Raw genomic sequence first — 104,248 nt, 5'->3', positions numbered from 1 at the left:
TTGCATAGATGAGGTTGCAAAGATTGGCCTCAAACTGTTTTCTTTTGTGGCCCCCCATTTGGTTCCTCTTGAGGGTATCTTCCAGAGTCTCAATTTTGTTGTTGGTCTCATACCGCTCCTTTAGATAAGCTACACATTCTTGACTCAAGCGGCATTGGAAGAAGATATGGTTCACTGTTTCACTCTCCAATTCACAGATCAGACATGCGTCAGAATCGACAACCCCGACAAGCTTTAGGCGATGTTTTGTTTCCAGTCGGTTGTTGAAAGATAACTAGGCTATGAACCTGCTTCTAGGAGTGGTTAACCTATTCCAAACAAAGTGGTTCCACCCGATTCTATTACCTCCTCCCCTGATGTCGTTGTAGACTTTTGTGATAGAGTTTGTCGGCATGTTCATCCATCTCATAAACTTCTCCTTGACCTTGTATAACTTCTTGACGACCCAACTGGACGTGAAGGGGGGGTTGAACAGTATCCAGTTGCCTCCTTTCGTGTACACTCTGTGGATCCATTTCACCCAGAGGCACTCATGGAGGGTGCTGATGTACCAAGCGACTTTACCCACAACAGCTAGATTCCAGGACTACAGATCTCGGATTTCAAGCCCCCTTTCTTTCTTTGGCTTGCACACTTTCTCCCAGTTGATATTCCCATGGTTCTTGGACTCTGTGGAACCAGACCAAAGGAAGGATCTGCAGATTGCATTCACCTGTCGGATGACCTTTTTGGGAAGGATGACAACTTGACACCAGTAATTAGTTATACTCATCAGGACGGAGTTCACTAGCCGAGCAGTGTAGGAAAGGTTTTTTGCATACCAGACTCTGATCTAAGCTGTCATCTTATCTACCAAATACTCACAGTCTGTGGATGAGCATCATTTTGAGGTGAGAGGCATCCTAATATACTTAATTAGAAAGCTCTCAAAACTGTAGTCTATGGTTTGCTCAGCCTGAGCTTTGAACTCGTTGCTGACTCCTGCAAGGTAAATACCTGATTTGGAGTTGTTTGCTTTGAGGCGGGAGCATGAGGAGAAGTAGTCGACTGTCTTGATTAGGATGCTGATGGATTGGAGGTCACCCTTACAGAAGAGCATAAGGTCATCTGCGAAAGCTAGGTGATTGAGTTTGATTTTGCTGCATCTAGGGTGAAAGTTAAAATCAGGTTCTTCGCTGGCCAAAATGAGGGTTCTCGATAGGTATTCCATACCTATTACAAAAAGTAAGGGGGACATTGCGTCTCCTTGTCTAACTCCTCTTTTTGCTTGGAATGTAGGTAGGGGGCTACCATTGATAACCAAGGAATACTGAGTAGAAGTGACACACTCCATGACTTTCTCTGTGAACTTCCTCGGGAAATGGAGGGCAGTCAACATTTCATGAAGGAAATCCCAATCTAGTGTATCATAGGCTTTCCCGAGGTCGATCTTCAAGAGGCAACTAGGGAGCAGTTCTTCCAACCATAGTGCTTGGCTATATCCTGACAAAGGATGTTGTGGATAATGTTTTTTCCTTCAATAAAAGCTCCATGCATGGGGCTTATAATGAAAGCCAGTACATGTTGGAGTTTCCTGCAGATGAGCTTAGAGATACACTTATAGATAACATTGCAACAAGAGATTGGACGATAGTCACTTGGGGTGTTTGGTGTGGCAACCTTTGGAATAAGGGTTATAGCTAATGTATTCCATGATTTCAGGAGACTGCCATTGGCAAAAAAGTTCTGAATTGCTTTCACAACATCTATACAAACAATATCCCATGCACCCTTGTAAAAACCACTATTGAATCCATCCACACCTGGTGCTTTGTCTTCTAGTATGCTCCACATGGCATCTTTAATCTCGTTTGGGGTGAAGTTCAAATCGAGCAGATTCTGTTGGTCCTGGTTGAGAACAGGGCCACTATGTAACACATTCATGTTAATTCTCGCTCTCTCCTTCATTTTACCTCTAAGGAGGTCTAGGTAGTACTTTTGGAAGGCTGCCTGTGGATCGCTAGTGGTACGATCTTGAAGGTGAAGAATATTTATAGTATTGCACTTCCTGCGATGCTGAAGAGAATGGTGGAAGTATCTGGTGTTGTCATCACCCAATGTGAGCCACTTCAAAATAGCTTTCTTTCTGAGGCCTACTTCCTATTCTCTCTTTAATCTCCTGTAAGTCTCTGTTTTCGAGCATTCAACATCGGCGAGGTGCTTGTCCTCTGGGTGTAGGTGGAGGTCCTCCTGGGCTTTTTGCAAATCAGCTTCAGCTTTGGCTAAGTCCCCTGCTTCTGTGTTTTTGAAAGTTTCTTTACATGCCTCTTTAATCAATCTGAGTTTTTGATCAAAGTGGGTTCGGCTCCCTGGCAAGTTAGTGTGCCATGTTGCTCGGATGGTTTCCATGAACTCTTTGTGTTTTCCCCAGTGGTTGAGGTATTTAAAAGGTTTTGCACGTTCAAGGGGTTCTAAGAATTGAACTAGCATCGGTGTGTCGTCGAAGTCTCCCAACACTCTATCAATCTTGCTTAGAACTCTGGCATCTAATATTTTCTTGTTTGACTAAGTGAAAAATCGCCCTGTACTTTTCATGTTGTGAATGTCGCAGCTCGCCATGCATCTTTGAAGAGGTTCTATTTCATAAAGACGTGGTTTTTGACCTATCCTCTCATTAAGATTGGCTATGCAGTTGAAATCCCCCATGACTAACCAAGGCCCTGTCACGGTTGTGGTTATGTTCACAAGCTCAGTAAGCATGATACCCCTCTCGTTCTTGCCAGTTGCACCATAAGCAAAGGAGCAATCAAAGCTATCACCCCCATTAGGGTTGACTCTTAAATGGATGATTTGGCTGCTAACAAAACGTATGTCTACATTCATTTCCTCGGCTCTCCAAATTATTATAATCCTACCTCCCTTGTGGAGAGCTAGGTTGTGCGTGATACACCAAGACGGACAGATTCTTTGGTAAAGGGCACAAATTCCTTGCCGCTTTACTTTCGTCTCCAGGAGGCTAAATAGGCTTATGTTGTGGTTAGCGATAAAACGAGCCACTTTAGCTTGCTTATTGGCCTTATTTACCCCCTGACGTTCCAGGTGAGGATGTTATTTATGATCTAGGATGGGGTAAGCCCCCAGCGCTTTGATAGAAAGGATCTTATCATGAATTTTGCTGTTGGGTTGGTTTCCTATAGCATCATCAGTGAGCTCTGTGTAAGGATTAGACAATAGGAGTTGACTAGTCTATTCAATTTGTTGGCCGTTCAAACCCACCTTTCCCTACTGCAGTGTCTCACGTGGTTTTCCCCTGGGTACAGTGATCATGGTGCATTGATCATCCGATTGGATATTTCCTTCTGGAGAATGTATTCCCATGGTTTCACGGGTCTCACTAATGTCAAGGTGAATGGTTTGTGCTTTGGTGTGATCTTTTTGACTTCCTTTCTTTACCCAATCTCTTCTCGGTGGTTTCTTATGAATTGGGTTCAAGGTTTTCTTTGACTTGCAAGCACCAGATTGATGGTCCAGTTGTTGACATTGGTGGCACCACAGGGGCTTCCAGTCATACTGTACGGCTTGTTTAACCAGTTCATCATATTCATTTGTGAAGAACACCTCATCCGTAAGGCCTTTTCTTATTTCCATTTCCACGAGGACTCTAGCATACATTAGTCCATCCTTGTTCTTTGTTGCGTTGTCTATTTTAAGTACATTCCCTAGTAGCCCGGTGATCTTCCTTAGGCATCTTTCGCCCCAATACTCCATCTGTAAAGCAGGTAAGTGTACCCATATTGGGATGGTAGATAGGGCTTCTTTTTCCAAGGACATCTTGACTTTCCATGGTTTAACGATGAAAGGTTTCTTATCAAATAGTATGCCACTCATCTCACAATCTTTACCACTAGCTACTTTGTCATTCAATCTTACAATGAAGACACCTTTCCTAACCAAACCAACTTTCTCCGCATCAAGGTCTTTCCAAATTTGTTTCACATATCCATCAATAACATGTAGTGAGGGATTGGCACCTATACATAGTATACTACAGCAGATTCCCAATATCTAATTTCATCCTCAATATCTTCAAAGTTAATTTTACAGTGTTCATACCTTGAGAAGGAAGGGTCTCCTCTGCTAAATTGAACGATGGAACCTGCTGCATATTTGCACTCTGAATGTTGTTCACATTAAGCAGTGGTGAGGCAGTCTGGGTCAAAACACGTGATGATGGTCCTTGCGAGGTCACATGGAGAGTCCGAACTTTTGAGATGTTCGAAGGAATCTGGGTAGGTGCTCTCTGCGTGCTGCTAGGTGATGCTGCTGGTGTTGTTGGCTGAGTCCAGTCAAGGGACGGTGGTCCTTGAACAATGGAGGACCAGCTCAGCTTCATTGATGGTGGTGACTGACAAATTACCCCCAAATCATGTGATTTAGGGTTTGTGCGATCCTCTTCCTCAATTGTGAGATTGTCCTTATTGTTTGAAGTTGACGGTTCACCTGAATTCTGTGGTGGTACAGCTAGCTTCGTCGCCTCCTTCCTCGGCCTACCTCGCCCCGTAGCCTCGGCCAGTCCGCCTATGTTGGTGGCGAACCAGGACGCAGAGTTAGAGGGAGAGAGTAGTTAGAGGGAGAGAGTGTTGGGAGCTTGCTCGAAAATTATTATATATACATATATATATATATATATATATATATATATATATATATATATATTATTTTTTAAATATTTTTTATTTTTGATATTATTTTTTATATATTTACTTTTTTTGTATTATTATTTTTTTTGTTTTTTAATTTTTTTATTTAATATTTTTTTGAACAAGAAAATAGATTTCATTGATCAAACTAAGACATACAAAATATATATATATTCTTTTCACAAGTTGCATCAGTATGAAAGTGAAACCCATCTTCTAAGAAGGGTTGCACCATCTCATTCCTCATGTGCATAAAGGAGAAGGAGACACCTCAAGGATAAACAAGAAAATTAGACATCAAAGAGTCTACTAAACCAAATTTGACAACTCTCTAATGGGTACAAATTCATGAGCCGAATCCTCACTTCCTGGAGGATCCTTTTAGTGACAGCAGCAACAGTGCTCATGTAATATTATTTTATTTATTTATTTATTTATTATTTTTTTTTTTATCTTTTTTAAATTTCTTTTTATTTATTTATTTTTTTCTTTTTTTTTATATTATAATAATAAGGGGTATATATATTTTTCAATAGAGTGTACATATATTAAGGAATATTTACGTATCAATAAAAAATAATTATTTACCATTCAAGAACAATTATGTACCACATATGGTTGCATTTTAAGGTTACATATTATTATTTTAAGGATACATATTTTTATTTTAGCATTACATATTGATATTAATATTATTATTATTATGATTATTATTATTATTATTATTATTATTATTATTATTATTTTAGGGGTACATGTTATTATTTTAAGGATACGTATTTACGTATCGGTTAAAAATAATTATGTATCTTTCAAGAACAATTATGTACCACATATATTTGCATTTTAGGGGTACATGTTAATATTTTAAGAGGTACATATATTTTTATAAGTAGTACATAATTGTTATTCATTGGTACATAAACATTCCTAGAAAAAAAATAATATTAAAAATAAAAAACAATAAATGAATAAATAGATAAATAAAAATAAAAATAATAAAAAATAAGAAAAAAAATAAATAAATCAAAAAGGAAAAAATAAAAAAAAATAAATAAAAAATAAATAATAAAAAATAAAAAAGTAAAATAAATAATAAATAATAAATAATTAAAAAAAATAATAATAAAATTAAATAAAGGGAAAAGTGTAAAAAATATCTAGTAAAATTTTTTTTTCCAAGTACCAAGTAACATTTTCTTTTAGTTGTTCGTTAAATATAACGATTGATTGGTCAAAATCAAAAATTCTCTTTCCTCATCTTCAATTTCTTTTCCAATTTAACTTCGATTTTAAGTATAAAATAATAAAAATTAAGAAAAGAAAAAATAATAATAATAATAATAAAATAATAATAATAATAATAATAATAATAATAAAAGTAAAAAAAATATTAAATAAAAGTAAAAAAAAAGAATAAAACAAAGTTAAAAAAAATAAAATAAAATAAAATAAAAATAAAATAAAAAAATAAATAATAATAATAATAATAATAATAATAATAATAATAATAATAATAATAATAATAATAATAGTAATAATAATAATAATAATAATAATAATAATAATCAAAATAAAAAATTAAATAAATAATAAAAAAATGAACTTAAAAAATTAAACAAAATAATAATAATAATAATAATAATAATAATAATAATAATAATAATAATAATAATAATAATAATAATAATAATAATAATAGTAATAATAATAGTAATAGTAATAATAATAGTAATAATAATAATAATAACAATAACAATGATAATAATAATAATAATAATAATAATAATAATAATAATAATAATAATAATAATAATATTAAATAAAGTAAAATTAATAATAAATATTCTCTCCGTTCTTTTAAATTCTTCCACCTACTATAACGGGTAGTTTCATAAGTTCTTCCACTTTAGAATACTTTTTATTTTTGAAAAGTTTTTATTCCACTTTTACCCCTTAAAACCCTCTTTTTTCTTTTAATTTACCCATTTTCTTTTATTTATAATTATTTTTTCTCTCATACTTTCAATACAATCATTACTTCACACTACTATTAAATTAAAATAATACCCACTACAACCTCATACTTCCAATACAATCATTACTTTACACTACTATTTAATTAAAATAATACCCACTACAAACCAAAGATTTTATCTTCCTTAATATGTGTGAAAAATCCAAAGTGGAAGATAAAAAAAGAACGGAGGGAGTATATAATAAATGAAATGAAATTAAAAAATAAATAAAAAATAAAAATAAAATAAAATTAAAAATAAATAAATAATAATTATTGAAATTAAAAAAATTAAAAAATAAAAATATAAAATAAATAAATAAATAAATAAATATTAAAATATGAAATTAAGTAAAATAAATAAATTAATAAATATATAAAATAAAATAAAAAATAAATAAAATTAAAAAAAGATGAAAAAGATTACTAGAAAAAATACAAAAATAAAAAAAATAAAAAAAAATAATAATAAAAGTAAAAAATTAATAATTAATTAAAAAATAAAAATAATAAAATAAAAACTACTAATAAAACAAAGAATATTAATTAAAAATAAAAAATTAAAAAATAAAATTAAAAAATATTTATATATTTATAAATAAAAAAATAATAAATATATCTTTAAAAAAATAAAATAAATAAAATAAATAAAATATTAAGATAAGATTAAATAATAATAATAAATAATAATAATATAAAAAGTAAAAAAATTTAAAATAATAAAAATTAATAAATAATAAATAAGTAAATAAATAAATAATTAGAAAATAAAAAACAAAAATAAATTAATTAAAAAAATAAAATAAAATAATCATCTTCTTAACCCATCTAATTATAATTAATTTTACCCATTCATTTTCATTTTAATAAATCAAAAGATCCACATGCTTTGGTTTTCATTTTTCACAAAATTTAGATGTTTTCACATTATCCTATATATATATATATATATATATATATATATATATATATATATATATATATATATATATATATATATAGATATATATATATATATTTATAATATATATATATATATATATATATATATTTATGTATATATATATATATATATATATATATATATATATATATGTATATGTATATATATACAGATACATATATATACATACATATATATACATACATATATATATATATATATATATATATATATATATATATATATATATATATTATATATATATATATATATATATATATATATATATATATATATATATATATATATACATATACATACATATACATATATATATATATATATATATATATATATATATATATATATATATATATATATATATATATATATATATACATATACATATATATATATATATATATATATATATATATATATATATATATATATATATATATATATATATTCAAATATATCAAATTTAATTTAAACAAATGATAATTAGCAAATAAAATAAAGCATGACAATCAAGTTTAGCAATGGAAGAAATGAAATGATATAGGATCCACAGAAAGTGGTGTGTCAAAATTTGAAATAGTTAGCAACACAACCAATGGTGTCTGTGACTCGGTGTACATATACAGTTATATGTACATCATAATTCATAATTGTGCATTGCATATTTCACCAAAAGAAAATAATTTTTTAATAATAAAAATAATAAACTATGTACATTGCATATAGTCTTATTGTAATTAACATATCTTCCCATATTCACCGTTTTGTTACACATTTTAGAAGTACTTTTTTTTTTAATTTTTATTTTGAGTGTTTGTTGTACGTTGGACTTATATGGATGGACTTAATTTACATTTAAATAATTTAAATTAATAGTAAATTTACAAAATATGAGTTACAAAGTGTTATTGAATAGAGTGGAAGGTGAAAATATAGACTTGTGAATGAAATATTAAAGGGTGTGCAGTAAAAATAGTGGAGATGACTAAGTCCATTTTAGCCTCACAACAAAAATATATATTCTATATATACACTAATGCCATTAAGTGGCACCCTTCTAGCTTAGGTAGAGTTTAAGGGTTCAATATACGCAACCTTACTATTATTTATAATAAAATTAACAAAGTTTAAAAATTATCAGTTTAATTATGAAATCATAAATGAAGAATTTGAAGATGACAAGGTTGAAAATATTCTCAAATTCCCAACTAATTTTTTGTTTGCCAAATGTAAAATGTGAAATTGATCTATATCCAAATTCAATTTTTTTGATTTGTCAATTACTAAGTTTGAATTAATTTTTGATTTTCAAATGAAACAATCATTTTCATACATAGCATAATTTAAATGTGAGATTTTCACTGATTTGATTCAAGGATAAAAAAAAAAGAGATTTTTACAAGAATTTAAAGCTTGTAGGGTCACTATAGTTACGTGGGTAACATTAAATAAAGAGAAAAAAAAATATGTAGATAAGAAATTAAAAATTAAAAAAAGTGATAAGACATTAATCAAAATAAAAATAATATAAAATAAAAAATAAAAATAAAAATAAAAATATCAGCAAACCGGCAAACTTACGATACACTAGGATTACTCCCCTATGAAAAGTTGTATACTACTAACTTTTGTTGTACAACTTTATTTAAAGTAGTCCTACTCTTGTACGCTATGAGGCAATGACTTGTTATTTCATGAATAAGAAGTGAAAAGTTTACTTACTAGGAGTATACTCCTATAGTCCTATCCTGCTTCACATGTTCAACAAAAAGTGCATGGAGTAGTATATATCTGACTATCGGCATTTTTAAGTGCGTTAAAAATAGACTCCATTTAATATTTATCCGACTGTACATGACTAATTCGACTTTAACCCGATTCAAAAGTAAATTTACGATAATGTAAATATTAATAGAGACGATAATGCATCTGACTTTAACCCGAAACGAAATATCTAATCTGACATGAACTTGTATTTTTCTGAAATTATTAAAAGACGTCAACTTTTATTGCAAAGATCTTTACAACGTGCAGATTGCCAAATTGACTTGACTTTTATACAATAAATAAAACTTTATGATACATCCAACCATTAAATCAACTCATGATTCAAATTTTAATAACACAATAATCATAATAATTACTTCCTCCCTATATTTTTTTTGCTTGCACCAAAGTTAACTTTTGTATTATATATCATTTGATAGAAGTATTTCATACTGTCATTATCATATGAAAAAAACATAATCATGTAGAATTTTGTTTTATTCATCTCGTTGCATATTTCATCATATTGAATTTTTATAATTTTTAGTTAATATAACTCTAGAAATAAACAATACGACAAAACTCATTATACTCAAAAAAAAAAAAATTTGAATGCAAGTAAAAAAAACTGAAAAAGTATATTATAACAATAATACAATTAAGCTAATGAAGGCTTATATATATTTATTACAACTTACTAGTGTAAACCTCAATACATTATCAATAACAATCTATATATATATATAAGGCTAATCACTAGATGCATACTTAATTTTTATTATAAAACCTAGCTATATATAACTATAGTATTACGACGTATAATAATGTCAAAACCTTAATATCGATATGATATGATATGATAGTAATACACAATTAGCTAGGATTTATAATTAAGATTGGTCATCATTGAATACTTGAGGAGAAATTGCATGTGGCTGAGATGAAGAATTATTAGAAGGATTATGAGAGTACCAAGTAGCACAAAATAGGTAATTAACAAAGTTTAAAAAGCTTAAAATAGCTAATAACCAATAAAATAAATCTAACCTATCTTGATTCAGATCATTATGACTTAACCAACCATGATTAGATGATGATTTAGAGGTAATTTTGTTGATTAAGGTGACTAATACTGAGCTTAAGTAAAACCCAAATGAATAAGAACAATAAGTCATAGCCATAAGAAAAGATTGCATCCCTTTTAACGATTGTTTATAGAAAAATTCAATTAATCCAACGGCTGTCAACATTTCTGATACTCCAAAGATAAGGTATTGTGGTGTGATGTAAAAAATGTTTATTTTATTATGATTCCGAACGTAATTTTCTCTTCGGTGGCGCTCCATTAGGGCGGCCGCCACCATGGAGAAGGTGGAGATGAAGAGGCCGGCCCCGATGCGGTGGAGCGGGGTTATGCCGGACGTGTGGCCGGTGAAGCGGCGGGCAAAGGGGACGAAAACGGTGTCGTAAAGTGGGACCAAGAAGAGGAGGAGGAGGTAAGGGATGGCTTGGAGGGAGGCTGGGGGAATGGTTAAGGAATGGGTTAGGTTTGTGTTCATTTGACTGCCTTGTTGGACTGAAAAGGTTTGCAGTTGTGCTAAAATTGTGTTGAAAATGATTGTGCATGCAAATATTGGGAGGACTGAAATTAGGGTTTTTACTTCTTGTACTTGATTTATTGTGCATAGTCTCCATGGACTTTCTTTGTTTGTGCCTTCTGTTGGGATGCATGCATTGTTTAAGAACCTGCATGCAAACATTTTAATTATATTAGGGTTTTTATTAGTATATAATATAATAATATAATATAATATATCAGAAATTCTTAAATGAGACGGTCGAGATACTGAGACCATCTCTATTGGGTTGATCATCTATATAAATTTACTGTGTTAAAGTAATCAATCACAAAAATAGACTGATTATATGAGTCCGTCTCATGGTGAGACAATCTTATACAAGACAAGTTGATAATATATATGTATAGAGTAATTTATTCGATGACCTGAATGCACACGGCTAAGTTAGATGAGTCGAATAATAATTTTAATGGATCATATACTAGAGTTATGAGCAATTATTAATTTTTGAATCTATATATAGACATATAGAAGTACTTTTGTGTGATAAAACTTCAAATGAAATACTCCCTCTTCTGCCTAAGTTTTTCTTTTCATGACATATATATTTTCCAATGTATTATTTTTATCATTAATATCTTTATATTATCTTTATATTGAGATCTATTAATATATAAAAAAAAAAAAACTAGCACGATTATATTATAATTTATAAATTAATAATAAAATATAATTTAAAAGTAATTGATAATAGTGTTTAAAGTCAAATTAAACATTTAGGCTGATAGGTGAATTAGAGATAGTATGATAAAAGGCTTAAAAGCATATGGAGGGAGACAAACTAAGAACAAAAACTAAGAGTTAAAAAAGTAACTATGATATGATGTGGATGAAGGATGATTCTATGACTTATATATGAGATAGTGGTGATGATTTCATTGCTAAGATAAAACAGTATACTGCTTTTTTTAAAAATTTTTTTTATTATTTTGCGATTGCTATCATTTGATTTTTAATCGTGATTAACACTATTTTTTTAATTCTTATTCATATTTAACTTTTATCTTTTATTTTTTTTTATAAAACATCACTTTTTCTTATTTTCGCAATTAATAATGTTGCTTGATAAGGGAGTATTATAATTTTTTTTAAAAAAAGGAGTTTTATAAGAATAGCTGGGGGCCTGATGCCTTAAACAAAACAAGCTACTCCTATTATCCTAAGTGGGATCATTAATTAAATGTCTCAACTCTAAACCACAAAGTTCAAACAACATGATTTTTAATTTAATTATTTAAAATTTTGTATTATTTTTTATTTGCTATTGCCTTCTATTCACTATTATTGTTTCATTTGGTTTTTGAATGCTATTCATTAATCACTGGGTGTGTTTTGATTTTAATTTATAAGTTAAAATATAGTCAAGTGGGATATTCTTTAACTCATCTTAATATAATTTTATTACTTTTAACTTTTTATAACTTTTACTCGAGCACAATAAAAATATTTAAAATTAAAATCATACTTTTAAAAATACATCAAACCCAAATAGAATAATAATAGTGAACATCATACTGGATTATCTTAAAAGTAAGAATTATTGTTGTATGACTTTGTTGTAATAGTAATTATATTACTTTTTTTAGATAGTGGGGTTTTTAAAAAAAGCTTGAGGTTACAAGCTTTGACTTTAAAATATGAATAGAAAAAATAAATATTGTACTTGATCATACTCCTACTAAGTGGATTGGATTACCTGAATCTTTGTGTATGTGTGAGATTGTCAGATCCATTGTAACTGCTATAGTGCTGCTGCTGCTGCTGCTGGTTACTTCCATGAACCATCTTCATGTCTAATGGACATTCTTTCTTTCTCTTTAGAAATGCAGCCACAAATACCTATTTAAATAATAATAATATCAGATTAAATTCATTAATTAATATAAAATTAACATAATAGTCATTAAAAGTAGACTAACTATCAAGTATTAGTGGATAGGTTTTTTAGGATACTCTCTACATGTCTTCACCCTACTTTGCCATTATTGATATAGTGAAAGTAATTAATCTTGTAGGGGAATATACCTATTTCATTTATATATCACTCCCTGTATACGCAATTTTCATTTTATTTTGTCACTGTAACTTTATAATGTTTTTATTTTAAATCGTATCTTCACTGATTTCTTTAATTTTTATTCACGTATTTTTTCTTATTTTTAGTCATACTTACATAATTTAGTATTTTCTGTTATTTTCTTAATATTTGAGTTATCGATAGAAATAAAAATTTTTTTGAGATGGAAAGAGTAGGGTTAATTGTTGTATATGGAGTATATAATGTTAATACCTTAGTAAAAGTATACTCTAATAAAAGTGTCCATATGTGGTTATTATGACATGTTAGCAAATTGTGTCTTTTCTCTTTTTGGTCAACGATCAACCATAGTGTTTTTCTTTTTACAAGTAGAAAAAGTATATTATTGTTGGTTTGGCTTGGTTTGGGAGCACTCCTATCACTTATGACTCAAGTATGCCCCCCTCTTCCTCATTGCCTTAAGATAAGGGAATTATTTTATTGATGTGATGGTAAAAATACTTTAACATTTTCATATTAGTTGCTACATAGATAAAAATGGCACTATTTATTTATTACTTTTAATTTTTGATTAGTTTTTAATCTATAGGTTAAAATATAGTCAAATGAGATCTTGTTTGATTTCGTCTCATTGCAAAGATAATTAATATCAAATTTTTTTAATTTTTTATTATACATAATTAGAGATATTAAGAATTAAATTAGTGCAAGCCTAAAACCTACGTACTAGGGTGCCTACTTTATGTGGTCCAATTTAGATTTATCTATTATGTGGTCCAATTTCGATAAGGATTAGCTCTTTTATATACTTCATATGAATAAAAATAAATTAAAACTAATTTTCTTTAAATATAATGGAAGTTATCAAAAATATTCTCTTGGGCACTTATTTTCGTATGAAATATGAGAGAAATTATGGTGTATTTTTATTATATATTAGGGATGTAAATCATTATCTCAAATTTTGTTATAATATGGTATCAGAGCATTAAATATGTAGAAAATATGTATTACATTGACACTTCTAATATAAATGATTTTCAAGTAACTGATGTAATAGATCTATAAAATATAGGGGTTTCAATAATTTAGTTTAATTGGTTACTTAACAGTGCACAATTTTGCTTTATATTTCTATTACTATGATAAAATAATTATTTTTAATTTTTTAAATCATCGCTTCATCATCAAACATTCTACATCAATTTAATTTTTTGACATTATGCATCGCTTTTAGTTTACCATATATATATATATATATATATATATATATATATATATATATATATATATATATATGTTTTCAGTAAACTTTTTTGTTCGATGTGTAGAGATATATATAGAAAAAACATACTATGTAATTACATGGCAAAACTGAAACTTTCTATTCCTACTTTCTTCGTCCTTAACTACTTATAAATTAGAACTCTTCTTGTTTTAGTTGGTAACATTCAATTTGTGTCTAGTTTTGCCAATGTTTTCGCTTTCTTCCTTTTAATTTCATCAAATTTTCCTCAAACTTAATTGTTTTCTCCACCTTAACTGCTCCTTTTTATTATCTACTTAATTATATTTTATTTTATTCTTTTTTTAATTAAAATATAACAATTTCATCTGGGTGCTTTCTATATATAGGGTGCACTTATGTCATTTATCATATGAAATAGAATTTTCCATGACACTACTAAGTGTTTCTTTGTAATAAAAAGTCAATTTTTATATTTTTTTTTAATTATTCAACAAAAGAAAAGATCCTTAATTAAGTTGAAAATTGAAGACTGGTTTTTGTGTATATAATTAGTGTACGGCCCACACCTTTCTAGTATTCCCTTACAAACTTGTTCACGAGATTTATTTGTGGGCATCCCCATCTAAACATGATGTGTTCGAATATTACTCTTTCTTATTTTTGAGAAAATTATTATTAATTCACCTTAATTTTATGATCATTATAGTTGACTTTTAAAGTCAACCCTTATAAAAAATTAATAAATTTGAATTTATCTAACTTTATTATTAGTAAAACTATGATTTGCTATAATTATGCATGACATTTATAACCTTTCTTGCTATTCATCAAGTCAACATAATTTTTGAATGTTTAATTACTTTCACGTAAATAATAATTAAATATGCATTGATTTAATTACCGGCTCAATTCACCTTTAAAAATTAATTATTATGCTAATTTTTCTAATTATCAAATCAAGAAAATTATAAATATGCTGGCAATACGTAAAGTTAAGTAAAGGGTACCTGAATAATAGGAATGAAAATACTTCGACGAGGTCTTTTATTCTTGTAGACAAGAGTACCAGAAACCAAACAGATTAAGCCCATAGCCATAACAATAGCAGAGATACCAAATCCAATATCCATACCCGAATGGGTCTGGATCCAAACGAGCACAGTGAGGGCGATAAGTTCTCCGATAGAAAAGGCGAAGTAGGCGGCATTGAAGTATGTAGATAGTTGAGTAGATTGGTTGGAGGTGAATTGATCAGCCCCATGAGCTATCATATTAGGCTTCACACAACCACTTCCTAGGGCAACTAAAGAAAGTGCTAAAAAAAAGATTGTTGCTTGGATTCCTTTTGCTTCTTGGCATATTTCACCTGTGCTTTCTTGTGCTAGCATGTTGCATTTTAGTGGCTTTAGTCCTGGTATATGAGCTTGTATTGATAGTAGTATGAAACCCTGTTTTTTAATTTTCATTATTATTTGTCAATATTTTTAATAATTTAAAAATTTTGATAAAGTATATAATTTATCTTAAGCTTTAATAATCAGCTTAAAATTTTAGTTCAACTAGTTCCTAAATATGATATCAGAGCTAACATAATGAAATTAAGATCATAGATTCGAATAACATACACTCCTCAAGTAGAATATTTATGTATGAGGAGACCATATACAACATCATCATTTCAAAGATAAAGGGCTTTCGGGGATGTGATTGAGTATATAAATATCTTAGACTTTAATAATCAACTTAATTAAACTTTTAGTTCAACTTGTTTTTAAATATACTATCAGAGCTAACATAACAAAATTAAATAACATGTTTGAATATAATACACCCCTAAAATATTTGGTTTTATAATATCAACTTTTTATATAGTTTTTATTTATTGAAGACATATAGGTTAAAGTCATACTCCTATTCGAGTAAGCATTTAGGGAATCACATATAATATACACGTGCTTCATGTTTGTATACTTTTATAATTTTTTTTAATTTGGATGTGAATTTGTTTTCGAAAAAAGGTTATTATAAAAAATTGGAGATTTGGAGATCTCTAAATAGTAAGATGTTAGTGCTCAAAGACTTGCCAATTGAATTTTGTAATCTACCGATAAAAAAATTAATGCTAAAAGTGCTCCATAATATTGTGGGGCATTTTGACTTTGAATTTATTTTCATTAATCTTTAGAATAAATAATCAACATTAGTTTAAAAAATCAACAAAATTTAAGCTTTACAGATTAAATATTTTGCAATCAGAGGAGTAAAAATAAAAATTAGATCAACATGGTTATATCGGGGATATTCGTTTAATTTTATATTTTGACATTTTAGATTAACATATAATATATCTTGATTTTTTAAATCTAAATTTATGCTTTTAATTGAGTCGATTCTTGATATGGTATTAGAGCTAATGTGATAAGAAATATAAGAGAGTCTATGTTATGTTGCATCCATATTTCTTATCTAAATATATAACATATTGCATGGATTCAATCATAAATTTAAGCATTTTAATTGGCTTGATTCATCAAAATAATAATTATCTTATTTTCTGAGTTTGACTTTTATTCCTATTATTCCCTCCTATTCAGTTTATGTGTCCCATTTCCTTTTATAGTCAAATCATCTTAATTGTCTCATTTTTATTTTCGGTATGAGTTTTTGACTTTTATGCCCTTAGTAACTTTATTCTATTTTCAATTATACCTTTCATTACCCATATTAATTTTCCTCCTTTACATTAAAAACTCATAATACCACTCACTTTCCTACCCTTAGAGTCCCACTTTTAACTCTCCTTAAAATCCGTGAAAAATCTAATAGGACTCTTAAGATGAATAGGAGGGAGTATTTTATATAAAGGCTCATGGTCTAAGTATGACCTAAATGGATCAGCCATGAAAGTTTTATATATAAGATAACCATGAAAGTTCGGTAAAAATGTACCACTATGCAACTAAAAAGCCCTTTTAGAAATGGTTTACAAGGAGTGACGTGACGGACTTAAAAAGGTAGGATTGTAATGATTTTGTACCATTTGTGAAACAAAGGAAAAACGGGTACGGGTCCACGCCCGTGAGAAAGAAAGGGGAATGCTATTTTAGATTTGCTATAGTACAAATTTAATAATATGACGAACTAAAAATAAAAATGATGTAAATTTTAAAGAATTGAAGAAGAAATGTGTGGTTAAAGAAAGCGAGGCAAATTAGTGTAATGGAACCAACTAAAAAAGAATGAATAAAGAAAATTTAAATAAATGGATTAAGAAAAATAAATAAATAGATAAAAAAAATTTAATGGAATGAACCAAAAATGAAAGTTAGGCAACTTAGTTTAAGCTTATGATTTATCAAATCCTTTCATACGAAAGTTATTTGGGTTAGAAGGATGGATGTAACAAATTCTCTTCTTATATCCGACACTATATATTTCATTTGAAATAAGTAATATATGAGTATTGAACTTATAATCGTTCGTTACGTTAACATTTGATTTCAGGTTAAAAAATCAATTTAGTTAAAATTTTAAACTTATGGTTTAGTCATATAACATATATAATACGCTTAATCATATAAAATCAGTATCTCTTAATAAAAAAAAAAAAAAAAAAGATAATGACTTACAGAAAGTTCAATAAAGCCAAAGATGAGCATGGTCCAAAAGCTACCAAGATGAGAATCAGCAATGTGGCCACCAATGAGACTAAAGAGGAAAATGGTACCAATGAAATTGGTCACAATATTAGCTGCCTTTGAAAGAGGGAAGTGCATCTCATTTATCACATATGTGATTAAGTTGTTTCCCACTGCTGCTATTCCCATTATCTCACAAGCTTGTAGCCCTATATTTTATGTATACCCAAAAATATCAGTATCAGTTGCTATTTTAAAGAGACAGAGTAGTAATTACAAAATATTACTTTTTCAAACTAAGTGTATTCTACGCCAAAATTGGAGAATCTAAGTAACTACTCACTAACTAGGTATTTTATTGTTTAGTCCTAATTCAAATTTTTTGATTAAAAATTTTATTAATTTTTAATTTTTAAGTATATAATATTCTCTCAATTCATTAGTAATGTTCCATTTGCTTTTTGAACACTATTCATCTCTTACTCTTAATTTGTATTTTGTTATTAATCTATAAGTTAAAACATAGTCAAGTGAGATCTTGTTTGATCCGTCTCAATGTAAGAATTAGTTATATCAACTTTTTTATAATTTTTAATTATGCACAATTAGAGATATTAAGGATTGAATAAGTGCATTAGATAGAGTGTATAAAATAAATGAAACATTAATAGTGAATTGAAATAAGTATAGAATATTGATAGTCAAATTGATTCAACATATATTTATAGGTTTAGTATATTACTCATTTTATACTAATAGCCTGAATTTTCATCTACACTAGCACTATTTTTAGAAATATTTTTTTTTGCCATAGAAAAAGATAGAATATATACCATTGTAATTATTTGTTAATTTTTCTTCTATATTTTATTTTTATTCATCATCTCCTCTTATAATACGTTGACCAATCAAAAATGTAAAGGTGTCGCACGTCATGTTTTCGTTTATCTACATTGTTATTTTTAATTTTGTATGAAATTTAATTTTAAAAAATTTTAAAAATAACCATCTTTTCACTTTCTAGCCTCAACAGACCAACTCAACTAAAAATTGAAGCCAATTATTGACGTTTCAATATATGTAACATACTCTATCAAATCAAACTAACTCCATCAAAAGCTTTAGCTGGTGATTGAAATCCTAATATATGTTATATACACTATTAACACCCCTCACATAAGAGAACTTTAGCCTAGACGTGTTGACAAACTTGGTGCTTATAATTCCATTTGAAACTAGGAGTGAATTAGATTAAAACTCATGCTCTAAGCTCTGATACCATTTAAATGACTCAATTCAATCAAGAACTGAAACTGATGAATAAGGTTAAATATATATTATATACTCTATTCTCTGGCTATAATAGACATTTCACTTCTTTCGAACATATATCTCCATTCTTCTCACTTTTACATCATCTTAAAGATTGAGACTCTGATGTGTGTAAGTGTGTAGATAAGAAAATAATATTGCTAAATGAGATGTATTTTCAAAATACACATACTATTATAAGGACAAAAAAAAATATAGCAATTTAAATGAAACGGAGTATTATTTATCATCAAAGAGAATATTTGAGCTAGTGAGACAACATCATCATCTTAAAGATTTTCATAACAAGCTAATGTTGATTATTAATGGTATATATATAGTATTGGCCCTTCTAAACATCCATCTCCTCCAGCTCAACATTCCAACTTGCCCATGATCAACTTTTGGGTAACATCAATAACTATGGGCTGTGGTCAGTCCAGTTTACAGAATATTCTTTTATTATTTATAGAAAAATTTAATTTATTTTTCAAATTAAGCTTTAAAATTTAATTTTTAATCTTTAAAATTTAAATAAACTAATAAGTCTGTACCATCTCATTAGTATTTAAAATTTTGCATTCCAATATTAGAATTTTGTATTTAATTAAAAAATGTTAGTTTTATATTAATAAGGTTAAATGAAGATAAAATTTGCAAAGTTTTGGTCAAAATATGTGATTAAAAATTATAAATACATATACTAGAGAATAAATTAATTTTGATAGTCCAAATATAAAATGATTGCATTACACAACTTGAGTGGACATAATAATTTAATGGGTATATGCACATTAATAAATGGGTGTATGTGCATTAAGACAACCACCAAATCCAATCCACCCTAATCAATACTCAAATTCCATTAAACTTTTTTTTTTCTCTACATCTTTTATTAAAATAATAATTTATTTAATCAATTTCTTAAACCATTTTGTAATTTTAAAATTGTAAACTTTGGTTTGAAATAATTATCAACGTAGTGTTCGGGAATAAGTATTTCATTTAAATTATGGATTTCAACTATGAAATTATAATGAAGAATTTGAGAAAGACAAGGTATAGATATTCATTTTTAAATTCTCAACTTTAACTACTTTAAAAATAATAGTAGAATTTATTTCAAATCAAATTTTAAAAAATTTTAATTTGCCAAATTATAAATTTTTAGACTTAGGTTAAAGAATTCCTACAATCAACGGGAAAATCCAAAGTTATCGAATAGAGAATATCAATATAAGGTGAGCCGATCATTTTTTAGATTTTTATTTAATATTAACATGAAAAAGAGATTTTAGTCAAATACAGACTAAGGCAGACCCGAGCATAAATTCCTTAAAGAAAAAAAAAAAGAAATTTACCAAGAACAAAAATAGCAGCTCTCATTCCACCATGCTTATTAGGATTAGAAGGTCTGCCACGCCAGTCAGAACTAATTTCTTCAGTAGAAGCAGGATTTTCATTACCAGCAGAAACAGGAGTATTATTTTGCTTATTATAGAAAGTATTCTGATCTGATTTTCCACTTTCAAGATCCATGTTACTATTTAAAGGAAGGTAATATACTTAGCTAGATAATTAGGGTAGTTGGAGAATTTAGGATGGGTTTAAGACTAATTTTAACTTGTTAGATTCCTAATCCTATAATTATATTCTTGATTATTATATGTTATTAATTACCAGAACATAGGAGTAAAAAGGAAGAATAAGGTTAGGTTCTGGGCTTTAAGGAAGAAAAATAGGGTGAATTAGGGATGTCTAGTGTATTTTTTTGGGTTTGGGATGGTGTCTATTTATAGAGAGAAGAGGCCAAAGTATCAACCTTTAGCAAGAATTGTAAAATAAGTGAGTGGGGGTGGGTCTAATTTCATTAAATATATCATTTTAAATTTTATTTTTAAGATTGAATATTGATAATTGACATAAATTAATAACTTAGTAAGAATTATTAAATTGTATGAGTATAATTAAAAGTGAGAGAAAACGAAAGAAAATTATTTAGATAGTAATTAAAGAAAATAGTAGGGAGCGGGTCACTACCTATGATAGAAATGCGGCAAAGTTAAAAAGACAAACTAAAATGAAAAGTTTGACAATCTCTTATGAAAAAGCGAATAGTTAATAGTGTTTTATTTATAATAAATACTTTCTCTTAGACCTGTTCATGGGCGGGCTTAGGCGGGTAGCGGACCGGGTATTTGCTATAAAATCTACCCGCGGGCACAAATATACAAACCGCGTGCATTTGAGAGCATAATTTTTTGTCGCTACCCGCCATTTTTAAAGCGAGCGGGACCCGCGGGTAGGCGGGTATTTATTACATAAATATCAAAAATATAATACAAAATATAAAGTTGGGTTTTGATAATAATTAAAATACAATACATTGTCCAAAATACTCCAAATACATAAAAAGTCTCAAAATACTCAAATTACATGTATATAAGAATACATAAAAAGTTTCAAAAAACTTGGTCAATGGTAACACAATCATCATCTTCATCCTCCTCTTCATCTTCTTCTACCAGGAGCTTTTTTCAATTCATCCTTAACAATTACTTTTTCTTCGTTATAATGCCTAAAACATTAAAAATTTTAGGGTAACTTAAAACATTAAAAAAGGCGGTTCCTTACTTCCTTTTTTATTTTTTTTATTTTTTAATTTTTTTTCTTTTGGGTAACTTAATATAATTGATTATTAAAAATTTAATATATATTAAACTAAGCGGGCGGGCAGGTATACCCGCGGGTATTTTTTTAGTGTCGCTACCCGCCCATTTATCTTGGCGGGCGGGTACTACCCGTCCAAACTTAAATTTTTTTAAAAAAACGCTGTCCATGCCCGCCCGTTTTTCGAGCCGAGCGGACCGAGCCTGGCGGGTAGCCGCCATGAACAGCTCTACTGAGTTTCTCTGTTGTATGAAATTTGCTTAAAGTATATTTTGTAAAAACGAAAAAAAAAGAGTAAATATGTTTACTTTCTGGGATGTAAAAAAAGTCAAATTATTGTGAATTAAAGCTATTAGTGTTTGTTGTTCTCTGTTGGCATGATTGCATTGCAAGTCTACGGAGTTGTGATAGTGAATTTTCCATTGATCAAATTAAGCATATAGAGTTAGATTGTTAATCTTATAAAGTGGATATTCAATTAACATTTTACGTTATATGTCTCTACTATTTATTAATAATTTGTTGCCATTTTGATAAAAGGCGCTTATGAACAAATAATTTTGAATTTTTGGAAAATTTGTTTTTTATTGGGTTGAACTTCGCCCTTTTCAATACTTTTCCTCTCCCCCACCGCTGTTCTTCTTCCCCTCTCCTCACTCCTTCTTTCAACAAGTCTCTGACCTTGTTCCACCTCCTTCCTTCAGCAGACCTCCTCCCCCCACCAATGCTCCGGTGAACCCCCATTGCTTCCCCTATCATGCGCGACTCCACCCCTTCTCTAACAACCACGATCTCACCCTAGATCCATCAATATCTGGTTATCTCCCTTTTAATTAAGCCCAGAATCACCACACATGACACTACTGATCACTATCACTGAATTCAGTTAAAAACCCCCACAAGCAGCCTAAACTTACCCCAGAACCACCACGCATAGACTTAGATTTCACCACCACCCTAAAAGTCCTTAGAGAACCACCTTGTGCAATCCTATAACTCACCACTTCACCGTAAAATCACCACACATAACCTTAAAATGAAAGTGGTTGGTTCGAACACTGGTGGAGCTGTGTTATGAAGGAAGGGTTAGGGTGGCAGTGCACAGGGGTTGAGAAGGGGTGCTAAAGTAACTTACAAAAGGAGTTGAGCTAGGGTGGATTATGGTGGTGCAATAGTGGTGGTGGTGGAAGGGTGGGTTAGAGTTTTTTTTTTTTCCTTTCTTTAAATAAGGGTAATATTTAAAAAGTGATTAAAAAGTGTTATCTAAAAAATATTCACAAATTTTGGATAAAATATTCTTATTCATTTTAATATTTTAGTAATGCTTATGGTTCTCACATGTCTCCCACTAACTGTATAAAAATATTTTTTATTAGTTGTGGTTTCCATATTTTTTTCACAAATTTTCTTTTAATATTTTTTTTAATGTTTGTTATCCACACTTTTCCTCCATCAAATTTATCGTTCAATAAAATAATATATCAACTATCTGAAAATTTTCATTTTTTTAATTCCCACAAATATTCGATGTAGGAAGTTCATTAAAAAACGAAAAGAGTAATATTTTGGATTGAATAAGAATCAATTTCAAAACTTTGTCCGCGAAAACTAGTACTTGCTCGTCAAGACGAGATACGATTGTCATAAAATCATCAACATCAATATGTCATGATCATCATCTTCCTCGTAATCAAAAACTCAGAAATCTTTATTTTTTATTTGAGCTGTAAATTCATCTAATGAAATATTCTGGGTAATTTTACCCAATTCATACCTTCCAAGGTAATCAATGGCGTAATACTCTCCATAGTGCAAAGACACCATTTTGGTCTCAGTCTCGGTAATGGTGGCAAAATGATCCGTTATGGAGACTGAGACCAAAATCGTATTTTTGCACCATTTAGACCGTAAATTAGACCAAATACTTAAATTACGGTTTGGATTACGGTTTAGATCAAACTTTGTTCAGCCCTAGTCACGGATGATTTTGCTGTCAATGCAGTCTATATTTGGTTTGCAATAAACTCAAAAACCTTTACAATATGGTCGTAATACGGTGATCCAGTCTTATTTTTAGGTTTCATTATATGTTCTATGAGTAGGCAGATAGTGACTATATTCTTGTGAGGACGGCTGATTGGAGAATTGATGAAGGAAGACTTACAGTTTTGTGAGAACGGCACACCTCATCACTTCCATTAATGGAGATAAAGAAAAAAATTGAACATTTAATCCCATTTAAAGTTCAAACACCAAACAATTATAGGTCAGTTAAATTAGGTTGAATTTATGGTGAATTTTTTGATGTATAATCAGAAAAATACAAGTGTAAGTTAATGGAATATCATACAAAACCATTTGAAAAGCTGAAAATCATTTATGGAAATTTTTTAAAATTTTCAAAAAAATAATTTAAAATTACAGGTGTAAAATTTAAGTCATTTGTTAATTATAAATTTATAATGGTAAATTTAATATTTATAAGTTATAATTAGTATAAATCAACAAACACAATAATTATAACTATCCCATCGGATTTCGATCATCCCAAAATAAAATGACCTACTAAGTACTAACATCTAAAATGACATTTTATCAAACTAATTTAGCTTTGACCCTTAAACCAACCTAGTTAATTTAGTCCATCTTCTCATTTTCTCTCATGCAAGTCAAATTCACTTTAAAGCTTCAACAATGGCTTGTAACTCATCTTTTGATTTTGCACCCTTTTGTATTTTTAGCAATACTTTCACTCTTATTTTTTTAATTTCATCTACAAACTTATACTCAATCTTTATTTTAACCACTCATTTCTATTATCTATTTGTTTTCTGTCTCATTCTCCAATCTAATTTTTCTTTCCATTACATTTCCCCATTTTACAGGTACAGGCGGAGTAGATACTTCCTCTGTTCCATTAAACTATATATACTTGATATTAATAGTAGCATTTTCTTTCCAAATAACATATTATAATCAGGTGCAAGTATTTCAGAACGCATGAAGTATGGGTCATACTTCCTCCGTTCTGAAATACTTGCTACATTTCGGTTTAGAGCACTATTCATCGTTTAAGCTATTTTATATATTGTCGGTTAATATGTAAGTAAAAATATAGTTAAGTAAGATCTTGTTTAAATATTCTAATCGCATACTTTCATTATATTAACTTTTTATAATTTTTAGATGTGTATAATTTGACATATAAATGAACAAAATAACATATTAAATTGCGTAAAAAGTAAAATATAGTAAGTATAATAGAACAGAGGATTACAATTTTTCCTTGTTTCAAGCATTATAATGAGTTATGTTAAGAAGCTTTTCGGTTTGGGCATGAGCAGGATTGTTTGACTTAATAGTCACCCTCATATCTAAAAATGTGTATGAAATTTGGTGGAAGATGATATAAGAAATTAAGAAGTGTCAAGAATATGGCCTACAATATTCCACAATTGTAGGCTTTGAAGCTCTACTAACTCTACCACAATACTTGTTCTACTTAGACCTCAACTAATGTAGGCTTATCACTAATAGAACTTGCACTATTTGCCTAAAGATTTCCCATTTCTAAAAGCTTGATTCTTGGAGAACCCTTCTCCGCACACGTCATAACTTTATAGATGTGGTAGACGAAAAACAAATCTTTATTCGGTAAAATCAAATTTTTATCGTAAAACACAAAAAAAAGTCTTTAATTACTGTGTCATCAATTCTTAATTCTCGACAATTTCTTCATGATTCTACTTTATAGGTGTAAATATAAGTTCATTTATTAATCGTTTACACGATTAGACTTTATATAACAAAAGTAATTGTCCAATTCTTGAACAGTTTTATAATCGTTGTCTTAACCAACCACTACAATAAATTAAATAAAAATGAACAGTTTTATGATTCTACAGTTTTATAAGTATTTCTTTTTTTAACGATTAACTAGAAGTAATTATTAATTTGTGTTAAAAAAATTTAATAATCATTTGATTTTTTTAAATAGTAGTATTTTTTTTTTCATTTTTGATTGTTTTTTATTAAGAAACCAATGACTCATATCTCACAATTGAAAAATTAACGCTAAAATTACTTTATAGTGATTTACTTTAAAAACTATATATCCAAATGACATTAAGATAGCCCATGATAAAAATTGCCTTACCTTAGAAATTAATAAATAAGATCTCCAAAATATTTTTTATAACAAAAGTTTTTAAATAGAGAATTCAACATTGAAAATTAGGAAATTAAACCTAAAATAAAACCCATCACAATGCTATCTTTATTTCAAAACTATCATGATAGTGGATAAAATTTTGTGGACTTTAAAAATTAGATGGGTGTACAACAAATTCAAGGTTCATTGAATTAAACACATGAAATGTAATATTGTGAGAAAAGATAACTTTTAAATTTGCACTAGCAATGGCCAAGAAAAGGCAAAAAAAAATTGACAATTAGAGAGAGGTTAATCACTACAAATCTACAATCTTGACAAATATTTCGTCTTATTTAATTTGTATTATTTTTCATTTTGAGTTGTTTATAATTGTATTATTATCATATTTGAAAATAAATTTTACTATCTTCTTTTAATCTAATTCTCACATTTAAACTCTCTTTGAATATGATCCATACAATTTTTTTTTCTTCATTTATATCATATTTATTATAGTAAATGAAAAAATATCACAACTTTTCATACCTTCCTTAAATATTTTTTTTTAATTTAATCTCAATAAAATAGAAAAAGTATTAAATAACTTACTACATTTAATCACTCAAATTAAAGTTGACTACTTTGTATTCCATAAATGTTCATTAGAGTTTACGTTTTGGTGACTATATACAATATCTTTTTGTAAATATGATGTTCTTTGAATTTATACTCAACAACTTTTTTCAAGTCGGCTTATCCACACAATAAAATATTTCACCATATGTTTAAAGCATATGTAAACAAAGAGTGTGATTTCTCACGAGAAAATTTTAGGAAAAACAGTTGAAAGTAGCGGCTCAATTTTAATAAAAAGATATATTTTGTTTGTTTTTTTTAGTTGCACCATTTTTTTCATATTTGACGGTTCTCTATTATTTGCACTCTTATACCTTCTATTCAATCCACTAATTCCATTTAATTTTTTTACACTTATCGAGATAATATTTTAATTTTTAATATTTTTAATTGTTTTTAAAAAAAATTATAAAAAGTTAATATTAATAATTCTTGTATTGAGACGAATCAAATAAGATCCCACATGACTATATTTTAACTTATAAATTAAGAACAAAATATAAATTAAGATTGATAAATGAATAGTGAAAAAAAAAAGTAATAAAAAGAATGGGAAGGAGTATTATTTGGTAAAAAAAAGATAGTTGTTACTATAGTAAAGGGAAAAGTATCTACTTCATTTATGCTAGACTCTAGAGTTTTCCTTTATTTGTCAAATTCTACTTTATTAAGTTTGGTACGGATCAAAGAATTATGAGTTGGAGTGGTGTTAGTAGGTTTTTTTTTAATAAATATAAAAAAAAAAATTTAAAAACTAACCAGAGAATAAAATATATGGATAAGATGAGAAAATAAGTTGAATTTATAGATTAGAATAAGAGGGAAAAAAATAAATTGCAATGAATTCACTAGGACGAACATTTATGAAAACAATGTAGTATTAATAGTAGGACAAAGGATGTATGTATTAAGTAGACATATATTATATTCTTGACATTTTTTCAAATTGTATGGAAATTTGTTGTATATTAATTAATATTAGTAAATTTTCTAAAAAAAGAAAGGGAAACGTCAACTTTTTAGTTGTTTTAACTTTTAACGGCGTGCTAAATTCCTTTACTAACGATAGTCTCTCTTATTAATTTACTATAATTCATGTACCCCATTTCATATGTAGTAGTTAAAAAAATAAATATTAATATCAATAATTTAATTTTTCACCCATCTGCTATGAATAATTTTAATTTTGAATTATTTTTCAATAAATCAACATTTATCCTTAGTTTGCTGTCAGCATACCAGTTTGCTGTCAGCATACTAATATGGTATGCTAATAACAAACTAAAGGCAAAGGTTAAATTATTATAAAATAAAAATTTATGTTGATAGCAAATTAAGAATAAAAGTTGGATTATTAAAAAGTAATCCAAAGGTGGGATTATCCACAACGAATAGATGAAAGATTAAATTATTAATATCAATTTTTCCTTAAAAATAAAATTAAAGCTTTGATATTAAATATATTGTTGTATGAGACCCTTGTTCTAACCTAATCAATGAGTCTCATTGTAGCACTACCAAAAGTGTAAAGACATATTTTAGTGGTTCAAAAGTCTACATTGCTCTTCTTTTGTCTACCAAGTTGATTTTCCTGGTCATTTTGGGTTAATGTAGACATGTAGTGTAAAATCAGTCATTTCAAAAGCATCGTATACACCAGAAGTATTCATTCGAATTATCATGTTAAACTCTAGATGGGTGTTTCAGATCAATTTAAAATCAAGTCTAATATCGACATTAATTTTATGCAATTTAAATTCATTTTGAAATCAAATCATAACCAAATTCACCTAAAAAGTCGAGTAGATATTGAATCATCGAATTTAATTTTAAACACCGAGGACCCTATTCTCTATAGCAAATCTCTTATCATACTGTTATAAACCTAATACTCATTTGAGTTTAAGTGATGATGGCTCATTGTAAGTAACTGTCCAGATAAACAAGATCCAACATTGAAATCTTGTTATTATACTAGCAACTCCACGTACACTTCTATGTCTAAATCACAAAATAAAGAACGCGTACGAAAGTATGAAATGATAAACTTCGTATAGAAAGAAGACTACGCGTATCAACACATCCTTTTCGTATTAGGATTTTTCTTGTTGAAATGTTCGTAAAAATTTCACAAGAATGTAATATTCTGCACCGCATAGCTCCCATACATATACTCGACTATTCATATAAGACTCGTTCAACAATGTTGGATCGTTGCCTCTTCAACCACTGGCTAATCAACTCAACAAGACAATATTAGCTACAATGATTGTAATACTCGACCGATTACATGGATAGCTCAAATAAGACCCAAAAAGGAAGGTTGAGCATATAATTGTATGATCAATTACAAGAAAAACTCTACTTAAGAGAGGGTGCGTCTATTGAAAGACTCAACGGTCAAGTTGGCTGTAAAAGCTGGAATCGAGTTCAGCTTTCGGATAAAAATTTCTACCTACAAACCGATAATTTTAATCAGTCCAAGGGAAAAAATTCGGTTTACCTATACTGCTTCTATAGTCGTTAAATAAATTAAAGAAATTCATGTCGCCTACCTGTTGTGATATTTCAGGCTGCTTGGTGTACTCAGTTACCTGTAAGACCCAAGCATATTACTATAACAATTTGTAACATAATACATTAAATAACGCATATGTATGAGAGAGTTTTAACAGTTTCGGAATCTGGGAAGTTCCAAGTTTAACAATATGCAGAAATACATATGCAGAAATACGAGTGTAAACTTGCTTGTTATGAACATGACTCGCATTATCATTTGTACTGTGCATATCTTTTAGAATCTGTTTCAACTCCATTATGCAACGACTAAACAAACAAGTTAAAAAGACTGCAAAAAATTTGACATAGTCAAGAGGCCTATTCTTTTGGGGACAATTGTATCTGATCAATCCAATAAAAAAAAAGGTATCATATAGTGGACATAAAGCACAAAGGATGAAGAAAGTATAACGTCAAGTCCGATTTTGCTAACACCAAATCCATCAACCATGAAATTAAGAAGCATAGCGTTCCAGATGCAACAGCTAAATATTCGTTACATGAAATTAAAACTAATCCAAATACTTAGATAGTTTTTAAATTAGAACTTTACGTACCAAAATGTTTGTGTTACCAGACTCATATTCAAATTCAAGCTTCTCATCATCACTTTGCGCATAAATAGATTGAAGCGTGAAACGGGTTATAGGTATCCCATTTGGACGTTGTTTATCATCCATTACAATCTGCAAAATCAGATCAATAAATATAGAACACAATTAGAATTTCTCGTGCTTGTTAAAAAAAAATGAAAACAAGAATGCTCATGGAAATGAACCTTAGAGCAAAACCTACAACAGCTTTCCCTGACAAATCGAGACATGATACCTTTCTTGCTATTGTGCTGTTTGGTAGCTATTTCATTTTATCACAATTTGTATACAAAAAAGCAAGAGCACCATGTGATATGTATAACAAGTGAGGAGAAAATGGTCTCGGAAACAATGCCTAGCATGCTCACATATTGCATATCTTTGGAATGATGCTCACTATTTACATTGCTCTATATACTAAAAACATCAGACAAACAAGTTATACATCACAAATATTGTTTTATATGAAAAATATTTTCTGTGGTTTGATGACCTATTTGACTATATGAACTACACTCTTCAATCATTTAAACCCAGTTCGGAAAGATATACTCGGATTGCCAAGGGTGTGGGGTGATATGAGAGTGGATAACAACCCAAACTTTCATAGTGTGATTGCATAGCATAAGCTTCATACAGCCAATGCAAAGTTCTATCTTTTTTTGGTATTATGTTTTGTTAATATCAATAAATAATTGTTTCTTTTGATGGTATGAACCATATTTAAATGTCAATAAAAACTCAAGATAGTATACAGGTCAACTAGGAGAAACAATAGAGTATGGTATTTTGAATTCCATCACAAGAACAATTTTGCAGGCAAGTTCCAACATAATTTTAAAGATTGATCTACCAAAACATTAACCAGGATGCAGCTTGGAGCTCAGGGAAGAATAAATAGAGGAAAAATCAAATACAACTCAGTTTAGTTTTAAATTGGCAAACAGATCATCTCAATAGCTATTATCTCTGATACCATCACACCTGTTCTAAAACTCAGCTTGACCACTTAGATATGTTATCTCTCAGAAATATTTCCGCAAATGCAGTTCGAGATCTCCATTTACATTCTAGTATGCATGCTACCCCAAACCTTCTTTTCTTAAACATATGCAATGCAAAAGTAAACATTAACAAGAGCCAAGAAAAAGACCAATTCAATACCTTATAACCAAACAGTTCACAACATGCCCTCCTGAACACTGAGATTCTATCAGCGAATACAGTTTTGTACCTGGTCCACCATATATTTACAAGTTATGTAACAATTTCACGACAAATACGGTTATAAGCTTATAGAAAATCAATAACCGATTCTAACCTTTCCTCGCGTTTTTCAAGTGTGGCTATTTGCTCTTTCAACTGTACTATTTTACCAGAAATATATGAGTCCACTAGCTGCCCAGCATCAGCTGCGAGATAACCATAAAGTCAATCCCCAAAGAATGTTCCACCGGGATTTAAAATAACATTTTAGTAATGGAAGACTATTTTACAATCAAATTATCTAAAAGCCGTCAACTTTTCATCTGATACACTTTTAAACTAAGCAAATTGTTGATTGTACTACAGAAAAATTTAATTGTAATCAAACGACCACACCTAAGGTCCTTTTGGGCATGTCTTAAATACTTTGAGCACATATTGATATGGAAAGGTCAAAGAGGGTACAAGTGGTTGGTTCATATACAAAAAATTACCTTGAACTGGATTAAAACAATTTTTCTTTCAATAAAAAAGGGTTTCACCAGGAAATTAAAGAAGAGAGTATTTTGACGAGTTATTTAATGGAGGACAAAAAAATGTTGGTGGATATATAAACATCCATTACCTTAAGATTAAAATTTTCAAATCAACAGTATCGCTAACTATCTTTCACCTTTTCCTCTTGTGCAATAAAAGTTAGGTAAGTTGCCTTCCAGATCAAGAGTTTAACAAAAAGACTAATTACGTCCTTCCATAGGAACATGGTTAAAAAGACCGCTTAGAAAACTTATTGTAAGCTTTAAAGATCCTCTTTGCGAGTGTTTTAGCATACAATTGACTGTCACCCCACCCCTCTCCCTTTCTGAGTTTTCCATGAAAAAGACTTTTTAGAGGGATGAGGAATAACATGATATCCAATGTTTATTTCGAAAACCCATTGCATGCATTCTAAATCTTTCCATGTCAACCTAACAATTTTTAAAATTGCATATTCTTCAGATTCTATATGCATCATCAAGTGATAGTAAACTTATTCAAAATTTAATTAACCATTAAAAAGAAACCTTTAGGACTTCCCCAGGATTTCTGCTTTTTCTGATGCTTTCTTTCTAAGGTACAGACATAGTGTAAAAACAAGGCCGCATTGCATCAGCCGAGTTGTAAAGGTTTTCAAAACAAACGATCCGATATTTCCCACCTTGTAAAGGCGTAAAAAAACTGCAATTTGGGTCGTATCAAGGGATATCTTAAAATCAACCGATATTTAGGCATTACGATAACTGCATCTTTCCCATTACCGCATCACCATTTCGCATTATTACACCATTGGTACAAAAGGTATGCACTAAATGACCCACTCATAATTAAATTTTCTTTACCTCATTTGTTCGATAGAATTACTTTCAAAGTTTAAAAATTTAGTCAATAATAGTCAAAGGCAATTCAGCCAGTCTAGCACTCAGAAAACATGATGGTAATGACAAAGGAATGCAAGATACAATTCAAGAGCTAAAAAATAAACTCTGAAAATTATGTTTATAGATAATTTGAGATTAGAAGAGCAGAATGAAAAATGCCAAGTAGTCATAATGCAGCAGTATATGCATAGTCCGCACCTGATTGTTTTTTTAATTCTTCTACAACCATGAGTTTGTCATTAGCCTTCTGAAGTTCACATTGTAAGGCTTCTATTGTTTGCCTAGCCTCACTTTCAACCCCCAATGCATTCACCATGCGCAGAACTTTTGTCTTTGACGCTGAAAAATCACCATGCCCCAACTGCATAATAGAAAATATCAGAAAATTTAACTTTTGCCTTCTGAAGATGGTTTTCTCACCAAGGATCTTCATAATCTATCAATTGTCATAATCCAAAACCTGCACCCATACCTCCACAAGCCAAATGCTACTACCGGAATAATGATAATGATAATTATAATTATAATTATAACAATAACAATATAAATAACAATAACAATAACAATAACAATAACAATAACAATAACAGTAACAATAACAGTAACAATAACAATAACAATAATACTAATAATAACAATAATAATGATAATAATAATAATAATGGCATATTATCATAGGACCAAAATGCAAATACTTTCTAATCAGTCAACCTATTTCTTATTCTTAATAAGAAAACATACTTTGGATTCCAGCAAAGCGATCTCCGAACGAAGTTGATCTCCCTCTCTCTCCAAAGACTTTATTCTTCTCGCTTCATTATTCAATTTCTCATTCAGCATCCTAATTTCATTAAAATGACGATCATTAGCGGCCTTTTGTTCAATGAGATTGCTTTCCAACTCCTTAATGTAAGATTCTTTCTGGGAAAGAGATGATTCTGCCCCCTACATTTTCATTTATAACATATATATTTATTAGAAAATGATGTGCGTACACAGGAAAGAGAAAAAAGACACTAAAACAACCTGAACAAGATTTGTCCTCGCAGCTTCATTACCAGGTTCTGCATTTGATTGTTGATTCATTTCATTGAAAACAGTTCTCAATTGATCTCTTTCTTCAATGACTGAAGATAACTATGAAATTTCAATAAAAGAACAAGAATAAGAGGCTGGTCAGAACTTAAACAAGACAGAAGGGAACCAGTGAAAAATTGAAAGAGAAATGATAACCTAAATGAAACAATGGAAAGTGAACTTCATTGGATCACACACACAAACTTTCCAGCATCCTACTATGTACTCATTACCACATTTCACTTCATCTTATGCCAAGTCTTTCATAAGACTGTAGAAATTTGTGTTACTCAAACTAGGGACAACAGTTCAAGGGTCATATACCCATATCACTATCAGTGTGTCCTAGAGTCAGACACTCCTTAAAATCAGAATAAAAAGTCCAAAAGTAACAGCCTGCCTAAATGCTTTATAATGGAACTATATTAAATTGGTTCATCAAATCATGTGCACTTCTTATTTTTGTAAAGTTGAAAATGATGTTTACCACCAAAGGCCAATAGAAAACAAAGTTTTTGTTATCATGCATTCCCCCCTCCAATAAAAAAACCTCGTCTACATGGGAGTCATTCAATGGCATTGGAATAATGGGAAAAAGAAAGGTTTCCAAATGCGTTGCAAAATGGTTATGTGGGTCTTGATAGGCCAAGGAAAGAAGCTGTTTGTCCATTGCTATAATTTTATGCAAACGTGCATGTGTGCAGCCAGAAAGGAACGTGAGCTTCTTTTCAGAAGAACGTTTTCCTTGTCGGCTCTCACAAAAAAGAAATTTAATTTCACCGATTTCTCAAGTACCAAGAAATTGAATCAAATAGTAATAGATTTGAGATTATAGTACTACTTTGGGGCTATTCAGCGCAAGATATTCAGTTGTTAGCGGTGGGAAGCTGTATATGTATAAGTGTGGTTGTTAAATTTTTAAGTGTTCGTTGTGTAACTTATTATTGTTAGGTAAAAATAGTTATTGTGGCAGATGTTGTAATATAAAACACGGCTTTCCATTTTGAAACGCTACAATTATGAAGAAAATTGCATACATTTCTAAAAATATGATGCGAATTGAGTGGCACGGAACAAAATAGCAAATGATGCTAACATCACACATACATTTTAAAAAGTATCTTAAAAGATAGTGAATTAGCTCTTCTTTTCACATATATATATAGCAGTCATAGATCATGAAGAAAATTGCATGCAACTGAATCCTTTTTTATCTGACAGGGCTTAATAACGTTATGCTCATAAACAAAGTTAGGTAACTTCGATACCTGATTCAACAATACATCATACCTTCTAGACTAAGCTCCAACTCTATGAAAATAGTAATTTAAGTTGTAAAATGCAAAAAATACAGAAAATAAACCTACCCTTGATTTTAGTTCCTTATTATCTAGATTCATATATTCTTCCTTCTGCTTCGCCGATGCCAATTCTGATTCGGCTTTTTTCTTCTCAAGCTCAGCATTTTCCAGAGCTACCTCGAGTTGTTTCAAGCGTGTATTAGCCTCTCCCAGCTTTGCCATGGTATCTATTACCTCCCTGCATTGCCAACAAAAGCACTCAACTGTCAACATGAATCGATAATTCAATGTAGCATGCTGAACAGCACAAATGGACAGATAATAGGTCTATCCTCAAATCCACCTTTATTTGATAAATAAAAATGGTTACAGTGGTGAAAGTCTAAGTAGGAAAGCAAAATGATGATGATGAAAATTATGTCATGGACTATTTAGATTCGAGTAATTTGATTGGTGAAAAAATTTGATAGTCTTTCAGCTTAAAGGTTTCATTAGCAGAGGAGATAACATATAAGGTAATTTATGACAAAGAAAATTATAGAAAGCAAAAGTAATACATCCATTTCTTTTTGTTTGTATTTGTCCTGTAATACCAAAAAAATAAAATAATGCCATGAAAATGCAAAATGTTATGTTAGGTAGCGAAGAAAAAAATGTGACAACTGACAAAGGGAACAATAATCATAAATGGATGAGTAGAGAAAAAATAGTCGGACCTATTCCAAAGGTTTGAAAAGTGAGGATATATCGATGATAAATAAGGGAAAAAAAAGAAAAAAGTACGAGCGCAAACGAAAAGAAATGAACTAAAGGGAAAGGTGGTCAAAGAAAAAAAAGTCGGTGGAGTACTTTATAGAGCGCATTCTGGCAAAGTTTTTCTCACAGATTTATTTTATAAAACTTTCTAATTCCCAAGTGTAATTAGTGTCGTCAAAACCCCTATAGTAGTTTTTTTTATTTTTCTTCATACTTCACAAGAAAACTATTGACACTATCCATCATAGCAGGAAATCCCTGCTTGCAATGACAGAGCATGTGAGCTTACGCCTTCTACAATCACAAAGCTTCAACGCATCAGATTTTCAATAATCAAGCAGATAAAAACTGAAACTGCACAAGAAAATTAAGGAAGATACTTCTGCAGAGCAACAAATTTTAGTAGGATATCATCGGAAGATTCAACTCCAGGAATGTCTTTAGTTATTTTCTTCCAAGAAGACAACTCATCCTCCAAAACCTTCATACTCAGCTGAATCTCTTGTGACTTAACCAACTCCGCCTCGATCTTTTCTCTGCGTCCTTTTTCTTCTATGAGCTTCTCCTTCAAGAGCTCAATGTTCTCATGAGATTGTTTCAACTTCCTAGCCTCAAGCACTTCAGATTCCTTAAAACAAGAATCATGAAAAATGAGATCTCATGAGTATCACCCAAATATGTTGATAAAAATAGCAGACATTAAGTACAGTTGGGACCAATGCCTAAGGCCACAACTTTATACTGTCCATGAAAGCAAGCAATTATCCAAACCAATACGAATAATACAAAAATTGCTGCCAAACAGAATTACTAAAAACCCATATTAGTATACATAAAGAACGTTCTAGAAATATTAAGATTCTCCACTCACATAATTCCTTAGCTCTTCCTGTAAATGTTTGACTAAGGCATCATTCTGGGAGAAAACAGAATCTTCCTTTGGACAAGCAAAACGTGCTATTTGTTTTTCCAGTTCATTCTTCTCAGACAAACACTGCAAATTACACAGAAAGAGTTAAAATAACTAACAAGGAAATTTTATAAAAAAGACATCGTGAAGGAAGTTATAATCTCAGCCTCTACCAAATGCTTTCACATGTCCATCTATATGAAAAGAGGATTAACACAGAAATCAAAATAAAAACAAAGCAACCCAAAATGAAAGTGATATTATTTTAAAAAAAGGGTGAACTGCTTTGTGACACAGAGCATACACCTAACTAAGACCTGTAATTGAAGTCTGGATATGGTTTCAATGTGGTAAGCATTGGGTTGTGACTATTTGAACTCATAAGATTAATAAAGGTAATTTAGGCTTCGAAATGTATTTGGCGGCAACTTTCAGATAGATTTATATCAAGAAAAATGTTTGAAGTGGCATAAGGGAAGATCTCAATGATCCCCTCACATCAACTGGCCTGATTTGGTCACATGAATTTTTTTTTGGACCTTTGTCTCCGTTTTGCCTTATAAAGATGTAATCAGTAGTCTAATTCAAAACCATGATTGTGATCAAATGGAACTGTTTGGCAACTCAATTTGCTTGCTTGAGATGGAGGAAACAACTTGCAAATCAAAGAACAGATAAGGCTCATAAGGATAGAATGAATTTTGGCAAAAAACTCTCTTCACTCACAATCACTCGAATAACTCGAAGAAAGATCAAACAAAGCTCGTAAGGATAGTATGAATTTGTGTAAGAACTAAGAAGGAACACTCTTCTCTTACCTCGCAATAACTAGAAGAACTAGGAATCCTCACTCAAATCTTTCAAGGTTGACAAGTGAAAACTCATTCTTTAGAACCCTCACAAAAACTAAATCAATGAATAGACATGATACTTGGAAATTTGTAATCAATTGCAATACAAACATTTAAGCCATAAGACGATTTATGGTTAAATGTACCTTTATTACACCATAAGGAAGTTACGGCCCTTTTTATAAAAACTAAAGCAAAGCAAAAGAAACTAAAAAGACCATAAACAATCGGATTTATGGTTAACTTTACCATTATTAAACCATAAGATATCCGAAGTGTATTCTAATTCTAACACCCCTAATAGAACTCTCTAGATAGTAGAAGAAAATTTCCGAATGACCTTGGAAAACCACTAACTAGTTTCACGATGACTCAAATTAATACCAGGAATTATCAATGATAGATTTCCGACTCACATTTTGACTTTGAGCCATTTGATATTTACCTACTACTTAGTTAGCAACCTTTATGTAACATCTTTATTTTGTATGGTCTACAATTCTCACGCAAGCTTGTTCGTTCGTGTAGGTTTTGAATTTACCTACAACATCTTACATCATTAAGGTACATTTCCTCCTAGGAAGCTTGAATTAAGACTTTGACCTTGCACCTAGGTTGAACATGATGCACTAATGGCTCTTACCAGAAGTTTACTAAGATTATGTCGTTATGCTTAGGTACAATTAAGTGGTAAGTGTTCTCATTGGCGTTGGACAAATCCCTAAACAATGTCTTGACAACAAAAGTGCTAGTGAATCATGAAGTGTTTTATATGACATCTATGGGATGACACCTTGACATAAAGAATTGAACATGTACTCTTTCCATCTCTTTGATTTTACCTCATTGTTCCAAGAAGCTCACACTATGTGCATTATCAATAAAGCCAAAAAATTATAGTTCTTTGGCTTTGGAATATAATGAACTATACTAAATGACTCAATAAATCATTTGCACTTCTTTTTTTGATGTTGCAATCAAGCACTTTGATATTGTAATTTGCATTAGGATAGCGGTGTGTTGTTGTTGATGAGAGTTAGGCTACACATTAGGAAATAGATAGGGAAATTAAGAAAATTTAGGGAGGGAAATTGTACCTTATTGAGTTGTTGGCTAATGTCTTCCAGCTTCTCTTTCAATAGCTCTGACTCGTTTTCTGCATTATCAGCTTGGCACTGAACCCTCTCAAGCTGAAATATCATTAAAATAAATTTAGTTCGAAACCGAAGAATCTGCAACACAAATTTTTGTACGAAGCGGTCTCACTGTGAGACGCGCCTCATACATGAGTCACATAGTCCAGCTAACATGAGTAATTGATTATGAAATTAACAAGGTAAACCAGTTTACTACTCACATCAGCCCTTAACCTAGACACAGAAAGCTTTGAATCTCCATTTAAATGCATAAGTTCATCTTGTAGATTCTTCCTTTCCCTCTCTGTGCTATCAGAGAGCTGCTTTAGTTGTCGCTCTAAAACTTTAGCTTTCTCTTCAAACGCAGCAGCTGATGATTCTGAACTCTTGCGCATGCTCTCTTCCTTTTTGAGCTTAACCTGACACATTAACCCCAAAAACCAAAAATAGGCTACAAGATTAAAAAAATTATATACACGCAATGGCTAATGCAATAGATTCGACTATTGAATCATCTATAAAAGATAATGTAAGCACATACACTCATTACACTATAAATCCCAACTCCCAAACAAAACTAGCAGTCACCTCAAGTTCATTGCACAACAGTATTTGTTTTTTCAGTTGTTCGTGAGATTCCTTGATCTCCTTCAAGATCTTCTCCTGCAGTGCATGCTCACGACCTTTTGCAGCAGCAAGCTCCTGCTCGGCATAAAGGAACTGATCCTGGTATTTCTTAGCTTCTGATTCTGAAATTAAAGCAAATGACATAAGCACAACTCGGAGTTTGGGATCCTGCCATCAAGTACGAATTTCATATCATTTTTAGCTAGCAGGACCATAATTTCAATCGCAATGGCCAAAAGAATTTTAAACCAGAAGGAAAAAAAAAAAAAAAAAAAAAAAAAAAAAAAAACAAACGAAAATTCTGGTCTTTTATTAATGCATAAATTAGCTGAAAGGCAAAACGGATTCCACTTTATTACAGTAGATGTGACCAAATTGTAAACTTCCAACAGAAAATTGCAACCCTAAGCAACATTTGTAGTTTATTTATATTTATACATACTACCTGCTTTGAGAAGTTTCTCATTCAGCGTCTCTAATTTGGACTGATATTCAGTGACTGATTTCTCCATACTAGAAAAATTATCTAATAGCTCAGCTTTAACCTGCAAAACGCAAAGTGCAAACAAGACTCATACTTAGAGGAATAATTCAGAAAATCAATAGGAGTTATATCTTCCAGCAAAACCAAAAACCCAGAAATTTTCAACTGAAATTAGTCAGAAACAATTCGATACTATGACCAGATTGAACAATACCGTACCAATTAGAGGATTAAAATAGGAAATCAAATCAGTCATTCCTTCCAACAAAACTAAAACCCCATAAATTTTAAAACGACATTAATCAAAAAACAACTAACTACGACGAACAACCTTGAACAACGTTGTACCAGTTCCAATTATATGGAAGTATAAAAGTTACCATAATTAGAAGATTAAAAGGAAAACTAACATCATTTATCCCCTCCAACAAAACCAAGAAAAACACACAAAGTCGGTGAAAAAAACAATTCAATACTACGAACAGCTTAAACAACGTTGTACCAACTCGTGCTGTATAGAAGTAAAAAAGTTACCATTTGACGGCATTGATAAGTGCAGAGCAAGTGATCAGAAGGCTGAGGAGAAGAAGATTGAAGCGGCGGGTCCTCATAGATGACAAGAGGAGCATCAGTAGAAATGTCATCTTCCGAAGGCCTAGATTCTGCCCTGCGTTTCCTCGGAGGTGGAGTTCTCAAGATCATTGTCTCTATCAAATTAGTAGAAGTTTGGAATTAGAACAAAAATCAATTCTATTACTAATTTTTAGGGTTTAAATAGAAATTGACGGATTGGTTTGATGTTTCAAATATTGAAATTCCTAAGTTTAAGGGTTGCAGATGTTCTAGAGGCCGTACTACTGCTAAGTTCTACAACTTCCAGTTAAAGATTCGCTAGTCTTGGAAGGAATTTCACACGTTAACACCCCATTGAAAATGGAGTATACACCATCCATTTTGATATAGACTTGAATAAATTTTAAATTGATATGTGTACAACACCTCTACTAAAATTGATTTGAAATATCTTAATTCAATTCGATAACTAAAATGGATATTTATAATTTAATACGGTTTAATTATGCGACAGTTTTAAATTAGACTAAATATTCTAACAACAAACTAAAAACATTTATACTTTCGTACTTACACTTTATGTTACCTCAAATGCTCGGTGTCATTAAGTGACTCATCAAGAGTGAAGTTTAAGAGGATTAGATACATGTAATGTAAGAGATTTTCTTATTGAGTCAAGTCATTCTAAATGTATCAGTTCTATTTTAAATATGTTAACTTTACAAATTCACCCTAATTAAATTTAATTTTTTCACACCTTTACACTTACTAACCCCACTTTAACCCTATTAAAATTTAAAAACACTATATTTTATCGTTCACAAGTGGTCCCATTTAACCACTTAAAAATGATAAAAAGTCAAATGAAACACTTAATATGAATAAGAAGGAGTAGAATAACATAATTTTAAAAATTAGGAAAATTTGTCCAGAATAATCTCATTTATTGTCCCTACTATTGATTATTTTTGAATAATCAAACCTTTATATATTATTTGCCGATAGCGCCCCTTTTCAAATTTTGACCTGCTATTATAAACACCTACCACCAAAGAGGAGTAAAGGTAGAACAATGAAAAGGCATAAATGGGAAGAAGTGAGTGTAACGACTAATAGGTATCTACTGATTAAAATGTGGAAAGACGTGCTGTCAGCAAATAATATACAAAGAATTGATTATTTAAAAATAATCAATAGTAGAGATTATTCATAGCAATTGAACAATAATCAAAATTATCTTGGACAATTTTTCTTTAATTATTTAAAAGAATAAGTGTGATTTTTTTCCAACTAAACCGTTGAAAACATGTAAAGGTTAAACCATTACATGTCACGGTAGGACCATGCCTCAACGGTCATGAGGCTCAAAAAAAAGTTAGCTTCCTCATTCATTCTCAATATTCAAACAAAATCCCCTTTCTCCAATCTCCTACCATCATTTTTTTATTTTCTCAACAAAAGAATTCACATCATTCATCAAAATTCAAAAACTTGTACAAAAATGAAGCTGATGAAAGGAATAAAAAAGCTCAAATTCTGGTCGAAAAACAAGACTAACAACAACGATTACCAAAAACTACTACTACATCATCATCACTATAATTTCCAAACACCTTCCTATCATTCTCCTCCACCTCCACTTCGACCACCACCGCCACAACCATCACAAGAAGCATTCCACTGCCATTTCTACCAACCAGTAGAGCCCTCTGCACCACCTCTACCACCATGGCTAGAGATGCAACTCAAACCCGAACCAGAACCAGAACCAGAACCCGAATTGGAGCCCGTGCCCGAACCAGATGGAGAAGATTGTAGAAACATATCACAGGAAATATGTGTTTATAATCCTGCAGTTTGTAGTATAAAGAAAGATGGTGTATATTCAGGAAAAGGGCCAGGGGTGTTAGGATGTGTGGTTGAAGTGGGTGGTTTTGTGTTTCGTTGTTTATTTCCATGTTTTCATTTTTCTGAGATTCATTCTAAGCATACTGCTTTTCACAATTTGGATTTTAATCATAACAAGATATTGTGAAATATTAATGTTAGTCTGTATTAATATATTTATTTATTTTTATTTTTAAATATTGTTGTGATAAAAGTAAATGAGGTTAAAATAATGAAGTAGCGATTTATTATGCTAGTGATGTAACAACTGTTACGTAAATTTTTTTATATTGTAATGATTTAAACTTACAAGCTTATAATTGTATAAAATTGTGATTTTTTTGTTTACCACAATTTTAGAAAGATTTTTTCAATGTCTTCTTGGGTATAATTACACAAGATAAGGTTAAAATTGAATTTTTTTTTTTTAAAAAAAGTGGTACATAAGCTGAGATAAAAATTGATTTTCTTTTTTATAAAATTTAAAGCTCAATAAAGTGATAAAATTTCAACACCAACATGTCCAACACTTGGGTAAATGCACCCTTGAAACTCCTTTCTTCAATTGCTCAAAAGAGACATACTCCCTCCAAATCATTTTAATTGTCCCATTTGCTTGGGTACGGTTATTAAGGGTGATGTGGGGTCCATTAAAAAGATGGTAGTTGAGTAAGTAGTGAAGGATAAATAGTGCAGGGTTATTTAATTAATTAGTTTGGGTAGTAGGGTATATGAGGGTATATTCATAATTACGTGTGTAAACTAAGAATATTTAGGTAAAAAAAGATTGACAAAAAAAAAATATGACAATTAATATGATTTTGTCAAATAAGAAAATGGGACAATTAAAATAGTTTGGAGGGAGTATAAATAATTATGTTAGTCAAGCTAAACTTAGTTATATTTGTTGTTCATGGGTTAATCTTATATAAAACTGTATGTAGTGACTTCAACTTTAATGTAATGTTTTTAACATTAATATAAGTAAAGGTATCAAACCATGATACATAAATCATAGATTAAGTTTTATGAATTGTATAGTGAAAAATAAGTTCAACTTTAATTTTGGTATAATTAAGTTTTTCCTTCGGTTAACATTATAAATTTAGTTTATTTTGGATACTTAAACATTGAACTTCTACTTTTATTCATTACTCCTTTTATTTTCAATTGTTTTTTTCCATTAATTTTTTTTGCAGATTTTAAATTTTAAAATTAAACAATTTTAATTGTGAGTTTTTCAAAATTCTAAAAAGTTAATATTTAGAAAGTTAATATTTAGAAAGTATATATTAAGAAGAATCTAATATGATTTCACATGAATATATTTTTTCTTATAGGTCGATAAGAAATCGTAGTCAAAGTTTGACACTAAAATTCGTCAATTATATTTGAGAAGAACATATAAAAACGGAGAAAATACTTTAATTAAGTACCTTACATTTCACACAACTACGATCTTACTACTATTTATTCTTAATTAATCATTTGAAAAATAGCATAGATTTTTCGTGCATTTACTTTTGCATTAAACAAAACATTAAAGACTTCACTCCATAAACATCTATCACTATGCCCTTGGCTTGAATTCATTAGGTACTGTCCATTGTGTATTCATTAGGTACTCTTTTTGTCAATAACCTACAATAAATATAAGTTATGTAGTATTATTTTAGGTAAATATTATAATTAATTAAAAAATAATATTATTATAGACAATCAGTAAAAATTTATGTAAATATTTCTCCTTTAATTTTTTAATGTGTAAATTAAATAAGAAAAATAGTTTCTAAAACGCCAATCTTTTGGCCATCTGCAAATACAAGTTCAACGTTTCATTTATTAAATAAAAAGACAATCTTTGTCTCATTTTTGCAATTAAAGACTAGTAACCGATTAGCATTTATTTCACATACATATTTGTCTCTGTCATCTTCCAATTCACAAACATCTTCTAATTCCCTTGCAAACCCACGAAAACAGTGTTGCATCTTCCACCTTACTGATTTCGCATCTTCAACCCACGAAAAAATCAGTTGTTGCATCTTCAACCCCTGGCCAAACCAGTTGCTGCATCTTCAACCCAAAAAATCGATCTCTTTAATCTTTCTCCAATGGCGACACAAATGCAATTTTAGGGCAAAGCTGATTTCCACTAAAATATCACAACCTAAGTAAGTTTCTAACTCTAAATTTTTGCAATTGAGGTCACATTATTGATAATTATTGATTTGCTTAGTAATTATTGGAATTTGCTTAGTAATTGTTGGAATTTACTCTCTTGTGGTGGTATTTGGCTAAACACATTAGAAATTAGGATTTTTGTTTAACTGATGGAATTTGCTTAGTAATTGTTGAAATTTACTCTCTTATGGTGGAATTTGTTTAAACACATTAGAAATTAGGCTTTTTGTGTAACTGTTGGAATTTACTCTCTTACGATGGAATTTGGTTAAACACATTAGAAATTAGCATTTTTATGTAATTGTTGGAATTTACTCTCTTATGACATATATGCCCTACAAAAACAAGCAGGGTTGTACCTCTTGAAACCATCCACAGCTGCCGACAATTATGAGCGTTAGAAATTAGAATTTTTGTGTAATTGTGAACATAATGAATGAAAAGGTGTCTATTAGAATTTGGTATTAGGGTAAATTCAAGGAAGCTAAAGGTAGTATTAGTTATGTTGGAGGTTTTGGTAGAATAATGGAGGTAGATCCAAATGATTTGTCCATGGATTACTTGATGAGTTTAGCTAATAAGTGCAATGGAGATAGAGGTATACAAGGGCTTTTTAAGTGCAATGGAGATAGAGGTATACAAGGGCTTTTTTACTTGCTTTCAGGTTACACTTTAAAGGATGGCTTAAGGAAGATAGATGGGGAAAATGTCGTTGTTGAGCTACACAATGCAGTAATTCGGATGAGGATTGTGAATGTGTATGTGCTTCATAAATATCTAACTTCAGCACTCCCTGTAACTGATCTTGATAAAGGACCACTTGATCAACCAATGGTCCAGCCCAAAAAGTTAGCCCCTAGAAGGAGTACTAATATACCATTGAGGAGAAGTCCTGGGAGCAATTTACCAGCAGCCACTACTACCAAAAGGGAATTATTGCCTGATACTAATGTTGACCACCTTCTTGAGCCCGAAATTCATTCTAATTTTGTAGATAAATCCATGGAGGGGACTGCATCTGGTAATAGTAGTTCAGATAATGAGGATTATGAAGTAGGCCTTGATGATAGTGTGAGTAGTGAGGATGAGTTAGAGGATGTTGATTTAGTGGATGAGTTAGTAGATGTTGAAGGATCTAGTGATGAAGAGTTTGTAGTTGCTAGACACAAGTTTAGAGGAGAAATTTTTAAACTTGTCAATTCTTTAGAAAGAGTGCAAAGAGAGGCTACTCAGGGTACGTATGGAGCTTAATAAACAGATCTGGAAAATGATGTTAGGGAAGAAAATGTAAACTCTGATTTTGGGGACATTTCAGATGATGTTGAGACACCTCCAAGTTCAGATGAAGAGTTTTTTGGTGATGAGAGCATGTTAAGAAAAAGAGGGCCTTTAATTGGAGATAATACAGATTTTAAGTGCTATAAATGGGTGGTTGGGCAAAGGTTCACCCCTAGGCAAAGCTTCAAGAATGCTGTGGCAAATGTTATTTTAGGCAATATTAAATGGTGTTTCTAAAGTGTTCCCCAAAGCTGAACACAGACATTGTGCTAGACACATTTACGCTCATTAGCACAAGTCATTCAAGGGTGAGGATTTGAAGCTTCTGTTTTGGAAGGCAATTAAAGCGTACAATAAGGTTGATTTTGAAGATGCTTTGGTAGAGATGGAGAAAATATTGCCAGCAGCTGTGGATGGTTTCAAGATGTACAACCCTGCTTGTTTTTGTAGGGTATATATGTCATCCACAACCAAAGTTGATGTCATTGTGAATAACATGGCAGAAACATTTAACGAATATATTATCACTGCTCGAACAAAACACATTATGCACATGTTGGAAGACATTAGAACACAAGTCATGCAGCGGTTATATGTTAAAAAAGGAGATGTTAGTAAGTGGAAAGGTGATTATGGTCCTAGGGTTATAGCTAGACTAGAAAAGGAGAAAGAGAAAGCTAAGAATTGTGATGCTATCCCTTCAACTAATACGATCTTCCAGTGTACTCATTATTTGGGTGATGTTATGATTGCCAATTTATAAAGTAGGACCTGCACATGTCGGAAGTGGGATTTGACAGGGATTCCATGTCGACATGCTATTGCTTGTATCTCTTTTGTTCGTAAAACTCCCGATTACATTGATCCTTTGTACAAAAAAGGATAACTATTTGCGGGCATACGCTTATTCCATTCCACCAATGGAAGGGCCTCGATTTTGGCTTAGAACAGATCTTACACTCACACCTCCACTTATTAAAATAAGGCCTGGTAGATCTCGCTTGAATAGGAGGAAAGATCCCCATGAAAGCCCAAAAAAGGTAGGAAGACTGAGTAGGCACGGTATGGAAATGACTTGTGGCATTTGCAAGGTTTTGGGTCACAACAAACGGAAATGTCCAAACAAGGGTAGGATGCCACCTAATGATGAACCACCACAACCTCCATGTAAGCGGGGCTGCAACAGCCTAAACTAATGTAAACAGTATAATAATACTGTCCAAAACACAGCGAAAGACTTATAGTGGTTTGGACTAAATCCGACCTGTGATTCGATGATCACAACAAACGAATATTAGAGTTATTTAAAACTTTTTAACTAAATAAGTAAATACTATTTACAAAATATTATGAAATTATTACAATTTAATTTACGAATAAATAATTTACAAAATATATTTCCAAAAGAAGTCCTCGCCTCGCCCGTAACACATAATACATGTAGGCATCCTTTCCACCGAAGAGCTAATAACTTGAAAATGGATCTATCCCCCATAAGGGATAGGCCCCATAAAAGACTGTCAACAATTGAATTGTTGAGTAATCCAACAAACTATTATATTTTATATACAAGTCGTTAACAGACATCTTCAATTAAATTCTTTATTTGCTCAATTGGTAACTCTTTATAAAAGATTAATTTATCAAAATCCAAACTCTTTTACAAGACCGTTTGGTATCGACATAAATACGACTAAGAACCTTTGGTTCATAGTGAATCAAAATACAACTATAACTTTACAAGTTAATAGCGAAAATCAAAATGCGGCTATTACTTTACAAGTCAAAAGCGAAATAATACGACAAATGAAACATATGATTTCATTTGCGAAACAAACAAAACTTTATATACCAAACGTATTTATTCAAATCTCATATTAAAACAATGATATAACAACAATTAAAAACGTGGGAATATATGGAACCCCAGGAAATAGGCTTGATCTAAATCCTAAGAACACGGGTGATCGTAATCATCGAAAATACGATTCTTGCAAGAACGAAACGGGATCGGAGGTTCGAGACCAATCCGAATAACCATTACCTATTATCAAGCTATAGGATTTTACAATAATCCGGATACAAATATCCGTTGCCAATTCCCAAAAACGGACATTTTTCAATGTCGAATGTTTTATTATAAAAGAAAACAAGAATTCACTTGATTTTCTTTGAAATCAACAATCATTACTTAAAATATAAATCAATTCATCATCAACCATCAACATATAAGAACTTGAGTTACTATCAATGGAGTTTAACTAATTTTACACCAATCATAAATCCCAATATCCAACTTATATCCTATCCAAATAATATCAACTAATCAAATACCCAATTGATACTTATGTTCCCAAATTTGATACTTGAACCAACACCCATAATAATCAATTAAAAACCATAACTCAACAGTATCAATCAATAAAGAAAGAATAATAACCCTAAATTGATCCCAAATACCCAATAAATAACCTTAAACATTTGATTAAAAGAATACCCAATTTATTTCATAGCTTCTAATCCCACTTTATAAAACTCGTATTAGTACTATTTCAGAACACCTGTTAGTATTTGGTTATAACTTTCTCATACAAACTCGTATAGAGGCGATTCAAGTGGCTACGCAACTATGACTCAGAGCTCTACAATTCTAATGAAGACACTAAAACCCAAAAAGAACGGCCCCAAAAATGGCAAAATAGAAAGCTTATTGTCAATTTCCATGACAGCCTGTTAGTATTTTGGACATAACTCCCTCACACGAACTCATTTTAGGGAGATTCAAGTGCCCACACGACAGCGACTCAGAACTCTACAAATCTTATGAAGACATCAGAACTCAAAAACAATCACAATTGACCCGAAAATGGCCAAAATAGAACGCTCAGTTTCTGAACAGAAATTTCAATATCCAAAATACTAAATTTTATACTAGAAACCAAATAACCCAAACAACCAACACTAATCAACACTAAAAACAATCCAATTACTAATTGAATTCATAATTTCATCTTAAATTTAAGTTGATACTTAAATTTGAATGAAAGACCCAAATTGAATCCACAAATACTAAACTACTTTAAAACATTCAATTAATACTTAAATAGAATAGTTTGTGGGTTACCTTTTAGCAAATTCTTCTCAAGACTTTGTAATCCACCCAAAATCAAAGATCTACTTCACTAATCCGACCAAAAAGAGCTTCTACCAAAGAACCTAACAATTATACATATAAATGTCAAATTAATGGTTCTATTAACCTTTAAATCAAGATACACATAAAAGGAGGAAGATGAATATGAACTCACTATTATCAAAAGAGGATGGAGATGAGGTTTTGACTTGATTTCTTCAATCTCATAATTCTCTAATTTCCAAAATAATCCCAATTAGCTTCCACTTGCTCAAGAAATCAGATTATTCAAGAAGATTAGATTGAATGTTTTCAAACCCCAGCTATTGGAGATTTCTAATATGATGAGATTCTATATTTTTGTTTTCCAAAAATTTGAGATGGTTGAACAAGGAGATGAGTATGGGTGTAAGATTAATAATAAAGGGTATAGCCTTGATGAGTCATAGAATGTACGGTGACTCAACTTCCTACTCTTATTGTTCAAATATGAGGTGATTAATATACTCGTATTTTTCGTCGTATAATTTATTTTGTCCCAAAAAAAAAATAAATCTGATATCTAAAAATCGTAGTAAAATTTTATTTTTAAAATGACAAACTTGTTTTAGTATTAAAAAATACTAAAAAAAATTTATTTTAAGACGTTTTTATAACTGTTTCAGGGGCAGACCAAAAAAGGTATCACCCTCCACAACAACAATCCCGGAGAATGTACAAGAAAGAGAAGCTCAACCAACAAGAATAGGTAGAAATTAAAAGTCAATCCATAGTGGTGTAGGGTCCAGAGGGGAAGATCCGGACAAGCAGGGGTCAGAGGTGGTAGGACATCCACGTCCGAAGTAAGCATCTTATTTTACATAAAGAACCATCTTATTTGAATATAGTGATGACTTAATTGTATTGAATTGTTTAGGTTGCAGCAACAAGCTCAATCACTCAAGCATCAAGTGAACAAACTCAAACATCAACTCAACCAACTCAAGCATCAGTTAGCTAATACTGTAATGTAATGGGTCTGTTTTAAATTACAATGTATTGCCATTAGTAGTTTTGCTGTAATGTAATGGGTTTGTTTTGAATTCTTTTGTTTTGAAACAATGTACTGGAAGAACAATATTCTGTTTTGATTTGTTGTTACCGATTTTAAATTGTTTTGTGGAATGGTGCTTTGAAACAATGAAATGGCAGAACAATATTCTGGTAGAAGGTTGATATTAATTTGTGAATTTATTACAATGAAGATCAAGAATTTATTAAGTTAAGAACTTTATTTTTTTTTTTTTAAGGAACTCGAGTTAACCAGTAGCAAGGTTGCTTTACCTGCTATCTCTTTGATTGTAAAAATGAGACAAATGTTGTCTTTTTATTGAATAAATGAAACGTACCCTTTATTAGCAGATGGCAAAAAAAATTAGCTGATTATAAACAATTTTACCCACTGAATATTTTGATTGGACTTGTTTAAATTTAAATTGAAAAAAAAAATTAAAATATAATTAATTTAATTTGAACTTGTGCATAAAGCTCAAAACAAAAACTAATTTACACAAAGAAAAGATACACCGACCTTTAATTGCAAATTCAATATTCTGAACCACCATTTACAATCTTCTGCATTTCTCCTTTCCCTGTAATTCGATCAATTTATGCTTTTATAGCCTTCTTCCATGGCAGGAAGCCGTTTTACGTACATTCTCCGTCGTTATTCATCCAAGCATACCATTTCTCAGGTTAGGGTTTTACATTCCAACCCTTCTTTTCAATTTTACAATTATTCTCGTCCAGTTTATCGAAATTTTCTGTCTTTGAATTCAAATTCCTTTAGAGATTCGTCGCTACCTTTTCTTTCACGCTTCAATTTTAATGGGGCTAAGTTTTTTTCTACCTCCAATAAAATTGATGTAATTGAGGGAAAAGATGATAAAATTGTAGATAAAAATGATTTAGTTGCTGAGTTAGTTGATTCGAACTCTGTTAATAACTCGGTGGATCGTGAATTGAATTCCTCTACAAAACATAAGGAATTTGAGCATGTTGCTTCTCTTGATCCTGTAGAAATTTATACGCAACTTTGCGAGTCTCCGAGGGATGGTAATCTATCTAGGCAAGATTGGGATTTGTTGAATGATATATTTGGGCATTTTTCACGTTCTGCTTGGGCATCAAATCAAGCTTTGGCTATATATATCGGTGCTTCATTTTTCCCAGTTGCAGCGAATAAATTTAGGGATTTTTTCTTGGATCATTCTCAGAATGATGTTGCTAAATACTTGCTTTCTTTTGGACCTGGTGATGAAGCAGTTAAGTTTTTGTTTCCAGTGTTTGTTGAATTTTGTCTGTTAGAATTTTCTGATGAGATTAAGAAGTTTCGTAGTTTGGTTGAGTTTGCTGATCTTACTAAACCTCACACTTGGTTCCCCTTTGCAAGGGCTATGAAACGTAAGATAGTTTATCACTGTGGGCCTACTAATTGTGGGAAGACGTACAATGCTTTACAACGGTTTATGGAAGCAAAGAAAGGGATATATTGTAGTCCTCTTAGGTTGTTAGCAATGGAGGTTTTTGATAAGGTTAATACTCTTGGTATTTATTGTAGTCTTATTACAGGACAAGAGAAGAAGATGTTGCCCTTTTCAAATCATATTGCTTGCACAGTTGAAATGGTATCCACTAGTGAATTGTATGATGTAGCTGTTATTGATGAGATACAAATGATGGCTGACCCTTCTAGAGGTTTTGCATGGACTAGGGCATTGCTTGGATTAATGGCCGATGAAATTCATGTATGTGGAGATCCAAGTGTGTTAAATATTGTGCGTAAGATATGTTCAGATACAGGAGATGAGTTAGTGGAACATCACTATAATAGGTTTAAACCATTGGTAGTAGAGGCGAAGACATTGCTTGGGGATTTAAAAAATGTTAAGTCTGGTGACTGTATTGTGGCATTCTCCAGGAGGGAGATTTTTGAGGTCAAATTGGCTATTGAAAAACAAACCAAGCATCGTTGTTGTGTTATTTATGGTGCTTTGCCACCGGAGACTCGCAGGCAGCAAGCTACATTGTTTAATGACCAAGATAACGAGTACGATGTCTTGGTTGCCAGTGATGCTGTTGGGATGGGCTTGAATCTCAACATAAGAAGGGTAATTTTCTACTCTCTTTCAAAGTACAACGGGGACAAGATTGTTCCTATTCCACCCTCACAGGTGAAACAAATTGCAGGTAGGGCTGGTAGGCGAGGAAGTCGCTATCCAGATGGTATTAGCACTACTATGCATTTAGAAGATCTAGCTTATCTAGTTGAGTGTCTCAAACAACCTTTTGAGGAAGTCAAGAAAGTTGGGCTTTTTCCATTTTACGAGCAAGTTGAACTGTTTGCTGGACACCTGCCTAACATGACTTTTTCTCAACTTCTTGATAAGTTTTCTGAAAATTGTCGCCTTGATGGATCATACTTTTTGTGTCAACAAAGTGGTATAAAAAAGGTTGCTAATATGTTGGAAAAGGTTCAGGGTTTGTCACTGGAAGATCGTTATAATTTTTGCTGTGCTCCTGTTAACATTAGGGACCCGAAGGCTATGTACCATCTCCTTCAGTTTGCTGCATCTTACAGTAGAAAGCATCCTGCTAATATAGCTATGGGCTTTCCTAAAGGCTCAGCTAGAAATGATGCAGAACTATTGGATCTTGAGACTAAGCATCAAGTTTGTTCCATGTATATGTGGTTGTCAAATCATTTCAAAGAGAAGAATTTTCCGTATAAGCAAAGGGCAGAATCTATGGCTTCGAGTATTGCTGAACTGTTGGGAGAATCATTAACTAAAGTATGCTGGAAACCAACAACTAAAGAAGATCTTAAGAAAAAGTTTGAACAGAAGAATGGCTATGATAGACCACAATCACTTATCAAAATTTATGACAAGTAAGTTTAACTAAATTGTTTGTTTACCTGTTGAACCTCACATTTGCCTTTCTGCTTTAAAGTGGTTGTATGTTTTGATAGTTGTCATTTTTTTTCCCTCTCAAGAGTGCTTTTTTTGGTTTCAGTATTATTGGAGACTGGACTACATGTTTCAGTCATGTTATCGTGTCAAAGTTGATTGTTTTTCTCAGTTAATGTTTTTGTCTATTCCATCTTCATCATACATATTTCGTCATCACTCATCTGGGGTCAATAAACATGATAGAGGATGTAGATTAAAAGCAGTAGACTTCTTTGACAGTAGAGAGAAAAGAGGAAACAAACCCCAAATAAGGTGTGTTAAGCTTATTGTAAAACATACATAAAAGAGAAGAACATATTGAAAATGTAAAATGGTCTTCTAGAAATTTGTGACTCACAACGCATATTTTGTGCTGGACATTGTTAAGAGTATATGAAGGTGTGCTTATTGCAAGACAAAGGTGGTGCGGTAAATATAGGGAGAGGAAGACAGGAGTATTGGATGGCTAGATAAGAACATTCTCATAAGGCATGTCTTATTGATGTATCATCATTCTTTAGTCTTTTCCTTCTTTTTAAAGTCACGACCCACGAGTGTGCCTTCTTGCTTTATGCTAATGTGTTACTTGATCAGCCTTGATGTTTTGTTTCCCAAATGAAGGGGGGGGGGGAAGAGGGTAGAAATAAAGTTTCTTTTATCGGTGTTTGTTGTAGCAGATACAAAGGTAATTCAAAAAAATATTTTTGTTGAAGTGACTGATCTTATGGTAGGTGATTCAAAGAAAAAAATTTCATCAAGCAACACTGGTGGATAAAATGCTTTCCCTTGAAGAAATTTTCCAAAACTATGTTACTTCAACACTTCAATTTACCTTGATTACCAGTGTTTGACACTCTAGGGTTTGGTATTTAATTTTTTTTCAAATGCCGTTACTTCATTAAAAAAATTATTGACTCCTTCCCATACTGTGGTATGGAATACTTGCATTTTAATTGTCAAAATGACACTCCAATTATCTTGAAACATGCTTTAAGAGACAAAATGCACATATGGAAACAAAAATATTATCTATTATGTGCACACTAATGGGCATGGAGGTTGAAATTTGCAAGAACTGGAAGACAAGTTTAGCTGAAATGCGTAAGCAAGTATGTGTATTTGAAGAGCTCGTAGAAGTTCTTCATAATCAAGAAAATGTTTTGTAAATCTCGTGTCTGTGCACCTATGACCAATGTTAGGACGTTCTTTTCGTGCTCAAAGATTTTAACTATCACATGTCCAATTCTTGGTTGTACCCATACCATTTGGCTCCAGAGTAGTTGACTTCTTACCGTGGTCATTGCAAGTGAAAGTTGCATGGAGCGGATTGTTTACCTTTTTTCAAATTTTCTATCATTGTTGGAATGAAAGATTTAGAAAACATACATTTTATAAAATAGTTATTTCTATATGCTAATATGTTAGTTTTACTTGAAATAGATCATTATTATACATCAGTCATATATAGTTTGTTTTTTCTTTTTATAAATGCTATTCTGGATCATATAATTGTTTGAGGGTTTAAAGGAACATATAATTTTTAATTATTATGCATTTCGAGCACTTCATATATATATTTACATCTTTCACCATTTAAAAGTTGTTCTCAAACAATTTGCAGGTTGAAGCGTAATAACTCCTTTGAACAAGATAAATCTGATTGCAGTAAAAAGGTGGCTACATAGTTTACTAGGTATACTCCTCATCAGTCTATTAATATGCTTGCTTTTAAGTATTTCTCTTTCGATGCTTTGTTGATGCTTGATTAGCATTAGAATTCTCTTTCAATGCTGTCCTAAGAAATGAATGAAGTGGCATTCCAATTACTGTGTCTGTGAACATGCTATATGTGAATGCAAAACAGAAATAGCATACCATAAATTATGTCAGTTTCTTTATATTCTACACTTGAGCATTATAACCTCTTGGGCAAAGCAAGAATTTTTATGAAAATGTTCAAATATCAACAATGTCCGGTAGCATATTATTTTTTAAAATGAAGAGTCTTATTGGCTCATATATCGAGCTGCTTAGTTTTAATTGGTGCAAGGAGTTCCAAAATGTTGGGGTTATGCCTGACCTAGGCACACCTTAAGATCCTGTAGCAAAAGTTCAATGCCAAAAATTATTGATTGTGAATGATTGTCATGATACTTCTCTTGGTGGTTAGGACTATGATTAGGTTGAATCAATTTTGTTCATTATTATTAAGATCTAGATGCATTATGGTGGTGCACTGGTGCGTCTCATGGTTTGCTGCGAAAGATGCAACAAAAAAGGAGGAAAAATCAAAACTGATTTACGATGTTCAGAAAAATGGGTTGACTAGTTTACGGCGTAGGGGAATTAACAAAATTTTTATAGGTTCTTGAGGACTGAAGACATAGAGTTGAAGATCAAATTAGGGAGTTGTTTTCTAAAAGAGGTTTATGCCATTTGTTGCTCCTGAGTACATAAGTAGATTAAGGTGAAAACGAGCCTCGGGAAATCATTTGTAACACCCTATTATCTGGGTTGATGACCAGACTTAAGGTATCCTGATAATTACATATTCTAACTTGTAGCCAAGTCGGTTTTAATTTCTCAATCGGATTGTCCAGGATTAAATAAGCATGGATGCTCAGGATACGGTATGATTGCCATATTTCGGTCTCTCCTGCTCGTCTCTCCAGCAACTTTATTGTATTTGTTGCTTCCAGTAATGTCTTTTAATAGAAATTTTGAGCCGTTAGACATTTTAGATGTCTTTTGTTCCTTGCTTCTTCCAGAAAGTTCTAAGCATAGCTATACAGTTGTTTTTCACTAGAAATTTCAGGATCATGGTCTACAGATTCCAATCAGACCCTAAGGACCTTGTTAAAAGGAACCAGATTAAGATGTTGATTCTAAGATGCTTGGTTGTCATTTTGACTCTGGTTCCCATATTATTATTTCTATGAAGTTTAGATATTCTCAGTTTTTTCGGTGCAATAGGAGGTTATATCTCTTGAATTTTCGACTATCTTAATTGCATCACTTGTTAAAATGGTCGTTTGTTTTCAGTTGCATTGCTTCCATTCTAAGTAACTTTCTTGCTGCTCTTGTATAATTTCTCCTTCTTTTATTAATGTGTTTGCACAAACCACGTGATGGAGGATCCGAGGAAGCGAAGGAAAATTTTGGTCCAGAAGTTTCACCCAGGAAGAAAGGAGTTTAAGCTCTTCTGAAGTTCATCTTGACACGTCTGATATTTCCTTATGTTCAGCCTCCATTAATAAATCCCTGGTGCTCAGCGATTTCTGAGCACGAGATGTTTTTCCCTTTAGAAGGTTCCATGCTCCCTAGTTTGAAATTAACTTTGTTTTATTTTCTTCATCCTTTTAATAATGTAACTCTGATGTGTGGTGTAAATTAAACTAGCAAAATCTCGATGGAGGTAAAAAGTTTACATGATAGGTTCCCACCAAGTTGGCTGGTTAGAAAATGTACCTGTTAGATTGAGAGAAGCACTTGAAAAGTGAAAACTGTGACCAACTTATCTCTACCTTCCAAATTATCATCATATCCACGTATTTTCTTATTTGGGTATTGTTTGTTTCCGGCTTTGCCTATTATAAAAAGAGCTAGTCTTGTGAGAGACCTTCTCTCGGTGAGACAACCTCAAGCAAGGAGCCTATATTCTCATAATAGGTATGAGATGGACTATTCAAACCACCTATAAAGCGTGTCTCTCTGTGACACCGTCTCATATAACAAATTGCGTTATAAAAAAGAGATCAGACAACCTTACTTTTGTTGATTGTATGCAGGTGATATGATGAGTTTCTCGGTGGTGTGAGTGAAATACGCGTGGAACTTGAATGAATCGAAGCTGAGTTCCAAATTGTATAATAAGCTCATTATAGAACGTGGTTCAGCAATCAAGGAGCTATGTAGATAGCTTTACTTATAATCATCCATTCTATGCAATACTGCCGGAATTATCAATTTCAGCAAGTGCAATGTCCGTGGTTCATTATACACTGCACTAAAACAATTGCACGTGTTTTGGATATGTTCGCTGAGGAACAAAACGCTGTCTGGAGATCTCTTTGCTTCTCCAATTTTCAATCTGCCTATTAGCTATCACTTATCAGTGATGGTGGAAGAATCATACACTATTTATGGAGTAGTAATATCAGTACTAGGTTTCAGAAAAAAATTCTTTTTTCTTTTTTCTTGCTTGTTTGTTGATCAGAAGGTTACAGAAATCGTTGAATTTTCGCTATCATGAACTTTGTATTCAAATTTTGTCGACATTCACAAGTTGATCAATCAAACGAAACTGTACACCATGTCGATTTTGGTGATCTTGGCAATTTGTTTGGTGTTGTTGTGAAATGAATAATGTGCTCATAGCTGTGGTAGCTAGGATTGGATTGTGTTTGAAGGATGCATCATCTGAGCAGGCAACTAGTGATTCAACTTCAAACTTCTATTGTAATCCTTGTAATTGTAAATATGCTGTCTGGCAAATTGTTTCTCAAAATAATGCCCTAACTATACTTGGTTTTTCAAGATACTTTTGCATAAATTTTAGGGATATTTTACATTGTAGCAACAAATTTTTGTGAAAGATCAGCGGTAGAAAATCTAAAAAAAAGTCCACAAACTAGTATTGTACTTTTGGAATTTAAGATGTCGTAATATTATTGCCCAAAACGTAAAATTATACTGAAATTTTATTTTACCCTTGTCTTCTTTCTTTATATTTTATTTTAAGGAAAGAATACAAGAGTAAAGACGAAATTTTACAACTTAACATTATATAATCTTACGTTTTTTAGGGCATTAATATTACGACATCTTAAATTCCAAAAGTACAATACTGTTTTGTGGAATTCTTTTAAAGATTTGCTACTACTGACCTTTCGCAAAAGTTCATTAGTACCATGTAAAATATCTCTAAATTTTATTCCTAAATATTGTTTTTATATGATTGGTGTTTGATTCGTAGTTTCATTGGCTTAGCACTTGAAACTGCTGAGGTGTTTGAGGGTTCTAAATTTAACTATGAAACACATTTTTGTTAGGTCATAGAGCTTTTAAATGGTAAATCATAATGTTACCACTTAAAAAATTCAAAACTTTAAAGTTATTGCCTGTAATTTTTTAAGCTATAAACTAATGAAAATTAAAGACACAATTAAAATTTAAAAGATTGGATTGTACAGACATATTTAAAATAGCTTATAATTTTATATCAACAAGTTAAGCATATGATAGAATGCAAATACATAAATAATAATAAAATAGGAAAAATTACCTAGAATAATCTAATTTTTTCATAATTTTTCTACAATAATCCCATCTATTAAATTAACCATGAATAATTTCAACTTTAAGGGGTATTTGCCTAGAGTAAACTTGGTAACCCGATGACCTGCTATAGTTGGTTTCAAAAAAAGTAAACTGAAAATTAATTTAAAATTAGAGGAAAATTTAGAAAATTTACATAAAAAATTTTAAATAATAAAAAAAAATCATAATTTTTTTTGAACACTTTTTGAATATTTTTTGACATTTTTTTTAATTAATCTTTTTTTTTTTTTAAATAAAACTTGCTAAAGCAAGTCATCCGGTCACCGGGTTTACTTTAGGAAAATACCCCTCAATGTTGAAATCATTCATGGTTAATCAATAGATAAGATTATTATAAGAAAATCATAAATAAGTTATATTATTTTAAATAATTTTTCGAACAAAATAAAGGCAGAATTTCTCTAATTAATTAATTTGTAGGCAATTTTGACTCTCATATAATGTACCCTAAGTTGTGTTATCATATAGTTGTCAAGCTCAAGAATATCATATTTGATTTGAATTGAAATACATACTAACTCTTGTTTGATTTGAGTTATATATTGAAGTAGATTAAGTATTAATGCCCAAACCAATGACGATATAAGAAAAGAACTACTCCATAAGATACGGCCAAGTAAATAGTGAAATTACAAAACAAATACATTTGAAAATGAAAAATAAAACGAGTTAAGAAGTAATTTTAGTAGCTAAAAAGCAAGTATTAGTATTAAAATAGGAGCAACTTAAAACTATAAGACATTAACTAGTCCAATTAATAAAAAAAGCTTTATAATAAAATATTACAAAAGTAAACACTCAAGCAAACCCAAATCCGAAGAAAGGAATAATTCGTTGTTATTGATTACCCATTGTGAGGAACAACAAATTATTATCAAGTGGACTTTTTAACTTAGTTCAGTATATATAATTATCCGCTCTCGGTAGTAGCGGGCAACACCTTATTTTAAGTTTGGGTGAAAAACACTTATTTTTGGAATTATTTTATTTCGACGTTTTTTTATTTTTTATTAATTATTAATAAAAGCTTTTTCTTTTTTCTTACACAAATTTGTTATCGGATTCTTCGAAAACGGGTTGTTGAGTTCGAATAAAGGCCCAGAAGAAAAGCTCTACTTAAAAAACACTCACTAGGGTTTTCCATTCTTCTTCTTCATCTCAGTTCCCACTCCCCGCCCCCCAATCTTTTCCCCGAAGATAGAGAAGAAACCCTAGTTTCTTCATTCTCCTGTGAAAATATGGGTGAACATCTTCAAATTGTCTTTTCCTTCTTTCGATTTGATTTTAATCTATCTTTCTAGATCCTCATTTTCTCACCAATTTCACGTTGATGGTATTGCATTCTAATTTGTCTTATCTAATATATGATTTGATTTTGAATTGTGTAGGTATTTCTCGTGATTCTATGCACAAGAGACGTGCCACTGGTGGCAAGAAGAAGGCTTGGAGAAAGAAGAGAAAGTATGTTTTGAAATTTAGCTTCAAATTCAATTTTTTGTTTAACTTTTGTTTTATATTAATTTGATTTTCAATTGGTTTTGTTACTTTGATTTAACTGGGAATTAAATTTTCTGAGTATTTGTTATTTGTATAATGACAAAAAATAGTATACGAGTTTGGTGATTGGATGCGTTTTCTAGTGTGGGCGTCGAGTATGTTGTTTCTTCAATTAAGTTGTGAATTTTTCAAAGATGAAACTAGAATCGAATATTGATGGGTTTTTATTGGATTATTCAAAGTGATTTCCCTTTTTATTATTTCGGGAGGGCGTTAATTGAATAGTGTGCTTATGAGACGGTCCTGTGCTGATATACTACTCCATCTGCACGCAACATAAACATAAGCTACATTGCTTTTGCCACGTTTATTTACCAGTTACACTTAATGATGAGGAATAACCTTGATGTCGTGGCGTACATATTCATACACTTTGCCATGCATCAAATTCTGGTTGGTGATCATGGTATTTCATCCGGGTCTACTGATTTTTTAATTGTCATTTCTGTTTCATTTGATGCTTACGTATTGATGATACTTGTTATTTATGGGGTTCTCTTTTGTCCTTTTCATGGAAAAAGGTATGAGCTCGGAAGGCAGCCTGCTATGACAAAGCTGTCAAGCAACAAGACCGTTAGAAGGGTTAGGGTTCGTGGTGGTAATGTCAAGTGGAGAGCATTGAGGTTGGATACTGGAAATTACTCATGGGGTAGTGAGGCCGTGACTCGCAAGACCCGTATCTTGGATGTCGTCTACAATGCATCCAACAATGAGCTAGTTAGGACACAGACTTTGGTAAAGAGTGCTATTGTCCAAGTTGATGCTGCACCATTCAAGCAATGGTATCTCCAGCACTATGGTGTTGACATCGGGCGGAAGAAGAAGGCAGCTGCAGCTGCTAAGAAAGAAACTGAGGTAATTTAGATTCAGTTCACCGCAGCTGCTTTATGTTAATATAAATGCTTAGCTAACCAGATTTATAGTGAACTTCAAATTATATATACTTCATTGATCATTTTGGTATTGAATCTTAATGATGTTGATCATCTATTCAAATTTATCTTTTTGATGTAAATCAGCGTAAATCACTTTGTCTAAATGCACTTAGCATTACTATCTTTATGGTCCATATTTGAGTCATACTTTGATAGTTTTAATAATGTCAAAAAAATTTATGTAGTACCCAATTGTTCATCACCACTGTTTTTAAATTTCTTTGACATTGGTGCTTCATGCTTTCTTAAAGGTGTCCATGCAGTCTGTGGTGGCTTTAGTCTTGTTTTTATATAATGTTTTCTGGTTCTGTTTTATTTATAGGGTATTATTAAATGCCGCCATCCTAAGACTAATACCAGCACCATTTTTAACATTTTGCCTCTTATTTCTTTTTCCAAAAGGCAAAGCCCTTTCCCTTTTTGTAGAATCGAAGAATCTTAGATCAAAATCGGAATAACTATGGGTAGGATCATTTAAATTATCTACCAGCTGCAATGCTGCTAGTTCCACATGCAACTCTTTTGTAACTTGAAAATTACATACTAGTAGTGATTTCCTTTTTTGATTTTCATCTTTTTATCAGGAGGCTGAGACAACAGAAGAAATCAAAAAGAGTAATCATGTTGCGCGAAAGCTGGAGAAGCGCCAGCAAAGTCGCACTTTGGATCCTCACATTGAAGAACAATTCGGCGGTGGTCGTTTGTTAGCTTGTATTTCATCTCGTCCTGGTCAATGTGGCCGTGCTGATGGGTAAGTAACGTATTTGTGGTTGCCTTTTTAATTAAAAATAGCACTCATTGATGAAGTTATTCACCTCTTGTCAGATTTAGCTGAAATATTTGAAACTGTATCATTTGGAGTTAATTAGTCCTCTTCTGTGTTTCATAACAAAAATGGAAAATACTTGCTACCAATCATTTCTAGAACAGCTGCTTTTAATCTGAAATCAAAAGAACATCTTCCTTAATTGCACTTTTAGCTCGAAAATAAGTCATAAATACTGTTGATATTGGACTGACCTCACTTGGGTTCTTAAATAGTAAACAATTTGGTGGTACAATTATACAAGAATTTTAAATGCCATGTCTTTAGTTTTGATGTAAAATACGAACGTGATTTCTCTAAATGTCCTTCGAATTGAAACATCGCAGATATATCCTTGAAGGGAAAGAGCTGGAATTCTACATGAAGAAAATCCAAAGGAAGAAGGGCAAGGCAGCTGCTTAAATAATTTTTGCTTAGTCAGATTTGGGTTTTTTTTTCTATCAACTCCTTACTATGGTGTTGGACCTAAATTTCTTAAGATAGTATTTTTGTATCTTTAATGGCTTACATACATATTTATGTTTTTCTTTGAAGAAAAACTCTGGTTCTGATTCTGCAAGACTAAAGTTCTTCCCCGTGTTTGATGGTCATTTGAATTGAAACTGATTTTGGTTTAGTCATTAGTCATTTTACTCTGTGTTTGGTTTGGATAGAATTGGGAAGAAAGCAAGGGAGGAAAATAGAGGGATAACATTTTCTCTTTTGGATACCATTTGTGAAATGTAGGGAAGGGAAATGGTAGGGAAGCCAATTCTAAGGAAAAACCCCTTTATGTTACGGACGAAATCAATTCAAATTCGGAAGGTAATACACTTTTCTCCAACCTCTCCTCTCCCTCTCCCTCTCCTTCTCCTGCATTACTTTTCAAAAATATTATCCAAATAGAGTGTTTGGGAGAGCCTAATGAAGAATGCTTCATTTGTTTGTTAAGGAAGGATCGGGAGATAAAATTGATTTTCTTTTTAAATCTTTACATTTTGGAAAGATTTGTCCATTATAAAAATTAAGGAACTAAATTTCTTCTTAATTTACTCTCTAAAATTATTTTTCAACAAAGGAAAAGACATCCCTCTAAGTCCTTTGTGATAACCCTAAATATAACTTTAAAAAGGATTGATAGACTATTCATATTTATAAGGTGCATCTTCTTTTTATAGGAGTCCGTTCACTAAAAACTCTACAGTTAAGCGTGCTTGGTGGGGAGTAGTTTTCGGATGGGTAACCTAATGATAAGTTTTCTAAGATGCGTAGTCCCTATGAGTAGATATCAGCGGTCCGAGGGGCTAGGGTGTTACATTCATATTCTTTTGTCTTTGAATCACTCAATCAAAACATAGTGTTAGATTAGGGATAAAATTTATACTTACTATGTTATAGTAGTAGTTGAAATATTTTTTCAAGGCACACAAAATTAGTAATCACAATTATGCATTAATTGACATTATTGTCTAACTCAATTTGATACTATATGGGAGTATTTATTTTTTTTCAATAAGATTATGAGAACAAGTCTAGCAAATAGATGGGATGGATGCACTATTGACCAGTGAGCTTACGTTGAGTTGAGGTTTAACTTTACATACACATTGAAGGTGATATGTTTAATTTTTATGCAGTAGTTACTCTAAGTTTAATTTTTATGCAATAGTTGCTCTAAGTTTAATTTTTATGCAGTAGTTGCTCTAATCTATTACATACTCACATAATAAATTTGATGAATGCATCTCCTTTTTGTATGTGATGTGTAAAGAATATTTTCGATATCAAATGAAGGATTTAGTTTTATCTCTCATTTTGTAACTTTCACTAACTTGTTGTGCAAGGATTGTTGTCTTTTTGTAAATAAAACTTTCGTAATTGTATTTGTTTCACGTCCTTCTCTGAATTGAAGGATCACTACCTCTAGGTTAACACTCAAAAACTTAACTTGTTTTATGAAAGGCTATTAATTTATGCATGATTTGACAATATTACAGTGAATCTCTATTTCATTCAATTACGAGATATTAAAATGCATGTATATGTGGGTCAAACAAGTATCCACATCTACATATCCAACAAGGGTACCACCTTGTTTCCATCTCTACATGAGTCTTCGATAAGTATCATTGCTTGAACAAAACATTATCTATAACGTGAACCAAATTAAGATAATACCACCACAATAAGAAAGGGTAAGAGTTTGAGTCATTAAACACACGTAATTTAGCAATGTATTTTGCTTTTGATAAGAAAAAGAAAAAACAAAAGCAAATTTTAATCACAACTTTTTAAAACAAACCATTACTTGAAATGAATATGATATACACTAATTTCAAGCATTCACTATAACAGCAAAAATTCCGCACATTTTCTTTGATAGATAGCTTGGCGTCGAGGTACAACCTTGAACACCTACACGTGAGTTTTTGAGATTTCTTTGATAGATGGATTTTCTACAAAACATGCTACACCCCCACCATAAACTCGTCATTGATCGATGATAATTATCCATAGAGGCTCTTACAGCATGTTTGGATAGAGTATAAATATTTAAGGGATAAAAAGTCAAAGTAAAAGGACGAAGTTGATAAATAAAAAATTAGTGAAATTTGATTGTTGTAGAGGTCGATCAATGGTTGCAAAGTAATGAAAAATGAAGGAAGCTCTTAATTTTGTGGGGTAAATATTTATCCTAGGGGATAGTGGAGGAATATGTTACCTTTATAATAGGGGAAATCATCTTCTTTTTCTTTTATTATTTTTATTTTATGCTCATTTTACCTTCTTCACAACTATCTAAACTACTTTAAATGCATCTCTATTTGCTTTCATTTTATTAGTTTGACTTTATTTCCCCCTTTAATATTTACGCGCAATCAAAACATGATCTTATAATGAAATTTGTTCCTCTATGGGGTATAGTTTTGGTTAAAGATATTAAAAGAAACAAGTGGATTCATTTATCTTTTTCTCGAGTATATCATGTTGGAAATATAGGCATATTCAAGATCTTCTTAGGGTCCTCTTATAGCTAAAATTATCAACACACATTGTAATACTAATATGTACAATATTTATATATGAGAAATGTGTTTAGAGTTGTATTTGATAAAGAAAGTTTTAGTGTGATTCGAATTGTCGTTATATTAAAAAAGGTTTGGAAATATAGGCATATTCAATAGATGGAGGATTAATTTTGAAAACTTTAATATTGAGTTTACTAAAGTCTCAACTCCAGAGGAGTTTCTAACATTTAAAGATCTATTTATCCAACACATGATAGGCAAAGAAAAGGGTAGGCTAAGAAAGAGTGATACAAAATCTGAACATGAATTCTACGAAAAGAGTGATATATAATTCAACACAATCTCTGAAATGAGATGATTTTACGATATGACCATGTTAATTGGGCTTACCCAATATACACTTGCAATCTTAGAGGATTCCTTATAATCATAAATTGATCATATAAAGTAATATGCTTATTATATAAGTTGATGAAACGATTTCATGCAAAATTTGCTTATATTATTTCAATTAAAATAAAATCCAACTTTCCAACGAGTGAGTTTTGAAAAACAAATTTCCAATCAACAACTTGAATACTTGTAGTTGGTAATTGGTATTAGGGTGTTTGGCAAATTAGCTTATTGAGCAATTTTAGTTTATTTTGATATAAATAAAGAGTTGGGTGGTCTAACCAGCTAATGCTAATATTTGGTGAATTAGCCGGTTGAAACAACTTATTGATAAGAATAAGCTGCTTCTGAACAAGTTGCTTAAAATAGCGGGTTCAAAATTAACTGATCAAACCAGTTAATAAAATCTACTGGTCAAATCAAACACTATAATTAGCTATCAACTACCAACTATCAGCCATTTGCCAAACACCTTCGTGATAATGTCTTAATATTTCAATCGCATCACCGCACACCATAACTCAGGTCACCTCTTCAAATCCAATCAAGACAGAGAAAAAAAAAGAAAGAGAAAGAGAAACTTTCAAAAAAGTTCGAAAAACCCATCCCCATTTCAATTGATTTTTCTCTTTCTCTTTCGCCCTTCATTTTCGTGTGTAAGGATTCTCTCGATCTCATTCTTCTTCCTTTTTCCATTCTAGGGTTTCTCTCTTTCTTCACATTCTTCTCGCTTCACTTTCGATTACCTGCGTTTGATCTACTCATTCTTCGATCTTGTCCACTTTGTTTTCTTTAGATTCGATTTTTTCAGCAATTTAACTCAAAATGGAGGCGATCGAAGAATTGGCACAGCTTTCTGATTCGATGCGTCAAGCTGCTGCTGTTCTTGCCGATGAGGATGTGGATGATACTTCATCTTCTTCTTCTTCACCATCCCGGCGGAACTCTACTTTCCTTAATGTTGTCGCTCTTGGCAATGTTGTAAGTTGCTGTTTTATCCTTATTACTTGTTTTTTTGATGAGATCTACTGTATGGTTTGCGTTTTTTTGTTTTGTTTTGATTTTGATGGTGTGATTTGGGATTTCATATTAAAAATGGCGTGATTTGGGTAGCTACTGTTTAATGGTATAATCTTTTGATTCGACTTTGATTTTGTTGGATATTGATTGATTTGAGACACCTTTGGTGCTTATTGCATTTTGCTGAATGACTTTATATTAACCGTCATATAATATACACAGAAATGCATGATATTCGATGTTAAGTTCAACTGTTGTTACTATTGTGAGATGTGAAGCTTGGTAGTAAAGAGGAGTTTATTTGAGTGATTGTTTATAATACATATCGCTTGATTTATAGTTCAGCTATAGGGTTTGTTTGTGATCATAATTTTTACCTTCTTATTCATTCCAATAGAACACACTGAAACTATGACCGTTTAATATTGTTCTGACTCTTAGATCAACACTTGAGTTCTCTTTTACTTGCAGTTGCACAATGAAACAATGCTAAAGCTTTGATCCCAACAATTAGGGCTTTACTTTCTACCATTGAAAATATTTTACAGGGACCCAAAAGTTAGAGCCATAGTTGATCCAGGGATTTATATAATGGGGATACTATGAGAAACAATTGGACAGCAAGGATACATGTATGTGTATATTGCAGTGAGTGACCATATTTTTCTGTGGTTATTAGTTTGCATTTATCATCAATTTTTGTGGAATGATTCCAAAGGTGAGACATGTTTGATATCTGTGACCATGACAATAAAAAATGAAAAATGTAAGTAGAAGGGATATTAGCAGAATTCATACTTCCTCTTTTCACCTTTTGTCCTTGACTACGCTATATTTTACCAAACTTTGGTACTCCTAGTCTTGTTGATGTGTCTGACCAACAATGGATAATTTTACTTATTTTTTGGTTTCGTTCAATGTCACATGATTTGCGATTTACTTTGATTCCTTGTACGATTTTGGGTTTGCGATTCGGTATTTGCCAATAGTGGATAATTTTATAAAGACCCACAATAATGATAGTTTTCATTATTATAATTAGATGAGTAACCAAGTACGTATAAATACGGACTACAATCTACAGAATCTGTCAAGAAAAAGTTAAAAGAGTGGATTACTTAAGTATCAATGTTCCAAACCAATTTAAGTCTTGGGTGGCTACTTACCACAATTAAAAAATTAAGTATTTCGACTCCCGAGGACCAAGGTTACAACTGTTGTCTATTCTTATTACAATTTAGTAGTAATAAGTTCAGAAAATGTAAAAGTAAAACAAAAAGGACGAAACGCTTTTATCTTTCATGAGTACACGCTTCATCATTATTTTCGAAGCAAAAAGTTATTCAATGGAGGGCAAAACTTCTAGAGAACTCCTCACACATTAGATCGGTGATTATCGTTTCAAACCGCGAATGGACCCCGGTTTGGGTCGATCGAACCCAATTGCGATTCTTGGACAAAGCTAGCAAATCATGTGACACTGGTTATGTTTCAAAACAATTTTTCAGACATTAACTTTGTTTCTAGCTTAAAGTGAAATGAAAGGTTTGTGTAATAAAGCAAATAATACGAGAAAGAGTGCAAAAAGTAATGAGCAATGGCTTATCGTTTGAAATCAAGTGACAACTGTGTATCAATTGTATAAGGTAGTAGTGAGCGTGTAGGAGAATCGTTTTGAAACATCCTAAATTGGGAAGTGGTACTATCAAAATTTGTGTCTTCTTTCTTTCTTTTTTTTTTTTGGAGTGAAATCGTTCATTTGATCACAATTAAGTAGTGATGCTTTATCACTTCTTCTAACAATGAAGTGTTATATCTTATTGGCTTTTAGTGTGAGAAATGATATCCAACACCGAGTAACTGAAAGCACTGTGTTTTCAAGCAAATTTAGAGTGCCATGTGATCCCCTATCATGCTTTTAGTGTTAAATTGAATTAGTTTGCCTTTCTTTTTATCTTTCTCTCTATTGTCTGTTTTCTATTAGTTGTCATTCACCTTTTTAATCCCTTCCCTTTTCTCTTTTTTTCCTTGTTTTAATTGATGTCTAAGTGAGTCTAACTCAAATAGACGTTGTTGTTAATATTATAACTTCACAATTTTATTGATATCATTAATATTAGTTTGTAAAGTAACAATGCAATCGCAACAATTTTACTTCAAAGGTCTCTTTTCATTGACATTATAAGGACATTGATGACTTGATGGGTGCTTGGTTTGGCACGAGAGTTCTTGAAACTTATTATTAATGATTATTATCATGTAAATGATATTGGATGTTCTTGATTAGCATTCTTTCCTTCTCTCATCGTATGTCAAAGGCAAAAGGTCTCTTTCAAGGTTGTTTGGTGAAAGGCTCAGAGCTTAGTTTTGTATGGATATTTGGCAAGGCGCAATGAGTCTAGGTTTTTTAGTAAAAGTAGTTGAGCCCTGTTCTTCAAGGAATCAAAATCTTTTATATTTGGCTGAAGTTTTGTCCTTTCTCATTATCTATTTCAATATTAAAAAAGGCATTCCGTTTTATTCATGTATGTTTATGCTTAAATTGATGACGGATTTTTCACTATTTGTTTCTGATTTCATTGTTGAATGTTTGAAGAATATGTAATAAGTGAATTCAATGTTCTTTTGTAATAATGTATCAATTATAGGTTAGTTTTTTGTGCCTAGATTGATATTTGTCTGAAGACCACTTGTTTTTAAGTGAAAGAAAATAAACCAAGTGGATGGATTTTTTTTGGTAAATAATGCATCACAATTTGCTCTTTTTATGGGTCAGTTATGAATTTAGTATTATATCTGATTGGTCGAAGTTAACCTGAATGCTCCACTCTCATAGGGGTTGAGGGTTATAGCTTAGCAGTTTCTATTTTTATTTGTGCTGCCCATTGATGCAATTTTTACTGCTGTCTATTTTTCGATTCTCCTCTGTTGCTGCTATCTTTTGATTTTATGCAGGTTCAATGAATAAAATAGATTTTTTTGTTGATCGTTTTGGTGATTGAAGTTTGAACTATGTAGTGGTGTTTTTTTTTTCTATGGTGATTGAACTATTTTCTGCTGCTCATACTATTATGCTCCTTTTTTGCTGCTATCTTTTGATCTTTTTGCAGGTGCAAAGAATAAAATAGATTTTTTTGTTGATCTTCGTTTTGGCGATTGAACTATTTACTGGTCTTGTTTCTTTGTCTGTGTTTGTTTGCTGAGCATAAACTGTTTCTCCTGGTAATATTTATACAGGGTGCCGGTAAATCCGCAGTGTTGAATAGTTTGATTGGACATCCTGTTTTGGTAAGAAATTGTATGCATCAAATGTTTTTTCCTTTACATCTAAACCAAGTACTTGATCGTGGGACTTGTGATTTTTTTATGTTACTGTGAACAGCCAACTGGTGAAAATGGTGCTACACGAGCTCCAATAAGCATTGAATTGAACAGAGATAGCTCCCTTAGTAGCAAATCCATTGTGCTGCAAATTGACAACAAAACTCAACAGGTGTCTGCAAGTAAGGCTTTTTAAGGAAACAAAACTTATTTTGTGTACTGTTAGTTTATTAAAATTTTTTGTTAATATGCACTTATCGTCCCGAAGGACCTAAACCAATGGCATGTTTTGCTCTGACTTGTTTCTTTTTAAATAAATTTATTAAATTTTAAAAATGACTGTTGATCCACATTCTTGTCAATTTGGCTGATAACAGGTGCTCTTAGGCATTCTCTTCAGGATAGGCTCAGCAAGGGTTCATCTGGAAAGAGTCGTGATGAAATATACTTAAAGCTGCGTACGAGTAGCGGTTAGTTTTATCATTTGCTGTAACTTTGGTTGCTGTTAATGTGCATGCTGTTACAAGACTGGAATTTATAAGGTGATTTGTCCAATTGTGTCTCATGTAACCAGCCTTGAAATATGTGAATGTGATCAATGATCATAGAGAGTAGAATTTCACGTGTGTCAATATTTGAAGTTGAAGAGGTCGTAGAATTCCGGTGGCACTTCTTCCTTTTGTGGTCGCTTTTTAATGGTTTTGCTCTGTTTTTGTCAGCTCCACCTTTGAAATTAATTGACCTTCCTGGTTTGGAACAACGTATCGTGGATGAATCTATGGTGAGTTGTAGTAAATTTCGCTTATATTTTGGCCTCCTAATTTGCAGAAATATGCATATTGCATATTATCCTTGACTTTAAGTATTCTGGATCAATGGGCTTATTTTCATATTTTGTTTTTCACTAGATCAGTGACTATGCTGCACACAACGATGCAATTTTGTTGGTGATAATTCCTGCTGTTCAGGCGCCTGAAGTCTCTTCTTCCAAAGCTCTCAGGGTCGCTAAGGAGTATGACTCGGAGGGTGAGTTGTAAACATGTGTTGCGTTATGTTAGAGGAATTCTCTTTATGCTAATCAGGAATTATAAGTTTTCGATACACGCTTGTTTGTGCTGTTCCGCTGTTCTTTGCTTGCTATATTGAAGTCTTTTTTACTGTTGGATGTAGGAACAAGAACCATTGGTGTAATCAGCAAAATAGATCAAGCTGCCTCAGAACCTAAAGCCTTAGCTGCTGTGCAGGCTTTGTTGTTGGGGCAAGGACCAAGAAGTACAGCTGATATGCCATGGGTTGCTTTAATCGGCCAGTCTGTTTCAATAGCCACAGCTTCTGGTAATGGTGGATCTGAGAACTCCTTGGAAACTGCCTGGCGAGCTGAAAGTGAGAGTCTCAAGTCTATCTTAACTGGGGCTCCACAAGGAAAGCTTGGTAGAATAGCTTTGGTGGAATCATTGGCTGCACAAATACGCAATCGTATGAAAGTTAGGCTTCCTAATATTCTTTCTGGGTATATTCTTCCTGCCATTTCTAATATTTCCCTTTCGTGAAACAAGTAACTACAATTGAAGTGCATAAATGGCAGTGGTCATTAGTTTTGGGAAGCTACTTTTCATACGGATTTGGTTGTTTAGCTTTATTCATTGCATCATCTGTTTTTATGCATTTTTGATGTTGCTATCATAGGATATGCTTGTCTTACATCTTGAGGTTTAAACTCCGGGATTTGTTATCCCTTAAAATTCAAAAATGCATATACTTTCTTGCATTCAAATCTATTGGTTAACCGGAGTTCCAATGAGGGTGCCATAGATGTAGCATTTTCTTCAGTGATTGACGTCTGTTTATTGTTTTCTACGTATAAATAAATTAATTATTCTCATGATGTCTTCTATATAGATCTTCACATTTACCATTTTGGAATATCTTCAAAATTTTTTTAATTTTTTTTTTGGCTTTTAACTCCTGTTACTGTTATACTCCTCTGCTCTATTTCTAGAGTCATAACACTAGTGTTCTTATCTCTCTTTATCTACAACAATAATTGCCAAGCCTTTTAGTTTTTACATCACCCAATGCCATTAAGTGGCTACCACCTAGGGTGGGGTTTGGAAGAGTCCGTTATACGCAATCTTACCCTTATAAGTGATAAAGCTTACAAAAAGGTTGTTTTGACTGACCTTGCCAGTGCCTTAATTCAAAAAAATTGGAGTCAGCTTGATAAACCATTTGTCTGTTTCACTTGTCATCCACATGAATTCCCCATTTTTTTCTCTTTCTATCCCCTTCAATTTTTTTAATTTTCATTTAACCACTATTATGATCTTTATGTCCACCTAAATTCACAATTCATTATTGAAGAGGGGAACAATATATAGTTAATTGCTATTTGCTATGTAGTCTTATAGCGGATTTGGGAAGTGATGGTGTTTATGGTGCTTCTAAGTCCAATATGGAGCTATCTATCTAAGCTTATAAATTCAAAAAAATTGCCAAAGCCTTAGTCATGATAATTTGGGGAAAAAGGTTATGATTTCAATAATTAAAAAAGCCACTTGATTGGTATATTTATTAGCTAATATAAGGCGATTGGTGTTGTGCTTTAGTACTAGGCAATTTGGTTTGTGTGTGGAGGTGGGATAGAGAGAATGTAGGCAGCAGCGTAATACAATTTTCTATGTTATTTGCCTTTTGGATTATGAACTTTCTCAAAATTGTGAATGTAGTGTACAAACGGCCATAATTTTGGTGTTTTGATTCACACCAGGGAGATTAATTGATAATATGCTCCAGTTTTTTATGAAAATCTGGGAAAATTTTACCTCCTTTTTTAAAGTGAAATTTTAGCAAGAAATGTTTCAATTAAAACAGAAATAGGAAGTATGTAATTGTAGGACGGCAGTGGAAGTGCTGCTATGATTTAGGAAGTAAAATTTCTGGATCTGACTTTTGACGGATAGCACTACTTTTCAAATAATTCAATATTGACCCATGATTGTGGCTTTTTTTTTTCTCGTTGTGGTAAATTTTGCAGACTTCAAGGCAAATCCCAGATAGTTCAGGATGAATTAGTGAAACTTGGGGAGTCGATGGTTTCCAGCTCTGAAGGTACGAGAGCTTTGGCTTTGGAGCTTTGTCGTGAATTTGAAGAGAAGTTTTTGAGACATATCACTGGTGGCGAGGTAAAAGGATTTAATTATCTTGGTTGTGAGACTTATACTTGTCAAAGAAATTATAATTGCCATGTTAATGTCTTGTCCCTTCGGTTGAGTTTGATGTGTCAACAACATATACTTCGACACGGATTTTGTAAGAATTTTTTGAGCTAAAGCTGTGGTGTTCTTTTTCTTAGGGGAATGGGTGGAAGATTGTTGCAAGTTTTGAGGGAAATTTTCCCAACAGGATTAAGCAGCTTCCTTTGGACAGACACTTTGATATCAACAATGTCAAAAGGGTATGTATATTTCCCCACCCCCCCCGACCCTCCCGAGCAAAAGAGAGGGGGGGTGGGGGGTATTTTTCTCTTTTATGACTGCTTATATTAAGTAGGATTTTTTAAAAACTAATGTTTCTCTTTTTCTCATTTTTGTTTGATTAGATTGTTCTTGAAGCAGATGGTTACCAACCATATCTTATATCTCCAGAAAAGGGGTTAAGATCCTTAATAAAGATTTCCCTTGAAATGGCAAAAGAACCATCACTACTTTGTGTTGATGAGGTAAACCATATCTAATATCCATGCCTTTAACAGTAGTTATCATCTTCTCTTCACGTTATTTTGGATACTCTGGATACGACTTGTATATATCTCATATTGAATGGATGCTGTCTGCCCTCAAAAGTATATTTCTGTCCTCCATTTAAAAGCCAATACAAGCTTAAAATAATTGGATCCATTCTTTACATATAACCATCCTCCCTGCAATTAAATGAGAGAATAGCTTCGGTTCAATATTGCCAACATTTGGGCATACTAAATTCCCTTCACTTATGAATCTACACATTCTTCTGCTCTAACTATTTTGAAATCTTGCTAAAATAGGTGCATCATGTGCTTGTGGATATAGTGTCTCAGGTTGCAAATGCTACACCAGGTCTTGGAAGATATCCACCCTTTAAGAGAGAGGTAATATTAAAAATTTGTGGTTGAATTTTCTCATGTTTCTGGATCTTTCTGATTTGTGGCTAAAGGACAACTGTAATGCAATTGGAAAGATGAAATTTTATGGTCACTTTCTAATTGATTGATTTATTATATTTTTAAAAACAGGTCATTGCAATTGCAACTTCTGCACTTGATGTGTTTAAAGGGAAAGCAAAGCAAATGGTTGTTGACTTAGTAGATATGGAGCGTGCCTTTGTACCGCCTCAACATTTCATTCGCTTAGTTCAGAGGCGGTACGTTCATAATATCTTTTTTGGCATTTCGATGATAGTTAAACTAGGCTGAGGAAAGTGTTTTGGCACATCTGCCACTCCCTTCCCTTGTCTTTTTTTTTTATAAATAGAAGTTGGGAAGCAATCTGAGAACTGAGATAATAGAAGTTGGAATGCAATTTGTTAGTTTATGTGAATGACCGTGTGGCTTATGGGATTATATCACAGCTTTGAATTCTTTCGATGGTTGGTGATCGTTTTGGGTTATTGGGAGATTGCATGGTTTCTCAGAGATCTTCAAGTTATAATTGGATGCCTTTCTCAGGGTAAAGAAAAACAACGTTTTGCTTAAGAAACCCGTTGAATGTCTTCAGGACTATGTCTAGGCATCACTTAAATTTATTTTTCATCCTATGCCCTCTTTTTCGTGGTTTAACTGTCATAAAGTACTCCATGCAGTAAGCTAAGGCTTGCCATAATTTGTGCAGTGGCAATTATTGTCATCTGTGTCTAAATCTACTACCATTGTTAAATTTTGATTTACAATGCAGTTAATACTTATCATAGCCCGTTATCACTTTGATTTTTTTGAGCTGCTAGGATGGAGAGACAGAGACGCGAAGAAGAAGTAAAAGGTCGATCTTCCAGGAAAGGCTTGGATGCAGAACAGTCGATGTTAAATAGGGTAGGATTTCATCCTGTTGTGTATTATAACTTTTTTGAGTTGGTTGGTACTTGGTACTTGAGCTCAGAATTATGTAAGCTTTCATGTGTGCTATTTCTGCTTTGACAAATCTGAAGATTTTGGGTTTTGGTGTAGGCAACAAGTCCTCAAACAGGAAACCAACAAAGTAGTGGGAGTTTGAAGTCAATGAAAGATTCGAAGTCTGATAAAGATAAAGATAAAGATAAGGATAAGGATAAGGATAAAGAGGGACAAGAGGGTTCTGGTCTAAAGACAGCTGGGCCTGATGGAGAGATAACTGCAGGTTTGTTTTTTCAAAATAATGTAATGGATTAATATCGTTAGTTTTTTTTTTCTACCTTGTCTGTTAAAATGTCTTTATTTTCCATATAATACTCTCTATAGTATGTGAATGTCTCGAATTTATGAACATGCGTACAAGAAACTGGAACTTTGATTCTTTACTCAATTTTTTCTGAGCTACCATTTTGTGACTTATCAATTTACCTGATTTGAAAAATTGTGAAAATATAATACTTGTACAAGTAGTATCACGCTTTACCAATGCTTTTGATCTCTTGAATAATTTCCTTCTATTCACATTTTTATGAACCAAACATAATTTTCATGCTGCAAAAGCTGATTTATGTTAAACTTTTGAGTACATATGTACAAGGACTTGAATCCCTCCTGAATTGTCTCTATTTTCTTCGGTTCTCTTTTTGTTTGCCATCACACTAGTGTTCTGGAATCATTTTTCCACTCAATCTTCCGGCACATATTTTTCTTTCTACCATGCCCCAACCTCTGGAAAAGCTTGTATGAAGAGAATTTTTCTTGTAACATCTTGCTTGCTAGCATTGTCACAGCTTCTTTAGGAATTTTTTACTGGAAGCTTTGATTTTTTATTGTTGCATGTGTATATATATCATGTTTTTCTGTACTTCTTTGCTGATGGAGAATAGCTGACAGCTTGAGTGGCTAAATCTGACCTCTGCATTCTTTTAGGGTGCATGCACCCTTGTTGCATTGGCTTCTATTTGCTCATTAGTTTTGTAATTGGTAATTTCAGGTTTCTTGTTGAAAAAGAGTGCTAAAACTAACAGCTGGAGTAGACGATGGTTTGTGTTGAATGAAAAAACTGGAAAGGTTTGTAATATATCTTTGTGTAGACATTATATGAATTTTACATCATTTTTTAATGTAAAAGTTTTCATATCTTTGCCGAATAAGTTTTGTTTTAAAGTAATTTCATGATGACATCTCAGTCACCTTAGTTCTAAAAGGAAACTAGGTCCAAAGGGCTACTCGAGCCTTGGCACGAGATGAACGTGTTGGCTTTTCCAAGGGTGAGGGAAAATTCATTTATAATTTTTTTTTGGGGCTTTTTGTGCTATATAAAGTATGTTAGAACTGCTAAAACATACACATTCTGAACCCAAAAAGTATAATGTGTGTTCGCACACAATCTTCAATATATATATGTATATGTATGAAGTATAGATATGTGTGTGTGTTCATTTATAGTAAGGACTTTATATAAGAAAAATAAAATTGAAGGTTTAACGAGATCAAGTAGGCATAAAAACACGGAATTTTAAAAATAAAGGGCTCTCACTGTAATAAATTGAAGAAAATAGGAGATGATGAAAGGGAGAAAGAGAGTGAGGTTATGCAACCATATTTTAGGAGAGAAAGAGGACTTACTGGAAAGCCACCCCCCATGGAATTTGAGCAATGGTAACAACCATGGGGAATGTCTTCTGCACTCACTAAATGTTAGATCTCTCCAGACTTTGTGAACTAAGGCTCTTCTAAGTTCGGGATTTTAATTTGTAGTTCAAATTGTACCAATTCCACGTGATAGAAAATTTAGGAGTTTTGGTCGAATTTGTATTTTGAATCTTAGGCTTAGGTGAAATGGTTTAAATTGGATCAATTTTTTTAATTTTAATAAGTTAAAAACTTAAAGTCCAATCTACTCTCTCTTTGATCTTCTAGCTAAAATGTAGGCAGGCGACACTCTTGTCCCCTGGAAAAGGTGGCTGGAGGCGTGCGTCATATGATGCTCATTGTAGGTTGTTGCTGTAGTGCAAAAATGCGGTAACGGTCGCTATCGCGGTAACAGAGTGGCGTTGCCGTACTGGGTGTGATGTGGATATCATAACACCTAAATATTGGTCAAATGCATGAGATATCCCTTAATACGGCCCAAAATTTGCTTTTGTTGAACCTTTACAACACGATAAATATCGGTTCACTTTTTTTGAAAACCTTTACAACGTGATGTAGTCTTATTTTTGCACTATGATTGTTGCACTCTGTCAGTCAGAACTTTATTTTTTCTATCATATAGGTGTGCCTTAGGTGTGGTTTTAGAAGCGAAGTGTGTTGCAGTTGTTTTCTGTTTTATCTGGTTTTTCCAGTGTAGAGTTTAAGTATTTTGTCTTTTCATATTGTCACTAGATTTTAAGTGAATATCTGAAGCTAAATTTGGTATCTTTAATGTTTCCAGTTCTTAGCCTCAAAATACGTGCATTATTTTTCAGTTAATATTTTTGTGATCCTGTCTGATTTACATGCTAGCACTGTTCTACACACTTTGATTCAAATGTACAAGTATTGATAGATTGATGGCATATTTCTCTCTTGCAGCTTGGATACACGAAGAAACAAGAAGAAAGGCATTTCCGTGGTGTAATCACTTTGGAGGTATGAATTACTACTGTCACCAGCGTAACTGTTGAACTTCTGTGGGATGCCAAGCTATTTTTGTTACCTTGTAAGCTCCATCTTAGCAGTCACAATTAAAAAAATGAAGAAGGTTCTCTATATTTTATATATACTAAATGCAAGAGTTTCAACTTTTGATTTACATAAGATAGATGTGAAGTTTTTAGTAATGGTCGTGTTTATTAAGACCGTTTGTGTTTTTCTATTACTCTAATAATTGCTTATAATATTTTAGGTCTCGTTTGGTCTCATTTTAAATTATATTATACTCCTATATTTTATAAAATGTCAAGCTGAAAATGTATTTCATTTCTAATTTTAATTTTTTTCAAAACCAAAAAGAAAACAACAATCAGTTTCATCGATTAGAAGATCAATGTTTAACTCAATTCTTAAAACATAAACCATGATAACTAAAGGCAATGTATCTTGATTCCCTTCAATTGAGAAGTTTTTCTAAATACAACCTTTACACTTTACATCCACGCTAAAATTTGAAAATAAAGTGCAAAAAAAGGCACGAGGAATCGGGGATTTAGAAAATTAATCCTGTTAGGGTTAGTTACCTTTTCAATTTCAACCTGGTAGATTTGATTTCAAAATGATATAGTGTTGAATGCATTGAGAAAATAATAGGGAGAAGCAAAAAGGATAGAGTTTTATAGTCCAATGGTGGAAAGGTTATCTACCATTGGAAGGGGAAAAGAAGAAATGAAAAGATATAGATAACTTAAATTCTTCAATTATAAATTACAAGCTCCTTTCAGATCTTCCCTTCATTAAAAATAACAAACTCCTCACAGATCTTCCTTTCAATGATAGTTAAGAAACTGAGAAAGGAGGAGATAAATTGAGTGTTCATAGTCTGATTTAACAATGTGCTGAAAAGTAGCTTATATAACCACTGAAACTGGTTTTATTTATTTTGTTTCCACTTAAAAAATGTGCATAAGTTTTAGTAATCAAATTTTCTGTTCCCGTTACTTTCTTTTATCCAAAATAAAAACAGAAAACTAGAAACCATTGTAATGTTGAACGGAGTCTTATTGTTTGGATTTTTGATTCAAGAACAATTCTCATTTTCTTAATTTCTTGCTACGAGTAAGATGCAGTTCTACTTTTTGCACGACAACAGAAACTTCTAGCAAAATGATGTTTATACTAATAAGCATTATAGTAAACAAGCCAATAATATTACTCAAGTTAATATCATGCTACATGCCCTTCTTTTGACTTGCCAATCATTTCTCAGGAATGTCAAATTGAGGAAATTCCTGACGAGGAAGAAGCCCCATCAAAAAGTTCAAAGGACAAAAAGTCAAATGGGCCTGATAAAGGTCCTAGTCTTACATTCAAGTTGACGAATAAAGTACCATACAAAACTGTTCTCAAAGGTGTGAAAATTATTGCATGATGTTTTTCTTGTGATTTATCTAATCATTTTTGGTTGTATTAAGAATATGTTCATGTGTTATGCAGCTCATAGTGCTGTATTGCTGAAAGCGGAGAGTGCAGTGGACAAGGTTGAGTGGATAAACAAGTTGAGGAACATTGCAACTCTTAAAAATGGTCAAGGAATGGGTGAACATGGACTGTCAATGCGTCAAAGTCATTCTGATGGTTCTCTTGTAAGTTTTCTCCCTCTTTGTTTCTGTTCTTGGGTTTGTGAAGGGGGTTAGTTTCACATTCTTTAGATGGTATAGTAACCTAAAAAACCCTACTATTTATGTCATGGCCAAACATCATAATTCGTTGCAATTTTGGCATGATTTTCCTTTAAATGGAGTTTTCGTGTACTCGGGCTCCTTGTGTCGATGATTAATTGGATAATAGAAAAAGGGATCACTACAAACTATTAATGAAAGAGGTTGCTGTTGAATTTAAGATCTATGAAGTGTAATTTGAAAGGGGGAAGCAAAATGGGGGATGAAGAAAATTGACTAGATTGCATCTTTTCTATGTAAATTTTTACCCGAGACTACTTATAGCATTTGATTCTAGAAGATTAAAGAATTTTTGAAAGCTTTCATGGAATGGCTGAAGGACATTAATACATGGAACACAAAAAGGAACATCAATTCCCACCCAAATCACTTGTGCAGATTGTCAAACACCGTTGATTATGCTTCAGTATATCTATTTGTTTGCATATTTGGTTGATTATGCTTTAGTATATAATATTTTTACCTTTTTCGTCGTTTAGCTTCATTTCGGATATCTATTATGCTTATGATTTGCTAATTTGTACAATGTTGTAGGATACAATGGCAAGAAGGCCTGCAGATCCAGAAGAGGAGCTCCGTTGGATGTCTCAAGAAGTGCGTGGATATGTAGAAGCAGTCCTAAACAGCCTTGCTGCAAATGTGCCAAAAGTTGGTTTTTTTCCCTCTATATTCACTATCTGCCTTCATGTTTTTTTTTTAAAAAAAATATTTTTCTTATAATTGTTTGGTGATCCTTGTTGAACAGGCTGTTGTTCTTTGCCAAGTGGAGAAAGCTAAAGAGGATATGCTTAATCAACTGTACAGCTCTATAAGGTAGTATTATGTAACTTTCTGTCTAATAGTTTGGTTTCTGTGCCCTTAAAACCTTATTATCTGACTAGTAATCACTGTAATGTTTTGGCTGTTGTAAATCTAAAGGTAAGCTGGTTATGTGATGATTTGTGCACACTTGCATTGAATGCTGAATTAACTATACGTGAGCTATAAAAATAGAAATATGATCTTAACTTGAATGCTAAAAAAACTATATGCGTGAGGTATAGAAATAGAATCCCTTTTAGTTAAGTATACCAAAAATAATTGAACCAGAAATTGTGGAAAATAAAAGAGGTAATCTGATTGGACCAAGGATAAATGACGGTAAACAAGCTTATTTTTTATGATGTGGAGTGATAAAAAAGGCAGTGTGTGATAAGCGGTAAATCGGTCATGCTAAATTGTGACCTTGTATTAGGAGGCTTTAGAGATCTTTATTATGTAGAGAAATAGAGATATTTATAATATATTTCCTGTAATATTATGTGTTTTGTTTGTTTGGGTGGCTTTCATTGGTGTTTTTTTCGAGATAATTGAATGCTCAAATGATTAATTTACTACTTGAGTAAAAATTTGACTGTCGTTTGCTTAAGAACTTTTAATATTTTGGACTCGAAGCTTACTTTGTATTTTTGAATAGCGTTGTTCTCTTAAATCTTTAGGGAAGTTTTAGAAATTTGTCATTGCTTTGGTTTTGGATTCTTAAAACTTGTTTGGTTTCATATTTGCTTCTCTGTCCGCAGTGGCCAGAGCTCTGCTAAGATTGAAGAACTACTCCAAGAGGACCAAAACGTGAAACGTAAAAGAGAACGTTATACAAAGCAGTCATCTATTCTATCAAAGCTTGTGAGGCAACTAAGCATTCATGATAATCGGGCAGCTGCTGCATCTGGGTGGTCCGATAGTGGTAGTGGGCCAGGTATTTCATTTTTGTTATTGTTGCTAGCAGTAATTGTTTCAACTGAAGGATTTTGGGCTTTATTGATAGTTTCTTTGAGAACAAACATAGGCAATTGGCAATAGGTCCAACCATCTTTGTACCCCGCAGATTGCAAAAGCTCCAGAATATATTACTTTAGAATCATATACTACCGTCACAAGTTTTATTGCGCCTCACCTGTAGTATAACTTCATTATATATCACAATTAACGATTGCATACTTGCAATGATTGGTATCAATCAATTGCTTGGTATCAATCAATTTCATTTTCGTTTTGGGAGAGTGGGGTGAAACGGAATAATAGGCATAATGCCATGATTGGGATGAATGGTAGGTTGATGCTTCTTTGGATACCCTGTGACCATGTCCCATACAGGCCTTTGGAAACTGAGAAGTGCCTCATTACATGGCCGCAAAAATCTTGCTTGTAGTCGATATTGAATGAATTGATGTTGATTTGATTGAAAGAAATGTATCATCTATAGAACCGAATATGACCCAACCCCAATTTACCCAGTCTGAAGTCAAACCAATACCATTTGACTGTGACTTAGATCCTCTTTAAAAACCAATCTGAAGTTCCTACACTCGTCAACTAGACTGGCGTATTGTCCAGTCATTATCCCTGATCCTGTGTTGCCATTAGAATGGTCTGTTCTTTGAACTTCATGAATCTTAAGGTGTGCCTTTGATGCCTTTAGGATCTTTTTGTATATGAAAATGTTGTCTTAAATTTGTGCAGAAAGCAGTCCAAGAACTGGGGGATCCGGTGCTGGAGATGACTGGAGAACTGCATTTGATGCTGCTGCTAATGGGCCTACAGATTTATCTAGGACCCACAGTCGGCGGTACAGCGATCCAGCTCAAAATGGCGATTTGAATTCCGGTTCTGGTTCAAGCTCAAACAGCCGTCGCACGCCAACACGTTTGCCTCCGGCCCCACCTTCATCTGGTAGATACTAGATGCACATGAGGATGAAAATAGATGGGAACTTGTGACTACTCGTTTAATGATTCATGTATTTGTTGTTGGGGTGGGTTTTTTATTCTTGCTCCTTAACATTGAGCTTTTCTTTTGCTCGCGCTTATATGTTATCATAGTTTTGTAGATTGGAAAAAAAAATAGGCGATTCTTGTAGATAGATATTGGGCGGCCTCCCTTTCACCATTAAGATCTGGATTTCGAGATGTATCTGTTTGTTCATTGAAATTTCTTGTTTCTTCCTTGGGGAAATGACGCTGATGCCTTTTTCACATTGATTGTTGGACATCTTTGCACAATATTATAGAAGCATATAGAGGTAACAAAGCTTAAAACTTTGGTGTATTTTTCTTAGTTTCGGACCCTTCATTGTTTTGGATTATTTTGGATAATTTTCTTATAACCAACTATGAAGTCATGTGCGTAATTTGTTCCACCAATTGTTCAGCTATGACTATGTATGTAAAATGTTTAGGCAAATTTAACATATCACCTCCGTTTTATACTTGCAACACTGATTGTAATGTCGAAAAATGTAACTATCAAGTATTTATCTATCTATATATCTGATCGCCTATTTGTTGCCTTATGTTGTATAGTTTGTTTTGTTTAATCTTATAAAAATCTTAGCTATGCTTTCACCTACATCCCCAACTATAACTGACAACAATAACATGATGAGCATACTTATTACTATTAGTTCTCATGAATTGTATGAAACCAAGTAGATGTACATTTTACAACCCAATTAAATTCAATGGTCGTGCAGAATAAAATCGATTGCTAATCCTCAACTTGACTCGTAACAAATTTTTGTTAATTGACTACGAGTTTATGACCTACAGTGCTCCCTCCATTGGTAATCAACTTTTTGATCCAAATGGACTCCAACTTAAACCAAGAAATCAACGATCTAAACTTTAAACTATGCATATGTCAACCTACTCAATCCATCCAAATTAACTTCATGTGAGAATCATTAATCAACCTATTGATTAAAGACTTTCCCTTCTATAGTTGTGATTGACAGGAGTTCGATTCTCACAATATACAAGAAGGATTAATTCTCCTTCGCTTGCATCCATGCAGGCAATCGAACCATAAACAAATAGCAATGTTCCATTGTCAATTCTACCAAAACCAAATCAACTAAAGAACCTCCAAAATAGGTAGAAACTAGCTCAAATTGTCTAATACAAAACCATGATTCATAATCATCCATATAATGCTCAATTCAAACAAAGCCACATAATTAACGACCCAAATGCCTCTGTACACCCAAAAACTACACAAAATACCAAGCCCCAATACAGTGATATCTCGTCAATTTTGGGCAACAAATTAAAAGATGATTGGTTCTTTTAACAAACCATTTCTTCAAAAGTATGTGAAATCTTTTAGCGAGAAATAAGACATTCGAAATAAGAGAAAGTGAACTTTTACTAGTTCTTATGGGAGGCAAGTGCTCACAAATTGTTAGCCAAATATTGTACAAGCCTACAAGTAAGCTTAACAGATTTGGATAAAACTAGTGGTATAAATATACATTTAGACATCTTCAATAAGGTAAAGACTTAATTTTCCCAAGCCTTAGCCAAAGAAATAAAGTTCATGACAGCATTTCCTGAAGAAAAGGTTTAATAAGGAAACAGATCAACCTCATGTACAGTACTGTGCTCTTTTCTTCAAACTGCAGTTTGCTAAACTCAGCAGGACCCCATAACTATGCAAAAGAATTGTTTGGTATTCATTCTTCAGTGTTCCATAGTGTATCATCCTTGAAGGGCCCCGATTCGCGTAATACCTTCATCACCATCTTCATCTGTGAGGACAAAATAACAGTCATCAAATCCAGATCCGGGCTAAATGACAATAATAACCTGGATTACAATAATTGTTTAGGAGACTAGCCCGCCCCGTCTCAACATAAGGCAAATTGATGAAAAATAACCTTTGTCGGATACGAGGAGATGCTGTAGGTGGAAATAAATTATGCTGGAGTAACATTCATATTTTGGAAAAGTACATGAGCAACTCGATACGAGGAGATGCCCATGTCGGAGCAAATACCTGGTCTGCTTCTCGTTGTAGAAAATCTTGTATAGCTATCCGAAAAGCTTCATCGACGATGTAATGGCAGCTATAAGTTGGCACAGGAAGGTAACCCCGCTGAATTTTGTGCTCACCTTGAGCTCCTGCTTCTACTTTATCCAAATTTAATTCAATTGCAGCTTCTATTGCCTTTAGTACAAAAAAAAATATGGACAGAATGATTACACTTCAATGCTTTTTAAACAAGAACAAGAGATGTACAGCTCCAAAGCTTAGATTAAATAGACCCTCTATAGCTACTTGATCAAATCACTTGTATTTGATAAGCTTTACATAGCAAGACGCCAAGACCTGAATCGGTGCGCCAAGGTTCCCCTTAATATGCAAATTCAATTGTCCATATGAAAAGCAGTTTATTATATGATCATTATTCATAAATGCTCGCATCCCTCCATTTCCTTTCCCTTCCATTCGCTCCATTTTCTTCTATCCGAACATAGGAACAAAGTCACTACCTCCGATAATATAAGGCCGTATTCAACCATTATCAAAAATTGTAACTTGATTGTGAAATCATTTAATGACCTTAATTTTTACTTTGGACCTTTATCAACTGGCTTTGAAAAAATTAAAACAAACATATTCTTCAACATCAAATGCTCATTTTATTAGTTACTTGGATGCAATTAACGCTGGAAGGAGTACGGACCCTTTGAAATTTTTTGGCTCATTTTATAAAACCGATATATTATCAACATTTACAATAAAAATATAAGGTTCATTGGTTAAGAGTACAATTTTTAACAAGAGGTTGGGAGTTTGAACCTTGGCCCCACCTAGTTTTTTACTACCCAAGATCTGCCATTGCTTGGAATTGGACATCCCTGAGACCCTTGATTTAATGTCACAATACCAGAAGTAAATGATCAATGATCAGTAGGCATGCATCGCAAGACAAATCAATTTGAACAAACCTGGTAGTAACATGCTTCAAAATGCAAATTTGGATAGTAAGATTCTGGAAGACATCCCCATAGACGTCCATATAGGGTATCACCACCAATTAAATTGAGCGCCCCAGCAACCATTTCATCCTGTTCTTCAGCAATGACTAGAAGTACCTGATCTCCCATTTTTGATGCCATGTTGTGGAAAAAATCCCTTGTCAAGTAAGGAGTACCCCACCTATATGTCAAGACAATGGCTTTGCTCAGAGTCACTAATTCTGAGTAGTTTGTTAAACCTTGACCAACTCATGATAATCAAAACTATAAGCAATTCTTGTAGAAATATGCAAGGTTATGAACTCTACTTGATGTCAGTAGTATTCCTGTAGAATTCATAGAAGGTGTCCCAGTGCTTTGCCTGCCAAATGCAAAAGTTAAAAGATGCACGTCACCAAACAAGATCAACATTGGAAAAGAAGGATGCAAAATTTGTGAATCTTAGGTAATGCATGCATGTCAGAGTGTCAGACAAAACTTGAATTTTACAGCATCAGATCCGTGAGTTTTAAGCATACAACAAGAACAATGCCAAAGTCAGAATGCCAAAAGATGGTTTCAGCTACATTACAAAAAAGCTTAACTAATGAAATCATTTTACAACAATCCTTTTTATCATTCACTTCTATATAGTACTATAAGTTCGTGTAGACCCATTTCCTTCATATCCCATTTCTCCTTGCCATCCAAGTCATATTTGGTTTCCACAGCTTCTTGATAATCTTTGTAAGTTCGATTCCCCACTTCCCTTACAAAGGTACAAAATGAAAACATAGCTGGGAAGCCTTACCATTTATTGGCATTAAAAGCTGAAAACTATTCAAGAGCCATGAAGTAGAAAATTATTTAAAACATGCACGTTCTTAAAAATAATTCAGTACCTGCGATAAAAGGGCTCCTTAACATCCCGTTTAGAAGTATCTCTCAAATAAGGTTTCTCATTTCATGATAGAATCACAATCAAGAATGTCTAAACTAATTGTAAATTCAAAATCAGTTATAAAGCGGACATGATATAAAGAAACAACCTCATTTTAATTCCAATAATTTAAAGCTAAACAGAAACTGTGATACATGGGTTAAAAAGGTATTTTGGATATTTTACAATTAGTTAGTTATAGAGCTTATTAGTATAAATAAGGCAGAGGGAAATGGAAAATGTATCAGGATATTGTATTAGATTTTTAGGGTGAGTAATATACTCATTTTTGGGAGATTGCGAGCCTCTTGAATACTTGTGTTACTACAATTGTAATCTTGAATTACAACAATATACCTTCAACATTCTCACTCAAATTCTTTACTGCTTTGCTATTGTTTTCCTTGAATTTATATTCTGGAATGATGATGGATTCAGTCTATTACGGAAACATCTTCAGATTCTCTCCTTTTTTTTTTCCTCCAGAAAACATCATGACGAAAGCAACAAAAATCTTTCTCTGAATGTGACTCGGCAAAATAGACAGCAAAAGCAGCACATAAATATTATCCATGAAAGCAAAGAAAAGAAGTTTTAATTAATGTCAAGAGGGACTCTAAAGAAATAGTGAATTGAAACCATTGATACTTGCATATAACAAATGTGACTACCTTTATCTCATATCCACGAAGACGTTTCATATTCAAGTTTTGAGCAGAAATCTGCGACATAAAACATGTTTCAGAAGAATTGCAATCTTTACGATCATGCTTAGAAATATAGTTTAAATACTCGTCAACAGATTACTTTAAAAGATGAAATGTAGTAGTAGAATGATATACATGGAAGGAAAATAAATCTTCCTTGTAGCTATGAAAAAGAAAATAATAAAATGACAACTATAATATGATGAAAGACTAACAAAATTTTTTCCCTAAATAATGCTTTAACAGATCAAAATGATTGTAGACTAGAATAAGAGGAACTTAGGTTTTCATCTCAAAAAGTCAACATAAACCACACTGTTAGTGGTTCTATTGTTCAAGAACTACCAACAATATTAGTGTTTTCCCTATTTTAGTGAAATGATTGTAGACTAGAATAAGAAAAACCACTAACATTATTTTCTCTTGCTAGCGGTTTTTCAGGAAAAAGATGTAAGCGATTTTTCTAATTTTAACCCAAAATCAGTTTGCTAAAATAAGGATAACTACTAACATTGTTAGTGGTTCTTACGGCATAAAACCGCTAATAATGTTTTTGATTTTAACCAAAACCCTCGTCTTCACCAACATGAACTATAAACATCAAACGTACATTACTCCAATATTTTCAAAACATTATCAACTGATATTACACATTCAAGTAAACCAAAGACTCTGAGATGAACTCTTAATACTCAAAATAATGTCAACAGCCTGAATAAAAAAGGAGGGTGAGAGTTAAGTTAGTGACAACCAACTCAGTAAAACTTAGTCACTTCCCATGATAATGAACCAATAATCACTCAAAAATTTGTACTCAAAAGAAATTATAAAAGAACAATTCATAATAATCTAGTTGTGAGTCTCTCTTCTCTTTTCATAATTTATCACCCTACACTCTTTTCCTTTTACAATTATGAACAAATAGTTTATCTCAAGTAATTATATACTTCAATTGTTCCCTTAGCTTGAAATATTAAGTAATTATATACTAATTGCCTAGGTTGTCTCACAAACAAAATTCAACATTGAACCATAAATAGCATATAATAGCCCACAAGTGTAGGATAAATATTAGCCTACAGTTTAATAGATCGTATATTTACAAAACAAACAAGCGTGCTGGGAAAGAAAAAATATTAAGTACATCTATCATATAAAGCTGACCTTTTTTCGTTCTTGACGAATATTTTTCCTTTTACTTTGTTTCAAGTCCATCAAGAAGTCATCAAAACTGCGTCAAGGCACAATAAAACATGCATAAGCCCAAGATTTGGAAAGAAACAAATGCTAACAAATATATTTAGGTTACATTTACAATAGTTTTATTTTATTTTTTTTGTTGGAAAGAAACAAATGCCTAGCTTAGGATGCACATTTAAACCAAGGTGCAAAAGATGGCATATAAATATCAAATTTTGGATTTCTGCAAAATACCATCTCACATTCCAAGTAAATTTTCAAGCACGTCCCCCATGATCCTCATCCAAACACTAGCAAGAGGAGTAAAACCTAGTTTGCTGATTTTGAGGAGCAAGAAAATTTCCACTCAGTTCATACGAACATGCTTTTCCACTTATAATTACAATTGTAAAAGGGAAAAGGAAGTCAAATCCACTCACATGCCCTTTCTTAACGCTTGCTTAAATTTATAAGACCTTGTCCAAGATACCATATAATAGTATATAAATTAGATTCTTTATAATTTTTAATTAAGTTTCGTCATTGAGTTTGAGATAGTTCTTTATTTTTTCAGTGAGTTACATGGTTGTGACTGACTTGAAAGATGCACTTTATTCATGACACCCTCCTTCCATTTTGTTCCTTGATGAAAACCTTATTTCTTCAGTTTCCTTTTTGCAACCTAGAAGTTACAAACCTTATAAAAGGTTATTACTCTGTCCTACAGCCTAATAAAGGAACAATACATTTCCTCTCAACACTCACATCATTGTTGACGGCCTAATAAAAGAAGAATACCTTTTAGAGAGTCTCCAAATTTCCACATGTAAAAAATTATTTTGAGTGGGAAGACTTGGTTTTTTTAACTAAAGAATTCCCATTTCGTCCGTGAAAGACATCATATGTGAGTTCTTTAGTGATAATCCTTATTCTCCATTACTTATTTATAAAAATCATCTAAGGAATAACAATTTGATTTTAACTGGATTTAATGCTATCAAAACGCAATAGTTAGAATTTTCTAGCATCATATTCCATAAGTCATGACTAAACGATTCAACATTGTGGAGATTAAATTAACCAATTGTATATAATGTCCATTGGGAGTGACTTTAGTTGGAGCATGTTGTCTCTCCCTCTCCGAGATTGGGGTGTTTGGACTTTAGACTTAAGAAATGATAACAAGTTGCTTTCTCTACTCAAGGCTTGAGATTAGAGCCATGAAGGAAGAGAATAGAAAGCACAATTTGGGCAAAGGTTTCATATGCAAAGCTAAAAGGTGTAATAAATTTTTTGAGTAGTTTGTCTATTAATCTCTTTCAAGAGGGGGAATAATCATAGAACACTGGAACTCGACAATTGGAGGCACAATTCCACACATTTTATAATTGTTATCTTGACAAAGTTAAGGACTATTGATGAGATGCACTTCTATGAAGAGCCTTGAGTGTGATATGTACATAAGGCATTGGGTGAGGAGAATATGGTTCAAGGTACTACCGGTTCAGTAAATTTAAATACCTTTACGATAGGCCGATACGATACGATATGGCCTTGTTTTTGCACTATGAGACCTAGTGCGTGGAAAGGATAGTGGTTTTTGTTGGAAAATGAGTGATCTAATACTAATACGGATATAATTAGACAAGTACTCAAGAAATTGGCTTTTCACAACATTGAATTTATAAAAAATACGCAAATTCTTACCAATAAAGTTCTTTCGTTTACTAAACTAATATTCATACGAATATTTATGAACCTACCTTTCTTGTGGGTGTAGAAGTGTTGAAACGTGCGGGGGGATGCATAATTGCAAATAAGGCTCATTAGTGACATTGATCACACTTAACTATGGCCAAGAAGCTATAGACTCGAGCAGCGATGCACACAATGACATTTCTTTAATTCTCTATCTCGCTTCCATCATTCATCACACAAACCCCAATACAAATGAGGATAAGGGAAAAGAAAAACGAGCTTTTTACATTTGAAAATATTTCTCCATTAATGCACACATAATAGAAATCATTTAGCCAACACTAATGCATCCAAGGTCAAAATCAATATGTTATTGCGCCAATGAAATATTTATATCAAGCGCTACATACTTTTTGTAATTTTGATTCTTCCAATGATATTGCATGCCTATTCTTTGAAGGAAGCCTTTCTCTTTCATTCCTTGACACTGACTTTCAGTAGGAAATGTGACATGCAATGATGACACCTGATACTGGCAGAAGACAAATGGAACAATTTATATCCACATATAGCACATAAAATACTTCAATGCATTGGGTATTTGATATGTAACTAAGCCATGACTGCATCAGGAACATATTGTTTGTTTAATCGTCTACTTTGTATATCAAATATTCATAAATTTTTAGATGAGTTGACTAGTACTCATTATATAACCTTCAAGTTTATATCTCATCCTTAATCTAGTTTTAATAAATTTTACATAACTAATAAATACTTCAATTAGGTCCATACATTATTGACTAAAATCAACATCTAGAGAATATTCCGTGGCACATTTGCACTAGTAATCAAAGATATCAGCTTCACTTAAAAAATCACGAATATAAATGTGTGCATTGATACACATTTCCTCACAAGAACTCTCAAGATCGCACTTTTTTGCAAAGGTATAGAACATTGCAAAAGAAAAAGTTACCTTAATAGTCAGATCTTTTAGTGCAGATATCATTATATTGAAAACCTCATTCTTGCAATTTGTATCACGAAGCAAGATTCTTGGACCAGTAACTGGAGTAAATGGCACACAACTCTGTAACTTGGGATAATACCTCGAACCATAACTATAGTACGCACTGGCCCATGAATGATCAAAAACATATTCTCCATAGGAATGACTGTATGCTCATTTTGAGAACACAAGCCAAAGTGAGTGAATCAATTTAAAATTACTTGAGCAGCATGACAATGATCAGTCTGAACAGCTTCAGATATGAAGTACCTTTTAAGATATAAAGGAACCGCGCCAATGACATTGTCAAGTTCATCCTTTGCGATTATGTGCCTTGGTGCCCATCCTGTTTCCTGAAGGAATTGAGTCATGAGAACAAGAGGTAGATGATTAATGCTCTCTACATCAGAAACAAACATTTGCTTGGATGCTATAACTTGGAATGGATGAAAGGAGAAAGCCCACGAGGCTATAACACGCTAACATGTATACTGGAAATATTGAGTCAAATTACTTGGTAGAAACTGGCAAGTCCAATAACGTTATGAATCTTTCAGCTTTTTGGTTTTTTAGTTATAGTAAAGAGGATACAAAACAAAAATCATTGCTTCAAGCTATCATGAAGGTATCAACTAAATTGAGTGAAAAAACATCGAAGTGTCATATACAATCTACAATAGTCTACCAGAAAATGAATCTGATATTTTCACATGAGCAAGCTAGATACAAAAAATTGCCAAAAATGATATTCCATGCTTCAGCAAAACATTAATTCTTCATCTTCCTTTTTCAAGCTACAAGAACACTATTTGTGAATGAAGGTTGCAACAAACTCATTCCAAAGAAGGGATTTGAAGAGTTCCAAATTGAAGGAAAGTTAGAGAATGATAACAGATTCTAAGTTCGGTAGTCTACTGTTTGCGTGAGAGCTCACTAGACTGCAGATTTGTTTTGTTGGATTCCCAATCTGAGTGGAGCCCAGAAGAACCCTCTCTCACAAGTCTTTTGACTCTTACTGGTTGCTATCTTTTAGCCCTTAGCTTTACTAACTCCATGAAGTCATGAGCACTTGAGCAGAATAGTATAAATTAAACAGATTCTTCCCTGAGATAGACAGGTCAAAAGTGTTTGCAAGAAAATTTTTCACTGATTCAGAAAACAACTTTCAGTTTTTTTCTTTCACTGCTTCACATGCTATCAGAGATTCTTTTTCAAATGTTTCTTTAGCAGGTTCACATGCCTTTGGAGCTTTCTTCTTCCATACATCGATAGTAGGGAAGACCAAGGACAATGTTTTTCAAGAAAAATATTTTTAAAAATAAACAATTTTTTTAATAAAAAACTTTACTAAAAAGAAGTCACTCTTAACATGTCACCAGACCATCTCAACTTTCACCTCAAAATTAGTATCATCAAAAAAATGACTTAACAAAAGCTTTACGGCCAAATCCTTGATGGTTTATTTTCTTACCAGGAATATGATTTATCTAAGGTGAGCAAAACACTCCATAAGAATGCACTTCAAAACAATTACGAAATTTGAGCACCTTACCTTTAGACTAACCTAAGGACTTGATAAGATGCAAGCCTACTAAATGACTCACATGTGCTTACTTAGCGAGATGAAGGAACCTCCTTGCTTCACTCCTAACCTCTCCACAATGCATTGACAAAAACTTATAGCAGTTTGGGTCATTTGAATAGGTTTTAATTTTTAAGGCTTTGACTATCAACATAAAGGGCATGTGACCTCATTTTTTCCACCTTTTGCATCTTTATATAAAAGGGAATGACGAAAAGGGAAGGGGAGACAAAGAAAGGTGAAAATAACCTCCTAGTAGTTAGTACACCTTATTCGCAAATGGTATACACTCCATTTGTTCTTCATCTCATTTCTCTCTCCATAATTTATTTTCCTCGACAATTATCATCTACAATCACACAAATTAATCATTTAGGAGAACTCTTCAAGATGAGAAGGTCTAAGAAAGAGGAAGTTGGTATCACTAAAGAAGATGGTAGTCACAATTTTGCCCCAAGTTAGACAAGACAAAAACAAGACATTGAATAATGAAAGAAGCAAACCCCAAGACCCAGAGGCCTGTGTTCCTTTCACAAGGTTTCATTCATAACAGCCGCTCCTACTAACAAGCAATAGAAATTTCGTAGCATTGAAGCAGTGACTGACAAGTTCTAAGCAACAGAGCAGTCACGACTCACAACTAAATTAAAATTACAAGTACTTCAGAGACACTACCAGACCTTTGTAGAACAGCGAGACTCCTCTAAGCTTGAAAGAAAACCATGAGAAAGAAACGGATTTAACTTATCAGGTCCATTTGTATCTATTGCACATGCATCCCATTCTTCTGATGAAACCTCAGAGATTGACGGAACAACTGAAAGTGAAACTTTCTTGGGTAACAATGAGTCGGTTTGAGTACGCTGTTAGCAGAAACAGAAATAAAACGCTTTTCAGCGACCATATTTATTAGTTTAAACATGCAAAACCTCAAATAACTTATATATAGACCAAAACATGAGACACCTCTGAGCCTGACCCTGTTAAAGAGAATTCGCCCAGTGAAAGATGAGTATCAGATGGCTCCACCGCCTTCTTTGATCCCCAAAACAGTGCATTAATTCTTGATCTGCATCTATAGTTCAGAGCAATATGCTGCATTTGTATTCTCTCCTACATTTGCATAGAACAGAATCACACAACATTGAATATCTATGCTGACAAGAGCCTTGGTAAAAATGTAGTGATGCAACAAGCAATATTAAGGAGTCAGGAAACCAATATTACCATTTCAAGTGAATATGAAAACGTTAGCTAAGTTGTATAACTAAAAGGAATAGTATGGTTGAAATTCATCCAAAATAGTAGTCTTAGCTTCCAATCCGGGTTCCAAAGTTCCATAATATAACTATGCACCATATTACTTTTTACAATAACCAGTCTAACCTTCATTAAAGCTTCTTCTGATTTACGATTACTGGAGACAAAGATCTTGAACAAGGAAAAGGATAATAGTATGGCAACACAATGGTCCGAACCAATAATTAGTATACAAAGTGATGGTGCTACTTAGGGCATTTCTACATTAATAATACATAGGGAACGAGCAAGGAAACAGATACACCTAAACTTTGACTGGAGTCCAATACATGTGCAAAGTACAGGACTATTTTCCTCTTTACTCTATTCTTATGTCATAAAGTTTATATAAATAGCTTATTTTACTCATTGCCAAGTTGTTATTTAGAAAATAGTAGCACATTTCGAAAGAAATACAATAACTTATCAAAAAAAAAACATTTTAGTTTGTACATAAGCAGAAAAAAGGTCAAACATTAAAGCAAACCATTACAACCCTTCCCCCTCAAAATAAAGGAAAAAAAGAGGAAGTATCCTTATGCAATGAATTATGCAACACAAAAACAGAAGCTAGACAGCAAATGAGATAAATCCTTGTTTATCATGTTAGAAATATATCTTTAACAGTAGCATTGTTTTTCAGAGACCAAATGATCTTCAAACAGTAAGACACTAGTAATCAGATTAAAAAGGTCCCACCTCCTACATACCTATTCTGCGAGTTATAATGAATTGAAGACACACATTTTCATTAACCAGAGGTCTGAAATAAAGATCATGATCAAATATCAGTGTTGTTGCATCTTCCATCAAAGTTGTTTCCTTTCTACAGTTGTTTTCTTTTGCAAAATATAATTAAATTTGCATTTGTCCTAAGGTAAATACCCTCCCCACTAATATCTTCAAAGATTTTGACAACTATGAGAATCTGGGTTGGCCTAGTCGTTGAAGACTTTCCTGTTTCATCATCGTCACAAGGGTTTGATTTTCATCACCTACGGAAGGAACAATTCACCTCTTCCTTGTGCGGCATTCTCCATCCATACCCAGGGTTTAGGGTTAGGGTTGATCACAAAAAAAAAAAAGATAATGACACATACATTGAGATTTTCCCTAAGCCCCAAGCACAACAAGATTCGTATGGGATGCGGTTTTTTCGGGGTACACAAAGAAATGCAAAGGCACTAATCATGAGTGCAACAGCTAAACGTTCAAACCAAGTAAGGTAGTTGATAATTTTGTGATTGTTCTATTATCCATTCCATAAGTCACTATTTTAATTATTACTAAAATTTCAACATTTTCAAATGTTGGTTCAAATTTTCAATAGCTTAGAAACAATTTGAATTCACAAATAGAATTCTTATCATCATCATAACATCAAATTAACAAAAGCTACGACAACAAGATTTTAGCCCATACATCAGTTGCACTTTCTTCAATGAAAAAAATCAAATAATGTTTCCACTTTTTACCAAAACAAAACATTAATTCATGTAGATTTTTAAACCCAATTTGTTCATCAAACTAGAAAATTCATGAAAAAACTGATTTCGAAAACAAAATTACACATATGATGGTAAACAATGACTTTACAACGATAATTAACTTATGTGCGTAGAAATTTCCAGGGTTTTTCAAACAAATAAATGGCTCTATATTACTTAGATTATAAAATCAAAGAAGAAGATAGTAATCAAATTCAATGGTCGAAAGAGCACATTACAAGAAAAGAATGGATAACTTGATGAGCAAAGAGAAAATGATGAATTGGCTTACGCAGAAAGGAGGAATTCGACCAAGAAACTTGGAACGATTAAGGTCAGGTGGGCAGTAGCAGCATACTATTGCCATGATTGCCTGAAGCAGTTCCTCAGTCCCGCCTAATAGGATAGGAGTGGAGTAGTAGATTTGTAGTGACGACTGACGAGTATATTTTGAGCTTCATGTTCATAGCCAATGTGGCTCTGTTTGTACCACTTAAATTCATTTTTTTCTGGACTATAATATATTCTTTTGTCAATAAAAAATATTATATTTTTTATATTATATTTTTTTTACTATGATTAAGATAGAGAACTCCTAGGTTAAGAAAGAAAATAAATATTTTGTTGGTGGGATCAATCGAATCCTTTTTGTAAGAGTCAAAGAAAAAATGCTCAAACAAATTGTTATAAAGTTCAGAAATTAAGAATTTACGAAAAGATAAAAGACAATAAATAAACAAAATAGGAATAATGTGAAAATTTGTAGATTATCTTTAGCAAAAGAAATATGTGTATTTTTTGTGTTTCTATTATAAGTTTGTTTCATCGTCTTTTCTTATAAAGTTTTTTTTTTTACCATTCACATTTTAAATTTTGGGTGTAGTATAATTTTACACATATTTTTTATATGATTAATGCAACTGGTAATTTAACATATTTTTTTATCCTAATAAAATTAATATTCTTCAATTTATATACAAAATTTCATTTATTTGTTATCATATATATTATATTCATTCTATTATATTAATTACACAAAATTTTTATGTATTTTTTATCATTTAAACTTCTTTTATATATTATTAATTGTATAATTAAAAGTCAAGCATGAAACTAGAAGTTAGTAGTTTTCAATTAGCACTATTGAAGAAAGTTTGTGCAATACTTTATCGTAAGCTCAAAGTGAAGTACTTCTATATAACATAGAATAAAATGCGGCCTCCTAACCTTCAAGCACTAAGTTTTCATCTTCTTTTTTATCTCTATTGAATGCAATACTTTAATTATTAATATTTTTAATTATATAAAATACAAAATTAATAATAATAAAAAAAAAACTACATTAAAATCAACAAAATAAAATAACTATATTAAAATTAATTGATGTGTAATACTTAAAAAGCAAATGCGAATGTAATACTGAAGGAGAGAAGAATAGCTAGGATTATATCTCACTTGATCTAAAAAAAACAGAGAAAAAAAAATAAAAGAAAATGTATGATGTTTAAATAAATAACATATAAAAGAAAAATACAGTATAAAAGAAAAGGTAAAATGTTTAAATAAAAAGAAATAAGAAGGTATAAAATTTTAATTAAAATTAAGGAAACCATATGCTATGATTTCTGTTCAAGTATAATTTCTTCTCAATTCTTTACTTCATACATATGCTATGATAAAAACACAAATTACATTTAAACAAACAGTTTGTACTTTGTTGGGCATTATAAAATGAGAAGACTATAATCAAAGCTAACAAAGTACTCTGTTCGTCAACCTTATAAATTTGCACTATATAATTTAAAATACTCTGAAGTATTTGAGACATATGATGCAATTTCAAACAGACGGAAGAGGTTACTCAAGTACAACTATAAGTCTATGAGCTACTCTTGTGAAAGATTGTCTAATCTCTCATTGAAACATCTCAAACTAAGATCTTATATTCTCATAATATCTATGAAATGAGCTATTTAATCCATATATAAAATATATTTCTTAATGAGATGGTGTCATACAAGAATTTCTGTAAGTCTATAAGTCATATACTACAAATATTTAGAGTACATAGGTTCACTCATACGTCCTGAGATGAGGATATAAACCCAATATATGCTCTGGTGTGAAATCATGTCTTGTCATAATCCCTATAATAGGTGGCATCTGCACAAAATGAAGAGATCATGTAAATATTAATAGTTTATCAGAACGTTCGTTTAAATTTAGTTTGTTTGAATGCTTTAAATTTAAAAGTATTTGAAATATCGAATTTTGATGTGTCTTCGAATTTTAATATTTGGTTAAGCTAATTTAATTTTAATTGGTTTTTGAAAGTGTAGTTTGCTCTGATTTAAAAAATAAAAAACTAAATTTTATTTGATTTAATTTGATTTTGTATAAAAATTGAACCAAAAACCGAAGTTACACCCCTAGATGAGGAGGTTGCAACAATTAACCATCTCTATATAACATATAAGAGAAATAGTCGAAAATAAATAACTTTTGCTCAATCCACTGATAATAAACTCAATAATTGATTATTTTAAAATAAACTTACTTATTTGGTATAATGACTGAAAATAAACCTAATTATCATTTAATTTTCTTGATTAAAAAAAGCTTTAAAAATGATTATTTTCTTAGTAGATATATCTAATAGGTGAATTTATTTAATTTAAAAATAAATAATAACTAAATTTATTTTGTGCAAATGAAGCAAATATATTTTGACAACTTTCCCTAATAAAAGAAAAAGGTAAAAGAAAAAAAGTACATACCCCGGGTGTTTTGGGTACAACACACAAGTGCCTGAGACCCAAATCGCGAAACAAAACAGCAGCTTTAGCAAGAGACATAGTTTCCACAATTGTATAAGGTGATGTATTTGTTATAGGATGAAGATCAATATACATTTCCATTTCCTCCTCATTAATCATCAAATCTTGAATCTTAATCCCTTTTCCAGACCCTGGTTTTGCAAAATCAAAAGCATCAAAACTCTTCTTAATGCTTCCTTTCATCAATTCTCTTTGCTTAGTAAACTTCTTAGCTTTAAGAAACACTAACAAGTGAGATCTCAGAACAATCCCACATAATTCTGGTGTATCACTAAATGGTGGCTCATTAATAACCGGAAACCCATTATGACCCGTTTCAGTTAGAGCATGTACGATAGTCCCAACTTTCTCGACACTCGAGAAAGTAACCAAGTGACCTGTAACAACATCGCTTGCGACTAACTGTCTCATGTATGGTTCGGCATGGATTTCCATGTACGGTAGCCCTTTGAACTTAACAATTTGATCGTATACTCCTTTGTTGAAGTTATCGGCTACAGATTTGGATATAAGAAGAACCAACATGACTAACGGTAGCATAGGAAGATCGTTCGTTAGCTCGAGTAGTATGACACATAAAGAAACAGTCATTCTCATGGTTCCACCAAGGAAAGAAGCAGCTCCTAAGATTGCAAATAAACCCGAATCCAAATCAGAGAAAGATCCTAGAAGCGTACCTATTAAACGCCCATACGAAGATCCAGCTAGCATTACGGGGATGAATAGTCCAGAAGGAATTGCTATTCCATAGGTGATTATGCCTAGGAAGTACATTACACCAAAGAATATATATAAGGAAGATATACGAAAATCGCTTTTGGTAATGCTTGCACTGAAAAGGTTGCGAATTGCATCGTCGTTTGTTGTGAATATAAGAGATGCAAGATCATTGTAGTGATTTACAGGACAATTGAAGCTCTTATAGTTTCCAGAGCGACTAATACTCGGGCATTCATCGCTCAATTGTGGAGGGCAAGGTGTACATGGAGCAAGCCATGGAAGTCCAAAGTAGCAACAAGATGTTAAAAGAGATATGGCCATAACTAGTAAGACTTTGTACATAGGACCTTTTCTGCAATGAAAGTTACAATGATGTTAGATTATAGAATGATCAACCATAAAGAAAATTAGAGTCTTGTTTGGTAATTAGATTTTCTGCTAGCTGATTGGTTGACTTAAGGCTTATTGCTTGATTAACCGATAAAAAAAACATTTGGTAAATGACTTTATAGTTTTTATCGACTTTTGGGTTGGACTACTTTCAACAACTACAACTAGTTTTACCAAACATTTCAAAAACAATTGATTTATGTAACTAGCATAACAACCAACAAGATAGTCAATTCTATCGGCTAGTTATTAAACAAGTCAATTAAACCAGCCAACAACCGACAACTAACAGCCAAAAGCCAATTGTCAAACACCGCTAGAAATAAAGTCAAGACTCATACTCGTTGATAACACGGTAGGTTCGAAGGACCTTGTCCACAAAGTAGTTGTATAAACTTCCCAATACACCTCCAACAATGGCAAGAATTAAAATTACTACCAAGTCTTGGGGACTCATTTTGATTGAGGCATGATTCACATCAAACATAATAAGACCTCCTTCACCAAAAAGCCCACAATTACTATTTCGACAAAACCCAATCAGAGCTCTCAAGACAACAGCGACTACTGCTGTGGTGAAAAATGTTCTCCAAAGAAGAGCGCTCCTCCACCTGTAACCATAAAAGATAAGTAGGTGTCTTGTATTGTATTTAACACAAAGCATTTTAGTGATCCATATTTGACCACTAGATTTCTCATTCATTTGATCAATCTCAGAATCTACTCATTAATAATCTACAATAAGACTAGTATGGAAAACGCCACTAGTATAGGATTGGCCGAATCATTGAAGCGCAAAACACAAAACTACCGACACAGTATGGAAAACGCGACTAAAATTAATGTTTTTCGTTTGCATAGAAGAAGTTTTCGTTTATTGTTGTGGTTATATCATGTTCTACTTTCGAGATCATACACGACTTTTGATTTATTATTACTGTTATGGTTGCATTTCCTACTTATAATCAACATATTTAGACAACATCATGGTCCTATTTTAGCTTCTATTTGTCAAATTTTGCTTCTTAAGTTCAAAAACACTAAATTAATGTTTCTTGTTTTGTTTCTCGCTTTTTTTGTTTCGTGTAGCATTAGACCAAATAGTAATGCCGTTTCGGGAGGTAGTTTTGAGGTGCAACTGCCTAGGGCCCAGGGGCCCACATTTTGAGTTAATTCTTATAATTAAAAATTAATATTTGCATAAGTAGTTTCTAGCATAGATCGAACTTGCAGTATTAGGTTTTCCAATTAAGCACATGACTACTGAACTATATAGTCGGAGAAAAAATAACCCGACACTTTATTTATATAAGGGTCTTTTTTTATTTTTCGCTTAGGGCCTAAAAATTGTCAAAAACAGCACAGCCGAATAGTGAACTATGTTTGTGTCAATTTGACTCTTACACAATTTAATATTAATAGACTTTCAAATAATCCGGATTATAGTCTAGGCAGACTCGAGTTTAAATTTTCTCATGTATAGAGATAATAAAGAAAAGAATATAAACCAGGAAGCCACTTCCTCAAGTGCAAAAAGAACTCCACCAACAGGTGCACGAAAAGCTGCAGCAACACCAGCAGCGGAACCACAAGTGATTAAGTCTCGTCTATCTCTATCATTTTTAAAATATCTAAGCCACTTCCAAGTCAAATGGTATTTGCGTGATCCTCCTTGACCCAGCAAGGATGCTATGCAAGCCCCAGTGTGAACCATAGGTCCTTCTTTACCAACAACAAATCCTGCTGAAACACCTAAGATTGAACCGATGATCTGAAAGTTTCAAATTTATATTTAGAATTTACTTTCACCATTAAGAAAACTAACGCAAGAAACATAAACAAGAGGTTGGATTTAAGAGTTAAATATAAGCAAGATTACCCATGTTATACCCCTATCAGTGATAACATCGACGTTATTTATAATTGAACCTTTATGGCAAACATTATGAGCAATTTTATGTAAATAAGAAGTCTACTACGGGGGTGAATTTAGAACAAAATCAAATAATGTCGAAAATATTTTTAAAAATATGCTTAGTAAGCTTTGAACTTGAGACACTTACAAAGCAAAGCTCCTACCAACTTTACCAGCACATACATTAAAATTTTACAGTATATAATTTTATTCATAAATTAAATATTGTCAGTTGACATTATTAATTGAGCATGCCCCTGATTTACTATAATTTGAAGTAAAGTAAAAATAATGCAAACTTATATTTTGAAGCCATTTAATTAAAGGAGAGCCCTATACTATGCCACAATCATCACCCTTGATGAGAAAATAATAAAAATTCGTAACAAGTTACCTTCACAAAAAGGGTACTTGGAGCTAATATAGAATGTGCATCTACACCATTCAGATAAGCTTTGACCTCAGGAATTCCGGACCCTGCTGCTGCTGGTGCTATGAGTGCACATACACTTGCAGCACCGATTGCCAATACTAGGTTGCACCCAGCAAAGAAGATAAATCCCTTAAAATACCTGCACTGATATTAGCATTCTACTAATTATTTCAATTTCTAATTTTATTTTATAATACAAAATTATTATTTTATAATCTAGACAGTGGTTATGGTTTTGAAATATATATGATTCTAATGAAAAATACACCCACTCAGTTTCACTGTTCTACTCATTTTACATCATGTCTATTTTTTAAATAATGGTCCACCACATTCTTTTAATTTCATTCATACATTTTAATTTTTTTTAATTTCATCAACTCAATTCATTTTCTATCTTCATTTATTACCAATTTCTTAATAATTCCACAATTTCTTTTTACTTCATATCTATTGAGACAATGACTTATTACAGAGTTGTTTTGAAAAATTTAGGGCCCTATGTAAAACTTTTATTTTGCGTTTTATTTATAGTATATTATTAATAAAAACTTAACATATTTTTTTATTAATTTTTTCATATACGGGATAAAAGAAAGTTATATGCAGTCGATCACCTCGCACACCCTCAAACAACCCCTAAAAAATGAGTGTATTTTCACAAAAAAAAGCAATAATTCTCACAATAATGCAACCAAAAAATTAAACCATTTTATACTAGTTTATTATATTTTTTATTTTTTGGATAAAGATAATTCCCTATCGTCAATAGGAAGAGGGAAATTGATCTTCATGTAGGTAAGCTTTCAACCACTCGGTCACCCATGGTTCTCACTTTATATAAATAGTATAAATTTATAAAAAGAAGGGAAGAAATAGTTTTTGAGGGAGGCTTACTTCTCTTGGTACACATAATTAATAGTTTGGAGAAATTTAAATCCAGCAATATTCTCAACACTGATATTATTGCAGAAACCAACAAATCCTGTGCATAACCCAATAAGAAGTGCCAGTGTCCATTTGAAAAATATGTATTGAAATCTCTGGAACTTATTCCTTGATCGCCAATCCTCTTTGAAAAGCTCATTTTCAATAATCCTGCAAAAATACAATGTAAAACTTTAAGCTTATTTTTAATTTAAGATTAAGAAAAGAACAATCAATTTTAATCCGGTAATTACTTCTACAACAATAAAATTTTAGTATCCCTAATCCTATTTTCTATTAATTAAATTTTGTCTAGACGAAACTTAGAAAGTTCAACAGAGATTGATTTATCGAGTATTATTTTAACTTGAAGTATATGTCAATTCCTGCATAGAAAAATTTAAATTCAATTCTCACTACATGACTCATACTTCCCTCCAACTCAGGGTATGTGAAGTAGGTGAAGTAGCAATGGGTGTGCCTAGACCAGTCAAATTGATAGGTCGGGCAGGTTCGAGTCAGGTCAATTTTGGACAGGTTTAATTTTAGGTTTGGATCAGATTTGGATCTACCCAACGGTCCAGGATTTCAAATATATATTATCATTATTTTTTCACAAAAATATATTTAGTAATTTTTTTATTTTTGAAGAAAATATTTTATTATAAAAAGGATCAGTGTATGACCAGTGGCGGATCTAGGGTTCGGAGTCCCAGGGGCACCAATTAATGGACGAAATTTCGGTAAAGTTTCGTTTGTAAAATTAACAACTAATTTTTTATTTCTGCAAAATGACAAGTAGAAACACAATAATTTATCAAAATTATAATCTTATTCTTGAAATAGTTCTCGTAATTAAATAGTGTTTTCGAATAAAAAAATGCTAGTAATTAAAATCTATCTTAATCATATACATTATCTAAATTAATAATAATTTAAACTTATTTATTAAATTTGTTCCTCTTTATTCAAAATAATGTAACAAGAGAAAAAGTTCAATATATTCTAAAAATATTGTGTATGTTGTAAATAAATAGTGGATTGATCTATTATAGTGCAAATTCTTTATTAAGGTCGTCTCACTGTGTGACGGTCTCAATTGGGTCAGCCAAAACTATTTTTAAAAAATGCTTCTTGCAGAAGTGTGAAATTCAATTTTCATTCTTTTTAATGTTTTTTTTACTAATGAACTGCTTGTATGGGCATGTCTCATCGTAAAACGGTCTCATACAACACTTGCTAAAATTTTAACGGTTACTCTTGAGACGACCTCAAAACAAAAAGTCCACATTTTTTTTCTCTTTGATTTGTATTAATTAGGCTATTTAGCCCATACCTAATGCGTCTTTCGGAAGGACCGTCTCTCACAATTTGTGAACTTTAAAATACAGTATACCATAAAAGAAAATAGAACAAAATAAATCAACTGACCTAATAAAAAAATAGTACAAAATAAATAAATTAAACAAAATTAATAAAATGAGGGAGCATTTATCATAAAAAAAAACTTTAGTATTAATTTTACACTTTTACTTTTACAAATAGAAAAATCTATTTTCGTTTTTTTAAAAAAAAACGCCAAGAGGCACGGAACCCCGTAGGCCCTAAGTTGCATCCGCCACTGAATGTATAAGAAATGCTTACTCAATATATAAAAGTTGATTAGAAATATACAACATGTCCCTACTAAAAATGTTGATATGAAACTAGAAAATGATTCAGTGAAACCGAAAATAATGACGTGTTACTGAAACTGATGAAATAAAACTTGAAACAGGTCAAAACGATTCTAATCGGTCAAGTTTCATCCAATATTTTTGATATTTTCGAGTCTGGTCATTTTAAATTTATGACCCATAAAATTCCAATCATATTTCAAGTAAATTTCGAGTGGAATCAAATTAAACACATGCAAACATTTTTTTTGTACAATAAAAAACATAAAAACATTTTTAAAACAAAAAATCAAATTGAATAACAAAAAAAGAAATTCAAATAAAACAGAGAAAGAGAGTACTCATAATCGAGGCTTTCAATGGCGGATACTTTAGCACCAACAATGGCAAGCTGAGATGTATAATTAGTCCTTTTCATTAACAAAGATTGACTCAATCTGCTATCTCCATTTTCTTGTTCTGATTCAAAATTCGACAACGAACAAGGAGATCCAAACATCTCCTCTTTTATCTCATACGCCATTCCATCTTCAACCTCCATCTCCAATTCCTCTTTTCGCATCTTTTCCTTTCTCCTCCAAATTTAATTCCACAATATCGTCAATTAAATGATCAAAAAATTGTTTGATGCAACAAACTAAATCAAAAGAGGGTTTATTGGTTGAATGTATGTAAAAAATGGAAAAAAATTGGAATTGATTTGAGATTATCATAATCATAATAGATTGTATATATATATGGATATAGTTAATTTACTTTTTAAGGTAATAAAAGGAAAATTTGATTGAGGTTTCCATGAAAAGCGTGAGAATGCAGGGGATTTCATCCCTAAAAAAATTAGTGGATGCATGAATATGATTGGAAAACATGCATACGAATATGATTTCCATTTCTTTTTTATCCTTTTTCCTCTTTCCTTTTTTGTTCTCTTTATTAACTTTCATTAGTCAATAACGTATAACCATAAAACGAACTCATATGAAGTACTTTTAACTTTAAAATTATAAATGATTATTTTAAAAGTAAATC

The 104,248-nt window shown here is 31.9% G+C and overlaps 8 protein-coding genes across 10 annotated transcripts in view; 3 read left to right on the top strand and 5 right to left on the bottom strand.

The window, feature by feature from the left end:
• LOC130808887 (uncharacterized) overlaps positions 1-4,626 on the bottom strand; it is a 9,785-nt gene extending 5,159 nt beyond the window's left edge. Inside the window, exon 1 of the mRNA XM_057674427.1 lies at positions 4,093-4,626. Coding sequence (XP_057530410.1) covers positions 4,093-4,372 — 280 coding nt within the window. The 5' untranslated portion in view covers positions 4,373-4,626. The remainder of the gene's footprint in view (positions 1-4,092) is intronic.
• Positions 4,627-10,085: 5,459 nt separating this feature from the next.
• Positions 10,086-21,116, bottom strand: LOC130807937 (protein NRT1/ PTR FAMILY 4.3). The gene is made up of 5 exons (XM_057673343.1): positions 20,665-21,116; positions 17,984-18,201; positions 15,362-15,802; positions 12,764-12,906; positions 10,086-11,173 (listed from the first exon to the last, which is right to left on the bottom strand). Exons 1-5 carry the CDS (start codon positions 20,840-20,842, stop codon positions 10,318-10,320), a joined length of 1,836 nt encoding a protein of 611 aa, XP_057529326.1. The 5' UTR covers positions 20,843-21,116; the 3' UTR covers positions 10,086-10,317.
• Positions 21,117-28,834: 7,718 nt separating this feature from the next.
• On the bottom strand, positions 28,835-40,707 carry LOC130807892 (mitotic spindle checkpoint protein MAD1). Its single transcript, XM_057673273.1, has 16 exons — positions 40,215-40,707; positions 39,642-39,741; positions 39,158-39,318; positions 38,791-38,988; positions 38,531-38,623; positions 36,544-36,666; positions 36,053-36,300; positions 34,983-35,154; positions 33,565-33,675; positions 33,280-33,483; positions 32,737-32,899; positions 31,236-31,326; positions 31,079-31,148; positions 29,879-30,007; positions 29,318-29,356; positions 28,835-29,217 (listed from the first exon to the last, which is right to left on the bottom strand). Exons 1-16 carry the CDS (start codon positions 40,380-40,382, stop codon positions 29,128-29,130), a joined length of 2,160 nt encoding a protein of 719 aa, XP_057529256.1. The 5' UTR covers positions 40,383-40,707; the 3' UTR covers positions 28,835-29,127.
• Positions 40,708-50,275: 9,568 nt separating this feature from the next.
• LOC130807932 (DExH-box ATP-dependent RNA helicase DExH18, mitochondrial) lies at positions 50,276-57,363 on the top strand. Of its 2 annotated transcripts, XR_009040679.1 has the most exons (4): positions 50,276-52,663; positions 54,346-54,417; positions 55,859-56,032; positions 56,513-57,363. XR_009040679.1 is itself a non-coding variant. In XM_057673338.1 (3 exons), the coding sequence occupies exons 1-2, from the start codon at positions 50,406-50,408 to the stop codon at positions 54,407-54,409; spliced, it is 2,322 nt and encodes a 773-aa protein (XP_057529321.1). In that variant the 5' UTR covers positions 50,276-50,405; the 3' UTR covers positions 54,410-54,417; positions 56,513-57,359. The 2 variants fall into 2 exon arrangements, 1 of the variants encoding a protein (XP_057529321.1); XM_057673338.1 differs by lacking the exon at positions 55,859-56,032 and having other exon boundaries at positions 56,513-57,359.
• Positions 57,364-59,123: 1,760 nt separating this feature from the next.
• Positions 59,124-62,009, top strand: LOC130808853 (40S ribosomal protein S8-like). Its single transcript, XM_057674370.1, has 5 exons — positions 59,124-59,306; positions 59,453-59,525; positions 60,143-60,476; positions 61,141-61,307; positions 61,709-62,009. The coding sequence occupies exons 1-5, from the start codon at positions 59,303-59,305 to the stop codon at positions 61,782-61,784; spliced, it is 654 nt and encodes a 217-aa protein (XP_057530353.1). The 5' UTR covers positions 59,124-59,302; the 3' UTR covers positions 61,785-62,009.
• A 3,250-nt stretch (positions 62,010-65,259) lies between these two features.
• LOC130808680 (dynamin-2B-like) lies at positions 65,260-81,971 on the top strand. 2 transcript variants are annotated; one of them, XM_057674136.1, is made up of 23 exons: positions 65,260-65,439; positions 65,580-65,764; positions 69,041-69,091; positions 69,186-69,306; positions 69,502-69,594; positions 69,844-69,905; positions 70,033-70,150; positions 70,295-70,634; positions 72,159-72,306; positions 72,477-72,578; positions 72,723-72,842; positions 73,167-73,250; positions 73,395-73,522; positions 74,102-74,186; positions 74,322-74,490; positions 75,259-75,335; positions 76,842-76,898; positions 78,172-78,313; positions 78,399-78,547; positions 79,178-79,291; positions 79,389-79,456; positions 80,203-80,378; positions 81,143-81,971. In XM_057674136.1, the coding sequence occupies exons 2-23, from the start codon at positions 65,609-65,611 to the stop codon at positions 81,361-81,363; spliced, it is 2,781 nt and encodes a 926-aa protein (XP_057530119.1). In that variant the 5' UTR covers positions 65,260-65,439; positions 65,580-65,608; the 3' UTR covers positions 81,364-81,971. The 2 variants fall into 2 exon arrangements, with proteins under 2 accessions (XP_057530119.1, XP_057530118.1); XM_057674135.1 differs by having other exon boundaries at positions 65,260-65,764.
• Positions 81,972-82,804: 833 nt separating this feature from the next.
• On the bottom strand, positions 82,805-94,804 carry LOC130808681 (uncharacterized). The gene is made up of 12 exons (XM_057674137.1): positions 94,614-94,804; positions 92,502-92,648; positions 92,216-92,398; positions 90,224-90,306; positions 89,921-90,119; positions 89,352-89,473; positions 87,229-87,295; positions 86,029-86,079; positions 84,747-84,799; positions 84,409-84,619; positions 83,453-83,623; positions 82,805-83,204 (listed from the first exon to the last, which is right to left on the bottom strand). Exons 1-12 carry the CDS (start codon positions 94,686-94,688, stop codon positions 83,130-83,132), a joined length of 1,437 nt encoding a protein of 478 aa, XP_057530120.1. The 5' UTR covers positions 94,689-94,804; the 3' UTR covers positions 82,805-83,129.
• A 1,372-nt stretch (positions 94,805-96,176) lies between these two features.
• Positions 96,177-103,903, bottom strand: LOC130808921 (chloride channel protein CLC-c-like). The gene is made up of 7 exons (XM_057674483.1): positions 103,561-103,903; positions 101,514-101,714; positions 100,578-100,755; positions 99,777-100,039; positions 98,610-98,879; positions 97,099-98,230; positions 96,177-96,484 (listed from the first exon to the last, which is right to left on the bottom strand). Exons 1-7 carry the CDS (start codon positions 103,779-103,781, stop codon positions 96,395-96,397), a joined length of 2,355 nt encoding a protein of 784 aa, XP_057530466.1. The 5' UTR covers positions 103,782-103,903; the 3' UTR covers positions 96,177-96,394.
• Positions 103,904-104,248: the final 345 nt, after the last annotated feature.

This window comes from Amaranthus tricolor, chromosome 3, assembly GCF_026212465.1.
Source record: "Amaranthus tricolor cultivar Red isolate AtriRed21 chromosome 3, ASM2621246v1, whole genome shotgun sequence".
Taxonomy (NCBI): Eukaryota; Viridiplantae; Streptophyta; class Magnoliopsida; order Caryophyllales; family Amaranthaceae; genus Amaranthus; species Amaranthus tricolor.
Note: the sequence above shows the minus strand (reverse complement) of the source record. Positions and strands in the feature narration are given on the sequence as shown.

Coding starts and splice junctions, on each gene's coding strand:
- LOC130808853 (XM_057674370.1), top strand. Junction 59,526..60,142: donor GCTTGGAGAAAGAAGAGAAA/GTATGTTTTGAA, acceptor TCATGGAAAAAG/GTATGAGCTCGGAAGGCAGC. Junction 61,308..61,708: donor CAATGTGGCCGTGCTGATGG/GTAAGTAACGTA, acceptor GAAACATCGCAG/ATATATCCTTGAAGGGAAAG.
- LOC130808681 (XM_057674137.1), bottom strand. CDS start 94,688: ATGGCAATAGTATGCTGCTACTGCCCACCTGACCTTAATCGTTCCAAG. Junction 90,120..90,223: donor GTTCCTTTATATCTTAAAAG/GTACTTCATATC, acceptor ATGAGCATACAG/TCATTCCTATGGAGAATATG. Junction 87,296..89,351: donor AAGAATCAAAATTACAAAAA/GTATGTAGCGCT, acceptor GCCTTGACGCAG/TTTTGATGACTTCTTGATGG.
- LOC130808921 (XM_057674483.1), bottom strand. CDS start 103,781: ATGCGAAAAGAGGAATTGGAGATGGAGGTTGAAGATGGAATGGCGTAT. Junction 100,040..100,577: donor CAAGTACCCTTTTTGTGAAG/GTAACTTGTTAC, acceptor TGAAACTTTCAG/ATCATCGGTTCAATCTTAGG. Junction 98,231..98,609: donor ACCTACCGTGTTATCAACGA/GTATGAGTCTTG, acceptor CTTTCATTGCAG/AAAAGGTCCTATGTACAAAG.
- LOC130807892 (XM_057673273.1), bottom strand. CDS start 40,382: ATGATCTTGAGAACTCCACCTCCGAGGAAACGCAGGGCAGAATCTAGG. Junction 39,319..39,641: donor TGAGAAACTTCTCAAAGCAG/GTAGTATGTATA, acceptor CTTTAATTTCAG/AATCAGAAGCTAAGAAATAC. Junction 36,301..36,543: donor AGGAAGAGCTAAGGAATTAT/GTGAGTGGAGAA, acceptor TCTTGTTTTAAG/GAATCTGAAGTGCTTGAGGC.
- LOC130807937 (XM_057673343.1), bottom strand. CDS start 20,842: ATGGATCTTGAAAGTGGAAAATCAGATCAGAATACTTTCTATAATAAG. Junction 12,907..15,361: donor TTTTCATTCCTATTATTCAG/GTACCCTTTACT, acceptor TTATTTAAATAG/GTATTTGTGGCTGCATTTCT. Junction 11,174..12,763: donor ACACATACACAAAGATTCAG/GTAATCCAATCC, acceptor GTTTGCATGCAG/GTTCTTAAACAATGCATGCA.
- LOC130808680 (XM_057674136.1), top strand. CDS start 65,609: ATGGAGGCGATCGAAGAATTGGCACAGCTTTCTGATTCGATGCGTCAA. Junction 65,765..69,040: donor TTGTCGCTCTTGGCAATGTT/GTAAGTTGCTGT, acceptor ATATTTATACAG/GGTGCCGGTAAATCCGCAGT. Junction 74,187..74,321: donor AACAGTCGATGTTAAATAGG/GTAGGATTTCAT, acceptor GTTTTGGTGTAG/GCAACAAGTCCTCAAACAGG.
- LOC130807932 (XM_057673338.1), top strand. CDS start 50,406: ATGGCAGGAAGCCGTTTTACGTACATTCTCCGTCGTTATTCATCCAAG. Junction 52,664..54,345: donor CTTATCAAAATTTATGACAA/GTAAGTTTAACT, acceptor AACAATTTGCAG/GTTGAAGCGTAATAACTCCT.